Source organism: Desmodus rotundus, chromosome 6, assembly GCF_022682495.2.
Source record: "Desmodus rotundus isolate HL8 chromosome 6, HLdesRot8A.1, whole genome shotgun sequence".
Lineage (NCBI taxonomy): Eukaryota > Metazoa > Chordata > Mammalia > Chiroptera > Phyllostomidae > Desmodus > Desmodus rotundus.
The window spans coordinates 89,692,272-89,829,828 of record NC_071392.1 but is presented as its reverse complement, the minus strand read 5'-3'; the positions used below and the strand labels follow the sequence as shown (position 1 = coordinate 89,829,828).

Genomic DNA, 137,557 nt, shown 5'->3' with positions numbered 1-137,557 from the left:
ACTCTCAGAACAGGAAGTCCGTTCTTTCCATGAATATGTTTTGCTGTTATTCTCTGAGCTAAGTGACTTTACCAAAGGTCTCCGTCCTACCATGGCCTGCCCACCAAGCTGCTACTGCAGATAGCACGCAGCGCAGCGCACCCCACCCCCCATTCACTGCTGTCCAGTGACGCCCACAGGGCCCCGCTGTGCAGGACCTGCAGAGGGCGAGCAAACTACACAGGAGGTACTCCTCCTTCCTGGTGGTGGCTACACTCTCCAGCACAGCCTGCCTCCCCCATCTCTGTACAAGTGTCGGCAGATAAGCCGGGCTCTGGATGCTTCGTTAACATTGGCTGCAAGCCGGGAGCGGCGCGGCCTGGCAGGAGACGTCGTGGGAAGGGAGCTGGGAGAGCGGACTTACACCGCCATTTCCCTTGGCTATTTTATTTTCTGGTCTGCAGAAAGGGGATTGGCCTCCGGGACAGAGTGTTTTTTTGGTTGCTGACGTTCTACAGTACCAAGTTGGCCGGGAGGGGATGGACACACAGTCCCTTAGGACACACCCATGGGTCCCATCCACCATCCCCTGGCCCCACTCACCACAACCCCTGTCCAGATGCCAGCTTCGTGGGCGCGCAGGACGCTCCAGAAATCGTAGAACAGGAAGCAGCCGAGGCCTCCCAGGGCCCCACTCATCAGCCCTAGCACGATCTGCACCACCTGAGAGTCGCAGAGCCTAAGAGCCCGGTTCCCAGTCTCCGGGAGGCTTTAAGGATCTGCCTTCCAGGTGTGGACTGTTCGAACCCCAAAGAGAGAGAGAGAGAGAGAGAGAGGTGGGGGGAGAGAGAGGAGAGGAGAGAAGAGGGGAGGGGTGCCAGCCAGGCTGCCATGTCTGGAGGTTGGGGAAGCCGGATTCAGGATTCCACGGCTGGGACTGGAAGTGGTCACGGCTCTTTAGCCCACAGTGTGCCCTGCCTACAGCTTTCACTGAGGCCAGAAACGGAGCACAGGGGGACTTGGTTTCTTGGCCTTATTTGAGACTGACCCTGTGTCCTCTGCAGATTGTGGCTGGCCAAGAGTGAGCGCCACAACAAAAGAAGGTGTCTCCCCTTTCCTGATACTGGGACCCTGGGTGCTGTCCCCCCACAGCAGCCCAACTCACCCAGGAGGCCACCAGCACCCTCTTGCTGCCCAGGGGCCGGGAGGGGGTGGGAGTGTTGGGGGCAGAAGGCCGCTGCAGGAAGCTCAGAAGCGCCGGCTCCTGGTGGATGTGCACATCAATGTGGGTGGGCTGGGGCGCCCCAGGGGCCACGTCATCACTGGCTGTGGTCCCCATGCCTGTGGACATCTGCCTGGAGAAAGAGTTGGCAGGTTTTCACAGATCGCAAGCATGGAGGGCTGAAGCGTGTCCTGGCAGGGCAGCCAGACTTTGCTGAGCCCCTGGAACACCCCCCTTTCACCTTGTATCTGCTCTGTCCCCCATCTTCCCCAGAGGGCCTGGGGTCTGGATCAAACAGTGCCTGCACCCTTTGCCTCTCCACCCTCTGCTCCCTGGCTCTTCTCCCAGCCTTTTCTCTAGGGCCCTCAGACTACCAGACAGGACAGAACCTGAGGCCCTTGCGAACCTGCTGTGCTCCCATTGTTGCAGCTAGGTCTGGGGACACCCCTCTGCCCCTCAACACCTCCCCCAACACCTCCCTCTCCATCAATGCTGCTTAGCCTGGTGAAGCTCCCCTGCCCCCCATGAAGGGCTGAGTGGTAGGTGAAGGTGAAGAAGGTAAGAGACCAGGCCGACTTGGCATCCAACGGGGACATACCTGACATCTGCTCTTGCCACCTTCCTGGAGTCACATCCTCTACATAGTGGTTGATCCTTCCTTCCCTCCCTCCCTCCCTCCCTCCCTCCCTCCCTCCCTCCCTCCCTCCGTCTCAGCAAGCTCTGAGGGGCCAGGCTGCAGAGGTCTGTGTGGGGGCAAGCGGGGGTGCCCCTGGGGAGGGGTCTTGTGAGCAAGTTTCTGGGAAAGGGCTGGGTCTGGGTGCAGCCTCACCTGCTCTCCCCAGGGGTCGGAGGCGAGTGGAGCAGGGAGGCCAGGAGGAGCTGAGTGGGGCCCAGAGTAGGCAGAAGCAGGAGAGGTGTGGGAGGTTGATAGAACAGCAGGAAGCGTGCTGTTTTCGTTTAGCAGTTTCCCAGCATCCAGCTGGGGCCAAAGGGCCCCTCTGGGGTTTTCCAGCTGCTAGCTGATCATGAGGAGGAGCAGCAAGCGAGGGTGGTGACTCGGGGGACCATGGAGCCGAGCTGCCCTGGGAAATCCTGTGGGGGCTGTCCGGTCTCTAAGCCCCTGGGCAGGGGGCTTTCTGAACAAGGCTTTGAGGGCGCTGTGAGTGTGTTCGCCCGTGTGTGTGTTGTCTGAGTAGGTATGAGTGTGCGAGTGTGTGTGTGCATGCTCCGCCTTCTCCAGCCAGACCTGTTATCTGCTCAAGACAAAACCCCCCAGGAGGGCCCCCCCCCGCGCCCCCCCCCCCCCCCCCCCCCCCCGCTCCCCCTGCTGTTTTCTGGGAAGTTGTAACAATGAAGGTCAGGCCCTCCCCCTCCCCCCTCCCCCCTGCGTCCTGCTCTTCTCCCTCCCACCTCGCAGAAGGTTCTCAGCTCACGGCGGCCTCCCCAGCCCTGCTCTGTAGGGTGCGGACCTCCAAGGCACAGCAGGTGAGCAGGGACCTCACAGCTCAGGTGGCCCCTCGCCGCAGGATCTCTGTCTGTCCCTCAGTCCTGCAGACCAGTCCCTAAAACCCCCATCCTGTCCCACAGAATGCCGTTCTCCCACCCTCCACCCCACGTTCCTGGTTCCTATAGGATTGTCTGCGAGCGGAGGGATGCGACCCTAGAAAAAAGGCTGGGGAGGGAGATGGGGCCTGTGCCTGGCCATAGTAGCCTGGCACTGCCTCTTTCTCACCTCTACCAGGACCTAACGCCTTTATTCTCCGCGGGGGTAGGGTGGCTGAGGCTCAGAAGGTTTGGTGGTGAGAGATCCTTCCAGAGTGAAGCCCCAGGCAGAGGGCCCAAGGTGTTTTGGGGATCCCAGTCCTCTCTCCTCAGCTCCAGGGGCGCTGGGAGGACCTGGGTAGCAGGGAAGAGCCCACAGCCGGGAATCAGGGTGGTGTGGGTGGGGAATCTTCATGGTGCTGGCTGGGGAAGAGTAGGGGGCTAGGTTGATCTGGGGGCTGCAGTGGGGTGGGGTACCCACGGGCTCAGAGGGAGCTGGGGCTCAGGATGCATTCAGGGCTGTGACATGATGCTGACACCCGGGTCCCCTGGGAAGATGTGTTTGGAACCTGGGCTGGAACTTCCTTGTGTGTGTCTGTGGAAAAGTCGGAAACTCCTTGTGCATCTGCAGAATTGTCAGCTACCTGTGCTAAAGGACGCCAGGTCGGTGACAGAGGACCTGCTCTCAAAAGCACACAGAGTACAGATGGGAAGACTTTCGGATTACTGTCATTGCTGCTGTTATTAGAATGGTTACAGATACATTTTTTTTAAGGGAAGGAGAAAGAGAGGGAGAGAAACATCAATGTGTGGTTGTCTCTTGCACACCCCCCACTGCGGGCCCGACCTGGCCCGCGACCCAGACAGGTACCGTAACTGGGAATTGAACCGGCAACCCTTTGGTTCGCAAGCTGGCGCTCAATCCACTGAGCCACACCAGCCAGGGCTAACTGTTACAGATAATATCATGATCAAAACAGCGGCACCTAGGTAAGATGTCCACTAGCATTACCCACAGAGGATTTCTTTGGGAACTGGGCAAGTTGAATCTAATGGCTATGAAAAAAATAACACAGAGGGGGCATGAAATAGCTCAACTACACATGAGACTCTCAAGCCACAATTGAAATTGTGGCCATGGTGTGTGACTCATCAGACCCACCAATGGGCAGAATAGAAAGCCTGGCATAGACCCGACTTTCTATGGCAATTCCATTTTTGTTCCATGGAGCATTTCATTTTAATTTAAAAAAATAATTTCTCATGTTTTCACTGCTGTTGATATATCTTGTGATATTAGTTTCAGGTTTACAGCATAGCGGTTAGGCATTTACGTAACTTACAAAGTCAAGGTCTGTAGTTGTGACGGTGTTATTGACTATGTTCCCGGTGCTGCACTTACACCCCTTGTTTATAGAGCGGGCAACTTGCATGTCTTAATCCCTTCTACTTTTCCCCTCACTCCCTGTGCCCCTCTCCCATCCGGCAACCATCAAAGTGTCTTCTGTCTCTATGAGCTTGTTGCGGTTTTATGTGTTTTTTAGATGTCATGTACACAGGACCCGCTGTGGCATTAGGGTTTCTCTGACCTATTTCACTTCGCGCAGTACCCTCTGGGTTCATCTTGAAGATGGCAAGATTCCCTTCTCCTTTCACGCTGAGGAGTGTTCTATCGCACATGTATACCATCTCTTCCTCATCCACTCGGCTATCTGTGGACTCTCAGGCTGCTTCCATATCGTGGCCATTCTGAATAATGCTGCAGTGAACTAAGGAATGCATATGTCTTTTCAAATTAGTGCTTTGGGTTTCTTTGGGTAAAGACCCAGCAGTGGAATTGCTGGGTGTTTCTTTGTCTCTTGTTAAAACCTTTGTTGTAAAGTCTATTTTGTCTGATGTAAGTATTGCTACTCCAGCCTTTTCTGGTGTCCATTGTATGAAATATCTTTTTCCGTGTCTTTCAGTTTGAAGTGGGTCTCTTTTAGGCAGCATATGTATGGGTCTTGTTTGCTTATCCATTAAGCCTCCATATGTCTTTTGATTAGAGCATTTAGTCCATTTAAATTTAAAGTAATTACTGATAGGTATGTAGTTATTGTCATTTTTAATCCATCTTTTTAATCTTTTTTTTTTTTCTTCTTGGAGAAGTTCCTTTAAGATTCCTTAAAATACTGGTTTGGTGGTGATGAACTCATTTATCTTTTACTCGTCTGGGAAGCTCTTTATCTCTCCTTTGATTGTAAAGGGGAGCTGTACCGGGTAGAGTAATCTTGGTTGTAGCTCCTTGTTTTTCATCACTTTGAATATTTTGTGCCGATCCCTCTGGCCTGCAGAGTTTCTGTTGAGAAACCAGCTGACAGTCTTATGGGAGCTCCCTTGTAGGAATCTAACTGCTTTTCTTTTGCTGCTTTTAAGATTCTCTTTGTCTTCAACCTTTAGCAGTTTAATGATGATGTGTGCTGGTGTTGGCCTCTCTGGGGTCATCTTGTTTGGGACTCTCTGCATTTCCTGGATTTGTACGTCTGTTTCCTTCACCAAGTTGGGGGATTTTTTCATCATTATTTCTTCAGACATGTCCTTAATCTCTGTTCTCTCTTTTCTCCGTCTGGTACCCCTATGATGGGAATGTTGTTATGCTTAATGTGTCCACGGGGCCCTTAAATTATCCTCATTTCTAAAAATTCTTTTTGCTGTTCTGATTGGGTGTTTTCTGCTATCTTGTCCTACAAATCACTGATTTGATCCTCCGCTTCATCTAATCTACTGTTGATCCCCACTAATGTATTCTTCATTACCGTTACTGTATTCCTCATTTCTGACTGATCCTTTTCTTTATGCTTTCTATCTCCTTTCTTATGTTTGTGATTTCTCTGTTAGAGTTCTCACTAAGCTCATTGGGCATCCTTACAACCAGTGGTTTGAACTCTGTATCTGGGAGATTGCTTGTTCCATTTTGTTTAGTTCTTTTTCTGGCATTTTGTTCTGTCCTTTCATTTGGGACAAGCTTCTTTGTTGTCTCATTTTGGCTGCCTCCCTGTGTTTGTTTCCATGTTTTAGGGAGAGCTGCGACATCTTTTAGTTTTGGTAGAGTGGCCTTATGGCGTAGGTGCCCATTCTGTGGGGCCCAGTGGGCCAGTCTTCCCTGTCACCTAAGCTGGGTGCTCCAGGAGTGTCCCTTGTGTGGGTTGTGTGTGTACACCCTCCTGTTGTAGTTGAGCCTTGATTGCTGTTGGCACATCAATGAGAGGGACTGACCCTCAGGCTAATTGACTGAGAGGACTGGTCATGACTACCACGGAGAAGCTGTTGTGCAGGGGCTGACCCTGCAGGGCAGGACTGGCCTTTGTGAGGCTCTGGTGCCTGCCGAGTCTGCCCTTTTGGTGTGTCATCTGTGGAGGTGGTGGTGTGGTGCTCTGGTGTGATCTGAAGCTGGCCATCAGGTTTGTTGGTTAGGGGCCTCTTGGGAGGGGTTCTGTCTGTGCCCTGCCCAGGGCCATCTGGTATGAGCTACAAAGTGATCTGCAGATTATTGCTGCTTTTGCTAGGATTGGAGGTGCCTGGGAGAGGCTAAGCTGCAAACCAAGACTGGCTGCCACTAGTGCCAGGCTTGGGGTTACTTAGTAAGAGATACAGGGCATGCCTGGGCCATTCAAGTTGAGTAGGGTAGGGTCTTGGGAATCACCAGTGTGAACAGTGTGAACTAGGTTTATGGAGACTGAGATACGGTGCCCACCTGCTGGATCTGTGGGGGCAGGGTCTCAGAAAAAGGACAATGGCTTTTGCTAGCACTTCTATCTGTGAGAAATCTGCTCATTTAGCTCTCATCCAGTAGCCAGACAATTCAGTTCCTCCCTGTATGTTCCTCATTTTTTGAACTGCTGTGTCAGCGCTGGAGCTCAGAGTGACTGAGTTCGAAGAAGTCCATGCATGGGTCCTCAAAGAGGAACTGTTTGGGACTCTAGAAGCCTGTGTCTCCCTCAGCTTCAATCCCAACTGATTTTTACAGCCAGAAGTTATGGGGACTTCTTTTCCTGGCTCTGGAACCCTGAGCTGGGAGGCCTGATGTGAGGCTGGAATCACTTACTGCCCAGGAGGAACTTCTGCAGCTGAGATATCCCTCCTGATTTTAAAACACCACACATGGGTGTGGGACCAGCCCATTCTGCAACTCTGCCCCTCCTATCAGTCTCAGTGTGGTTTCTTCTGCATATTCTTACTTACAGGACTTCTGTTCAGCTAGACTCTGGGCGGCTCTGAGGAAAAAACACAGAATTACTTTATCATCTTGAAATGAGGAAGTTCTTTTTAAGTATGACATAAACCCCATTAAAAAGATGGAAAATTTGATTGCATAAAAATATGAGCAAGGCCTAGAGACAAATCACAGATTGTAAAGAAATATTTGGAACTCATGCCACAGATGGTAATGTTTTGGAACACACTAAAACTATCAAGACCAAAACAAAATAAAGTGAACTGAGGAGGACACAGGGTATGAAAGGAGCGTTCACAACAGAAGGAAGAAAATGGCTCATAGCCCTGGCCGGTGCGGCTCAATTGGTTGGAGCATCATCCCATACACCAAAGCGTTGTGGCTTCAATTCCCGGTTGGGGCAGATGCCTAGGTAGGGGGTTTGGTTCCCCAGTCCGGGAATGTGCAGGAAGCCGCTGACTGATGTTTCTCACATATCAATGTCTCTCTCTCTCTGAAATAAAAAAAATAATAATAAAGGGAAATGGCACTTAAACATATGAAGAGATAACCAACCTCAAGTATCAGATGAGAACCACAGATTGAAACTGTACTGGAACAGTCCCAGAGAGCAGCTCGGAGGTTGCCTGGGGCCAGGGGTTGGGCGTTTACGGGAGAGGGGGCATTAGGAAAGTTGTTGCAACATGGAAATATTCTGTATCTTGATTGTAGTTGTGGGTGCACAGATGTACAGATTTGTCAAGACTTGTTGAGACATACATTTAAAAGGGAGCATTTAATTGCATAAAACGGATTAGAATCTACAGTGCAGTGTAATTTTTCTGATAGACATTTGAAAAAGATTCAAAAGTTTGCTCACACCATCTGCTGGCCACAGCGAGGCGCAGCGAACGCTCTTTGGCGTTGCTCCTATGCGGGGATTGCATGGAGAGTATATTAAAGTCACAAACACATGTTCCCATTGACCTGCCAACTCCATGTTGTATGTAAGAAAAAATAAACGTCTACCTACAGGGGACTGCCTAAAAAAATTAGGATTCATTCGGACAGTGGAATACCATGCAGCTGTATAAATGGCGTATGGAGGGTTGCTTTATTTTATTTTATTGTCACCTGAGGACATGCTTATTGATTTTAGGGAGAGGAGGAGGGAGGAAGAGAGAGAGGGAGGAAAACAGCAATGTGAGAGAGAAATATCGATTGGTTGTCTCTTGCACGTGCCCCGCCCAAGGACCAAACTTGCAACCTAGACATGTTCCCTGACCGGGAATTGAACCTGCAGTCTTTTGGTTTATGGGGTGATGCTCCAACCCATTGATTCACACTGGCCGGGGCTGATGGAGGATTATTTCAAAAACATGGCTCTATGAACAAATCATTGTGCAGAGTAGTGTGTGCCCTGCCATTGTGGGAAAAGGAGGGAAAAGAATAATTTCACATGCTTTTATATGCAAAAAATGTCACTGTAGGAAAATGACAATATTAGCTTCCATCTGGAAGGAAACTAGGTGGCTAGGAGAGAAGGGAGGGAGAGATGGTCTTAAAGGTATACCCTTCCACATCTTTTGAAATTTTTAACCACATGAAACTATTACGTGTAAATACACAGTTGACTCTTGAACAATGTGGGGGTTGGGGCACTGACCCATGGCACAGTTGAAAATCCTCGTATAAATTTTGACTCCCCAAAACTTAACTAAGAGCCTACTGTTGATTGAAAGCCTTGGAGAAAACATAAGCATTTGACTAACACATATTTTGTAGTTATATGTGACATGTGTTATTTGCTGTATTCTTACCATCGAGTAAGCTAGGGGAACAGAAAAGTTATTAAGAAAGTCATAAGGAAAAGAAAATACATTTACAGTATTTATTGAAAAAAATCGGCTTATCAGCAGACCGGTGCAGTGCAAACCCAGGTGGTTCCAGGGTCAACTGTAGGTACTAAGTCACTGAAATAATCATACGGATTCCTTTCTTCGTCCAACCCAAGGCCCAGATGAGATGTCTCAGACCATGTAGGGGAGAGGCCCAGGAATATGTGCGGTGAAGACCTCGAGAGGCTGCAGCCCCGGTCAAAGTCACGGTGACACGGATACTTACGCTGGGAAGACCCCAGGGGTCTCGATAAAGAGACAGTTTTCTCTCCTTTCCCTCCTGCAGTGTGGTATGTTCCTTGTCACCCTCCTACCCAGTTCCCAGAGCTCATATCTGTATGTCTTCTCCCCAGCAGGCAGAATGGCCCAAAACACGGTGACCGTGAATGGGGTCGAAGTGGCGTCTACCCTGTCCCAGCCCACCCACATCAGCATCCACATCCACCAGGAATCGTTTTTGACACAACTGCTAAATGCTGGGGGCTCCCTGAAGGGGCTCGTCGCCAGCTGGCGGGACCCGGGCCCTCCCAAGACTGGGATAAGCTACGGGCTGCTGGCCGGAGGGGTAAGGTGGGCTGGATAGGCAGGCGAGCCAGCTGGTGGAGGGCCGTCACTCTCCTTCTTCAGCAGGGTGCAGAAAAGGAAAGTGGACTGAGTCCCCATGAGAACTCACTGTTTACACCCGTCTTGTTTGGGAAAAGAAGGTTTTGGAAGTTTCCCCAAGGAGATTTGGATGGAAAGGAATGATGGAAGTCTTCTTTGGTGCCGGGTAGGGGTGGGTGTGTGGGGGGCAGTCCCAGCCAGAGGTGGGGGTGGGGGGAAGATCCCTAGAAGCTGTTAATTTATTTTAATTTAACCCCTTTGTAATGGACCGTGGCTCTGCAGATAAGGCACCATAATAGGCGCTTTGGGAAAACTCCAGAGAGAATCCCTGGGCTATGTAACCTCCACCAGAAGGGATCAGGCAACCACAGAAATGCCTGGTGTTAAAGGTAGATCAGCTGATGTCCTTAGGAGGCAGGGCAGCGTCCTGCAGGAGTTGGCATCTGACCTAGACCTTGAATGGAGAAGAACCCGATTTAGACAGATAGAGGAGGAAAAGGAAATGCAGGGGAAGTGAATGGCTGGGGCAAAGAAGCCAGACTGCACAGGGCGAGTTCCAGCAGAGCAAGGAGGATGGGGCTTGCAGCTGGTCCCACTGAGCAGGCAGACTAGGGCCTGGGGCTGGGGGCCTGCGGGACAAGGTGAGGAGCCCCACCTGAGTCAGCTCCCACAGTGGGAGGGCTGTGGGTGGATTCCGAGCAGGAGCCTGGGCCTTAGGCTGCCTCACAGCCAGGAGCTGTCCTGATAAGAAGTAGGGAAGGTCTGCACCTGCGTGGTCATGACAGAAATGACGAGAAAAGAGGGGAGCCCGAATCCTTTGTGGATGGGGTCCCTGCGACTTGGGAATGAGTGGGCTTGGGGTACAAAGGAGAAGAGGAGTTGAAGAACGTGCCGAGGCTCGGAGTGAGGGTGGGCGGGAGGCAGGAGAGGCACACCTTGGGGGTGCGGGGAGTGGGGGTGGGGGGTGGGGGTGGTATTCGGATGTGCCGACTCTGAGAGGCGGGCAGGGCGTGCAGATGGTCCTGTCCGAGATGCTGTGACAGTTGAGGTCTCTGGGAATCGGATGTGAGTCAGGGTCAGGGATGCTATGAAATGAAAAGGGAGAGAGCGGGATTGGGCAGGGAGGGCCATCGAACCATGACACAGCCCTGACAAGGCCTCTGCCAGCCTAGTGGAGAGCTGGGGAGCAAACACTGCCCATCACAGGAGTCCCCTGTGAGGTGGGCGTGGCCCTGTGCCACCACCCTGCTTCACCACTGGCTGGGCGGCCATCCCCAGGGTCATGGGGATCCCAAGGGAGAACCATCAGGTGGGATAACTGCATATGGCAGTTAGGAAAAAGTAATGAAGGACAAAAGCCTGGCATGTCAGAGGGATTGGGGAGCACCAGGACATGCTGCTTCATGGGTGTTAAGGGAATGGAATGTTCCAGAAACATAACTGCAGAGAGGCCAAGACAGAAGAAAAGGAGAGGAAGGCACCCAATAGGAGCTGAGAGGCTGGCCCTGGGTGTGTGGGTTTGTGGGAAGGGGTCTAACCTTTGACCCTGTCTGGCAGGTGACCCAGATACTGCTGGGGGCAGTGAGCTGTGCCTTAGGAGTGCTTCTGTACTTTGGACCCTGGACCGAGCTGGGAGGCTCAGGCTGTGCCTTTTGGGCAGGGTGTGTGGTGAGTAAGGAAGTGGGAGGCAAGTGGTGATGGGCCAGGAGAGAGTTCCTTTGGGTCCGGGTCGGGGGTGTGGGGGAAGAGGCCAACAACCTGGAGTCCAAATGCCCTTTGCAAAGAGGAAGCTGACTGGGAGGTGAGCAAAGCCCTTCTGCCCCGCATGTCTTTCTGTAAGACAAGGTTGGGGATGGGGGCTGTTGTGTGGAGCCCGGGCCCTGTGCTAGGTCTCTGCCTGTCCCCTTGGCTCATGCTGCGCACTGGCTGTTGTGGGAACTGTGGGGGGAAGGGTGATGTCGGGGATCATTTCAGGGGAGTAACTGGGAGGCCTCTGCTGGGTCTTCCCCTCCCAGGCGATCACAGCAGGAGCTGGGGCCATTGTCCATGAGAAGCGCCGGAGCACCCTTTCTGTGAGTTGGGCGTCCCCTGTCCCCACCTTGCTCTCTGCCCCCTCCTGGGTCTCTGGTGTTCTGCTCCATTTTCTGTCTTCTCCCTTTCGGGTACCAATATCCGAGATCTTTCCTGGAGGGGTGGGGAGGCTTTCCTGGGCCAGGGAGCTGGGGAAGAGGAGGTGGTTGGAGGCTGGGACCCCCACAGCTCTGACAGCCGCAGAGGGAGTCTGAGAGTCTGGAACTTCTCTCTCCTAGGGCTGGGTGTCCCGTCTGCTCGCCCTGACGGGCATTGCCACGGCCGTGGCTGCTGTTGTCCTCTGTGTGAATAGCATAACCTGGGAAAACGACATCTTCTTCACCTCCATGTGTGACTCCCTGGTCCCTACCACCGCACCCACTGACTACGGATGGGGGAGGCCATACGGTTACAGACAAGCAGCATGGCAGGAGGATGCGTGTAAAGGCTTCATGCAAATGCTGAGGGTGAGAACAGGGGGATCCCGCCTTCCAGAGACCCATTGCAACCATTTGTTCCTACGGGACTGAGCACTGGAGGGCAGAGATGGAGGCTCTTTGAACTTGGGTTCATCCTCCATTCAGGAGGTTTTAACTGAAGCCAAAGACATTTCTCAGACCCTCGTGGTATGAAGATTCCCCAGATCAAAGGAGATGAGGGGCAAAGAGCAGCCATTTACGAGTGGATGCGGTGGTTCGCCCATCCGTCTTTTCTGGAGGGTGGGTGTCCTAGTTATCTGTTGCTGCGGCACACACCTCTCTCCAAGGTGGTGGCGTAAACCTGAAGGTTATTCATACTTCTCACAGTCTGTGGGTTGAGTGGGCTCAGACAGGCCGTCCTCACTCAGGTTTCCTCATGAGGTCCCAGTCAGACGTCAGTTGGGGGGTGAAGTCATCCGATGGCTGGCCTGGGCTGGACGTCCAAGTTGACGCCCTCCCACAGCTGGCAGTCGATGGCTCTTGGCTGGGTGTTGGGTTGGGAGTGTCAAGCAGAGAGCTTACAATGGCTTCTCCATGTGGCTTGGGCTTCTCACGGCATGCCAACCAGGTTTGGACCAGGAGGGCCCACTGTGAGCCCTCCAGGAGGTTGGAACGGAAGCTGCCAGTCTGGTTCAGGGCCACCCTACAACTGGCCTCGTGTCATTTCCATGGTATTTTATTGGTCAGAGTACTCACAGGTCCTTCCAGATTCGACGGGTGGAGAAATAGATGCCACCTCTTCGCAGCGGGTGCTAAGGTCACATTGCAGACAAGCGAACAGTGGGATCTGCTTTGGTGGGATGTAGTTGGCCAGAGTCTGATTCTTGGAGGGGGGAGAAGTGGGGAGGAAAAGGGGGTAGTCAGAGCAGAATCAGAGGGGTGGACTCCTGACTTTTTTCCCCTTTATCTCCAGGACGTGTTCCTAGCAATCCGTATTCTGCTCCTGGTTGTCTGTGCCCTGCAGCTCATTGTGTCCTTGGCTTCCCTGGGCCTGGGGCTTCGAACCTCACGTGGCCAGAGTTCCCAGCCCATGGTGAGCTGTCCTGGAGGCACTGGGGCAGAGTGGGGCCGGTTGGTGAGGCCCAGGGACAGGGATGCATGTGGGGCAAGCAACACTGCCGCTCAGAGCTCAATCCCGACCTTCCTCGACTTCTTCCCAGGGCTGGGCCCTGCCCTTGGATGTCTGGGGCATGCGACCCATCACTGTGACCCGGGTTACCTGCGGCCCTCCACCTCACCATTCCCTCCTTCACTCTCACCTTCCCACTGTCCCTTCCTTCGTGTCCTACATCTCTGTCCCGCACCCCTTCCTCTGTCACTTTTTCCTTCCTCTTCTCCTTTTCCTGATTTCAAGTCCTGTGAAGCTGCCTCTGCTTCATCCTTTCCCCCCCCAAGAGTTAACTTTTACCCCTGTCTGTTTTAGGATGAGGAAGACTCAGATAAGAAGCTACTGGGAGAGAATTCAATGCCTCCCTCCCCCTCCAAGAAGATTGTTCCTGCCATGGTCTTGTGAACAGCCAGAGACCCTGCCTGGACCCCCGCTTGCCCCTCCCAGGGCCTGTGGGGATGACAGTGTCCACTCCCAGGGCCCCTCACTTCCCTGTCCCTCACACTTGCCTCTCCTTTGGCCCCTGTCAAGCCCCTCCTCCCTCCCTACCATCCTCACTCCAGTGTCTTCTACTCAGTGAGCACTGATTAAACAAACAATCACAACGCACACTATAAACCAAAAAGGACGTGGTCTCTCTCTGTTTGAACACGTGGTGTGCCATGACAGACGTCTCTCTGTGTTGACACGTGGGATCACATGAGAGCCAACATATGTCATGGAACAAGTCCCCAACAAGATGACATGGAGTTACGTTCTGCTCTGTAGCCCAACCGGCAAAACCACTTTTTACGGCATTCAACATGAAATGAAAATAGCTCTCATATACTTAGGATGTTTTTGCCTGCCGAGATTGTCTTTAAGCATCTACAACCTTGACCTGTGGGATTTACAGAGCTATGTGAAGCATGGAACAGGAATTTTCTCTTCCTTTCCTCCTTCCTTCCTTCCTTCCTTCCTTCCCTTCTCTTTCTTTTTCCCCCTCCCTTGCAATAATTAGTGTTGGTCTCTCTCTGCACACACACACCTATTATTATTATTCACCTTCAGTGTAAATGATGATCAGTTTGTTTTTTACTTTTTCATTCTCTTTACACATAGATGCATATATAAATACAGAGACAGAAGCTTTTCTGAGGGTAGGAGAGCAGGTGATGGGTGTAGCATTAAGATGGGATGATGATTCTGGTGTTTCCCACGAGTCCGACACAGCAAGCGGCCTCACACCTCGTGTGACGGGAGCCTGTGCGGCGGGTTTCGTTATCAAGCAGGCTCACATGGGAAGAACTGGCCTTGAAGCCAACTGGCCCAGAGCCCCACCGCCACCTACAACACAATACAGCCTTGGGGACTGTGCAGACACGTGCCAGGCATGGCCTCAGTGGAGGCGAGGGGCATGTGAGAGTAGAGGGCCCAGAGTCTGTCCCTGGGGCTCCGTGCCCACCTAGTCCTTAGAGATTTCTACATGAGCTTGTATAACTAAAGGTCACACGAATGAGGCAGAAATACCTTCAGAGGATTGGGTGGTAAACAGGGGTATTGGACAGGGGTTGGCAAATTACAGCCTGAGGGTCAAACCTGTCGGCCACCTGTTTGTTAAATAAAACCTTACTGAACACAGGACAGCGTTGAGTAGTCTTAAGAGAGACTGAATAGCCCACGAGAAGCCCGAAATGTTTACTGCCTGGCCTTTTACAGATGGAGGGGAGCTTGCAAAGAAATGCAAACTCTCTACCCACCCCAGTTCTGCTGAATCATAATTTGCATTTTCACGAGCTCCACCGGTGACGAGCACATTTTGAGAAGCACAGGCATAGAAAAATGGTCACACCTACAGGGCTTGCCAGGGAGAATCCAGATATGGAATAAGACCCTTTGATTTAATCCCTTAGTTTTAATTCTTTTTATGACCTTGTTAACCTTAGAGTTTTTTTTAAATTCTCACCTGAGAGATATGTTTATTGATTTTAGAGACAGAGAGGGAGAGAAACAAACATTGATCAGTTGCCTCCCATATGCGCCCCCAACCAGGGATCAAACCTGTAACCTAGGTATGTGCCCAGACCAGGGATCGAACCACAACCTTCTGGTATATGGGATGATGCTCCAGCCAACTGAGCCACCTGGCCAGGGTTGGGAGAACTTTTAAGTGGCCTGGGGAGTGGATCTTGCCCCCGACTGTTTATACCAGAATCTCTGCAGGTGGGCCCTGTATCTGTACTTGAAAAAAAAAAATCCTCACCTGAGGATATGAGGCTATGTTTTATTATTATTACTAATTTTTATTTGTTTTAATGATTTTATTTATTTTTAGAGAGAGGGCAAGGGAGGGAGAATGAGAGGGAGTGAAATATGGACTGGTTGCCTCTTGTATGCCCCTAACCAGGGACTAAACCGACAACCCAGGGATGTGCCCTGCCCAGGAATTGAACTGGAGACCTTTGGCTTTGCAGGAGGCTGCTCAACCCACCGAGCCTCACTGGCCAGGGCTATTTTTCTTATTTGTAGGCTATCAGATGACTCATCCCACTCCTCTGGCTTTTGTTTACACAGAGAACCCAAAATGTAGTTGCCTATTTGCACATCGCAGTCTTGGTGGTCAAGCCGTGTACATATAAAGATGAAAATGACTTCGCGACCCTGACTTGGGGTCAGGCAAATAGCCGTGAACCTAGCATGTGCAGTGTATTTGCTGAAGGGTTTAAAACCATCCAGAGTATACACAGAAAATGTCCTAGATCTCGTTTCTACCCTTTGCTTTGGCCTGTTTTGTCGAGTCCCTACATCCCCATTGGAGAGTGGGTCCTTCACCACCAGGGCCAGATTCCAGACTCCATGGCTTGGTCGTTAAAATGGTCTCAGGTCTGGTGTTCAACAGACCTGTTCATTTGTAAAACTGCAGTCCCCAGAGTTGAAACCCCCTCCTACAGCTGACCAGGCTGCTTGGGGAAGAAACCACGTTCTTGGCCCTCTCTAGTCCCAAAGGCGGCTGCAGGAGCGGGTGGAGGGGACGGGGTTCTGGCCTTTCTTGGCTCCACCGGCAGAGATCTGCTGATGTAATGCGGATGGCGTCTGTTCTTATTGCTCAATTTGGGAGGCAGCAGGGGATTTCCAGGGTCTCTGCTGGCCAGCTGCCTGAGCCCATCAGCAAAACATCCTGGAAAAGTATATCCAAAGGACAAAACAGGAAATGCAGGAAGGGGCGGGCTGCCCTGCAGTGGGGGTGTTCATTGACTCCTTCTTGCCCCTGGAGCCTCAGATCCCAAGACGAGCTCACAAAAAAATTTGCAGTTGGATGTTAGAAAACCCCCATCAACTTCTGAAACAGGAAGGAGACATTACAAGTTGGTTTCACTATTAGGTGCTGCCACAGACTTCTTCAGCATGTCCTGGTTTAGTTTAACTCCTCTCTCTCTCTCCCCTCTCCAACCCCCCCACTCCCCCTGCAGGGGGAATTCTGATTTGTTTTTTTAAAGATTTTATTTATTTATTTTTAGAGAAGTTAAGGGAAGGAGAGAAGTGTCCATGTGAGAGAGGAACGATGCCCAACTGAGTGAGTGAGCCACACAGGTCAGGGCAGGGCTTTTTTTTAGTGCTTTTCCTTGAAATCTTTTTTTAAAAGCATGTGTGCTCAACACATTCTAAAGGTAATCAGTATTCTTATCCTCTCTCTGAAAAATACAATGCCTTCAGAATGCTCCTTGTGACCATATTCTTGTCTTGAATTTTAGTTCTCTCATGAAACGCTTTAGCCCCAGAAATTGGATTGGTTACTATCCAATGTCATGCCTCTTTTTGTCCCATCTAACAGAAGGGGCATGAAGTAGGAGAGACAACATAAGGTCAGAAGGGGACACCCGGACTGGAGGCCACTGTTCTAACACAACATCCACTCACGGGGTCTCTGAGAGAAAGAACAGAGAAAGGGTGGGGGGCGGGGGGCGGGAATCAAGCAAAAACCTTTGCACAGAGTTGGGAAGAGGCCATGTTTTGCCGAATGAAATGGGCTCTTAGTGGTAAGCACAAGAAATAGGAAAAAAAAAATACTCTTTTCCACTTATATCCGTCGTCACGACAATTCAGAGCACCAAGGAAAAGGAGAAGATTCCAAAACGGACCTGAACACCTGGGGTGGGAGGGTGGGTCTCACAAAGGTATGGAAACCAGGTTGTTACCAGGCCCCGTACAAGGTGGAGGACGATCAGAGCGACGTCTTCAGAATTTTGAGAGAAGTGGATTTTGAACTGGGATTTGTAAATGACGTCCATCCAGCTATTGAACGAAGGGGCAGGGAAAACGATTTTTTTTTCCCCCGCACTGTCGGGAATTCAGAAAGTTTGCCTCCCACACACCTTTATAAAAGGTAGATGTTTGAAGGTTTATGCTGGCAGAGGTAGGGAGAAAACCGACTGAAGGAGAGATGAGCGCTAGCCCTGGATCTGGTCTGGAGGAGTCCAGCTGGCAGCAGGTGGGAGAGGGACGGTGGGTGGGCACGCGGGGGCAGGAAGGGCAGGGCGAAGCAGCCTCATTGACCGGGAAATAGCCACTTGGGGTCCATAGAACAAGAGAGTCAGGTGTGCGAGATAAAGGAGGGGCCGCTGGCTAGGGGGATGAAGAAAAGGAAAAACAGCAAATAAAACTAAAAGATAACTTAGAGATGGGATGTATTTACTTAAATCGTGCACACCTAAGTCCTAAAGCCACACGTCTCTCCCGTGCATTATCAATACACGGGTAGTCACACTCGGTTCTGATCAATCTTTTGGGGACAACTTTATGACACCTTGCCTGCTTTTGCTGCCCGGCACCCTCCCGGCTCTTTCAGGGAACAGGCCTCTCCTGACTTCCCTTAGGAAGCACCCCATCGTCCACTCCCAGGCCCAGCGCTGCCTGGCTCTAACTGCACCCTCCAGACCAACGCGTGCAGCCGCCCTCGGTCCCCTCGGCCACCGATGGGTTCAGGGATGGAACATGACTCACCTCCCCATTCCTTCAGCCTGTTAGTGCTTTTCTTTGTACGCACTGATCTTCACTGAGGTGTAACTGATGTGCAACAAACTACACACATTTAACATCTACAATTTGATGTTTCAATGTAGAGAGGCACCCAGAGATGTCACCACTCACATGATCATATCTATGACCTCCCTGTAACCAGTCCTTGTGTCCCTTGGCTACCCCTCCCTCCCGTCCCTCCGCACCACCATTCCCAGCCAACCGCTGATCTACTCTTTGTCGTTGTAGATTGGTGCGCATTTCCTAGAATCTTACCTGAGTGGAATCGTACCTCATGTACTCATTGTTTTGTCTGTCTTTCGTTCAGCGTGACGACTTTGAGACCCGTCAGCGTTGTGGTGGGTGTCTGTAGTTCATTTTTCTGCCAAGCTTCCATTGCACGGGTCTGCGGAGCTGGTCTATCCGTGCACCTGAGGGTGGACATGTGGGTTGAGCCGGATCTCGGCTAGTACAGAGGCAGTGCCTCTGCCCAGTCAGGCCCAAGTCTTGTATGAACTCGTGGTTTCTTTTTTCCCTCGGGAAAGACGTAGGAGTGGAATGGCCGAGACGCATGACGCAGCGTGGCTGTATGTCTACTTTTTAAGGCTCCGACTGTTTTCCACAGTGAGATCGCACCGTTTTTTCTCCACCAGGTCCTGCACATCTCCCCGGCACTTGGCGTGGCCGACAGTCTGCTTAACTTGAGCCGTTCCAATAGTCCTTTTTAATGGCTGCACGGTAGTCCTTCTGGTGGACATCACCTCGCTTCCTGCATTTTTGCCTCTAGAATCTCCTGGACTGCACTACCTGGAGCTGTTATGGGCGGGTGATGGTGTGTGTTCGGAAGAGAAATGCTCATCGAAGAGGAAAATGTTTAAAGGTACAATAAATACAGGGTAGGCAAAAGTAGGTTTACAGCTGTGAGTACAGCTGTTATTCTTTTTTTATCGATTGCTTTTGTGAGTGTGTGTGTGTGTGAGAGAGAGAGAGAGAGAGAGAGAGAGAGATTGATTTGTTGTTCCACTTATTGATGCCTTCACTGGTTGCTTCTTGTACGTGCGTGCCCTGACCCAAGATCGAACTTGAGACCTCAGCACATCTAACGAACTGAGTTACCTGGCCAGGGCCCACAGAGTTTGCTCTTGTTTTATTATTCATTAATTATTGTATTATTTTCCATACGAACAACTTGTAAACCTACTTTTGCCCCACCCTGTATTATCAGAGAGCTTTCCAAAAGGGCGCTAAGAATTTATATTTCCCCAGCAGTGCGCTAAAGTGTCCTTTGGTCTTCTTGCTAACCTCCTCACTGATTTTGCCAGTAGTAGGCAACATAACTCTTTTTAATTCTTGCAAATTGTTACTTTCATTGAGTGTGTTGATCTTAAAAATTGAAGTCAGTTAACTGCTGTACCAGCAAAAAATGAGTTTATTCGGGAACAACAAAGAATTGCAATTTGGAACAAGCAAGCTATAGCAAAAGCCATAGGCAAGTCCAACACAAACATATTTTTTGCAGAACAAAGAGGATGTTGGGAGAGGTTATTTTGAACGAAAGTCTTTTGCAGAAAAGAGTTCGGAGAGATGATAGTTTCTCATTGGTTGAGCTGGTTGGGCGGTTGATCTCTTGTAGGCGATGGCAGTGTACATCTTGTCTCGTTGGGAGATAAATTGGTGTTTCTTTCCTGTTAACATTCTTCTTTTGAGGTCTGTAATTGACAATTCTTCCTGTAATCGACAATTCTTCCTGTAATTGACAAGTTGTACAGTGTGACAGCTCCCCCTTCTGGCCTTGCAACTACCTTCTCCCTAGGTTTCCCTTCATTAATTTTCACAATGATTTATGAAGTTGAGTATCTTTTCACATATGTATTGGCTATTTATTGTTCATCTTCAAATACATGTTGCATATTTTTTGATTTTTGTGAGCTCTTTTTATAACATAGATTTTAAAATTTCATCTCTTTTCAAGTCTATTTTTTATATTTAACTTTATGATGCCTTTGTCATAGTAAAACATTTAAACCTATCTCTTTTGATAACTTATGGCTTCATGTCTTGGTTAAGAAAGTATACCCAAATCTAAGATTGTACATATATTTCCTATATTTTCTTTTGAGATTTGTTTTATTTATTTATTTTAATTACTTACTTAATTTACTTTTAGAGAGGGGGAAGGGAGGGAGAAAGAGGGAAACATCAATGTGTGGTTGCCTCTTGCGTGCCCCTTACTGGGGGGACCTGGCCCACAACCCAGGCATGTGCCCTGACTGGGAATTGAACCTGCGACCCTTTGGTTTGCAGGCCAGCACTCAGTCCACTGAGCCACACCAGCCAGGCTTCCCAGGACTTTCTTGGGCCCAATTTATGCCTCGTCCCCTTCCTCATAGGGAGAATGAGGTCACCCATCGTCTACTGGAGGAAGGAACGCTATGTCCCTGAGGATGTCAGAGCTGGCACATACCCATCCAAAGTCCTCACCCTCCTGTCCTCAGCCTGCCCTTCCTCTGACCGCACAGGGCAGTGAAGAGAGCCACATGTTGCAGGGTGGCCCAGCGTAGAAACCTGGTTCCCTCCCCAGTATTGCCATCAGCAACCATGTTTTGTTGACTTAACTGCCCCCCCCAGCCCCGCCCCAGCCAGTGTTTATGTCCCCATTCACTTTGCTAGGGCGCAGACCCTGATCCCAAGATGGAATTCTTTCCTTCTAAACGTTCTCCCCTCCCCCAGGTTTACACGTTTACAGTTCAGTCACAGCATCATTGCAGCCTGAGCTTCCCGAAAACTGCTCACCTGCTCAAAGCCTCCAGGAACTTCCTGCCCTCCAGTCCTGAGGGTGATGCACAGGCCCTGACCCACTGCCCTCCTCTCAGCACCCCTCCCCGTGTGTGATTCTCATTCCTGCCCTTGACAGTGGCCTCCCTCCGCCTGGAGTGAGCACCAGAGAGGCCGGTGGGTTCTGAGCAGTTCCAGTGCCGCCCATGGGCGGGAGTCTCTGCTGAGCCCATGTGCCATCCTTTTGGCCAAGGACACCTGACCTACAAAACTTTCCTCGCACACCACGTTTTCCTGAGCCTTCATCTGTCTACCACACAGCCGTCTTGGGGAGCAGGGGCCTTGCGTTCTTTCTCTTACATATGTGGTGCGGAGCTCAGAATTGGACGCTCCGTAGTATTTGTGTAATAAATTCTGTACAGCTGAGCTGAAGGAAGTCTGGGAGGGGAGAGACCTAGTCAGGTTGGACAGTTTGGGAGCCCTGCATTGAGGAGGTGGTCCTTGGTCCGAGAACTCAGAGGCCTTAGGGTGGCCAGGGTTTGAGGAGCTGGTACGTCACCCTCCTCGTGGTGTTGGAATCAGTCATGTGCTAACATCTGGGCGAAACCTCTGCCGCCAATAGAGGTTTCGAGAATGTTACCTGGGTGGCCCAAGTGAGATCCTAGGACTTACCCCAGGTTTAATCATTTACCCACTTGGTCACAGGCTGCCTGGGACAGCTGTAGGTCTCCTTGTCCCAGCTATGGAGGGTACGAGTAAGTAGAGAAGGAGGTGGGGCAGCTACCAAAAGGAGGAGTGGGTGGGGGAGGGGCCACGAGGGGACTTCATCTGACTTCCCATTTTCAGTGACTTTGGGACTTCAGCTCAGACCTCACCCCGGCATCTACCCTCTTCCCTTTGCTACCATGAAAATGGGGAACATCACTCCTTCCCCAAGGTCCCAGATATCACACACGATGGGCCCACTTCGGGGCCAGAGGTTGCCTTACAACACAGCTCCAGCAACTGTGGGGAAGTCGCAGCTGGGACCGCACCCAGGACCACACCCGGACTGCTGCCGTGTTTGCAGCCTGTGAGCTAAGAAGGAAGGGCTTCTACGTTTTTGAAAGGTTGAAGAAGTCAAAAGAAGAATAATGTTTCATTGCCATCTATGAAAGTGACGTGAAATTCAGATTTCAGTGTTCAGAAAGTTTGATGGGAACGCAGCCTCACACGTTCCTCACGTCCTGTCCGCGCACCTTTTCCTCTACAAGTGACTGAGATCCTGAGGTTCGCTTGGCCTGAAGTAGCCACTGTCTGGCCCTGTTCTGCGAAATTCCCGCTTCTTCTCTTCCCAGCCACTGACTCTGCTTTCCCCCAGGCAGTACCCCATCCCACCTGTGACCGATTTTCTCTTCCTTGAGTGCCCAGGTCCCTTCCTTCCTTCCCTCCCTTCATCCCCTTCATGCCTCCAGAATTCCCCCCAGAACACCCGCATCACCCTCTCTTGGGCGGGGCTGGTGATGGGTGTCGTCCCTTAGCGCCTGCGATGAAACCAGAGTATGTTTCTGAATAAAAGAAGGAATTCCACTACCAGCTTCTTATGTAACCTGTTTCTTCACTCAACGTGTAATATCACTGTCCACGCCCCTTCCTTCCTGCAATCCCTGCCGCCCAAAGATTTCAGAAAGGCATCTCATTAATCATTTACCTCCATGATTCTTAACAAAACAAAACAACAACAACAACAAAAGAGATGTTTTTTCCTTTGGGTTTTATTTATCTATAAGCACTCGGACACGTCTGATACAAGGAAGAGAAATTGAACCTGAAACTAAGTAAAAAGCACATAAAGCATCTTACAAACATAGAAATGGTGAGCCTGGAAACAAAAAGCCAATTGTAGAAATCAGGTGGAAATGCTTAGTGCGCCCGAGTAATACCCCAGTTAATTAAAATGGCGAGATAAATCAAAATGCATATCGCGATAAAAGCAGATAACCCAACGTGCGCCCAGATCCACGCTTTGACTTTGCGGAGCGCCTTGGACACCCCGTGACTCTCCATCTCCTTCAGTTCTCGCTTTTGCTTTTCAACCTGTGCTTGCACCTGGGCCAGGTAGCGCCCAGGGGTGCCGCCCCCGTCTGTCTTGTGCACCTGTGCGTGGAAGAAGAGGTCGTTGCTGTAGAAGGCGCCGTCGAGCTCCCTCTCCAGGCTCTCAACCATAGCCATCAGCTCTGCCAGCTGCTTCCCCTGCTCCTCCCCGGTGGCCCGGTTGTTGAAGCCACAGTACCTGCCCCCGCACTCGTGGACTAGGCTCCACAGGCTGAGGTTGTCCGTGTTGGCTACGTACTCATTCAAGGACTCATCCCCTAAGTCCTCCTTATGGGTGAAGAGGACCACCACATGTCGCATGGAGCCTGCCCCGAAGACCTCCTTCACCCTCCTCACTGCCACCATGTCCTGGGCAGTGAAGCGGCCCAGCTGCATCACCAGCAGCAGCACGTGGGGCCCTGGGGCCGAGAGCAGGTAGCAGTCCCCGATGTCCTTGTACATCTCTTGGTCCTGGGCTTTTGCCTCAAAGATGGAGGGCGTGTCAACCACCAGGATGTTCCTCCCGTTCCACGTGACTGTGCCCTCCTGGCACGTCCTGGTCACTGCGTGGGCTGACATCCTGGACTCAAACTTGGGCTGGCAGAGGATGCTGTTCCCAGTGGCACTTTTTCCGCAGCCAGATCTGCCCACCAGGATGAGCCTCAGGAAAGATGATGATTCCAACTGGTTATCTTTTACTTGGCCTGAAAAAAAAATGCGTCTTGCTAATAAGCTAGTGATGCTTCAGATGTTTCGGTCACGGACCCTCACGGTATCTCATAAAAACCACAGACCTTCGTTCCAGGAAAACAGTCCTATCTAAATACATACAAAGGTATGTCAATGACTTCAGGAGGTGCTTGGTCATAGGAAGTCCACCTAGGAAGCTCGCGTGGCAGCCATATCCAAGAGTATGAACGGCTACACTGAGCAGGATGCTCCAAGCCTTCATCAAGACCAAGGAAAATAATTTTTCTGAAGGACAAGTGGTCCCTATGTTTTTTTCAGGATGGTACCCAGGCCAGTTTCATAGTAAATAAATGTGAGATTGGAGGGAGGCGGAGGATAAGTCACAAAGGGGGAAATATTACCAACTGTGTTCCACCCACAAACTCCTCATTATATCCATGTAGAGGGCTCAACACGTTCACCTAGACCTTGGGAAGAACGGAAGTGTCAGATGTGACCTTCCACCAAGGACCAGCCGAGGGTCCCAAGTCTCTGCTCTTTGGGTGGGGAGTTGGATGCTTGAAATTGAGACAACAGAAATGTCAGGGGTAAAGTCTGGGAGATGAGCTGGGATGGGTGGCTGAAGAGGAGTGGGATGTAAGACCAGTAGAAGTACATGCATTGGAGAAATCATCTGCTTGGCTGAGTGAACTACAGGAAGTTAACACAAGTGGTGTTGGAAAGGGAACAAGGAGCCAGGAGCTAAAACCTTCAAGGGACCAAGGAGGGTGAGAACACAAGGAGTTCTAGAGTTCTCGTGAGCCCAAATGAATGCCACGTTCATTGTAGGCTCCTAGAATCTATGATTTTTCTTCTACTGTGGGAAGATTCTTCCTTTCCCAAAGTGTTCTGGGATGTTTCATAGCAAACCCGATGACTAAGTCTCTCTAGGGAACTTTTCCACATTTCCCACACAGCACAGCATCGTACTGTGGGGGCCGGTGGGGGGTGTGATGGTGGGGGAGGTAAAGAACAAATGAGCGCCATCTTTTTCTTCTGCAGTTTAAAACACAGGGCTCTGTCAGTGTCTGAGGGACCAGAGCCTCTTAGAACTCAGAGGCTTTCTTACCGTCAGCCATAGTTCCGTGTCTGCTCTTAGGATGTCCTTCCGTTCTCTTCTGGAATAAAAACAGAAAAAGAATAAAAAGCAAGTGTCCACACAGGAGTTGGTAAGGCCTGAGGACACTTCCAGGTCAGACCCCTAAGACAAATTCTCCATGGAGGAGCCATTTCTACCGCTAATTTCCTAATTCACATTGTATTTGAAAACGTCTATAAATAACTTCCAGCAAACCAGGAGATGGGACACCATGCACGGCTGCTTTGTTTTCTCAGCTCACAGGAAAGCAGAAAATGTGTTAAAACATGCCACTTGCTTATGCCCATCTAACTGGAAAAGGACGTCATCCAATGACACTTGCTCTAGCAGGTTTGTCGTCAGCCCCCTGAGCAGTCGGTGGAGAGGAGGAGGTGCCATGGCCAAAGAGAAAGAGTCAACATTCAGGACAAATTCCAGAGAGACTCGCCCTGACCGGTGTGGCTCGGTTGGGCGTCATACTGCAAAGCAAAAGGTTGCCAGTTCTATCCCCCGTCAGGGCGCATGCCTGGGTTGCGGGTTCAGCCCCCCAGTGTGAGAGGCAGCCGATCAGTACGCCTCTCTCACACTGATGTTTCCATCTCCTTCTCCCTCCCTTCCCCTCTCTCTAAAAATAAATAAATAAATGAAATCTTTATTAATCCTTTTAAATTCAGGAGAGGTTCACTTCTTGCTCAGTGTTTAATCAACTGTTTCTCCTGGCCGGCTCCGAGGCCCGTGTCCCCTATTGTCACCATTTTGTAATCCAGGAGATATAAACAGAAATTGGCACAACTGCTGGCATCAATTGGCACACGTTTCATCCCAGTGAGGTATAATATTGCATTCCTCATCTTGGCGTTAGAAAGGCCAGTATGCGATGTCCAGCTCTACCTAAGATGAGACTGTATTTATTTATTGTTTTAATATTATGCAGTTATGAAGCACAGTTTTTAAATGAAGAAACACACCGAGTTATAAAACAAAAGCCTAGCATGAAAAGTGAACAAACATAAGGATTTTGGCATATTTCCTGCAGCCCTTCTGTTTGATGCAAAGTTAAAGCATTACGTGGTCTGCGGTTTTGATGTATCGTTCTTAGGTGTGTACATCCACTTCCACGTACACACGCATCTATGGGTAAAATCTAGTACTGTTTTGCATTTTAAACTTTTACATAAAGATATCATTTGTGTAACATTTAATCCGATTATTTATTAACACAACTTGAAGCTGTTTCAAAATATACACTTGCTGCAAAAGAATTCCCATATCCTGTATATCTCTGGGCGTGTGCACGGCAGTTTATCTCCGATGGTCGGCTCCCGGCCGATTAGGTGTTGCCATGTGACCCCGAGAGCGCTGTGCTAATTCTCACCGATTCCGGCCATGTGTGAGAACGCCCCAAATCTTCACTTGCTCTTGTTGATATTCAACTTGTAATTTTTAAATCACTCTTATGAGCACGAATAAGGATGACTTCCAGTTGGATTTCACTGATTACCACTGAATTCAAGAGTGGTTTTCATAGCTTGTTTGCTATTCAGGTTGCTTCTGTTAATACAGAAGTAACATTTGCATGTTTTTCCACTCACTTAGTGGGGTTTTTGGCTCGTCTTAGGAAAACCATCCATTTTCACATTATCGGAATATACTACAACAGCTTCCTTCCTTCCTTCTTTTCCTCCTTTCCTTTTTCCTTCCCTCCCCTTCCCACCCGCCCTCCCTTCCTTTCCTGAAGCCCACAGAAGAGCATTGCCTCCCCCCCCCCCACGCCGTCCCCCTTACACGGTCCTTGTCCCTGGGAGATTATACTCTGGCTCTTGCTAAACCTGCGTGAATTCTCTCACCACCTTACATAACCTTTTGTGACATTTGGAAACCTCAGAAAACATGCTGGAATCAATCTAACGATGTGGTTAAGACGGTGACGACAGTGGTGACAGTGGTGACGGTGAACCTCATTGTCGTGTACTAATTTCTGTGCAGCCATTTATAACTTTCTAAGTTCTTTCATGTCCGTTATCTTAATGGTTCTCCTAAATTAAGATACGTTTTAAAATTTTAATTAAAATGTTAGGAAACTGAGCAACAAATGGCCCACCCAACGTCACACAATTGCCAAGGAGCTAAGACCGAAAAGCGGCTCCTTTGGCCCTCACATTCTCCTGGATTCCACGGGAGGAAAAAAGTTTATTTCAAGTAAGTCCACAGCCTCTTAGACCCCCACATACGCCATAGCCATCCCTGACATAGTGACCCTGACAGGCTGGAAGCCTGCCCTGAAACCAACGGCCAATTGTATTGCAGTATCTGGAGTGTATGTTTTTCCAAGAAGAGACGATTCAAAGAGAAAACTGCAGGGGGCAGGAGATGCTCTGAATTGAAGCGGTTCCGCGTGAAACAAACAATCTGGCGTTTTTCTGACCTGACTGTCAATGAGACCCAAGTGGAGCAAGGTGCCTGTCACAGAAAGCAGTCCAACTCAGCTTACGTTTGCGGGGGCGCAGCGTAGTGTTCTCCCTGGCCACCTTCCGAATGCGCCAGGTGGCAGGGCGGGGCGTGGGCCCCACACAGGAATGGGCTTTCAGGCAGATATTAACCAATAACCGAGTGTCCAGGGAGAATCAGAAACGATATTGATGGAGATGCTAAAATGAGTCACAAAGTATTAACAGTACTGAATAAAGCCTCGGAGAAGGTCCTAAGGGACGCGTGACATGTCCACGCTCGGGCAGCCCAAAGTGGGAGGATAGAGAATGGAGGCAGACTCTTTCTCTAAAAGGAAAATTCTACTAATCTTTTCCAAAATGGGGCGGGTGCCACAGGACAGCGGCAGGCAGCGGCCAGCAGAGATTACACAGTGTTGACGGGGAGAGAGGAGGGTCTAGTTCAGGCAGGCGGTCGAAGGGAATGAACGAAATGTACCTTCCGATTTTAAAATCACATGAGCCTGACTTTATCCTGATGATACCTTATTTCAATCACACCGGGAGAAAGCAGGCAGTCCCATGCTGTTTTAGGGACGTCAAACTGCTTCTTGGCTGCTTTGTTCATTAAGTGTCTCCGCCACTCATCTGTCACAGTCCCTATGTTTCCAGGTATTCGAGTCCCTTGGCTTGTAGTTTAGCTCTTGTGATTTCTGGATACCTCTCTCACAAACGGCTCAGCCTACCAAGGGATGGCTCCCCCTGCCTTGAGCATAATAAATCTGTTTGCCAGACAGCTGCGTCCTACGTTATGTGGGAGGAAAGGTGTGGGGTGTTTGGGAGAAAATGCGGGGGTTTCATAAGGTCAAGGTCATGAGACAACCTGTACTCAGGGTTCTCTGTGGAAAACATAGCTTACAGGGGGTGGGCTTAAGAAGTTAAGAGGGTAAACTGAGAATCATGCCCCCACCTAGCCAGGGCATCTGGGGAGGTTCCGTTTTCCCATCTGTCAAGCGGGGTGAGAATATTCCTCCAGCTTTATGAAACCCTGCGAGTCCCCATGAAGACCCAGTGGGCTAGGCTGCAGACAATTAGGCAGACAGCTGCGGAGTGTGATGGGCTGTGGGCGCAGGGCGAGTGGTTCCCACACCTGTTTACCCCACTATCAACCCACTGTGGCCCATAACGGCCACTCCCGTCGTTTCCTTTCACCGACAGGTGAGCCCAGAAGTAGGGTAACCTGGGTGAGATCAGTGGCTGTGCCTAGGCTGCGGGCTCTCAGACCCTCAAGGCTCTGGGACCTTCCCCGGAGTGCCCTTACCTGGCAAGGTCCTGCGGGCGCCGGTGCTGGGCCGCCGCGGGAACGTGTGTGCGCGGTGGGCGCACAGGAAGCCCGTGGATGCAATTAAAGAGACTCTGCCCGGAGGCCGGCCGAAAGTTCCAGAGCGAGGCTACAAGGAACTAAGAAGAAAGGGGAGTGCCGAGCCCGCCCCGCTTCAGACAGGAAGAGGTCCCGGGGAGGGCAGCGAAACTGCTGCAAAGAGAACGCAGAGGCCAGCGAGGGCGCTGTGCGCTGTGCCGTCCGCTTTACGGGACTCTTCCTGTTACAGCGTGCAGGCTGCGAGGCTCCCTCCCGTTGCTTTTTTATAACCTTTCAAGATAAGCAGTATTTGGAGGAAGAGGCTCTGCAGGCAGTGACACGGGCCCCTACCCCGGCCGCTAGGTTCAGAAACAGACCTTGTGACACAGAAAAGCCCTTTAGGGGCACTGGCCACCCTCTGCAGGAGCACCTGCCCAGCCCTACACGCCAGGGCCCTTCTCAAGGCCCTGTTTCTGGAATGTTCCCTCTAGGGAAAGAGAGGTCCACCGAGGGCCTGGAAGACCAACTCCAAGGGCATGACTTGGATGGGCTCCGCACTGCGGGTGCTGGCTGCCCCTTACCAACCCTTTGAGACTTCGGGGGACTGGCGCGCTCTGTGCAGGTTTATTCTGTGGCAGGCAGAGCAGGGCTGTAGTTTCGCTATTTGTCAACCGATCACACATTTAAGGCTGGAGCGGTGAACATAGGAGAATTAGGTTGCAGAGCGAGACGGAGCATACGATAGGGGATAAGGCTCCCACAATCTCTCGTGAATTCTAATAGTTTTCTTTGGTTTACTTGCAGGTCTAGTAAGCTCTACTTATAAGTGCTGGTGCTCTTTTATACTGATTATTAAACAGATTGATTTATAGCATCAAGCCACCCCATTTACATAAGTGAGGTTAGAGGATCTAACCTTGAACCTAGTGGGTAAAAGTCCTTTAAGCCACAGCCTAAAAGAACACTTTCCTGGATGGAAAGGTGGATTGCAACTGTTTTATAAGAAGAAACCGGTGCTGGAAAATTTGGAACTAGGAAACTAGGATGGAGAGATGGTATGGGAAGGCCAAGGTCACCGTGCATTTCCCGAACGTCTGATGATCCCTGGCATTTCACGTGCCAGGCACTGTATTGTGTCATGGGGACAAGGGTGAAAAGGTCAGAATCAAAGTGTCTGAAAAAGGAAATCACTAAAGAAATGCTGTCGATAACCTGCGGACACACAGCAGTGGGGGGATGGCTGCAGGGCAGGCAGGATGCGGGTGGGCCAAGGTGGGGGACCGAGGGGACAGCTGGAAGAGTGTTAGCAGAAAAATGAGAGAGAGAGAGAGAGAGAGAGAGAGAAGGAGAGAAATGCTATGGACCACGAGGAAAAACTGTCAAACCTCTCTAATAATATGATTCAAATTATTGACAGCACATTCTGAGAATCAGATTGGGGATGTCACATGACATCTAGTCCCTCTCTTTGTATTTGATACAAACACCTGCCACCATCATTGTAATGTTTTTGCGGTAATAATCGTCAAGCACCCAAACTTGAGTCTTCTTCCCAAGCCAACTGACGACCCACTGGGGATTCCGTGCTGTTCTTTGTGCGGTTGTCGCCTATTCTGGCAGCTGTCTGGGAAGCCTCAGCAGGCAAACGCTTAAATATTGCCAGGAAAGTCTGAACAACTCAGCAATTAAACACGCAAGTACTGTGCTCACCTTTGCCTTATGAGGTCTACTAAAAGGACAGGAACTCTCCCGAGTGGAAGTACTGGTAAACTTAGCCTTGCCACTTTTGACTACTTTATTTTAAAATCTTATTTTGCAAAGATGTTTTTAATAGAACTTGATCTCCGAGGCTCACAGATCTTTGCAGACCTAACATAGAATCTCAAAGGGAGACCGGAAGAGGGCCGTTTAGGAAGGTAGCATTAGAAATGCTCTCGGATTCAGTTACTTCAACCCAACCCTGTTCACGGCATTATACTCTCAGCTGCTCCATCAGCAAGTGTCTTAATTTGAAAAGTATAAAATATTTTAAATTAAGCCATTTTCTTTTGGGACTGATCAAAATATTTGTCGGGAGAGTGATGTAACCATATTCTCAAAAAATGAAGTTATGATATCTGAGGACACACGTGTATGTAGTACAAAATGGATAAACGGGTGAGTGAAGAGGCAGTTTACTTCCGATGGGAAACTTGGTTTGGCGAACACGCCCAGGGGGCCAGTATGGAAAAAAGACGTTCCAATTCTGATGTTGTCACCTTTGGTCCTCAGGAAATCACTTAACTCCCAGTAGATTATTTTCCTCTTCAAATGAAAGGAAGTTCAAGATAATTATCCCATGTACCCCAAGAGATTGTTGATATCATAAGCTATTAAGAACCGTCTGTCCCGCCCAATGCTGGCCCTGCCCTGGGCCCCTCAACATGGTCAAAGGAACCCCTCCCAGGCTCCGAGCCCAGGCGTGGCTGCTGAGGAGGCTAAGAGCGGGAACTGACAGTGGACATTTTCCCAGACGTGCTCCACAGAGCCCAACTCTCTGCAACAGCCGCTGTGGCCCTCAGGCCCCCTGCTGCAGCCCGCCCTAACCCGCCAGCCCACTCTGAGCCTCCTGGAGCCTTGGAGCCCCGTGCCCTCGAAGCACCTGCATGCTATCCCATCCTCTATGTGGCTGGTTATAAAGAAAATGATTTCCTTTGAAAGCAATCTGTCACATTCAGAAATAGAAATAAGGAAATCCTTATTATTTGCTTGTTTGTTTATTTATTATTTACACAACCTAAGGATGTCATCTGGGTTTCTAATGGTGTGGCTTTGAACAACTTTTGTGGCTGGTCCAGCCCCCGTCACACCCGACGGTACAGTGGACCAAGGTAGTGTTTAATTTTTCAAAATATTTGCTAATTGGCTTTAGCGAAAGAGAGAAGAGGGGGCAGAAACATCCATGTGTTGTTCCACTTCTTTATGTATTCATTGGCCCTTTCTTGCCTGTGCCCCGACGGGAGATCGAACCCAAAATCCCCAGTAGCTCAGTTGGTTAGAGCATCATCCTGATTGGTGAGTGTCTAAATTTTTAAAGGATGTTCAAAATAAAAATGGTGGTTTTCTCTTTGCCATGAATCCATTTTGTACTAAAAACTGCCAGCCACTCCACTATTTCTCCAGAGAGGAAGGATGCACGGAGACTAAAACATATTCCAGGTAGACCGATTTATTTTCAAACTGTGTGCCTTGGGTCAAAAGAGAGACTTAAAAACTCAACAAGTGAACTTGGGGCCTTTGCAAAGTTGCTACTGTTCAGATTTGTGTCATTAAACTCTGAAGCTGCAGGATTCCTTTGCAATGAAGTTTTAGTTTCTTCTCAGCTCCACGGCTCTGTTCCTGCCAGGTTACCCGCCTTTTCAGACCTGGGCTGTGGGTCGGGCCTGAGCCTGAGCCTCGTGAGCAGCAGGCAAAGCGAGACCAGGGCGCCCAGCAGCGAGGCCGCGACCACTTCCCCGCCAGCCCCCCATTCCACACCAGCCCTGACAAAGCCAGTGACCACCCAGAGAATTGTGGGGCAAAGGCGGAGCCATCACCAAGTCCTGCCTCGGGCGCACTGGGTGCTCCACTGGGCTCCGTCAGGGAAGGCCTGACTCTGCTCAAAAGCTAAGGTGGGTTGTGACAGCGTCACAGCCGCAGGCTGCAGCTCACTGCACAGGTGCCACACTTTCCTGTCTTCTTTTGCTTTTCAATGCTGTACGTTAGATTCCTACCCAGACACAGAGGACTGAAAGTGACTCATGCAGGAATGAAGTCTGAATATCCCTGTACAATGTAAGGAGGTTAAATTAGTAATTAGAAAATCCTACCGAACATCTAAAGAAGAATTGACATCAATACTTCACAAACACCTTCAAAACATAGGAGAGGAGGAATTCACAGTTCATTCGGTGAGGTCGGTATCACTCAAGGATGTCACAGAAAAGAAAACTACAGATTGATATTCTTTATGAATGTAGATGTAAAAATCCTCAACAAGATAGTAGCAAATTGAATATGGCAACTGATAAATAGAAGCACATACCATGAGAAGTATGTATCATATGTAAGTACAGATATCTGGGATTTGTAATGTAACTTACTTATTAAATTATAGCCCAATATCCAACATATCCCAGGCCCTCAATTTAAAACCCATCAGTCACCTGTCAGCTGACTGTCTCCTTCTCCTTGAGGACTTGGTGACGTTTGGTCCAAACGGAGGTCGCACAGCGTGGAAGAGGTCAGAGCATCCCTCTGCTTCTAGGAGCTCCCTGTCCTCTGGCCTCAGCCTTGCCTGTTCCCTCCTTCCTGGGAAATCGTGCTCGTTTCTGCTTCAGCCTGTGACTCTGGAAGCCCAACACGCAGCGTTTTTACTGGGTTTTTAAACTGGTATTATGCCCAATTATTCATATTCAGTGTTTTCTTTCTATTTTTTTTTTTTTTCAGTTTTAGAAACGGGACCGGAGATGCCGCCCATTACGGGAATCAGTGCACAGAGGTCCTCTCTCCTTTTCATCACGCTCTTCGCTTGGCTCCTCCCTCTTTTCTTTTTTCCTAAATTTTAAGGCGCTTTTGTTTTAGATCCCGTCCCTTAGTGGATCAAAACGACATTTCTCTTTTAGACTGTCCAGCTTTGGTTAAAAAAACAAAACCAAAAACGCCTTAATCCCTCTCCTCCCCCTGTAATATTGAAAGGCAGGGAAAGTCCATTTTACAAACTTTAAACATTTGCCACATATTCGGAAGATTGGATGAAGTAGAGGCAAGTATCACCTGTGCACCAGAGGACACGCAGGGCGCTCCATCAGGTTTAACGAGAAGAGACACTTGTGCTTATTTCTAGCAGCCGATTCGTTTCCGATCACTATTTAAAAGACTCAGTTCAAAATCGTCCAGTGGCGGGAAGAAAGCTGCCTCCTTTTGAGTTTGCTCCAACTGGCTTTTCTAGCCGCTCGCTGGCTGCGGCTTGTTATTTCGGTGGTTTCCTTGCTTTTGTTTCTTTCGTAGGCTCTTCATTTGTTTTTCTCTCTCTCTCTCTCAGTTCATGATGTTGGTGGAGAAAAGGTGTTTTTGGTGTGCTTCCTGTTTTGCAGCTCTTGGCCTCATTCTTCCCTCGTTTTTCAGGAGCTGTGTTTGAGACTGGCTTATGATCTTGCCATTGTGGCCCCATATTCTGGGTGGCTGCTCCTGGCACTTGAGGTCGGTGACTTGCTTGTTGCTTGGAGCTGGAGTCCCAAAGGTCACTCCGGAAGGGGCTCCTCCCTGGGCTCTTCACGTACAACTGCCTGGTGCGTGACCACGGTCATTGGAAACACTGTATCTAGGAGTTTCTGGGGGAAAGGGCGAGCCCGACACAGAACCCAGTGCCTGGGGTGACGTATAGCCTGGCGGCTGGTGCAGCGGTGACCTTGAGCCCCTCCTCATCTGCGTGCCAAGCACAGTAGGTGAAGTTACAGGCCACTGTTTTGCAAATAAGTTTGTGTCTTTTAACACTTTGCACCCTCCTTTGTCTCAAATTTAGAGTCACATAGCAAGTAGCAGCAAGCAGATTGTGGCCTTGGCAAGAGTCTGGCTGCAAGGCCGGACTCATCGTAAACGGGGTCGTTTTGGGTAATGCACTATAGCGTTTCCTTCATTTGTTGCAAGTAGGAGAAGGCTTGCTGTCCTCAGCAGGAAACCGTGGTTTTGTGACCCCTGTCTTAGCCTATGATGAACTCACCAGTAACTCTTACACCCTGTATTTGTGTGTGTCTCTTGGCTTTGACACTTTTGTGGCTGAATTTTCATGATGTTACTGAACTCAAGGGGTTCGCCGCTTGGGGGTGTTCTATTCAAGGACGAGGCCTGGTTGTCACAAGGTTGTTTTATTCACTTGCAGCAAGTAAAGGAGATGGGGATTCATATCCAAACTCTGTCTCCCCTCAGGGAGGCTGAAGCCATGGATTTTATACCCACTATTTGGTCAATTACACATTGGTTCCTGCTTTGCAGTTGGCTGCACTCGTTGGGGTGGGTTGGGTTGGGTTCCTGTCAAGGCCGTGCTGCTTACAGAGGTGCATGCAAAGTACTGTGCTAATGTTTACCATTTAGCAAGATTGTATTTTGCCCTGTCTGGGCAGCTCAATTGGTTAGAACATCTTCCTGATGTGCCAAGGATGTGGGTTCGATCCCTGGTAAGGGCACATACAAGGCTCAACCAATGAATGCATACATGAGTGAAACAACGCTCCCTCCAAAAATCAATTAAAAAACCCCGTATTTATTCATAGTCTCCCAGACCTTGAGACCCTGGTCCTGTCTAGCAATGACATCCACCACAGAAGGTCCACATTTGCTCCTATAAAAGGAGGCACACCTGACTTACATCCACTTGCGTGTGGCGTACGACGATCCTTTAAATGGCTGTAGAGTTCAGTTTGCTGGTATTGTGTTGAGTGTTTTTGCATTTATATTCATCAGGGAGATTAGCCTGTAGTTTTCTCTTTGTGTAGCGCCCTTGTCTTGTTTTGATACGGGGGTTAGTCTGGCCTCACAAAATGAGTTTGGAAGGGTTCCTTCCTCTTCAAGTTTTGGAACAGTTTGAGGATAGGTTTTCATTGTTCTTCACATGTTTGGTAGAATTCATTCGTGAAACCACATGGTATGAGTTTTGCTTTGTTGGGAGATTTTTGATTCCTGCTTCAGTCTCCTCCCTCACTATTGGTCTGCTCAGATTTTTTGTCTCTTTCTGATTCAGTCTTGGTAGGTTGCATGTTTCCAGGAATTCTGTCCACTTCTTCTAGTTTATCCGCTCAGTGGCCTACGGTGGCTCATCACAGTCTCGGACGGTCTTCTGTGTGTTTGTGATATCAGTTGTGATATCTCCTCTTTCATTTATGATTTTATTTATTTGAGTCTTTTTAAAAAAATTGGTTGAGCTAAAGTTTTGTACATATTGTTTATCTTTTCAAACAAAGAGCTCTTACTTTTGTTCATCTTTTCTATTGTCTTTCTGGTCTGTGTTTCCTTCCTCTGATAACTCTGGGCTTAGTTTGCTCTTTTGTTTTGGTCCCTTGATATAAAGTTAAATTGTTCATTTGAGATATTCCTTCTTTCTTAGTGTAGGCCTTTATTGGTATAGTCTTCTGTCTCCGAATTACTTCTGCTGCATGCTGTACATTGTTACCATTTTTGTTTCAATTAAAAAAACATTTCCCAGATTGTTCAGGAGTGTGTTGTTTCATTTCCATGTTTTTGTGAATTTTTCAGTTTTCCTCTTGTTAGGGATTTTAGTTTCATACTATTGCAGCCAGAAAAGATACTTGGCATTTTTTCAATATTTTAAAATTTGCTGAGACTTCTTTTATAAACATACCACTTCCAGACATTGAACTATAGGCTGCTCAGGGCTGACCCAGAAGATGGGTCAAGGGTGCAGAAAGTGAAAACGGGGGGCAGCTTGCACCTCCGTTAAGGACCGAGACCAAAAATAGTGAGTCGGTGGGAACACAGAAAAGATGCTTTTTGTCATTTAAAAGTTTCTACAAAAGGCAACTGACTCTTGAAAGCAAAATAAAAACCGTATATGGTTGGGGTCATGTTTTATGTGACGGTGAAAGGGACGACAACAGTAGTGCCTGAGTGGGGAGGGAGGAAGCAACGGTGGGACGCTGTGGAGATCTCACAGGACTTGTGCAGTGGTGCGCTGTGCACTGGGGGTAGGATGTACATTAGAGGTGCGCACTGTCCATCATGGAGCAACCACTGGGAAAATAACATGCGGTGCAGGTAATACAGCAGTAGTTGAAATAAAGTGAAATTTAAAATTCACCAAAAAGGGCAGAAAAAAAAAGGACAGATGGGACAAACAGAAACAAGTAGCAAAATGACGAATTTAAACACGACCGTATCAGTAACATCAGGTGTAAGTTACCTAAGTGCCCCGATTATAAGACAGTCAGGTTGGATTTGAAAAGCGGGGCCCACCTGTGTGCCGTGTGAAGGAAATCCCACTGTATGTGCACGGACACAGTTACAGGGGCAGAATCCCAAAAGACACACTGTCAAAAAGAGAACCCTCGCACAGGCTGAGATATGATACCTGCAGTGGCCGTATTAATGTCAAAGTAGGAGCCAAACGATACCATCTTTACACCCGTGATAAAGAAGGACCTTTCATAACAACAAATAGGTTAATGCATCCACAAGACAATAATATTGAATGTACCTCCCAAATAACCGAGCTTCATTCAGAAAACAATAGAACTTTCTAATCCAAGATGGTCGCCAACCCAAACAAATGCAGAAAGAGACAGCTGCACATTCACAGTTGGAGATTTCAACGCTCCTTTCCCAATACTGGGTATTATTTTCTTGTTTTCCCACATCTGTCCTCTAAGCGGAAAACGAGTGAGGGGTTGTTGGAACCAGGGGACCGACGTGGGGTGGAGGACATTGTCACCTTTTCTCCTCAACAGGGAGGCTGGCTTCACCGGTGGGTAGAAAGAAAAGCAGAATGCCCCTTTACCCCTTACTCTTCCGTCCTTCAGTGACAGTGTCGTACGTGTCTTCCAGGCCCAGAAAAGTCCCTTTTCAGACTTAGAATTTGACCTGGGAAGGCCATCAACAGGCCTTGCCCAGGTTCCGAGGACGCGCGGGGAGTCCCGGCTCTGCTGACTGCGGGTGGTTGGTGAAGGAGCGGCTCCTGAGTTCTCGCCAGATGCCGCTGCGGCCCGAGGACACGTCCCACACCATTTCAGTTCCTCTAAACGTGGTGAGACTTGTGTCAAGGCCCAGGACAGAGCTTATTCTGGCACATGATCCATGTGTACCTGGAAAAAATGTGTCTTCTATAAATTTCAACTTCCGCAAATACCAGTTAGCCCTGTTGATTGAGGGTGTGAGGGACCCTTCTAGACTCCAGCTCATTTTCCATGGAGCTGTTCCGCTGATTGTTGGGGGAGAGCGGTGAAATCTCTATACGAGATCGGGGATTTGTCTAGTTCCCCTTTTGGTTTCAGTTCCTGCTCACGCACTTTGCTTCTCTGTGTTTGGAGGAAACATTTAGGATTGCTTTGTCTTCTTGGTGGAGGGGCCTTTTTATCATTCTACAATGTTCCTTTCTGCACGTGGTGATGTTCTTTGTTCTGAAGTCTAATTCATTCGCTGTCAATATAGCTACTCCTTCTTCCTTTTGCCTGATTAACATTTGCACCATTTATTTCTTCCAATCTTTGATGTTCAGCCTGTTTCTACCATAATATTTGAAAGGGTTTTACAAAAGCGGCCTGTTTGGGTCCTGTGTTTTAACCTACTCTGACAATCTCTGCCTTTTCCTTAGCAAACCCTCTCTTCCCTCACGTGCCTGGGTTGCATCCATAGTGGAGTGTGTCTGCCCCCTGGAACCCCTGGGGGCTCCTCCCTGCATCCCAGCAACTCCATCACTGTCCCTGGGGGACCTCTGGGTTCCATCCCTCCCCAACCAAAGGGCAAGAATCACGTGTTTCGTTGCTCCCCCTGGGCACTTTGCTTTTCTTCCCTTCTCATTTGTTTATCAGTGACCATCTCCCATCTCAGCAAAGGGACAACGGTATAGCCTTTTCCTGTTTGTTCCTTGCAAAAGGGATACTGAAAAGTGGACAAGACCAAAATCCAGATTCCGCATCAGGGACCCCGCTGGGATCTGCGCACGACCTTGGAAGCAGAGTGACTTCGGCAGCAGAGGAAGTGCCGTATCTTGGCCTTAGTGTTGGATTCCCGTTCGTGTTTGCAGTGGTTCCAGGTGGGGCTTGTGGGCCTCTCGCTCCACTGTGTGCTCAGCTGTTGCAGATTATTTCCCCTTGCCGTGTCTCTTCCGTGATGTAAGGGCATCGGTGACCTGGGACTCTACTCTGTCTGTGAAGCACTGGGCAGAGGACACCATAGGGACCCAGCAGGATAGAAGTGAGCTTGAGTGTGTGTGTGAGGGTGGAGACCCCGGGGACATAACAAGTGCGGGTGCAGAGATGAGCCCGGCTAACCTGGCTCATTTTACCTGGACCCGGAGCTGAGCCTCCCGGATCTGCATGGCACAGCGGGGCGGACACTTTGCCCACCACGGCATCACCAGTGCTCAGCCCACCAAAGCCTGTCTGCCCTTTATTATGAGATTGAAATAAAAATTTCCAACCCTCTGAATTCTTCTGGCTTTACCCTGGAGTTGGAAAACACACCCTCACCCTACGAGTGTGCCAGCCAGTGAGAATAGTCCTCTGGGGAAGCAGACTCTCCTTAGGGTTTCTGTGGCTCCCAGGGACTCCAGTCTCTAGTTCAAGTTTCCTTGGGCTTTAGCAGCCTCTGCATTGAAGCTGCTAAGGGGTCTGATGGCGACTCAGGAGGAGATGTCCCCTGCTGTGACAGAGGGACAATTCTTCAGGGTCTTCTCTTCCTGTGTGTGTGTGTCTTTCTGCACTTGGGTGTGAGCGTGGTTTTGCAGGGGTGGCGGGATGACAGAGCAGAGCTTTGTTCAATGCGTGCATCAGGCGGATGAAGTAACGTCACAAGTACTGATGTCGGACAACACCATGCGAACGTCCAGTGCATTTATTCACTCAATTCACGGTCAACTGAAACAAATGGGAATGGACTGAGGGTGTGTGTTGGTTCCTGCCCTTGGTCCGGTGGGGACACTGGGGCTGACTCAGTGACAGGGGACACAGCCTGAGGTCAGTGGAAACCAGGCCAAAGCTACAACAGTTATTGGGCTTAAGTAAGAAAGGAGCTCAGAGAGGGCCAGGCCACGTTTTGGGGGGAGAAGGGACCTGGTAGGGCTTTGTCGTTGGTAGATTACTACCAGGTGAGGGACACAAGGAAAGCCTGCGGACCCTGCAGGCACAGACACCAGGGGTGAGTGTGATGGGCAGCTGACTGGTCAAAGTCCTGTTTCCAGTATGTCACTCAGGACCGACTTGGTGCTCAGGCCCTCGTCTGGCGAGCAGCCGGCAGAACAGGAGGAAGAGGGCGCCCACCATTAGGGCCGCGCACACCTTCCAGGGCGGCACCCAAGCCCGCAGCCGGACCAGCAGCCGACGCCCCCGCCAGCCCCGAGCGCGGCCGTCCAGTTTCTCCGCCACCCTGCGCCTCCGCTCCTCCGGGTCCGCGCCGGCCAGCGCCTGCGCCAGGCGGTACACGTCGTTGGTGAAGGGGGCGCCGGAGTGGTCCCCCGCCAGGCGCTCCACCAGCTCCAGCAGCTCCTGCACCTGGGCTTCCTGCTCCTCGCCCACAGCCCGGTTGTTGAAGGCGCAAATACGGCCCCCGCACTCTGCCACCAGCCTCCGCAGTGCGCGGTTGTCTGTGTCGCGCACGAACTCCTGCAGCGAGCCCCCCGCCAGGTCCTCCTTGCGCGTGAACAGCACGACGGTGCGCGCCGTCACGCGGTCCCCGAACAGGTCCTTGAGCGCGCTCAGGGCCTGCTGGTCCTGCGCCGTGAAGCGGCCCAGCTGGGTCACCAGGAGCAGTGCGTGGGGTCCCGGCGCCGTCAGCAGGTAGCAGCGCGTCCTCTCCTTGAACCCTGGGTCTGTCTTGAGGACTTGGGAGCTGAAAAGGTCCGGGGTGTCCATGACTTCCACGTGCCACCGACGCCACCTGCAGCTCCCCACCTCGCAGGTCCTGGTCACCGTGGTGGCCCCGAGCCTGGAGAAGAAGCGCCTCTGGCCCAGGATGCTGTTCCCAGTGGCGCTCTTCCCTGCCCCTGTCCTCCCCGCCAGGATAAGCCTCAGCTTGTTCTCTTGTGGGGCCTGCATGCTGTCTTCGGAACCTGGAGGACAGGTGGTCTGTGAGCTTCCAAACCCTAAAGCAACTAGGTATCCTGGCTCCCTGGTTCCCCCACCCCCAACCCCAACCCCCAGCCCTTGTAACAAAGGAGAACAACAGAGTTTCAACTGCTTTCCCAGCAAACCCTTACTGAGGTCATTGGTCAGACCTGTCCCAACCCCAGGGAACCTTCACCACCCACCCCTGTCCTCTCAGCTTCCCCAGGTGCACCTGTAGATGCTCAACACCTAGTGGGCATTCCTCTAGAGGATGCCCCTTTATAGTCCGAGGCACCCCCTCGCCTGCATTATCCCTGGTCGTCCCCACCGTGCAGAGCTGTCACTGTTGGGCAGCGTCGGTGGCCTCTGCCACACTCCCCCAGGGTCCAGCCCAGGAAAGAGGGCAGGAGGGGGCAGTGGGCCTGGGCAAGAAGGGCTGTGTGGAGTCCCAGACACCCTGGGCTTCACTCTCAGCCCCGCCATGCGCCGGCTGTGCCACCTTGGAAGTTGCTTAATCTCAGTGTTAACCCTTTGTGTAAATTGGGAATAATAGTTTGGGGTTGTTTCCGCCTGGGGGTGTTGGGGGGGGGTTAGATGACATCACTTCTTTCCTTTCTCCTTCTCTCCCTCTCTCCCCATCCCTCTCTCTGAACCCTGCTTCCTACTAATAAGACACCTGTCTACCCCTCCACCCTGGGTCTCTAACACTCCACCTGGTGCATGACCCCCCTCTAGTGCAGGAACTGATGCCTTCTCCATCCTCCTCTGTGGGGTCAGGGTGGGTTTATTTTCCTCATTTTACACGGTGGCAACGGGAGGGGGCGGGCAGGCCAGTGAAAGAAGTTAGTACCTCCCAGCTGTGCAGGGGGCAGGGACGCAGCTACAATGCACGTCTCAGGACGCAGGCTGTGTCGCCCCCAACCCCTCAGGGCACCCTTTAGGGCCTGTCTGTTCAGCCCTGAGGTGGCCCATTTCCATCATCACCCAGAGCTCACACCTGGGGGCAAGTTCGCAGTGTGAGACGTGCTCTTACCGTAGGCGTTTTCCTCATCTCGTGCCATCCTCCGTCCTCCCATGCTCAGCTGGAAGAGTCTCAAACAGTTTGTTCATTAAAATAGTGCGACTGCCTCCAAAGAGCTGCTGACAGCACAGCGACAGAGTCATGGTCCCTGCCTCTCCTGAACATGGGGCCTGAGGGAGGAATACTGGAAGGGCCCCGGCAGGGGCGAGCTGACGCTGGGAGAGGTTTGCTGAGCTCAGTCTGTCTGTTCGGGGCGTCAAAGGCAAACGGCCGAGGGGAGGTTGTGACAGTCACTCAGGTCAGTGACCAAGCTTCAGATGCTAGTTTCTCCCAGGAAGTTCTGTGTCAGGGACCAAAGCTGGGACCAATACTATCTTTTCCCAGGAGTCTTTGGGAAACTGCGAGAACACTAAAGAGGCTCAGTGACCGAGGGGTTGGCTGGGAGACACACAGGACGGGAATTGGAATTTGGGGTTTGGAAACTGGAAAAGAATTGTTTGTCCCAGGTGACCTGGAGAGCCTGTGACTCTGCTCTCAGGAAGCCAAACCCTCGTCCTGTGTCGGTGTGTCTGAGAGCCTGGGCCACTCCCCCCCCCCCCCCCCGCCCCCCGACTCCTGCTGTCCTGCCCCCAAAGGTGCCGCTTCTCCAAGTCAGGTGGTTCCATCATTAATGCGATGGAACGTTCTGTGATCACTGAGTCCCCGAGCACTGCGCACCCTCTGTCCTCAGTCTCCTCTCCAGCCTCAGGACAGTGAGCCCCTCACTGGGCTGCCCCCCCACCCCAGCAGATGTCAGGCCCTTCCCAGCCACCTTTCAGCCTCCCCCACACCCTGTCTGAGTCCTATTCCAGCTGCACTGTCCATGTCTAATTCCACCTGGTGGCACCACATAAGGAAAAGCCAAGTGGGAGACGGGCTGAATACCTTGTCTCTGGGGAAAGGACTCTGACGACCGGCTGGCCCGGTCCTCCATCCAAAGGCTTTGGCGTTTCTGCAGGAACACGGCTCCCCTCCCCCTCCAAGTCTACACTACCATTCATACCCGTAGCCCCCCAACCCCCCTTATGAGGCAACATGCTCCCCTGGGTGGCAGCAGAGCAGAACTGGACAAGGAGCCACAGATTCAGAGCAAAGACCAGGAATTTTGTGAAAGCAAAGAGTCTTGGTCCCAGATGGAGAAGAGAAGGTACAGGGACCTCCCAGGATCCGGGGGTGGGCCCTTCAGAACTTCCCACACAGTCTGGGGTGGGATTTGGAAAGTTCTCTGCCGTTCCAGAGAGCTGACCTCTGGGCTACAGGACCCACGCGGTCCTTGGCGACCTGAAAACACGCAGGGCCCTGTATCTCAGACCTCCGAGGGGCTGGTTTATGCACCGAGTCCAGGGCTTCTGACCCCCCGTCTTTGGGCGTTATCGAGGGGACTCTAGGGAAGGTGTATCTCTCAGGGGTTTTGGTGCACATGACCGTTCTTTCAGAACATAAGCAGCCCCGCGCCCCCGCCCGCCGGTGATTGCGAGGCACTCAGCCTGGACCTGAGTCTCTGGATCCGTGTCCCCGGTCCAGCCCCTCGTCCTGCCGGGAGAGGGGGGAGCTCAGGGGCTCGGCTGCCCATGCACCCTGGCACTCAGCTGGGGTTGGGAGCAGGGTCTAAGGGCAGAGGTATGACAAGTGTGCAAAGACCATGTTCCCAACCTTGGCCGCCACCTCCAAGACCCTCTGTGGACAACTCGGGCAGAGTGGGGTGTTTGGGGCGGTTCAGCCCAGGTTCCCACAGATTTGTCACTTTGTCTCTTGTTCTCGGGTCAGACTTGCTTCCTCGTCCTCAGAAATCTCTTGCCTGTGCGAATATGCAGGTGGGGAGAGTCTGCTACCGTCTAAAGGGAGATCTGGTCCCTGCAGGGGAGCGGGACGACCCCCCCTCCTGTGCGGGGAGCCCCTGGGAGAGGGTTTGTCCTGCGGGCATCGGGGCTGGGAGAGCTGCGGCCATAATCTGCTCTGTGTGGGACTCAGGGCTTCCTGAATGTCTCCTTCCAGGTCCCGTGTCCCTTCCCGCCACCTTCTGGCCCAGAGGCACTCTTTCAGGGAGCTTCCTGCCCACACTGCATTCTTCCCCATCCTCACAGCCCTCCTCCCCTGGGGCTCCCTTCCCCTGCCTGGCTCACCTTTCCTGCAGAGAGGCCACAGTCCAAGAGGCCCCGGACCAACCAACGGCTGTCCTCTGGTTTGAGTGCAGCAGGCTGTTCCTCAGGGTACCAGGGGCACCGTCCTGCCCCTCAGGCCTCAGAGAGCAGGAAGCCAGGGGTGGGGTGGGGTGGGGTGGGGGCGGGGCCTGGGATTACAACTTAAAGAGACAGGAACACTCCTTACTGAGCGAGTGGGGATGCTGAGTTTCCACTGGGAAATTATGCTGAGGTCCATGGTGGTGTTCCCTGAAAGTCCCTGTGACACCAACAGCTTGTCCCCCCAGGGGCTGTAACCTCAGGGGACAAGAGCATGTAAGGTTCTGAGGCCTGTATTCACTTCTAGCCTTGACCACGAGTCTTAGCTCCTTTTGCTTGCTAGGCATTTTCCTATAAAATGCCCTCTTGAGAGCCTCCTTCCTTGGGCCGGGGCCACCAAGACGACCCTGTCTGCCAGGAACGCCCTGGGCAGGGTCTCTGCATTCTCCATGGAAAGGAAGGCGTTTCCCGAATACCCAGCACAGGCCCGCAGGGGGAGGAGGAGCACCCTCACTCAGAGCCCTCCAGCCTCTCCCCTCTGCAGGTGTCTCCCGCCAGGGGGCCAGGAGACCTGAGGAGGGTGAGGAAACACACAGGTTTGGTGTAGAGGGAGGGAGGCTGCCCCAGGGCTATGAGGGTGTGGGAACTGGGCCTGGGCGGGTCAGGGACAAGATGTGACAGGCCCTGACTCACTTAGACTCCCTGGAGGTGACACTGCCCATAGACAGTGAGGGGTTTGACTTCATCTGAAGCTCATGTGCTGGGGTCCAATTTCGGCCCATTTTTGCCAGCTCACCATCTCTAGTGAAGAACCCAAGGTCCACTGAACTCCACGTACTGTTCCCCCTACTCCCATCAATTCTACTGAGATGTAATTGGTGTGCAACACTGTGTGAGTTTAAAGCATAAAACATGTTGATTGGATACATTTACATGTGGGCAAAGACGCTCACCCCCATAGCCTTCGTTGGGGTGCTGACGCCTGCACCACATCCAGTGATTCCCGTTTCTGTTCTGTGGTGACAACACTGAAGATCTCTCTTAGCGACTTTCAGAGACATATAGCACAGTGTCATTTACTCCAGTCACCGTGTGGCGTATTTGGTCCCCAGAACTCATCACTAAGTGGCCGTTGTGAGGTCTGACCACCGCCTCCCCATTCCCCACCAGCCTGCCCCTGCTAATGGCCAGGCTGCTCTCGTCTCTGAGAGTTTGGGTTTTTTAAATTCCGCTTTGAAAGTGATGTCACACAGTGTTTATTACCCTGTCGGACTAACTTCACTTACAAATGCCTGCCAGGTCGGTCTGCAAGTGGAAAGATGTCCGTCTCATTCTCCTGGCGGAACGCGCACACACACACACACACACTCACTCACACTCACACACGGATGGGTAAAGGCAGGCGAGTGGGCAAAACAGAGGTTAATCTGGTATCATTATTTATTAATTACTGTTTTGTACTCACCTCCGTAAACCCACTTACGCCCCCTCCTGCACGCTCTGTCCCTCGGACCGCTCGCGTGGCCTTCATCCATTCGCCCCTACGCAGGGCCTGAGGCGGTTCCCACACCTCGGCTACTGTGAGGGACGCTGCAGTGAGCACGGAGGTGCCCACGTCTCCTTGGGACCCTGTTCCCATTCCCTGTGGATGGTGTCCGTGTGGACCATGTGCTGCTGTTTTCAGTTTTTGGTGACTCCCCATGCTGTTTTCCAGAGTGGCTGCAGCACTTTGCATTCCCACCGCCAGGGCACAAAGGTTCCCTTCCGTCCACGTCCTCACCATCACTTGTTATTTCTTGTGTGTTTGACACTAGGCATTCTAACAGGCATGAGGCTGTGTCTCGTTGTTTTAATTTGCATTTCCCTGACAATTAGTGATGTCAGGCACCGTTTTCTGTTGGCCATTTACATGTCTTTTTAAAAAATATGTCTATTCAGTCTGTCTGCCCATTTTTAAAAGAGGGATTGTTTGGTTTTTGCTACTGAGTTATATGGATTCCCCATATATTTTGCATGTTAACTCCTGATCAGATACATGCCTGGCAAATATTTTCTGCCATTCTGTAGATTGCCTTTTCATTGTGTGGGTGGTTTCCTTTTCTCTGCAGAAGCTTATTAATTTGGTGTTGTCCCACTTACTTATTTTTGCTTCTGTTTCTTTGCTTTTGGGGTCAAATCCAAACAATAATGACCAAGACTGATATCAAGGAGCTGACACCCTTTGATTTCTTTTAGGAGGTTTGTAGTTTGAGGTCATATGTCCAGACCTTAGTCCATTGGAGTTGATTTTTGTGTATGGTGTCAGACTGGAGTCCAACTTCCTTCTTTGTCACGTGGTTGTCCCATTTCCCAGCACCATTCACCGAAGAGACTCTCCTTTTCCCATTGAATGTTCTCGACTCATATGTTGTAAATTAATTGATCATCAATTTCTGGGGTCTCTGTTTTTCCCCCCATTGACGTATGTGTCTGTTTTTGTGACAATACCATACTGTTTTGATTAGTATAGCTTTGTAATATAGTTTGAAACCAGGATATGTGATACCTCCAGCTTTCTTATTCTTTCTTAAGACTGCTTTGGCTATTCAGGATCTTTTGTGTTTCTATAAAAATTTTAGGATTTTTTTTTCTATTTCTGTAGAAAATGCCATTGAAATTTTGACAGGAATTGTGGTGAATCTGTAGATTGTTCTGAGTCGTATGGACATTTGAAAAATATTAATTCTCCCAATCCATAAGCACAAAATAGCCTTCCATTTACTTGTGTCTTCTTCAATTTCTTTTAGCAATATCTAATAGTTTTCAATACACAGGTCTTTCAACTCCTTGGTTAAATTTACTCCTTGGTATATTATTTTTTATGATGTTATTGTACGTGGGATTATTTTCTTAATTTCTCTTTCTGATAAATCATTATTTGTGTGTGAAAATGCAACTGATTTTTTGTATTTGTGTATTGATTTTGTGTCCTGCAAATTTACTGAATTTGCTTATTATCTCTCACAGTTGGTTTTTTGTGTGTGGATTCTTTAGGATTTTCTCTATATAAGATTATGTTATGTGCACATAGAGACCATTTTACTTTTTTGCTTTTGATTTGGATGCCTTTTATTTTTCTCATGCCCAGTCGCTCTGACCAGGACTCCCAGTAGAACATCGAATGAAAGTGGTGAGAGCGGTCATCCTCGTATTGCTCCTGGTCTTGGAGGAGCAGCTTCTGGCTTTTTACTTTCGATGATCTTAGCTGTGTGCTGGTCATATATGGGCTTTGTTCGTGGAGGTACATTTTCTTTGTATCCAGTGTGTTAAGAGCTTTTATTATGAAAGGATGTTCGATTTTGTCCAGTGCGCTTTCTGCATTAATTGAGATGATGAAGTAACTTTCATATTTTGCATCATTGATGTGGTGCGTCCTGTGCACTGACTGACAGACGCCGACCCCTTCTCGTTTGGAACAGTGTCTTTTCCACCTAATCGCCCCGTCGGACCCTCCCGTGCAGAGCGGGAGTGGAGTGGCCGGAGCAGGTGTCTGTCTTATTCCTGATCTGCCGGGAGAGCTTTCAGTCTGTCACCGCTGAGTGTGGTACCAGCTGTGGGGCCTTTATAGATGCCATTCGGCAGGTTGCGGAAGTTTCCTCTCTTCCTAGATTGTTGAGAGTTTTTATTTTGAACAGGTGTTCAGTTTCGTCAAGTGCTTTTTCTAAATCGAGTGAGATTATCATGCATTCTTCTTCTCTACTCTGTCGGTATGGTTTATTGCACCGATTGATTTCTGGATGTGAACCCAGGATTGCACTCTTGCAATAGATTCTCCTTGGTCACGCTGTATATGCCTTTTTACATATTGCTGGGCTCTTTTTTTGGTATTTTGTTAAAGATTTTTCCATCCACGATCATAGGAGATATATTATCTGTAGTTATATGTCATCAGGGAAGCCACCTGGGCCTGGGTTTTTCTTGGTAGGTAATATTTTTTATTACCTACCAAGAAATTAATAATTTAATCTTTTTATGTATTATAGGTCTGTTTAGATGTTCTATTTTTTCCTTGAGTCAATTTTGGTAGTTTATGAATTTTTCCATTTCGTCTGTGCTACCTAATTTGAGGGGTATAAAATAAAATTGTTTATGATATTCCCAAAGGACCTAGCTTTGGACTGTTGGTTTTCTGTACTGTCTTTCTGTTCTCTAGCTCATGAATTTCCATGCTCTTTTTACTTCTATTGCTCTTGTGATTTCTTTAGGTGAAGTTTGCTGCCTCAGTCTCTCCTTAATGTGGACTAGGAGGTTATTGGTTTGAGATCGTTGTTCTCTATTCAATGTAGCTACATGCGTGTTTCCATCTATAAACTGTCCTCCAAGTGTTGTTTTAGCTACCCCTCATCGGTTTTCCTGTGTTGCTCTTTCATTTTTATTCATCTCAAATATTTATGATTTCCTTTGATTCATTGGTTATTTAGAATTATGTTATTAAAAATCCATTTATTATTGAATTCTTCCAATATTTTTCTATGATCGATTGCTAATTTTACTTCATTTTGGCTGGAGAATGGACTCTGTGTGATTCGGAGCCCCTTCGACTTACTGAGGCTCATTTTGTGGCCTCACACGCGGTCTGTTTAGGGAGCGTGCTCCCTGTGCACTTGGAAAGGGTGCATATTTAGCTCTTGCTGGGCGGGGTGGTCTCGTGTTGGACCTAGTCGGTCACATCGTGTCTTTGTTTGTTGACCGTGGGATCAGTCGCTCCATGCGTTATTGAAAATGGGGTGTTGAAGTCTACAATTATTATTGTTGAATTGCCTGTTTCCCCTTGACTTCTGTTACTTGTCACCATTCACTGATTCTGTGTGCTGGTTCAAACCTATCATTGAAGCCCTCTAGCAAAACCCTTCTCTTCAGTTACACTTCTTACCTGCCACATTTGTTCTTAGGAAATAATTTCTCTCTCTTTATTGACATTGTCTATTTGAAGACATGTTGCCATCGTAGCTTCCTTTATTTGTTTAGGTGTGATTTTCGTCAGTTCTTTAAACATATTTATAATTGCTGCTCTGAAGCCCCGCCTCCAATCCAATATCTAGGCCTTCGCATGGGTAGTTTCTGTTGCCTGAATTTTGTTCAGATGGCTCAGAATTTTCTCTCTATGTTTTGTAGTTCGCATTAGAAACTGGGTCTTTTAAATAATGCAGTGCACAACTTTAAATAGTGACTTCCCTCTGCTTTTCTAAGGCTCAACTTGCTATTATTTGCACGTCGTTTAGGGACTTGGCTAGACTCTTCCGATGACATCTATGTCCCCTACAATGTGAGGCCTCTGATGTGGCTCCTCAGCAGGGGCAGCCTTGGGATGTCACCTGGGATGACAATGGTTTTGGCTGTTGCTCTCTCATACTGTCTCTTCCTTAATCTCTTGGTTAATCTCTGTCTCTCGGTTTGACACCCAGCTGCTAGGCCTACAATGTCTGTCTGACCTGTCCCTGGTTTCAGACAACATGCCTCTGGGTTACATGTCTCCACAGTCCGATCTAATTAAACATGGTTTCCTTCGCTGGGGTGTTTTTTGCCAGTCTTTCAGGTTTTCTCTGACCCGGAAGGGCCCTTTGTTCCCATCTCTTTTCCTGGTGGTCTCCAGGAGGCTTGCCGGCCTGTGGTTTCTCCTGTAGCTCTCATGGGTTATCAGTCTCCTTGAGTTACTTGCCATGAAAATCTTCCCAGTTTTCAAGAGTACGCTTTGAACTTCCCATACTCTGCTCCAATAATCCTTTGAGGCTTTCTTTGGAGTTCCCTTTAAAGATGGGCTTGCTTTCCTCTTGGGAAAACCTCGGAGGCACAGCTTGGGCCCGGTGCAGAGGATGGCAGCCTCTGGTCTCTCACCTCGCCCCCCCCACCACGGACCCTCCATCGGACACAGGAGCTGGGGTGTGGGCAGCCGGGGTCCCCGGATTCTTGGCCTGTTGGGCCTGGATAGAGCCTATGAGCTGTGAACAGAGAAGTAGAGAGCTGCTGGCTGCACTCCCGGACTAGTCCTGCAGCTCAGATTGGCAGGGGTGAGAAACGCCGCCCCTCACCCCTGTTGGCGAGGGACCATGCTCCGCAGGAACTCAGGGGAGAGGGGCCCCGCCTGCTCAGCCACATCTGCCCAGAATGGAGTTTCCCTCCAGCTGAGCTGAAGGTGTGCTGGGGAGGGAGGAAGAAAGTCATGGCGCGGGTACCATGCACGCTCTCACTCCTTGTAATAAGGTTCAATACATTAAACAAAACAAAACAAAACAAAAAAACGATTTTTCATTAACTGTATAAACTTAGGGCAACGTTTAGAGACTTTAACCGAAAACGTCGCCAGCTATGGTTGTCCCACCGGTAGGGAGTCTGCAGGTGCCGCAGGTGCCCTCCGGCAGAGGAAGCCCCGTCGGTGGTTTCAGACTAAAGTGGCACCGCGCAGGCCCCCTCACTGTCCTTCTGCTGAGTGCAGGGATTTGGTGTGGCTTGGCTTCCCCTTTTTGTTGTCCCTCGTGGCATTGAATGAAATATTGCTAGGTGGGGACCTTGGGGGCAGCTGCCGTTGTCCTCCAGGTTGCCATCCTCATCTTGAGTCCTTGGCTTTCCACCGGATGCAGACGTTAGGCCTGCAGAGGCTCGGTCACGTGCTGGTGTCTCCTTTGTTTCCACAGAGTCCTTTGTGGTCCGGCACAGCTCAGACACGGGTGCTTCATTATAATTTTCAAGTGATGTTGCTTCGTGACCATCAACATTAGAAAACGTGAGGCTGCTCAGCTGCTTATTCACCACTTAGCTCTGAGAGCTTTGTTGTTGGAGGATGAAAGGCAGCAACGCCCGGGAGCGCCTGCTCCAACGTGGAGCAGAGGGCAGGCTGTCGGGCTGTCGGGCTCCCGTCAGAGTTCAAGTGCTCGGGGTCGTGCCCGCTCCGCACGAGGACCCGGTGTGGGTGGGAGACTCCCGGGAAAACTCCCCAGGGACACTCCAGTGCCCCATCCTCAGGCGGCTGCAGCCTGGGAGGGCCCGGGAGGGTCCCGAGCACAGGTCAGTGTGGTGTCCGCAGGGAGGAGGGTGTTTTTGACCTAGCCTGTTGGCTCTCACCCCTCTGAACTTACCACAGGTACAAATATAGGCACAAGCTCTGTCACTGAGCCTCTCTAGCCTGTGCTGTGACCACAACTCTAAGTGACAGGTCAAACAGCAGCAGGAGGACGTGAGGCAGGAAAGGGCTGCGGCTGAGGCAGGATGGACGCTTTCCTGTGCACAAGTCAATTCACAACCAGTCATCCTGTAGCTCGTTTCTCTGAAATAGAGGGGATTATGAGAAAGAAAAAAACCTTTTTGTGCTATATGCTGAGATACACATTAAAATTGTCCCTTTTTTCCTTGATACACTTGTACTTATAGCATTTGTCATTAGTAATAAAGCACTTAAGAAATACTCTTTGGACCTGGCTGGGTAGCTCAGTTGGTTAGAGTGTCACCAAGATATGCCAAGGTTGTGGGTTCAATCCCAGGTCAGGGCACATACAAGAGTCAACCAATGATGCATCAGTAAGTGGAACAACAGGAAAATGTTTCTCCCCCTCTCAAATCAATAACTAACAATTTCAGAAAAATAAAATCTGTTTATGATAGGCTGGAATTGAAGGAACAAAAGATGTCAAAATAAATGGAAAGAAATGTAGATAACAGCAGAAATTGTGCAAACCACTGAAAATCCCGGAAAGAGGGCGAGTGCCTGATGCTACCAGGTGGATCGGGCAGCCTCTGAATTCTCCCCCGTGCCTGTTCTAAGCAGCGTGTCGCTCTGCCCCTGGTATCACGGGATGGGGAGGTTCAGGCCGGGTGCACACAGACATGTGGGTGCCGGTGGGAGGGGACGCACAGCCTGGGCCGATGAGAGAGGAAGGCAGCTGAGCCCAGGCTGAGAGTGGCAGCAACTTGGGGAAGCTCACCTGTGTCCCCGCTTCTCCCTTTCTTGGCTGCTGGTGCCAAGTGGTGAATGGACATGACTGACACCTGTCACTGTCTGTGACTCTCCCTCCCTCTGATGACCCTGGGGACTCAAAGCATGGGAGAAGGGGGCCCATAGTAATACTGCTCCCTCACACCAGACCGCTGAGGCCGAGAGTCCCAGGACGGGTCCCTCCACCTGGGCCTCCTTGGAGGACCCCGTTTGTTGTCACAGGTTTATGACTACAACCACCCGCCACCTGAGAAGAAGTGAGGGTGTGCGGCCAGGGCTCACGATTCGTGCCCCTGGGAGGGTCTGGGCCCTTGTCCTCATGGGGCAGGGCCCAGACATTGTCGTGTGATGTCACTGACTGGGAAGCATGGGACTGAGGAATCCGACACTCCCTGTCTTCCATCTGTGGAGACACCGGGCCTCAGAGGGGCGTGGTTGTGCCCAAAGCCACAGATCCTGAGAGTGGCTGGTCAGAGCCTCTCACCTGTCCTGACTGCAGGTCACAGGTTAGTGGCAGACACCTGCGCTGATGTGCTAATAGGGCAGGTGGCTCTGACCCCGGGGAAAAAAACAAATGTCACTGGGCTAAGGGAAGGGGGACACGTTGTCACACACGTTGGTCACCCTGTGCTGTCAGCTGAGGCGGGTGTCTCCTGTATATTTCAATGCACGAAAGCTCGCGTTGTCTTATTTTGTAAGGGATAGGGCCCTCCTCTATGTTTCAGGTAAAACTCTTTACTCTTTTTATAAAATTAAACTTATTGGGGTGACAGTGGTTAATAATACTATACAGACTTCCAGTGTACGACTCTCTGACACATCATCTGTGTATTGCACTGTGCGCCCCCCACCCCCAGTCAGCTCTCCTTCCGTCACCACACATTGGACCCCCTTTGCCCTTTACCGCTCCCTGCTTCCCCCTGGTGAGCGCCCCGCTGTGGTCTGTGTCTGTGGGATTTTGTCCGACTCCTCCTTCAGGCCGGTGGGCCTGGAGCTGCTGTCACGCAGAGGGCATCTCAGGACCTGCTGAGCCCCCAGCAGCCTGGCTGACGGCCCGTGCACTGAAGGGTTCAGGAGCCACTCACGTCCTCTGACTCAAAACAAAACTATTTTTGGTTTTGTTTTCGTGTTGTACAAACTGAGGCCAACCACGAACTTCTTAGTAGGGGGCCTGAGAACAGAAAGGGAGGCAGTAAAGAGGTTGTGGTCCAGTGCCCCTGGGTCTGGGCAGTCTGGGCAGTCTGGGCAGGAGACTGACCCGAGCACAGGGTCAGGCAGAGTTCACGGCCTTTCCGAGAAAACCAGCAGTTCCTGGTGCCCGGGTCCCGTGTCCTCCTGTGCCAGGCATGTGGGTGCTGCTGGGAAGGATGCCCTGGGGTCACTGCGCTCTCATGCAGAGAGGGGGTCCTGGGTTGTGCTGAGGATGGAACACGAGGAGGCAGGAAAAATGGGGAGGAAAGGGGGAAAGCGTATGAGATTCTGAGGGCGGCTGAAACCCCGTCCCACATGCTGTGTCCCTGAAAGCTGCAGAAACTTCTGGTCCCACAGGCCTAGGAGTCCAACATGAAAAGATCAGCCGCGCCCCGCTCGCTCTGAAGACTCCACGGAGGGTCCTTCCCGGCTGGTGCCCAGCTTCCTGGGGCAGCTGGCAGCCCTTTGGGGGTCCTTGACTGGGGGCTGCAAGGATCGGACGTCTTGCCTTCCACACCTGACAAGGAGAAACCAGGCAGCACCCCCACACTGAGCTTGGACACCCCTCAGCTGAACACTCCAGTGCATCCCTTACAAGCTCTTCCATCCACCCAGCAGCAGACATGACTCCCCGAGTCTCCCCGGCTCTGGAACCCTTCTCCCTTTCCTCTGGAGTCCATGGACAGGGTCCTCACTCTGGTCTGAGGTCTGGTGTTTAACATTCAGATGCCCAGCAAAGCCCCTCCAAGGCAACGTCCGCCTTTGCTCCCATGAGCCTTGGAGTTCCTCCAGCTCTGGTCCCTGCCAAAGTCCACAGCCACTGCCACAGGGTAGGTATTGTTTACAGCAGTGCCCACTTCCTGGTATCGACCCAACCCAATGAAGGAAATACTCCATTTTACTCATTTTATTATTATCCCTGTCCCCTTTATTAACTTGATTGGCGGTGACCTTGGGAAACAGAACGATGCAAGTATCAGGTGTACACTTCCACTATTCATCATCTGTACCCTGTATTGTGAGATCGCCGCCCACGTTAGGTGTCCGTCCATCACCACTTAACCCCCCTATGCTCCTCCCCCTCCCCCACCCCACCCCCTGGGCAGTCACCACACTGTTGTCTGTGTTCCTGAGTTTTTCCTTCTTTTATGTGCAACCCCTCCACCCAAGCCCCCACCCAGCTCTCCCATGACCTCCCACGGCCGTCAGTGTGCTCTCTAGTAAATTCCTCATTTTACTATCAAAAGGTGAGCTGGAGAGAGGTTGACTTGCCCACCCCCAAGAAAGCCATGTCCCCAGAGCCTGTGACTGTTACCTCATTGCTAAAGGCTCTTTGCAGATGAGGTTCATTCATGATGGGGCGACGGGGAGATTACCGGGACTCTCTGAGTGGGTCCTACCCGGAACCACCAAGGCCCTGAGACGAGGAGGCAGGACGATGTGAGGAGGAAGCGACGGCGGCAGCGCAGACTGCAGTGATGCCGTCACGGGCCAAGGAGCTCTGGCAGCTGCTACAAGCGGGAGACTTGAGATGGACGCTCCCCTGGAGCCTCCAGAGAGACCAGCCCTGATGATACCTTTTATCATTTGATCTCTGTAAGACTCATTTGAGGCTCTTGCCCTCCAAAGCTGTAAGAGAATGTGTTCATTTTGTCCTAGGCCACTAGGTTGTCGGTACCTTGTTATGGCGGCAACCGACACAGCAAGGCTGATATTCATTCCTGGAGGAGCCTGGACGGTGTGAGCGGCCGTTCCTGTCGCCTCCCGGTGTTACTCCTGCGATGCCGTAGTAGGTTTGAGCACTGACTTTGTCTGGATCACAGCAGCAGAAAACGACCAGAGCTCCACAAGGTGGACCCTGATAAAACGTGAAGAAATAAATGCTTTTTCCTAACCCCAACCTTTGAAAAATTCATATACCTCACTTGTGTGTACATGTGGTATAAATAATAAAAAGGGGGAAAGAATAAAGGGGAGTGGTCGGAAGGAGCTGTGGCTTTCCCCACACTCACGTCCTTGCTCTGACGGTGTGGAAGGAGCAGCATCCGGGGAGTGGGGGGAGCAACTTCAGGAGTTGCAAGTGGGAGCCAGCAGCAGGGGGACAGGCAGCTCATGGCAGAGCTGGGAGTGGACAGGAGCCCCTCATGATGAGCATGGCCACGTGATCAGCCAGGAGAGAGGTGAGACAACCCTTCCTCTCTCCCAAGTCTCTTAGAGGGAGATCTCCCGTGTGTCGGGATCAGTGTGGGCTGCCGTGTTCTAAGGGCTCCTCTGAAGCTAATGGCCTCAATGCTGTTCCCATCCAAGACCCACGCCCCATCCTTGCAGCATCTGTGGATTCTCTCAACCTCCTCCCTCTTCCCTTTGGGGAACTGACAGTGCACCTGAGCATCATACCTGCAGAGCAAGGAGTTCAGCAGGAAAACATGCAAGGCAGCTTCTGGCAGGACAGGGTTCACTCAAGGACTGTGGAGAGTGACCTGAGATTGGGCCATGGGGGGACAGTTTGAGCAGGAGATGCGGTCCTGGCTGGGCTGCTGAGTCATACCCGTGCAGCCAGGTCAGGGTCAGCCCCATGGGGAGTGACCTGTGGGGCTGAGAGGGGCCCTGTGCTGAGAGGGGCCCCTCTGGCGGGTTGGTGCTTTGTCACTGGCATCCTGAAATCTTTTGATGTTTAAACAACGAGCTTGGCATTTGCTGTGTGTGAGCCAGACCCTGTGAATTTCAACGCTGGTCCTGCTCTGTGTCACTGTTGGAAGTCAGGAAACTGTTACCTGGCCCTTCACGGTGACTCGAGTCCTTAGCATCTATAATTGGTCCAAGGCTCCGGACCAATGACATGTCACGAACACCGTCATTTCCAAATCTTGCTGCTTCCCTGCATTGGCAGCCACCCTATTGTCCCCTACTTCCTGCCACATCTGGCCTTCTTACTGCTTCCCCAAAAGCTTAAGCATTGACCAATCAAATCTCTCAATCTAGTGAACCAATACATATAATAAAACTCAGTATTTTGGTGGTGATGCAGCAGACAACCGGAACATCGTGTCCACTGAGAGCTCGGATAGCCTGCCTCTCACTGGAAACGGGTTCCAGTGCCTGTGGCATCCGTCTGCTGCGTGAGTCTCGGACGGGTGCCTCCGTCCAGGCCTGGGGTGGGGGAAGGCAGAGAGGGTGGGAGGGGAATTGCGTCTGCTCCCTGCGAGCATCTGTACCTGTCGGGCCCTGCGCACGTTCAGCTGGCACGAACCATATGAAAAACCCAGAGAGGCCGTGTGGTCACAGAAGGCTTTTCCCCAAAACCCTCTTCCTCCCTTCCCCGTGGCTCCCAATGGTATAGACCCCTTCGGCTCTGCACCTGAGTCCTGTAAATTCTGAATGAGGAACTGAGACCCTCCTGAAAGACTGGACTCAAGGCCCACAGCAGACAATCACTAGCAGAACCCTAGGGTCCCCCAAGTCACTTGCCCGACTTCTTCCTTCCAGAATCACCCCGCCATCGCCCACTGCACAGCGAAGATGAACAGACGCTGTACTGGGCTTTCTGGGCCAGACTTGGGTCATTTAATAAGGGCTCTTGGGATCCACCACCATCATCCAAAAGACTGAACATAGCTTTGGAAATCTGGGTGCTGGAGCAGGCATATGGACCCAAGGTTGGAATTTGGCAAAACTGTGGCACCACCCAGTTACCAGACACTGTTTCTGTCTCTTTAAAGACAAACAGTTCCTCCACTGGCCCCACCCAATCTCAGCTTCCTGGCTCAGCACTTTCAGGGGTGGGTGCCAACTCCCTCCTCACAGTGAAAGCACAAGCAGCAGCTGAAAGAGCTTCATAGGGGAAAACCTGGGAACTGGCCAGCGGGTTGAACAGGTGAGCCTGGCTGCGAGGGCAGTGGGGCCAGGGCAGGTGCAGGGGGTGGTTCTGGTCTGGGGGGGCACTGGGCACCGTGCCAGCCCCACAACGGGACGAATGTGCCGTCAGAGGGCAGTGGTGGGGGGTGGGGAGGGGAGTGAGGGGCTGCGTGTCCTACTGACAGGACATGTGTGTGCGGACGGGGCGCCTTCATGTGTTTGCTGGCGTGGCAGACGCAGATGCTGCTGCTGAGCCTTCCTCCTCCCTTGACGGGAAACTTGTGTCCCCAGGGCCGGTGACCAGGGCTGATGGTGATGTAGAGACCAGGCCGCCCAAGTGCCTCTGTTCACTGCCAATCTCAGGATGCCAGGCCGTGTGTTGACCCTCCAGGGGTGGCCCTCATCCCTGGTGGCCGAGGATGCTGGGTCCCTCACTCAGCGGAGAGAAGCTGGGGCCCCACCATGTGACATGGGTAGTGAGGACAATCCCAGGGGAGCGCAGGGCTCTTGTGCAGGAGCAGTGCAGAGAACCCCCTCTATCCCCCCAGGCTGGGGTCCCTTCAGTTCTGGGTTCTGGGAGAGAGGGGGGTTCTTGGCCCCAACTGCTCCCTGTCCAGCTTGACCAGTGAGATTTTAGAGTTGGGGCCAAGAGGGAGTCAGGTGGAGGCCACTGTGGGCCCTGGTCAGGGGAAAAGGCAGGAGTCAGAGGAACTTTCAATTGGATCTATGTGCTGCGCAGTACCTGTGAGCACTGTGACCTTGGGCAAGTGTCTCAGCATTTTTGAGCCACACCATGTCCTTATTTTAAAAGTTAGCATAACAGCCCCAGCCAGGTTGCTCAGGTGTTTGAAGTGTCTTCCTATACAGCAGAAGGTTGCCTGTTCGATCCCAGTCAGGGCACATATGCAGGTTACAGATTCGGTCCGCAAGTAGGGTGCGGGCCGGATGCAATAGATCGACGTTCCTCTCTCCCATGCACACTTCTCTCTCTCTCTCCCCTCTTTTCTCTCTAAAATCAACGACCATATCCTCGGGTGAAGGTAAAACAAAAGTCAGACTAATAAAATGAGTCTCCTTTCCAGCCCTTTTTGGGGAGTAAACGAGGTAATGCATAAATATTTATCTGGGTGCTTGCTGTAGAGTATTCAGCAGTGGTGATCATACACCCAGACTAAATTTTTAGTTGTGGAAATTTTAACTGTGTCAAGACAAAGGGAAGAGTAAAGGGAACTTCCGTCAACCTGGATCAAGCTTCAACAATCATCCTTTGATGCCCATCTGTTTCACCCGTCACCTCACTACTCTCATCCCCGCCCGCGTTATTTGGAAGCAGGAGTCAGACATTGCTTCTGTTTGCCAGTACATATTTGAAACCATTGAAAAATATTGCCATCTGCAGACTTCAGAAAGCAACGACAATTTTTTTAAAGAAAGTGCATTTTTAAAAAGTTTTTATTTATTTTTAGAGAGAGGGGAAGGGAAGGAGAGAAAGGGAGAGAATCATCAATGTGTGGTTGCCTCTCACACGCTCTACTGGGGACCTGGCCTGCAACCCAGGTACGTGCCCTGACTGGGAATCAAACTGGCGACCCTTCGGTTCACAGGCCAGTGCTCAATCCACTGAGCCACACCAGCCAGGGCAGCAACTAGAATTTTTAAAAAGCAGTTACCACCTGCATTCAGATTTTGCTGATTTTCTCATAATTTTAAAAGTTGTTTCAAGTAGGATCCAAATAAGATCCATAAATCACAATTGTTCCATATCTCTTAAATGTGATTTCATATGTCGGTTTCTACCTTTTCTGTTCCTTTCTGGGAGATTTCTCTGGGTAAGAAAGGGGGGTCTCTTGTCCAGTAGAATCAGGCAGTGTGTGTCCCGTGGGTTCCATCAAAGCTGTCCGCTCACCTGCTCCTGTTGTTCCAGCACCCGTGTGAATTTATGGCTAAGGACGGGCTTGGTCAGGTTCAGGGTGGACTGACTTTGGGTGGGAACACTTCATAGGTGCAGCTGTGAACTCCCTTCGGAAGGCATGTGACGTCTGGTTGTCTGTGACAGTAACTGACACTGATGGCTGCCTTAGTTTCGTTAGGGGTCACAAGGGATGGCACTCAAAGGCTGTCACTCTTTCTCCATGTATTGGATGGAATAGTCCTGCGACAAGAAAGCTGCCCTCAAGCACTCTCTGGTCTCCACGAAATGCAGTTGTACGAGAGACAGAGACGCCGGATCCTCCCCTTTGGTTGTCTTTCTAGCAGACTAGCAAGGGAGCCACAAGCCATTTTAAGAAGGCATTGCTGTGAGCCCATGGATTTCAAAATATTTGATACATTTCGATGTATTAGAATTTTAGCAATGCTGATATTGTCCCACCTGGGTCCTGTTGGATTCTGCTGAAGTGGTCCTTAGTCCTTGTGATGAGATCCTGGTGAGTGAGTGGTGAGCACATCTGGGCATCTGGCTGACAAGGGCGTGTGGGCCCCACGCACACGTGTCCTGCCCAGCCCCGGAATCCATGCTTTCTCCTCGGAGCCCTGACGTTCGGTGGGAAATGGCCTCTGAAGGCCAGAGCTGGACGCTGAGGGCGCCCATTGTCACCAGGCTCATTCCTGTCTCTGCCTTTTCAACGGGCTTCAGACTACGCACACACAAGCAACTACGATGAGGATTTTTTAGAACAATTGGATATCTTTTTTTCAGGTTTTGGATTTTTGGTGATTTGGGTGGAGTTTTTGTTGTTTTTTTGGGGGGGGGTATAGAACTTACTGGAGATGGACGATGAAATAACTGCATTTCCAAGTCTCTTGGACCAGTTCCTTATGGGGTTCATCCACCTCGCAAAATACCATTCGAGTTGTTTGTTTCATTTGCTTTTGACATTAGCACTTTAAAGTGTAATTTTTGGTGTATCATTAGGTAAATTCCCTACCTGGTTTCAAGATCAAACCTATTAAACCTATGTGTATCCAAGGCACCTGGTTTCTAGCGTCTGTCCCTGTCCCCGCCACCCTGTCTCTCCCATCCTGCATAAGGAACTTTTGTGTCAGTTTAGTTTTCAGATTATCCTGCTATTGCCTTTTCATAAAATGAATAACGTACGTATATTAAATTTTATAGATGATGTTCACGTTGCCCCTCATTGGAGAAGTGGCAGGTGAACTCTACATTACATTCTTCCCTTGGTGACAGACTTCCTGGCAGTCCCCCCGCACTGGGGCAGAGAGACACGTCTCGGTCCTTTCCACAGCTGGCTAGTCCTTCACGGTGTGAATACACTTCAGTCTATTCAACTCATGCCCTACCGGCGGCCAGTTGATAGGGTTTTGTTTTTTGCTGTTATGAGTAATGATGCAACAAAGAGCCTCATGTATGACTTTTGCTGCAAATTTTGTCAGCGTAGTTCAGGGACATAGGCTAAAATTGGGGATTGGTAACCAAAGGGAAGATGCATGCGGACTTTGCACGGTATTTCCAGCTCCTCCTCTGTGGGTTGGACTGTGTTTCCCTCCTCACCAGCCGTGCAGGGGGGACCTGCTGCCCCCACCCCTCCTCCCACTGACTCTAGCACGGTCTGCGGTTCTGCAAGACCTGGAGGTGACAAAGAGCATCTCACCTCAGAAATAGAAGTGTAATTTTAAATAATTTTATCTAGTTACATTATTTTTGGTTTTGATTTCTTTTTCTCTATTATGAGTGTATGCTACTGTCTTTTGATATATTCAAGGCATGTTTAAATTTTTTCTGAATGTTTATTTCCATCTCTTACTCCATTTTCTATCAAGTTGTTGAACTTCAGTTTCTGTGCTTTTTGATGTTCTTTGTGTAACAGGGAAATTCACCCCCTTGATGTAAGTTGGGAAAATGTTTTTTTCCTAGTTTGACATTTTTGCTTTAATTTGTCTCTGGTGCTTCTTGTTCCACATTATGTGTGAGAATTTTTTGTTATCAAGCTTAGTCCTTTTCCTTACTCTGTGCCAAATCTTAGAAATATTCCCCCTACCCCCAGGTTACAAAGAAATTGTCCATGTTCTTTCCCTTATGTCTGTGGGTTCGCTTTTCCATGTAATCCTGGAATGTAACTGAAACCTGAGTGGCGTGAGGCAGAGGAGGCAGTTCCCTCACTCCTGTGTGGTCACCGTGAGCCCAGAGTGACCACACCTCTCTCTCTCTATTACCCACCTCTCTCCGTGCTGAGGTGAGGTGCGGCCTCGTTTAATCTACGGTAGCATTGCAATTAAATGGAATGCAAGTGAATACGGTATGAACAATTTGGTCTATTTCTGAGTTTTCTGCTTTTGTTTCCCTGTTCTCTCCATTCGAGCACCGGCCCCGTATGGCTGCGATTACGGACACCACGTGTTTGACTCCTGGTAGGGCTAGTCCTCCCTCCTTATTCCTTTTCTTGGTTCTGCTGAATAATTTTATTTTTTACTCATCCAAATGAACTTTATAATCCTTAATTTTAACTTTAACGAAATATCTATGAATTGCATTTTTATGAAATGTTTTCACCATGAGTCAGCGTTGAATCTGGTCAAATGTCTTTTCAGCGTCTGGGTAGTTTTCTTCTATTAACGGGATTGGTTGTAACAACTGATTTTCTCATGTTGAACCATCCTAGTATTTCTGAAATAAATCCCTCTTAACTATGGTGTGTACTTTTTAAAGTATGTAATTATATATTTAAGACTTTGTATTACTATTTCCAAATGGGACACATCTGTAGCTTTATTTATTGGTGAAATCTTGGTTAGCCTTTGGGATCACTATTATATTTTATTCGCAGAAAGACTTGAAACTCTTCCTTCTTTTGTGTGTGATCAGGGACAGCTCAGGGAGCACGGAGAGGTCAGAGCTGTAAGGTGTAGGTGTGCTCCCCTGGGAGGGACCTGGACCTGGTGCTCCTCTGTGAGAAAATTCTCTTATTTCCTCCGCAGTAATTGGCCCATGCCATCTCTCTGTCGTTACCGAGATCAGTATGATGACTGACTAGTACAGATTTTCAATGAGGGGCAGAGAGTTGGAATGGTCCTCACTTACCTAAGTTGACCTTCCGCGTCTCCTTCCCTCCTCAGGGTCTTACAGGAACCTGCTCCCAGAGCCTCTCCACCCAGCATGGCCGGCCTCCGGGACAACACTCTGCGGATCGTCCTGGTGGGGAAAACCGGAAGTGGGAAAAGTGCGACAGCAAACAGCATCCTGGGGGAAACAGTATTTGAATCTAGAATTAGTGCCGTGTCTGTTACCACGAGCTGTCAGAAAGCATTGCGGGCCTGGAAGGGGAGGGAGCTTCTTGTTGTGGACACCCCAGGGCTCTTTGACACCAAGAAGAAACTGCCGACCACCTGTAAGGAAATCAGCCAGTGTGTCCTCTTCTCCTGCCCTGGGCCTCATGCCATCATCCTGGTTGTACCGCTGGGCCGCTTCACGGAGGAGGAGCACAAAACGGTTGAATTGATCAAGGTCATCTTTGGGGACCAGGTCATGAGGCACATGATCGTCCTGTTCACTCGCAAAGAGGAATTGGAGGGTCAGAAGCTGAGTAGCTATTTAGAAAATGCAGACAAACGCTTAAAAACCATTATGAGTGAGAGTGGGAATCGCTGCTGTGCCTTCACTAACAAAAATGCAGACGAGGCTGAGAAGGAAGCTCAGCTGCAGGAGCTGGTGGAGCTGATCGAGGCATTGGTGCAGGAGAACGGAGGGGCTCACTTTTCGGATCCCATCTACAAGTACTCACTGAAAAACTGGAAATGTGTGGAAGAGGCACTGAACAAAATTCGTGCTGAACGAGCAGATATGGAAAAATGGGTAAAAGAGAGGTGTGCTCGAAAAGAAATATCAGAGCAAGAAATGGAGAAAGAAATGGCATCCATACAGGAGAAATATGAAAAGAAACTGAAAACTGTAAGGGAAGAAGGTGAAGAAAATATACTTAACAGTATTTCCAACTGGATTTGGAGTATGCTTTCAAAAATATGGCATATGTTCTGGGCCTGATACAAATTTTATTTTTTCGTCTTAATTACTGTGATTTATCAATGTGCTAGACTGTATTTTCCAAAGATGGCTACAGCAATAACCTCTATCCCAGCTCTGCTTCTTGGACTCTGCACTGTTATCCTTCTATTGATTTGGGGGCTCTGTTCCCCACCTTGAAATTCCATGCACTCTGTGATGGCTTTGACGAGTAGTGGCTGGTCTGACTTCTGAAGTTAGACAGGGACGGTGCCGCCCTGCTCTCTGGGGTACGCGCCCTCAGAACTGCAAGGGCGCATGTGTGGTCCCCGTGCTGTGAGGAAGTCCGCGTTGCCCATCGAGAGGCCCCATGAAGAGGACTGGAACCCTGGCCCCGTCCCCTGGCTGCTCTTCCATCTGCCAGCACAGCCACCTGCCAGCCGTGCAGGTGTGGCTGCAGGGCAGTGGGCTCTCCAGCTGCCAACAGAGCCGCCTCAGAGGAAGCTGCGGACAGCAAAGCTGCGCCACCCCCACCACATCCTGCCCAGTTTGTAGATTCATGAGAAAAATAAATGATGTTGTTTCAAACCACTAAGCTTTGGGCTGGTCTCTTATGCAGCGATAGGTCACCAGAGCACCCTCCCAGCTCGTCTCCCTCCCACCCCCACAGTGCCGACACAGTGAAGAAGTGACTGAATGGGCACAATCAGGCCAGAATACACTATGTAGAGTTCAAAAACTCAGTTTAGGAGAATCAGATAAAAAGCCTGTGTATGCCACGTGTCAGCCTGCCTGGTGATGCTCATCTTTTCTGTCCACGTGTACAAGCCTGTGGTCAGTGAAGAGCAGGCCTCTCCAGCAAGACCGTTCTGTGGTCCATGGGGGTCTGGGAGGTGCTAAATCCTCATATTGTTTTTCTCTCTTTTCTTTTTCAGGGACTATCCTGACATAAAATGTCCCCGACTATATCTTAAACATACATTCTGTGCCAATTCTATCCCTTTGCCTCTGCAGACCCACACTTTGCTCCCCTCACCCTAGCTCTGTGCCCCAGGAGGTGACTTACGTGGGTCACATTGTTACTCATCTCAGGGGTTTTGCCACTCGGGGTGTTCCGTTCAAGGACGAGACGTGGTGGCCCTCAGAGTGGTGGCTCAGGTGGGTGGTGGTCACCTCACAAGTCTGACTCCCGGTCAGGACACAGGACGGGACTGTGGGTTCCGTCCCTGGTCGGGACGCGTGTGAGAGGCCACGGAGGGATGTGCTTCTCTAACTTCGATGTCTCTCTGTCCCCCACCCTTCCCCTCTCTAACAATGAATAAGTAAAATAATAAAAAAAAATGAGACCTGGTTGTCACAAGTTAGATTTATTTACAAGCAGCCCATGAAGGGGACAGGGGATTCACACCCTGAGTTCTCTCCTTGGGAAGGGAGGCTGAGCCAGTGCTTCCGTGCGCTCGCTGGTCAAGGGCACACTGGCTTCCTCTTTGCAGTTGGCTTACCTGGCGGGGCTCTTGCCAGGTGCACCCTGCTTCCAGCTGGCCTGCAGACACTGTGCTGCATGTGAGCATGTGGCAAGAGCAGCAGTTAGTGAGAGTGGCCCCGACCTAGAGGCCCCTGTCCTATCTGTGTCCACGCCAGCGGGACTCCTGGCTCTCTGAGTCTTGCTGGGCTCCTGCCAATGGCAAGTCTGAGCAGGAGGCCTCTTTGCGGTAGAAAAGCGAGGCTGGGGTATTTGCTATCCTGCCTCTCCCGCTGCAAGGTCATCTCTGACCTGCTGCAAATTGAAGCTGAACGTCACACCTCCTGTACTGAACCCCGCTTTCTGGATTCCAGCTCTCCTTCACCCCCTTAGGGGTAGAGCGTCATTTCCTCACTGTTACCAGCAATGTCCCTTGTCACTTGCATACCCTGTGCCACCCCCTGTAGGAAACCCTTGCACTTGACTCTCCCCCAAGTACCTCATTGGAGGGATGGATCCACCTGAGCAATACCCAGAGTCGTTTCTCTTTCAGGTGTACCCCGATCTTTATTATTATATTTTTAAAAATCCCCTCCAGTGCTTTCTGACACCAGAAACATGTCTCCTGAGAGCTGAAATCTGTCATTGTCCAACCAGAATACTTTGCACTCATACCTGACGAGTGTGCTAATTAATGTAGCATATTTACTAAATCACAAGTCAGCGCCCTGAGGGATCGGACCCCCAGCCCAGGGGACTTGCTAAGTCAGTGGTTCGGATCATGGCGTACTGGGTGGAGAAAGTTGTCCCTGGTTTTGGGTATTGTTGTCCTCAACTGTGTTTTCTCTCGTGTGGGACTGTATCGATGTTGTGGCATCTGAGAGAGCAGCCACCAAACGAGCCACCTAGAAGCTTCTGAAGCCACTCGCTGTCCTCTCAGGGCCCACTGCAGAAGAAGAGGGGCATGTGAAGTTGTAAGGGCGGTCAGCAGGGGTGAGGGGCCGGTGACAGGTGGGACAAGGGTCTCAGCCTGGGCACATCCTCCTAAACGCTAAATCGTTGCATGGGTTAAGCAGAGGAGCTGAACTGGGATGAGCTCAACCTGGGCCGTGACTGGTGAGTGAGCCAGCTGCAAAGAGGGGCTCAGCGTGGAATTGCCAGGACGGCGGGTGTGAGTGAAGGCAGAGCCTCCCCTGGGAGAGGCAGAGCTTGGAAGCATGCGTCCCGCACTTGTCACACGTGAAAGTAGACCTGTTTCTTCCACCAAGCCTGGTGTCCCTTTGGCTCCGACACCCAGAGCAGTGAGCCCACTGTGTCTGTTACACTGGGGAGGTCATGGGGAGGTTGTGACCTCCAGTTGACCTGAAAGCTGGACTCAGGCTCCCCCTACCCCCAATCATTCACCTTGTCCTGTGCCTTCCCAGGAGCTGGGTCAGGGACTCGGCCTTCAGAGAGTGATGTGCTGTTGAGACCTTCCAGATGGTGCCCTTGACTCAGCCCAGCCTAGGGGTCTATATACACTTTTCAGACCTGGCAGGTGCACCAAATACTTGTCTTGGGAGCCACCCACGACCAGCCTTGGAAGTAAGTTCCCTGGCTCATTAAACTGCCCCTCCCTGTCTTCAGTGGTCTGCTGCTGTCAGGGGTCTCTCCCTGCTCCACAGAAAGCCTGGTTTCAGATTACTCCTGGGAGGATTCAAACCAACATGTGTTTTTAAAAGAGCAGTCTCGTCCTGGCTGGTGTGGCTCAGTAGATCTTGCACCGACCTGCGAACCAGTTGGTCTCCAGTTCGATTCCCAGTCATGGAACATGCCTGGGTTGTGGGCCAGGTCCCCAGTAGAGCTGTGCAAGAAGCAACCACACACTGACGTTTCTCTCCCTCTCTTTCTCCCTCCCTTCTCCTGTCTAAAAATAAGCAAAAATCAATCTTAAAAAGAAAGAAAAAAAAAAGAGCAGTCTCATCTACGTTTATCAATAAATATGAAAAACAGAGGGACTACACCAACAGTTCTCAAGTTCTTACTTCCTGTGTAAAAAGCATGTTGATTTTCTAAAATTCTCCCTAAATCGGGGTTTGGAGTCAACAAACAGCCATGCTGCAGAAAATCGCCAGCATCTCCTGCCCTGGACCTGAGGTCTCAGCTCCGAGTCCGCGTCTCAGCCCCTCATGTGTTCTGCAGATTCAATTGTATGTTCACCCCCCAAAGTCAAGTCCTCTTCCATTGCTGTTTGTTTAAGCCCTTTCCCCTCTTCCATCTCCCCCCGTCCCCACGCCCCGTCTGGTAACCACCAGACTGTTGTATCTGTGAGGATTTGTCTGTCTGTCTGTCTGTCTGTCTTGTTTGTTCTCTTGTTGCTCACTGTTTTATATCCCACATTGGAGTGAAATTATGTGCTTTTTGCCTTTTCGCATCCGACTTATTTCACTTGGCACGATTCTCTCAAGGTCCATCCCTGTTGTTGCAAATGGCAGTATCCCATCCTTCCCGCGGCTGAGTGCGCTCCGCTGTGGGCATGTGCCACATCCTCCTTATCCGGCCAGACGTCGGAAGGGACTTAGCTTGTATCTGTGTCTTGGCTACCGTGCATAATGTGGCAGTTTACATGGGAGTGCATATATCTTCTTTAAAAATATTTTACTTACGTATTTTTAGAGAGAACGGAAGGGAGGGAGAGTGGGAGAGAAGCATCAATGTGTGGTGGCCTCCCGAGTGCCCACAACGGAGCACCTGGCCCGCAACCCAGGCCTGTGTCCTGAGTGGGAGTCGAACCAGTGACTTTTTGGTTGCAGGCCGGTGCTCAATCCACTGAGCCACACTAGCCAGGGCACACTTTACATTTTTAAAAAGTTTGAAATATGGCCATTGTTCACATAGCTTTTTCGCAAAGTCCTAGTCACCTATGTCCGTTGTCGTAAGAAAAGCATTTCTCTCTTGAGTGATTTTCTCCAGCGTCGATGCCGTCTCACTCTGGATCACTGCCTGACTTTTCCTCTGAGCTTTCAAGAAGACTCCCTGCAGTTTTATTTGGACATTTTAGAGGGGGGGGGGGTCAGCACATCCAAGAGGGTAGACTGTGTGGGACCAGGGTCCTCCAAGTGGTAAAAATCGGAGCGAGGAAATGGTGGGCCAAAGTTGCACCCGAGGAGCTCTGAGGGGGTTCCGGGCTGAAAGGAGGGCGCTGGCGGGCTCTGCAGAGGGCGTCCAGATTCTTCTTGCTTCTGGAGGCGGGCCCGTAACACTGTGCATTTTCATCTTACAAGTGCTCTTGCTGTGTCCCATAAATTGTGGGTTGTTGTGTCTTCATTTGCATTTGTCTCAGGGTATTATTGTTTGATTTCTTCCTTAATCTCATCGTTAACCCATTTATAGTTTAGTAGCACAGTATTCGGTGTTTGTGTATTGGTGTGCTTTTCCTGTTTTTTTTTTTTTTTCTCTTGTTATTGATTTCTACTTTCAAACTCTGGCGGTCAGAGAAGATTTTTGTTATGATTTCAATTATCTTAAATGTATTAAGACTTGCTTTGTGTTCTAAAATGTGGGCTATCCAAGCAAGTGTCCCACATGCTTTGGAAAAATCTGCATGTTCTGTTGCTCTCGGGTGAGGTGCTCCGAACACATTAACTCAATTCATCTGGACCAGTGTATCATGGAAGGCCGCTGTTCCCCTGTGGAATTTCTGTCTCAAACAGCTGTGGTTGATGCCGGTGGGGTGCAATAGCCCCCACCATGACTGCATTGCCGTTCATCTTTCCCTTCCTGTCGGTCACTATTTGCCTCGCGCACACAGGGGCTCCTGTACTGACTGCACAGATGCTTCCAAGGGCCACACCCCCCTCCTGGGCTGGCCTGTGACCACCATGGGATGGCCTTCCTTGTCTTGAGGCATGGCCTTTGTTGTGAAGCCTACTTTCTGTGCAGAGCCCTCTCACAGGAGTCAGTTTGGACAGCTCCTCCCCTCACTTCCTCTCTCCTCCTCCAGGTCCTCAACGTCCTTACTGTAGCACAGCCCTCAAACTCAGAAACTGGAGCAGGACGCAGATTTTCCAGGTAGAGGAATGTGGGTGATCCTGTGTGTGTTGGGGGGAGTGGCAGGGAAATGTGGGATGTGGAGCATCGGGGAGCCCTCATCCGGGATCCCGGATCCGTGTTAAACCTCCCCCAAACTTGCTCTCAGCGTAGATTTCAAGTTGCTTTCTGTTCCCTGTCTCTGCTGACTGACTTTGGAGTGTGATCTGTTGTAAAGGCTGAGCCTGCAAATTAGCCACTCTTACAGGTTTGCTGCTCAGAGGGTATTTGTACAAATAAATGATCCCTTTCACCTCCTGCAGGATTTGTACATAAACGTGAAGCTTTCCAGGGTGGAGCTGGGTGAGTGGGCAGAGCGGTCAGACACAGGGCAGCCACACCCAGGACCAACTGTGACTTTGTGGCCAAAGCTGATTTCTCAAAGTGCTGGGCTTCTCTTCTCAGTTTACAAGAAGGGGTTTTCTACTCCCTATGCTTAAGGCATGAAGACATACGTCTTCTTTCCAAAGGAGTGTCCGTCTTTCTGACAGTGTTTCAAGTGTAGGAGCCTGCCCTTCCCAACTGGCATTTTCAGCCTGTCCCAGGCAAAGTCCGCTCCACTTCCAGTTCTTCAAACGGCTCTCCCCTCTGCCAAACATGTGGCGGCTTCAAGGAGACGAAATATACACACTGTAACACCACGCTTCTGTGACAGTGAGCGTTGATGAATGAGGAAGGGCGACCTTTTTCACAGATGTAGGCTGCGTGTAAAGATCAGAGAGGAAGCAACAATCAGGGGATTTTGATCAATTTATTTATTTAACAAATATGTGTTTGTTATATGCGAGAGCGAGATCTCTCGTTCCAGGAACTGACGGACTCAGACTCTTAAGCGATTTATAGATGGTTTATTGGCCAAACAAAGTTTTTACCTGCGCAGGGGCGAACTCTCCGATGAGAGCCGCGCCAAACGCTCACAGGCTAGCTCTTTTATAGGGTGAGAAGCAAGCAAGCAAGTTACAAAAGCAGGAGTTGCTGTTATCTCTGCATAGCTCTTGGCTCTGGAGGAACATTAACCAGATGTTAAAATTTTCTTTTGAAACCCTGTCTCCTGTCGATAAGAACCACCTGTCCCACTTAATTTGTACCCTCAGTTTAAAGATAAGGGTCCAGACCCGAGATGAGTCCGGCACCCAAAGTTTTATGGCCCTCTAACTAATTGGCTATAACTCAGAATGAGCCCTCTGCAAATCACGTATTGTTTACCTTTACTTTGGCCGACAATGTTGTTTCTCTCCCCTATCTATTCTGGTGACCTTCAAGAGGTTTTCTGCTTAGCAATGCCTATAATTGCCTAGCTCTCTTGCCTAGCTCTCAACAGTGTTGTGAACAAGCCTGTGTCCAGTATTGTGTTGGCCCAGGTAAGAAGGGAATACAAGACCCGGAGGGTCCTAGCATCGTCACGAAGCTTACGCCCTCACGGGGCAGAGTAGAGAGGGAAGACACAGAAAGAACTCCTGACTCAGGTCTGCGCTCCATGGGAACGCCCGGGAGCGCTGGCAGAGCCAATGTTGAGGGGACCTCAGTGTAGCTATACGGTCAGTGGTGATGGCATTGAGGGGAGAGGCGTCGGAGAAAAATAACCAGGTTTCAGTTTAAAAGCAGTATGATTGTAGAGGTGAAGCAGGACTGAGGATGAGAGGGTCAGTTAGGGGCTGTGACAGGGAAGCCAGTCCCAGTGGCCTGGCTTCATCTGAATGTGGGAGCAGGGACACTGCTGCACGTCCTGGAGGTCGAGTCCGTGGGACAGATGAGCAAAGTGAGGGGAGACACGGTTTGGCGACCCCACGACTCCCCAGGAGCCCCGGGCTGAAGGCTGAGGCCGTCCACTGAAGGTGGGGGGCGGGGGCGGGGGGGCGGCAGGGGGGGCAACGGGATCATCCCCGAGACCTGCAGGCAAGACTGGCGGCACAGCAGGGGGGTCAAGGGTTTCCTGTGGCCAGTTCTGTGGGAGATGCCTAGGAACTTGCCCAGTGGAGAGGCTGACGGGAATATGAAAGTTCAGAGCTCTGGGGAGTGTCTAGGCTACAGATAGGGTTCAAATGGCGGTCAGATCAGCAAGTTCCTGGGGGGCGGGGGGAAGGCACACAGGAGCCCAGCTCAGGAAGCACCTGAAGCCTGTGTGTTTGTGCAGAGAAGGAGCAAGAAGCAAAAGGGAGACTGAGCAGGGGAGTGGAGGAGAAGTGCTGGGAAGGAGGGGAAATGGAGTAGCCAGTCCAGGGGGAAGGAGGGGCTGTGGCTGCAGGAGGTGTGGTTTGCAGTTACTCTCCATTTCCCTGAAATGAGTTATGTTTCTTGCCCACAGGAGCTCACATGACAATGGCAGCCCCATTCCACAGCTCGAGCTTCAGCATCAGCGAACCCGGGGCCAGCCACGGTGAGAGGGGGCTCGGGCTCCCCAGGCCAGGCTGATGGAGGGGACATGGCAGGGGCTCTCCTGCCCTGTCTGACAGTGCCCAACTGAGCGAGATCCAAATACCCCCAAGCCCGTTTCTCATTTTGTCTTCATCGACTCTGCTTTTTTTCCCCCCTCGACTCCCCACCCCGGTTGCTCCTGATGTGGCATCACCGCCAAGAGGAAGAGGGGTTACAGTGTGCTGAGTGATCCAGGCTTGATGAGGGTTCTTGTCTCCCACCTCCCTACTTGCACACACACCAGGAGGGCCGGCTGTAGCCTCTCCGGGTGTTTCTCTGCCCCTCTCTTCAGCCCCAGGAAAGGAGGAACGTGAGAGAGTAAATTCTGAGATTTTATTCAAGTCCCTATGGTCCCTGCTCTGGGTGGCCTCATAAAACCAACAGAGTCCCAGACTGGCTCACCCTGTTTCTCACATAAACCCCCCTTTACTCTCTTATCTATGGGAAGTGGCTATATCAGTTGAACTGGCACTGGTTTGCAAACCACAACGTCGTGGCCTAGAAACATCAGTCATTTGGTTGGCAGTTCTTGGGTCTGCGCCAGCTGGGCCCCTCTCAGCCAGACCCGCTCGTGACCCGGTGGTAAGCTGGTGGTTCAGTGCACAACTGGATCATCTTTTTTTAAGAACAAATGCATTGGGCTTCATTGGTTAACGACACTGTATGAGGTTCAGGTGTACGATCCTATCGTCCATCACCCGTGTGCTGCGTCGTGAGCTCACCACCCGAAGCCTTGTCTCCTCCCGTCACCACACATTTGACCCCTTGACCCTGTTCACCCCCCTGCCACCTCCCTTTCCTTCTGGTCACCACCATACCACTGTCTGTGTCCGTGAGTTTGTTTTGTGATTTCACTGTGGCTTCCTATTTTGTATCCCACCTGTGAGTGGAATCACATGGCTCTTGTCCTGTCTTCACGTGACTTACTTCATCGAGCATGATGATCTCAGTGTCCAGCAACTGGATAATGTGGAACTGGACAGCCCCATGGACGTGTCCGGTAGTCCACAGGCTCTGAGGCAGGCCAGGCTGATGGTGATGAGTGGGGCTGTGTCCCTCATCACCTTGCAGGCGAGTCCAGCTTCTTCCCCAGGCAGCTGCAGGGCCTGCGCGGCAGAAGGAGACAGCCAGCCCCGCGCGTCCACACCTTTAGGACCCACGCTGGCATCACGCTCCTACTGCCATCTCGTCCACAACCAGTCACTCGGCCCACCTGGGTTCAAGGGGTGGGGAAACCCACTCAGCATTGGTGAGCAGACCTGCAGATCCACGTCCCAAGGGGGCATGTCACACGGACCGCCATGTGCCCTCAGCATTGGCGCACTGCCGCAAGGTGCAGCTGGCCTGTGGTGGCCTTTTGTTCCACCTCCCAGGATTTTCCCCCTCCCTGTGCGGGGACAGCTGATGCCCTCAGGGTGTCCTTAGGTGGAGTCTTCCACTGTGATGCTAACGCACAGGGATCTCACCTCCCACCCACGTTCCCCTTAATGGTAGGCATCCTGTGTCCCTGTGTCTCAGCTTCTGGAAGCTTACTCTGTCATCCCAGGATTCTGGGTATGAATTGTGGGAACTTGGCCTCAGGGGTGCCGTGGCTACTCCCTGGAATAGCAACAGCTTCCCATAGAGGGTGTGGGAGGTGGGGAATCACTACTGATCTTGTGGAAGCCAGAAATGGGGGTTCTGCCAAATCTCTCCTCTGTTTGGTGGATATTTTGAAAAATCATTCCAATTACAGAGTAGGCAGAAGGGGGCATACTGGAAACAAAGGGGCCAGTCAGGGGACAGCCGAGGCACGGATGCTCATGTAGCTTCGGCTAGTATGGTGATCTTCTCCATGGAGAGAAGCGGTCACTGTGTGGACGGAGGCAAGAGAACGTGCCAGTGGGTTGGGTCTGGAAAGCAGAGGGAAGAGAGGAATCAAGGGAGAGTCCTAGGCTTTGGGTCTGAGGGCCCGGGTGACGGTGATGATGTCTGTGAAAGGGAAATGCAGGCATCACTTGTGTCACTAATGTCATCGGTGTGACCGAGTGGGCACGGACTCTGAGCAGAGACGGTGACTGTGTGTGATACAGGGTCTTCCAGCTGGCCTCTGTCTCACACATGGGCCGTGCTGGGGGGTCTTCTTTCTCGGGAAAACAGGCCTTCAGGTGAGGTTGTCAGGTGTCTTGCCCGGTCCTGGGCTATGCTCACTGAATGCTGAAGCTTCCACTGCAAGACCCATAAAAGAGAAACAGAGATTTACTGAACAGAAGTAGGGAGAGTGCTGCACAGATGATCTGGTGTTGAACTTGACAGAGTTACTTTGAAAACATCCTCCGGTTGGTAGGCCATGCTGTTCTGTTATTAACCTCCAAGTTTGCCTGGAGGTAGGTACGCCTAAGCAAGTGAAACTAAGAAAGCGTAACTTTACTGATGCTAATCTGCGTGAGTTGTTGTTGTTGTTATTTAAGTGCCAAGGGATTTTACAGTAACTTCAGAGAACCGCCTATACTTTCTGGTTCTAAGTCTTTAACACGTTCATTGAAAATAGGAAAACACCATTAGATTTCTACACAAAGTTGTAATTTTAAGAAAGGCATTTTGTGCTTCTGTGGGTCACAGTCCCTACGGGAGGGCTGTAAATGTGACAAGTAAAGGGACACTGTCTTTCTGCCCAGGTGCTCTGCTCGCACCGCAAGGCGGGAGGGCCTGAGTCCCCCCCCACCCCCCCACCCCCCCACCCCCCGCCCTGGCTTCTTCACGGGAAGAAGAAAAGTTCCCTTGTGAATATGACGGGGGGGCGAGAGGGTCTTCTGCTGTGAAGGCCCACAGTCGGCTTCTGTGTCCCTTCCTGCTTTGGCTTAGGAGGGACAGCTACTACAGTGGCTCAGAGTCCTCACTCACACCTTTGGGCGCCCTCCTCCATGGGCCCTCAGCTGCCAAAGGTCAGAGTGAGCAGCCCAAGGGGATCCGGAGACCTGCCTGGGGTTCCCTGAGTCCTGGAGCAGGAACAGGCAGCCCAGGGCTTCCTCAGAGCTCCTGTGGGTGCAGGGGTCGCTCATGAGACAGGGCACAAGCAGGCAACAGAGATGGGCACTGGTAGGTGGGGGCCTGCAGGGGAAATGCTGGGTGTCAGTCCTCACACTGTGGCTTTGTTTCCTGATGTCCCAGGGCTTGGAAACCAAGACCCCAGAGAGTCACAGCTGAGACTAGTCTTAGTGGGTAAGACCGGAGCCGGGAAAAGTGCCACAGGGAACAGCATCCTTGGGAAGAAAGCGTTTCATTCCAGCATCGCAGCAAAATCCGTCACCCAGGTCTGTGAGAAAGCGAGCTGCCTGTGGAGTGGGAGAGAAGTCGTGGTGGTGGACACGCCTGGCCTTTTTGACACCGAGGTGCCGGATGCTGACACACAAAAGGAGATTGCTCATTGCATTGTCCTGACCTCTCCGGGGCCTCACGCACTGCTCCTGGTGGTCCCGCTGGGCCGGTACACAAAGGAACAGCAGGAGGCAGCAGAGAAGGTGCTCACGATGTTTGGTCCCACAGCAAGGAGATACATGATCCTCTTATTCACCCGGAAGGACGACTTGGACGGCGTGGCGTTCTGTGATTACATAAAGGAAGCCCCAGAGTTCATTCAGGGTCTGATGAAGGAGTTCAAGCATCGCCACTGTTTGTTCAACAATAAGGCGACAGGGGCTGAGCAGGAGGCCCAGAGGGTGCAGCTGCTGGACCTGGTCCAGCGCATGGTGATGGAGAATGAGGGGGGATTCTACACTAACGAGATGTACGAAAGGGCTGAGGAGGAAATTCAGAAACAGATCCGAGCGATAGAAGAGCAATGCAGAGCGGAGCTGGAGAGGGAGAAGAAGCAGATAAAAGAGGAGTATGAGGAGAAAATCAGAAACCTGAGGGATGAACAGGAGCGGGAAAGGAGAGAGTCAGAAATGGTGAGGGAGTTGGCAATAAGGGAAAAACATTGTGTTTCCAGGCAACAAAATGCCAGGGATGAAATTGAGCGTCAGAATAGGATACTTGACATCCTCGTGGGCGTACTGAAGGTTGCTGGTCTTGCTCTTGCCTGTGTGTTCAAAGTCCTTGAAAAAAAATGAAAATCTATATTTCCTGCACATTTTCAGGCGCCACGTCCCCATAGATCTCATTCCCCAAAGGCAGAGCTCTCTGTTTCTGCCCCTCAGGCTCTCAGGACCAGGGAGGGCGGGAAAGTCCACTGTTGGCCATGCTTGGGCGTCTGGTTGATTTCACAGGGGAGGGATGCATCCCCAATTTGTAAAACTCCAAAGCTGAATGTACAGATGCTCCCTGGGAGCTGAACTCTTGCTCAGGCACGCAGGACAAAGGAACGCAGGAGACCAAAAGTCCGTGCCCCCACGCTTGCTCTGTTTATCCCTAGTAACCCTTTCTCCCCCAGAGTCTTTCTAGATTGGCAGATAATCTCCGCCTGTGACTTCTCCTCCCTGGTTTTGCCTTTACAACCTGAAGGATTATTTTACCCATGTGGTTAGTGAAGTCAGTTCTTTGCATGAAGTAATCTATAGGTAGAGATGCTTATAGAATTCTTTCTTGATGAACGTGAACTTGTTGAATTACATTTTTATGGAAGGACCGAAATTGTCCCTTATCATTGGCCCACTGACGAACGAGCACTTGTCTGAAAAACAGATCTCAGAACTCAGCGAAGTGAAATGCCAGAAAAGGTAAAAGACACGGATCCAACGGGAAAGAGCATCGTTTGGAGCGTTCAGATGTTTCTGTAGAAACTCTTCGACCAGCCTCAACGTGAGCGTGTTGCTGAATGACTAGTCCTCTCCGTTTCTTGGGAAGCCAGCTGTTGCCACAGCACCTCCATTTCCCTGCGCCCTGATGACTCCCTGCTGCGTGGGTGCTCAGCACACTGCTGCCCCTCCCCCTTGAATTGTTTGCTTAATTTTACTATAATAAAACTTTTCTATTCTCTTGCATTTGTGCAAAAATGGGAATCTGTTACCTTAGGAAAGGTCACTACTATGTCTTCAAAGAGCACAGGGATGAATTTCACTTTTTGGTAAAAGTTCAAGAAGATTTTGGAGCTTGACCTGTCTACCCCCTAAGGGGCCTCTCTCCATTCCTAACCCCTCTGCCCGTCAGAGACCACATTCTTCTTGGATTCCTTCATTAGCTGCCTGGAGCAATTACGTGTAACCAAGGTTTCTAAGACCTTTGCAGATTTCCTGGTTTCAGATAAGATCCCTTCCATATACGGTAACAGTGGTACAAATCTCTCCCTTCTCTCCTGGGGACTCCTACCCGAGTAATTTCTAGGCGTTCCCAAAGCACATTTCCACGTTGCCCCGGCACGTCCAGGTGGTAACGCACCCGAAGGGAACTGCAGAGGTCTGCCTGGAGAACGGACCGAAGGGCCACAATGCAGGCCAAGGCTGGCCACCACCGGCCAGGAGGGAGAGAGAACAGTCTGGTTCCTTTTTTGAAAAGTTAATGTAATAGTAAGAAATGGTTTCACATCCCAAAAGAGACCAACCGCTTTGCCTTTGTGAGAGGGGGATAATTCATGACGTGTCTCTCCCTCCTGGGTGGTAGGATAAGCCCCTCATCATTCCCGAAGGAAAATGGTCAGCTTGGTGCAGTATGCCTGGTGCTGTCGAGGGACCCCTCCCTGTGACTTCCAAAATCTTCAGTGACCAAGCCAAAGGCTACAGAAAGCTCTGTGTGAATTGCCAGTCTGCATGACGCGGACACGAGGGACAGAGGACAGTGGCACAAGACTGAGAGCGCAGAGGGATGTGTGAGGGGGCAGCTCAGAAAGTCCCTCTAAGAGCAACAAACTTGGGACTGTCCGTGCTGAGGACATGTTCCCTGAGCCAAGTTTCACCAGCTCTCCCAAGGCTGGGAGGAGAAATCTTTGGTGAGGGCGTCGTGCACACCAGGCACTTGGTACAAAGAAACTAACACTTTGTTCCCAGCACACCAGCGTCAAATGGCTGTAGGCCTATTGGTGTCTTGGATAAGATAGAAACGTTTCCATAGGAAGGTCAGATGGAAGGTGAATTCTCACGTGGACTATGCAGCTGTGCTGGACCCTCTGTCCTACATGTGGCACCACAGGTAGTCCCGCTGTGTTCTCTGCATCACGGGGAAGGGGCCGGGGGACGTTCCCCATTGTCCTGTCACCGACAGGTCCCTGTCAGGGTCTGCCCCTGCAGTCTGAAGCAGAAGCTCCCGCCATGAGAGACTGGGGCCAAATAGCGATTCAATTTCTCATCTGACAGCTTCAAAAGATTTAATAATATCTGTACCACCATGCTGAATTTTCTCCCCCGAGTTTACAACATGTCTTCATAGATTTGGGAATTCTTTAAGACATATGATATTATTTGGGCAAGCGTCTTGGATCCCACTTTCCCTATAGCTCTAAAGAAAAACACCTGAGAAGGGTTGACAGGGGCAGGAAGGGGCAGGGAGAGGGAGAGGGTTGCCCTGAGGAATGAGGAAGAGGAGGAATGTGACGGAGACTCTCGAGGGCAGGGCTGGACCATCAGATGCACCCCAAGTCCTCCCTGTGAGCGGCGTCACTGCCTGTGGTAGGCCAGAGAGGCAACATCGGAGGGAGGAAGTGGAAAAAAGTGAACAACGGGAGAAGAGGAATCTGAAATGAGACCAACCCCTGGCATAATCGGTTTGGAAAGGCAAGAGAAGAACGGCGATTGCAGATGCTACCTCCATGTCACCCCCGACACGCACACGGCCCTGCTGCATCCTGGGGTGCCAGGATGCCTTAGACCACTGAGACAGAACGTAGTTTTGTTTTTTTTAAGATTTTATTTATTTATTTTTTTAGAGAGGGAAGGGAGGGAGAAAGAGAGGGAGAGAAACATCAATGTGTGGTTGCCTCTCATGTGCCCCCTATTGGGGACCTGGCCCACAACCCAGGCATGTGCCCTGACTGGGAATCGAACTGGTGACCCTCTGATTCTCAGGCCAGCACTCAACCACTGAGCCACACCAACAAAGGCTAAATGAATTAACCTAACAGGTGAAACAATAAACACTTAATTTATCATGTTGTCCTAATGGAAATGCAAACGGTTTGAACTTTGACTCAGTAGCTCTGAAGTAATGAGTCTGCTCACTTAGGAACACAACGACCTTGAAGTACTGACTGTTTGCCCAAACCTAGTGCAGGGGTGGGAGCCGATTCCACCAGAATGCCAATAAGGTCCCATTCTGAACGTTATACCAGGGATTTTAATTTTCATATAGAAGAATAAATGCCTGAGAACAACAAAGGAAATACATGAATGAGGAAATCAAAGCCGTTGTCATCAAATCACTTTATGCACAAGGAGGAGAAAGGAGGAGGCGGAACGGAACTGAAGTCCTGACATGGGTCTTGGGCAGCACGCAGGCCTCACAGGGAAATGGCTGGGTTCCGTCCGTGGTCTGTGGATGGCTGATTGAGTAAACGGATCTGTCTCAAGTGCCCACTAAACTGGGTCTCTGTTCTGCCCTGAGACACTTCCCTGAATCTTTCAGCCAATGAAACACACTAGCTTTCTTGGGTGTCCCCTGTGTCTGGGGACAGTGGGAGTCTGTGGCCTCCGCACTGGGAGATCAGGGGTCCTGATGGGGCCCCTGACAGCAGAGGATGTCTGACCGGCCTGTGAGCACCCAGCAGACCTGCGGCTGCCTCTCTGATTGCCGACTGTCCCCACATGCTGTCGCCCCGCTCTATTTTCCACCCCTCCCTGAACAAGGCAGCTAGAGACCCTCTGTCACATGGTGTGAAGAAGGGACAGAGGAGTCTCTCAGGAGGCAGTTCCCCCCTTCCCGTCAGTCCTGTTTCCATCACTTGGTCAGACTCCCCAGGGAGCATCCTGAGCCTCAGAGAAGCTGAGGGGCATCTGAGGCGCGTCAGTCTCTTTGTGAGGTCACATGGCACTTACCAGTCAGAGGCCAGGGCTGACCACAATCCTGATGTCTTCTGGTCCTGGTCCACCTCGCCTCCTATGGCTGTGTCCCCAGGAGCCTCTTTCCGGGAAGACCCCACGGGGTGCAGAGTCCTCCCCACCGATCAGGTGGGTGCTTCCTACCGTGCTCACCACCCTCAGCTGCTCCCTTTGCAGCTTCCCTTTCTTCCCTGCACCCCTCTATCTGACACCACAGATACCTCACAGGGGACCCCACTGCACTCCCAGACATGCCTGCTTTCCCCACTGTCTAGTGAGAAGGGCAGGGCTGCAGGTAAGGCTGAGACAGGGTGGAGAACCACCTTTAATTTCCAACATCAGGAGGCAGGTATAATGAGAGGGGACCTTAATCGTAGCATCCCTAATCTAGTCCCCTTTAGGGAAGGCTCCTCCTCTGCCTAAGCCCCTTTGGCACCTCCTGTGCCTCACATCCTGTAGCCAGGTCTTGGGTCACCATCCTGAACAGGCCCGGCTCCTTGGACACCCTGGCCTCACTTGGCTCATCATTCCCACCAGCAGTTCCCACGAGGCCCATTTGCTGTGGTTTGATGGCCGCCTTCAGTGGTGAGTGAAGGGGCTGCCCCTGGGCCCCATCCCTGTTTCCCCTCGCTCCTCCTGCCCCGCCCAGCAGCGGCCCCTCCCCACCTGCTGCAAAGCCACGGTGCTGTCCTGACCCACCGCACGCTCAGGTGTCTTAGAGTCCTGAGCCTTAGAGTCGTTATGCTGCCCCCTTTGTGGGCGAGGACACAGCCCAAGAGCGGACAGTCACCTGGTCAATGTCACACACCGATTTGCTGTCCTTGGTAAGGAGTGACTCCAGTGACCAGGACGCAGAGCGGGTGACATGGAAGAGTGAGAAGGTCCTGCCCTCAGGGAGCTTTGGTTCGCTCGGGGTGAGAGAACTTCAACAGGTGCGTGCCAGCACGACAGTGTGGTCCGTGTGAGACAGCGGGCTGCAGGGAGCGCGCAGGGCGCTCCAAAAGAGAGATGAAGGACTGGGATGGGAGCTGGGACTCTGGTACCCACGCCCTGTTACTCGGCAGACTCCGCCCTGGAGACCCACGTGGTCCAGGAGCCAGGGGGTGCAGAGGGATGTGATAGGCCACAAGGTGGACTGAGGGCTGGGGAGACTCCCAGGAAATGGCTGTCCCCACTGGAGTTGGGCACACGGTCAGACGGTGCCCCATGAGGAGAGGTCTGTGGGTTTTCTCAGGTGCCCTGGATTCGGCACAGCCCCTCCAGCCAGGACTCGGCACTGGCCGCTTCCTCGGAGCCTCTCCCTGGACCCTCTGCCTTCCCTGCCTTTCTGTGCGCAGAACGCGCGGCTGGCAACACAGGTTAAGCTTCCTGGCTGTAAGGACGGCCTTCTTGTTCCCACAGGATCACCTCGATGGCCTCCATGAGCTCTGTCAGCTGGGCCTCCTGTCCGGCACCATCTGCCCTGTTGTTGAAGCCGCAGTGGCGCCGTGCGCAAACCACGTCCAGCTGGGCGAGCTCCTCGTTGTCGGTGTCCCGCAGATACTCGTCCAGGGAGCCGCCCTCCAGGTCCTCCTTCCTGGTGAACACCAGGATGGTGCGGGCTAGGATGCCCAACCCGAAGACCTCCTGGAGGCGCCTGACCACCGCCTGGTCCTCCTTGGTGAAGCGGCCCAGCTGCGTCACCAGCAGCACTGCGTGTGGCCCTGGGGCACAGCTGGCGACGGCTTCCCAGGGGCCCTGAGCTGCCCCTTCCCATGGAGCCCGAGAGGCCAGAATATCAGGGGTGTCAGTCACCTCGAGCTCCTTCCCGGCCCAGTCTCGGCAGCCATGCTGGAAGGTCACGGTCACGGGTCTGGCGCTGAGCTTGGATTCGAAGGCTTCCCTGCCCAGGATGCTGTTTCCTGTGGCGCTTTTCCCACTTCCACTTTTCCCCACCAACAGGAGCCTCAGCGTCTTCGGGGTCTTTTCCTTCTCCCCCAGATCTAGAAGCATCCAGACAAATCAGGGGGGTGGGAGTTACAGCCCATGAACCCCGTTTAGCCTCCTCAGAGGCCTCGGCCCTGCATGACCCCAGGGGCTGGCTGTGCTGGGAGGAGGGACAGGAGTGACATCTGTACAGGAGACCTGCTCTGGCCCATGTTCCTTTTATTAAAAATTGTTTTATGGTGGAAAATGTACACCCACTGAACCCCTGTCGTCACTGGGTTTCGTGTGCAGTTCAGTGGCACCCTCACATTACTGTGCCATCGTCACGCCCGCGCATCTCATGAATTTTCCGTCATCCCACACTGAAACTCTGTCCCCGTGAAACAGCAGCTCCTCGTTCCTCCCTCCCCCCGAGCCCCGGCTCACCGCCTTCTACTTCCTGCCTCTGTGAACTGCGCTCTTCTAGGGGCCTCAGAGACCTGCACCCCGACCTTTGGTGTTGGGTTCACTTCCCTCGGCATCACAGTGGGGTCAAGGCTCAGCCACCCTGCAGCCTGGTCAGAACCCCCTCGTTCAAGACCGGATGACATCACACGGCACGCACGGACCACACTGTGTTTATTCTCACTGACGGGCAGGAGCAGTCTCCACTTTTTCCTACTGCGAGTGACGCTGCTGCACACATTTGGGGACCAGTGCCACCCCGCGTCCCTGTGTGCGTTCTATGGGGCACATACCCAGAATGAAATTGCTGGATAATGTGGCAGAACACCACGTTTTTATGTTTAGGTTTGAAACATCTTCTCGGGGTCACGTCTTCTCACCCGGATGGAATCAGCCCATCATGAATAGGGGACCCTGGGCTTTCCTGGGTGTCCTTGATGATGAGGGCAGCGGTGTGGCCCCTGTGTCTGTGTCTTGTCCCCGAGTGCCTGACCCCACCCGCTTTTCCACACTGACCGTGGGAGGGTGGCACCTTTCAGCCAGACCCCGGGCTCCACTGCACAGAGGCTCCCTGGGGGCACACTCTCGGGCTCCATCCTGGACATCTGGGCTGGATGTTCCCGCCCGGATGAATACAGGATGGCGGGCAAAGAGGAGATGTGGACGTGCCAGCCTGATATTGAAAACCCGATGTTAGGGTTTCAGAAATGACTGGGGTCTGAGGGTGGGATGGGAATTCCTTCCCCGGCCTTTCGGATCAGCCCCAGAGCAATAGATAGGTGCCCAGTGGCCCCTCTGGTCTCTGCGTCTGCTCCACAGTGAAGGCACTGACGTGTCTCAGGGACAGAGCCCAGCCCCCCTGAGGCATGCCTGACATCCTTGGCTGGTGGACCCAGCAACCAACTCTGGCTGAGGACTCTGGTTTCCTCCAGCTTCCCCCCCACCCCATGGCTTTGAGAGCAATGTGGGTGAATTGGGGGTGGGGGGCTGTCAAAGAAGCAGGGGAGGCGGAGCGTTCATCCCCGCTGTCCCCGCCAATCTAGAGCCGGACTAAGACAGGAACTCCCACCTGGGCAGCCAGGAGCCAGTCCACGCCAAGCACACCACTCAGGCTGCAGAGAGGATTCTAAAAGTAATATTTACCCTTGATTGTCATGGGAACAGCTAAATCAGGTGTCAGTTCTTGTATCAGTAATTTTCCCATGCAGGTATTGACAGGGCTTTCTCCCAATGACTCAGGCCATTGAAGTTCATACAGTAAATAAATCATTAGTGTCAAATACATAATGAATCACAAATTCTTTGGGCCAGGAACATGGATGCATTGCCAGCACTCCCTAATTCTGTCTCCCCTGGTTAGATGATGAGGTAGAACTTGTGACTCTCAAGCCCCTGACGCCAACACAAAGGCTTTGTGGGGAGAGCCCTGGAGAAGGGCCAGCCCAGCACTGAGGCAGCCACTCCTTCAGTGGTGCTGGGTGGCCCTGCTGACCCTCAGTGCCCCCCACCAGAGCCAGCCCATTGCCCCTGTGGGCTCGGCTGGCTTGCAACCCTCTGCCACAGGGAGTGGTCTTCTCACACTCACCTTCCCGAGGGCGTGGCTCGTGCCAGCTGTTGCCCCCTTTCTCCCACTATGCTATGCAGGGTCTTTCCCTCTTATTGAGTGGGGTAGGCAAGGCCCCACCCAAGGGCCCTCCGCAGGGTGAAGCCCCAGCTGGTTGCACTCCGCTGCCCCTCAAGTGCGCCCCTGCACAACCGCATGCCTGTCCACGCCTCCCTCAGGGTCACCTACACTGCAAAGCTGTGGTACCTGCCGACAAATCTTGGGTGGGACGCTGGGACGGCGCTCCTGCGGGGCTGTCCTGGAGAATCAGCTCATACCCTCCATCCTCCTCCTGGAGAAACAACATGTCTGACTGAGTTTCCACTGTGCTTCACAAGGCAGCTGGCTTTGCCTTTCTCCTGCTGGAAGGAAGTGTTTGCATTGCTTTGGGGGGATGGACTGAGAGAGCAGGGGGAGGAAGGTTTGAGGCACTCTCTACCTCCTTCAGGGACCCTGTTTTTCTCTCTCTGCTCTGTGGTCCCCATCGTGAGTCTAAGTGGTTTCATGGAAAAGGAGCCATTGGCCTGCAGCCTAAGGAACAGTGGCGTTAGGATGGACGCAGTGTCCTGGGATTTCCCCGTGAGGAGTGGAAAGCAGCGGAGATGCAGAAGCAGGTCTGACAGTGTGTTCCAGGGGCGGTGGGAAGATGGGCGGCCAGATTGGGGGTGGGGCTGTGAGCAGGAAGCTACGGTGAGGGGCTGGCTGGGGGTAGGTCCTGGTGCCAGGATGATCCCCGAGGACAGCCTGGCCCAGAGGGTGGCCGAGGGCTCAGAGCTGGGTGGCCAGGTGCCGTGGTGAGGAGGCCCGTTCCCCCAGCACAGGAACTTCACGGTGTGGGGACAGTCCTGCTGGGAGCCAGGGGACCTCAGTGCCCAACGTCATGGCCATCCATTAGTGTGGTCACACTGCCTGGGCCTCAGAGTCCCCACAGTGTGAAACCTGGGCCTCAACTAGATGTCCCTGTGGTCCCCATAGCATCCCAACCCATTTCATGACATTTTCTAGAGCGCATCCCAGTCTTTGCTGGGGGCCCTGTCACCCTACCAGGACCTGCCGTCACCCTTCTGGGGCGAGAGCAGTACGCCTGCCACCTCCCGCGCCGCCTCACAGACTGACACACTCCTGTCTCAGCAGCCCCTCCTGCTGCCTCCGCCCCATCTCCCCTGTGGGCCGGGGACGGAAGTATGCAGCCCAGGACTTGTGTGCGGGGACACACAGGACACTGGGGGACATTCACAGTCAGGGAGCGTCTCGAGGTGAAGGCCCCGAGTGTGGGGACACCTGTCTCAGGGAGTCTCCACAGATCCTGCCCCGCACAGCGCCTCACACCCCCGCCCCTGTCCTGCTTTGTCTCCATCGGGGAACACGGGGCAGGCACGTCACCCCGTGGCTTCTCGGGACGAAAGTGAAACTCACAGAAGCGTCTTCCCCACAACTACCCAGGAGTTTAAGGCAGGACACAGAGCTCAAAGTCCTCTTGAACATCCTAGTCACAGCCCTTTGTAACGTACCACAAAGACACACGCGGACATGCCATGCACAAGCCCCAAAAGCAACACACTCTCATAAACACCACACGGACCCCCACACAGTGCGCTCACCCCAGAGCAGCCGTCTACTCACAACACACCAACACACACACACACACAGTAACACACAGACAACGCACAATGTCCTCACATGTGCACTCACACACAACACACACACTCTCACAAACACCACACACACACGAACATCCATACACAACTTCTATGCAAACATAACACACCCACATACAACATGCACACCTACACTCTCAAACATACAAACACAACACGTGCAAAAACACAGCACACACAAACACATGTACTCACAATCACAACGCACGCAGACACACTCACCCACACGTTAGGACTTACCTCCCTGCTGGCCGCGGGACCCGGAGAATAGCCTTGACTCCTGACTCCCTGGACCGAGCGCTCTGGCAGGCTGTCGCTTCCTCCCCCCGGGGCCCACCCTGTAGGCTGCCGGGAGCCCTGACCAGAGGAATTTAAGGTAGCACCATTGGCATTTGAAGAAAATGGGAACATTGCTTACACTTTTCAGGAAAACGCGATGGAAGGCTCGCTGAGCTGCAGCGCTGCCCTGGAAAAGGCTGCGGCTGCTGGGCCGGGAAACAGGAAAAGGCGGAGCACCCGCGGGGCCAGGCCTCCCTTTGCAGGCTGTGCCTGTTGCATTTCGTCTGCAGCCTAAGTAATGTAAACAGGAAAAACAAGAGCAGGGCAATATTATTTTCATTCCAAACGAGCTTAACTAGACTTCAGAGGCTTAAAAAAGGCAGCAGGCCCTTCCGAAAACTGTATGCTAGGGGAATGGCTTCTTACTGATTTCTCTTTTTGAGAACAGGGGAGTCTCACAGCTGTCCTGTGCCTTCCCTATCGTGACAGAAATTCCTTGTCTCTTCTTCCCCTAAGTCATCCTTCCTTTAAATGTTTTCTCTCAGAACAAGGCCCTGGACTTGAACTGGAACATGGACTCTTCCTGAGTCTCGAGCCAAATGCCTTCAGGTGGGAACTACGCCACCATCTCCTGGGCCTCCAGTTTGCTGACCGCAGATCTCAGGACGGTTCATTCCATAATCACACGAGCCAGCTGCTTATAGTGGATCATGTGAGCAAACTCATTGTCATAAATAAGAATTCCTTATAATCAATACATCTTTTTGTACACACATCCGTGTGTGCACACACTCACACACACATTCTGTATCAGGCACTTCCGAGTGTGTGACATGTCTGAGCGGCCCGATACCGGCTTTGTGCTCTCAGACTGCGCTTTCCCTGCCTGTTAGCGTGCCTTGTGATGTCAAACGCTGGACGGGACAAGGATGAGGAGTGGAAGGGACTAGGCCTGCGGTGTGTTGTCTCGCCTGGGTCTGTGGGTTTCCGTGAGGACCCCCTTCGGTTGAGCTTTGAAACTGCATTTATTTATTTATTTAAATTCCAGCTGACATGCAATATTGTATTAACTGCAGGTGTGCGGCGTGGTGGTTGGGCGCTGACGTACTGTGCAAAGGGATAAGTGATCCCCTGACAAACCTGGTCCCCACCAGGCCCCGTCCGTAGTTGTCACAATGTCATCGACAACATTCCCTGTGCTGTACTGGTCGTCCTGTGACTGTTCTGTGTCAATTTGAACTTCTTAAAGGGCGCCTTCTTAAATAGAGTTTGTCCCTCAGAGTTCTCGCAGCTTCACTTTACTGTAATTACCCCGGAGTACAGTCCCTGTGGCGGTCAGGCATGAGGGAGCGGGAGCATGACCTTGGGGTCAAATTCCACTCTCAGGGGGCCTGTGTCCCTGGGCTGTGATCGTCATGGTTGTTTTTTTTAACTTTCCCTTCCTCATGCCCCCTTTAGGCGACACAGGCCAAACACAGTCACTTCTCAGCATTTCTGCCTCATGTTATTACAGTGTCTTTTTCCTCCGCATGCTCAGGCCGTGGCGGCCCCCCCTTCGGTTACTTGAATGCTTCATCCCATCCTCTTTCTCTGGAACTTTTGTAAAGAAGGGAACGCAGTACTCGCGTGTCTCTGGCAGTGCTGGTGTAAACACGCTTCCTGCACGGCATGTGAACGCCCCACACAGTGCATTCTCACTGTACCTCTTCTGTGTGGAGACGCAAAAGCACTCACCGTGCCGCTTCCGCAGTGATGACGGCGCTGCCGATTCTACTCCCTGTGCCGGCCGCACTTCACATTCCCATGACTGCTCTGTGACGACCAGCCTGGGCCCCTCCATCCCTTCCCCTTTCTCACCCAGCTCCCCACCCTCCTCCCTGCTGGCAGCCGTCAGTCTGTTCTCTGTGTCTCCGAGGCTGTTCGTACTTTCTTTGTTTATTTTGCTCCTTGGATTCCACATATGAGTAAAATTATATGGTACTTGTCTTTCTCTGTCTGACTTATTTCTCTTAGCATAACACTGTTTCGGTTCATCCATATTGTCGGGCGTTCTTATGGCTGAGTAGAATTCCACTGTGTATATCAATATATACAACTGTTATTTGTCAAATATGCCTCAATAAAGCCAGAAGATAAAGTGGCTGAAAATATTTTAAAAGGAAAATGAAAACAATATAGCCCAAAGTAATTAGGTTAATGATATAAATTATATATTCATATCATAAATTATGTATAAAAGTTGCGCTATAGTCACACATGGATAGTATATAGCAGCGAGAAAGCACAGTTTATTGCTACATATTATAATACGGACACATCCAAAAACATCATGATAAACCAAAAAAAAAAGCCAGATTCACAAGAACACATAGTGCATGAGTCCATTCATGTGAAGAACAAGGACAGCGAAAGTGAATCTATGCTGTTAGAAGTCCAGCCAGGGGTCACCCCTGGAGGGCCTGGGGGATTCTGGGATGCTAACGGTGTTCTGTCCCTTCATCTGTGCGCTGATACTCAGTCGTGTTCAGTCTGGGACAAATCTGAGAGCTGTGAAGTTAAATAAGCCCTTTCTTCCATGTAAATTACACTTCGGCAAACACTTAAAAGGGGAGAAAAAGGGACGAAAGGCACAAGCACGTAAACAGGAGCAAAAGTGGGGAGCGTGCGCGGAAAGGAAAGCTCTGTCATGAGATGGCAGCAAGGTCTTTCTACGTGTACGGAGGACTCTAATTCAGTGGGGATTATTTTCAAACCCCCTGTGATGGTTTTCTTTTATACTAGAGAGGCAAGGTGGCTCTAAAATACAGGTATAAGTATACCCATAAGTAGAGCCAGCTTCCAGAAAGACTAAAATAATCACATACAATAGCGCTAAGAAATTCCCTCAAGTTCTACTAAGCATGATGCTGAGCCGGGGCCCCTGCTCCCCAGCGCCCCCTGAGCCCCCCACAGCCCAGGGAGGAAGATGAGACTGTGTGCCATGGGTGTGACGATTCCGAGATGAAGATGTATGTGCGTGAAATCTATTTAGGTGTGCTTTGGGGACCCAAGGCTGTGGGAGGGACAGTGAAGGAAGCTGGGTTGGACAGGAGGAGACTCAGGCTGTGAGGAGTCACAACAAACGTTCCCAGGAACTGAAGCTACGCTGTCCCCACATGGGGCAAGAGGTCAGTCCTTGGTCAGTCCTAAGAGCAGTCATAACCGTGAGCTGCCCTGGGAGTGGGGGGCGACCTTGGGGGAGGTGACTCTCTTCAGCTGAGAGTAATCAGGAGGGGATTACTCTCACTCTCAGCCTACAGCTGAGGGGAGGAGTCAGTGGGGGGGCCATCAGCCATCAGCACCCCAGTCAGCTGGGAGACCTGGGGCTTCAGCCCTGAAATGGTCCCCAGAGCCATGGAAGCTGGTAACAGCGGCTACTTGGCAGACTTAGCATGCACTAGACCAGTGGCTCTCAAAGCAGGGGAGGGCCTGGGGGCGGGAAGCAGAGGCCAGGTTAGCCAGAGAGCAATTGATCAGTCTCCGATCTTTCGACAGATGGTCTTTCGAGCCTGGGAGCTGGGAACTGGTAGCGAGTTAGACCTACAGAGTACATCCCTTTTTTTTCTTTAATTTTAATTAATTAATTAATTTTTATTATCCTCGCCTGAGGACACTCCTTCTTTGCTTCCAGAGAGAGAGGAAGGTGGAGGAAGGGAGAGAGAGAAACAGAGTGAGAGAGAAGCATCAATCGGTTCCCTCTTGCGTGGGGAGATCTTAACCTAGGCATGTGCCCTGACCCGGATCCAACCCACAACCCTTCTGCTACAGGAAGACACTCCAACCCAATGGGCCTATTGGAGCTCATGTCTTTTATAAGATGCTGCCCGTCTGAGAACAGGGGGCCATGATTCTACCAGAGGAATCTTCCAGCCGGTACCTGGTGTTTGAGGACCTGAGTCTCTAACTGTTCGCTCCAGCTACTCAAGTGTGTGTTTGGCTCCTCAGGCATCTCAGGGGCAGCGGGCTGCAGGGGCTTTGTTCGGGCAGAGGGGCTTCAGGTCCCTTCAGACCACACCAGATGAGACAGTCCCTGCCCCCTTGGGGGACAGAGCTGCCTCCGCAGCAGCCCCCAGTCTCGTGGTTTCCTGTCACGGGCTGAACCAGAAACCCTCGTGTCTCAGCTTTGGCCAGAACACCCAAACCCGGTTCTTTTTAAGACACAGCGGAACTCTGAGAGAACGAGAAGTGAAAGCCACCTCGAAGTGCATGGCCCGGGCCCTCTGCAGCTCACTGTGGCCACAGTCGCAGTTGTTCCGTTTCTGTGCACTAAGGGGGTGGCAGGGGTGGGGGCGGAGGCAGGGAGGGAGGTCACCGAGGAGGACCCCAGAAAAGGGGCACGGACAGGATGCTGTCAGGAAGCAGCCGAGATGGGGGTGCAGATCTTGCTCCGTCCTCTTTCCCAGGCTCACAGGTGACACGCTGGTTTTTACAGTCTGCGCGGCCACGTTTGCTAGAGCGGATTTTCAATTCAAACAGTGCATTTTGGGTTAAGTTGTTTACAACAAATATTAAAATCGTGGGAGTTGGAACGGTTAGGGCTACCTTAGCTCAAACATCCTCTGAATTTTTAGTGATTCTGAGATACAACAGCGCATCGAAAACTGCTTCACAGGGCAAAAATCTACACGGGCCCAAAGGGGGCACTGCCGTGCCGACCCATCAGCAAAACTCTGCCCATCCCAGCGGTTAGGATTTTCGGTATTAAGTCAATCTCTTCCGTTCCCTTTGCATTTTCTCATGGTTGTTTTAGCCCGTGCACCCTCCCCTTAAGCAGACACTATGTTTTGGGACATCTTATTAAAAATCATATACTTGATAACTTCACTGTCCAATATGGCAGCCACTAGCCACATGAAGCCATTTCATGATGTGAATTAAAGTCAAATAAAATCTGAAATGTATTGTCTCCATCACACCAGACACATTGCAATGGCTCAGTAGTGACCTCTGGCTAGGGGCTGCCTACCATGCTAGACAATGAAGATATTCAAAATTCTGCCATCCCATAGCATTCCATTCAATATTACTACTTTATAAATAGACCTCTTACACAAAACTATTGTCAAATGCATCTTACTGTGTACTCTCAAGAAACCTGTGGCATACTTTTCTTCGGGGACGGAGGCCTTGGCCCATTTTCCAGCGTACCTTTGAACCATGAGAATGCAATGTCTTGTAAACACCATAGGGCCACGTAAACTGCTCCCCTTCACCCAGCCGTGGCCTTCCTTCCTCCCCTCCTCCTCCCTTCTGTCTTAACCTTCACTACGACTGCGGTCACCTGACTTACTAGAAGAGCTGAGACACAGAGAAAGTGCTGCCCACAGTGGTCATGGGCCAGTGTTCAGAAAGGACAGGAGTGGACAGACTTGCCTGAGAAGAAATTCCATCCAGGAGATCTTTTTTTTTTTTTTTTTTAGTTGTGACTTAGTTATTCATTTTTATCCTCACCTGCTTAGAGACAGGGGAAGGGAGGGAAAGAGAGAGAGGGAGAGAAACATCGATTGCCTCTCATGCATGCCCCAACCAGGACCGAACCTGCAGCCTAGGCACATGCCCTGACCCTGCCTGGAATCAAACCCGTGACCAGTGGTGACCTGTGACCTTTTGGTTTACTGGATGATGCTCCAACCAACTGAGCCACACCAGCCAGGGCCATCGGGGAGATCTTTAAAACTCTGCTGGGACTTCTCTTCAGGTGGCCCACGGATGAAGCAAGAAAAGTAAGGTTTGTGTCTCCAGACCCAGAGCAACAATAGGGAACAAAAGGACCTACTGCTCCAGCTGGTGGGGGCGCCACCAGCTCTCAGCCCTGCCTGCGCATTGGCTTATGCCGAGGAGGGAGGCTCGTGCAGGTCCAGGGGCCTTCCCGGGGGAGACTGACATCTGCAAATCAGCTCCCCAGTGAAGCCCCTGCACAGGAAAGCAGCTGAGCGCACCCCGTGTGCAAAAAGTTCGGCAGTGTTGAGCACTAGTTCCCAGTTATGCTCTAAACAGTTTAAGAACAAAGTCATCCTTTTTTAAGGGAAACAATTCAGAGTAAAGGCCTTTGGCTTAAGTGAAGTCACAGGAACTGTAAACTTTATACAATTTAGTTTACCCACCACCGGCAAAGAGAGGGTCCTTAGCATAAAGTCAATAAATAGCACTCACCTGGAGGAACCTGGGCGTTAACGCGTGGCCTGAGTTTTCTGTGCCTCGTCCCTTTGCATATGCTGCCAGATTTAAACAAGAGACTCACAGCGTGACTTTAGGCGAGTGTCTTGACTTCTCTGCAACACACAGAGCAGAACTCTCCGTTTACCTTGTTAGCTGCGTGTAAACAGACGAGGCATGGCTGTGAACGTGCTCCAGGACTACGAGGGTCTTTCCGGATTCCGTACTCGAACAGAACAGGCTGTTGTTGCTGTTCTATTGGTCTCTGGTCTCCCGGTCCCTCGGGAGCTTCAATGGACCAAATGAACGCAGTCAGTTGGGTAAGAAAGTGACTTCAGGTGCGCACACCTGTCTGTCTCGCTGTCTCCTGAGCCCATTTGATACAGAAATCATCCTGTCCTCTATAAGCAAATATAAGCTACCAGCTGTTTAGTCATTAGGAAAACTGTTTTACACTGCTCATTCCACATTTCCTCCGTCCAGTCATCTCATTGGTGGAGCGCCCTCCCTGGACTTGGAGCAGAGTTGGGGTACTTAGCCCTCCTGGAGGTGGGACTCACAGTTTGGCTCCACATCACTGACCCTCAGGACGCTCATCTTTCAGAGGGACAGAGTGGAGATTCAGGCAAGCTTTGCATGACAAAATCTGTTTCTAAATCCACCTCGTCCCCACCCCAAGTAGGTTTTTCTAGGATCCAACCTGGCAATACGCTGGAGTCCTACAGAAATCCAGATATTTAAAAACCATGACTCATTTCTTTTATTCAATAATGGAGTTAGCTTCTCTTTCATAAATGCAGTATCTTGCAAGAGTATCTTTTCCACATGTGGCAATAACTCCTTGCCACTAAAAATATTCCATTGGCGGGACCAGTATAGTGATAACACAGTAAACTGGCTCTTAGCAGGACCCCACGTGAAGAGACAACACAGCAGAGGATCAGAGCTGAGAATCACGCTGGTGGGCAAACAGGGACGGGCAGCTGTGCCACAGGGGACAGCATCCTGGGGGGACAAGCATTTGAGTCCCAGCTGCCCTCCCAGACCTTCACTAAGACCTGCAGGGAGAGTTGGGGACACTGCAGAGAGAGAGCGCTGGTCGTCATGGACACACTGGACCTGTTTTCAGGGAAGGACCTCTCTGATCCTCTGCACGGAGAGGTGAAGAAGTGCTACCTGCTCTCAGCCCCAGGCTCCCACGTGCTCCTCCTGGTGAGGCAGCTGCGCCGCTGCACCGCCCAGGACCAGAAGGCCAAGCGGAGGGTGAAGGCGGTCTTCGGCGAGGGTGCCATGAGACACACAATTGTCCTATTCGGCCATGGGGAGGACCTCGAGGGAGGCTCCTGGATGGATTACATCCACCACTCAGGAAATAAAGCCCTGGGCAGGCTGGTGGCCGTGTGTGGGGGGCAACCATGTGCCTTTAATAACCGAGCCAAAGGGAGAGACGCAGATGAGCAAGTGAAGGAGCTGATGGACTTGACGGAGGGCCAGGTGGTGGAGAGAAGGGGGTGCCCTGTACCAATGAGCTGTACGGCCTAGCAACAGGGCCGGAATGTGGACGCGAGTGGTCAGAGGAGAGATTAGAGGGTTTCAAAGGGAGTCTCATAAAGTACATGGAAGAGCAGAGATGAGGCATAACCAGGGCCAAAGGCAATTGCCTCAAAAGAGCCCTAATCAAAATGCGAGTGTGTGTTCCAGTTTGTATTCAGTTGTCTGTCCATTGCTACCTCTGTTATTGTGTGTATTGCTCAGAATATGAAAATTTGTTTACTACTTACTCTGTAGTATGTGCCATCTGCTTTGTAGATGACTGTTAATTATACTCAGAAATTTTACCAAAAAGTGAAATTCATCCCTGTGCTCTTTGAAGACATAGTAGTGACCTTTCCTAAGGTAACAGATTCCCATTTTTGCACAAATGCAAGAGAATAGAAAAGTTTTATTATAGTAAAATTAAGCAAACAATTCAAGGGGGAGGGGCAGCAGTGTGCTGAGCACCCACGCAGCAGGGAGTCATCAGGGCGCAGGGAAATGGAGGTGCTGTGGCAACAGCTGGCTTCCCAAGAAACGGAGAGGACTAGTCATTCAGCAACACGCTCACGTTGAGGCTGGTCGAAGAGTTTCTACAGAAACATCTGAACGCTCCAAACGATGCTCTCTCCTGTTGGATCCGTGTCTTTTACCTTTTCTGGCATTTCACTTCGCTGAGTTCTGAGATCTGTTTTTCAGACAAGTGTTCGTTCGTCAGTGGGCCAATGATAAGGGACAATTTCGGTCCTTCCATAAAAATGTAATTCAACAAGTTCACGTTCATCAAGAAAGAATTCTATAAGCATCTCTACCTATAGATTACTTCATGCAAAGAACTGACTTCACTAACCACATGGGTAAAATAATCCTTCAGGTTGTAAAGGCAAAACCAGGGAGGAGAAGTCACAGGCGGAGATTATCTGCCAATCTAGAAAGACTCTGGGGGAGAAAGGGTTACTAGGGATAAACAGAGCAAGCGTGGGGGCACGGACTTTTGGTCTCCTGCGTTCCTTTGTCCTGCGTGCCTGAGCAAGAGTTCAGCTCCCAGGGAGCATCTGTACATTCAGCTTTGGAGTTTTACAAATTGGGGATGCGTCCCTCCCCTGTGAAATCAACCAGATGCCCAAGCATGGCCAACAGTGGACTTTCCCGCCCTCCCTGGTCCTGAGAGCCTGAGGGGCAGAAACAGAGAGCTCTGCCTTTGGGGAATGAGATCTATGGGGACGTGGCGCCTGAAAATGTGCAGGAAATATAGATTTTCATTTTTTTTCAAGGGCTTTGAACACACAGGCAAGAGCAAGACCAGCAACCTTCAGTACGCCCACGAGGATGTCAAGTATCCTATTCTGACGCTCAATTTCATCCCTGGCATTTTGTTGCCTGGAAACACAATGTTTTTCCCTTATTGCCAACTCCCTCACCATTTCTGACTCTCTCCTTTCCCGCTCCTGTTCATCCCTCAGGTTTCTGATTTTCTCCTCATACTCCTCTTTTATCTGCTTCTTCTCCCTCTCCAGCTCCGCTCTGCATTGCTCTTCTATCGCTCGGATCTGTTTCTGAATTTCCTCCTCAGCCCTTTCATACATCTCGTTAGTGTAGAATCCCCCCTCATTCTCCATCACCATGCGCTGGACCAGGTCCAGCAGCTGCACCCTCTGGGCCTCCTGCTCAGCCCCTGTCGCCTTATTGTTGAACAAACAGTGGCGATGCTTGAACTCCTTCATCAGACCCTGAATGAACTCTGGGGCTTCCTTTATGTAATCACAGAACGCCACGCCGTCCAAGTCGTCCTTCCGGGTGAATAAGAGGATCATGTATCTCCTTGCTGTGGGACCAAACATCGTGAGCACCTTCTCTGCTGCCTCCTGCTGTTCCTTTGTGTACCGGCCCAGCGGGACCACCAGGAGCAGTGCGTGAGGCCCCGGAGAGGTCAGGACAATGCAATGAGCAATCTCCTTTTGTGTGTCAGCATCCGGCACCTCGGTGTCAAAAAGGCCAGGCGTGTCCACCACCACGACTTCTCTCCCACTCCACAGGCAGCTCGCTTTCTCACAGACCTGGGTGACGGATTTTGCTGCGATGCTGGAATGAAACGCTTTCTTCCCAAGGATGCTGTTCCCTGTGGCACTTTTCCCGGCTCCGGTCTTACCCACTAAGACTAGTCTCAGCTGTGACTCTCTGGGGTCTTGGTTTCCAAGCCCTGGGACATCAGGAAACAAAGCCACAGTGTGAGGACTGACACCCAGCATTTCCCCTGCAGGCCCCCACCTACCAGTGCCCATCTCTGTTGCCTGCTTGTGCCCGGTCTCGTGAGCGACCCCTGCACCCACAGGAGCTCTGAGGAAGCCCTGGGCTGCCTGTTCCTGCTCCAGGACTCAGGGAACCCCAGGCAGGTCTCCGGATCCCCTTGGGCTGCTCACTCTGACCTTTGGCAGCTGAGGGCCCATGGAGGAGGGCGCCCAAAGGTGTGAGTGAGGACTCTGAGCCACTGTAGTAGCTGTCCCTCCTAAGCCAAAGCAGGAAGGGACACAGAAGCCAACTGTGGGCCTTCACAGCAGAAGACCCTCTCGCCCCCCCGTCATATTCACAAGGGAACTTTTCTTCTTCCCGTGAAGAAGCCAGGGCGGGGGGCGACTCAGGCCCTCCCGCCTTGCGGGGCGAGCAGAGCACCTGGGCAGAAAGACAGAGTGTCCCTTTACATGTCACATACGCAGCCCTCCCATGGGACTGTGACCCACAGAAGCACAAAATGCCTTACTTAAAATTACAACTTTGTGTAGAAATCTAATGACGTTTTCCTATTTTCAATGAACGTGTTGAAGACTTAGAACCAGAAAGTATGGATGGTTCTGGAATTATTATAAAATCCCTTGATACCTAAATAATAATAATAATAATAATAATAATAATAATAACTCCTACGGATTAGCACCAGTGGATTCATACACTGTCTTAGTCTCACTTGGTTAGGCCTATGTACTTCTGGGGGAAGTGGCAGGTTAAGAACAGACACCATGGCCTACCAACTGAAGGGTGTTTTCAAGGTAACTATGCCTTCAGTTAAACACCAAATCATCTACTTAGCTCTTTCCCCATTGCCCTTTAATAAATCTCTGTTTCTCTTTAATGTGCCTTACGGAGGAATGCTTCCGGATTTGGTGAGCACAGCCAGGGCCCAGGCAAGACAAGGGATAACCACACCTGAGCGCCTGTCTTTCTGACAAAGAAGACCCCCCAGCGTGGCCCTTGTGTGAGACGGAGGCCAGCGGGAAGACCCTGTATCACACACAGTCACCATCTCTGCTCAGAGTCCGTGCCCACTCGGTCACACCAATGACATTAGTGACACGAGTGATGCCTGCATTTCCCTTTCACAGACATCATCACCGTCACCCGGGCCCTCAGACCCAAAGCCTAGGACTCTTCCTTGATTCCTCTCTTCCCTCTGCTTTCCAGATCCAACCCACTGGCACGTTCTCTTGCCTCCGTCCACACAATGACCGCTTCTCTCCACGGAGAAGACCACCATACTAGCCGAAGCTACATGAGCATCTATGCCTCGGCCGTCCCGACTGGCCCCTTTGTTTCCAGTATGCCCCCTTCTGCCTACTCTGTAATTGGAATGATTTTTCAAAATATCCACCAAACAGAGGAGAGATTTCGCAGAAACCCCATCTCTGGCTTCCACAAGATCAGTAGTGATTCCCCACCTCCCACACCCTCTATGGGGAAGCTGTTGCTAATCCAGAGAGTAGCCACGGCACCCCTGAGGCCAAGTTCCCACATTTCACACCCAGAATCCTGGGATGACAGAGTAAGCTTCCAGAAGCTGAGACACAGGGACACAGGATGCCTACCATTAAGGGGAAAGTGGGTGGGAGGTGAGATCCCTGTGTGTTAGCATCACAGTGGAAGACTCCACCTAAGGACACACTGAGGGCATCAGCTGTCCCCGCACAGGGAGGGGGAAAATCCTGGGAGGTGGAACAAAAGGCCACCACAGGCCAGCTGCACCTTGCGGCAGTGCGCCAATGCTGAGGGCACATGGCGGTCCGTGTGACATGCCCCCTTGGGACGTGGATCTGCAGGTCTGCTCACCAATGCTGAGTGGGTTTCCCCACCCCTTGAACCCAGGTGGGCCGAGTGACTGGTTGTGGACGAGATGGCAGTAGGAGCGTGATGCCAGCGTGGGTCCTAAAGGTGTGGACGCGCGGGGCTGGCTGTCTCCTTCTGCCGCGCAGGCCCTGCAGCTGCCTGGGGAAGAAGCTGGACTCGCCTGCAAGGTGATGAGGGACACAGCCCCACTCATCACCATCAGCCTGGCCTGCCTCAGAGCCTGTGGACTACCGGACACGTCCATGGGGCTGTCCAGTTCCACATTATCCAGTTGCTGGACACTGAGATCATCATGCTCGATGAAGTAAGTCACGTGAAGACAGGACAAGAGCCATGTGATTCCACTCACAGGTGGGATACAAAATAGGAAGCCACAGTGAAATCACAAAACAAACTCACGGACACAGACAGTGGTATGGTGGTGACCAGAAGGAAAGGGAGGTGGCAGGGGGGTGAACAGGGTCAAGGGGTCAAATGTGTGGTGACGGGAGGAGACAAGGCTTCGGGTGGTGAGCTCACAACGCAGCGCACGGGTGATGGACGATAGGATCGTACACCTGAACCTTATACAGTGTCGTTAACCAATGAAGCCCAATGCATTTGTTCTTAAAAAAAGATGATCCAGTTGTGCACTGAACCACCAGCTTACCACCGGGTCGAGAACGGGTCTGGCTGAGAGGGGCCCAGCTGGCGCAGACCCAAGAACTGCCAACCAAATGACTGATGTTTCTAGGCCACGACATTGTGGTTTGCAAACCAGTGCCAGTTCAACTGATATAGCCACTTCCCATAGATAAGAGAGTAAAGGGGGGTTTGTGTGAGAAACAGGGTGAGCCAGTCTGGGACTCTGTTGGTTTTATGAGGCCACCCAGAGCAGGGACCATAGGGACTTGAATAAAATCTCAGAATTTACTCTCTCACGTTCCTCCTTTCCTGGGGCTGAAGAGAGGGGCAGAGAAACACCCGGAGAGGCTACAGCCGGCCCTCCTGGTGTGTGTGCAAGTAGGGAGGTGGGAGACAAGAACCCTCATCAAGCCTGGATCACTCAGCACACTGTAACCCCTCTTCCTCTTGGCGGTGATGCCACATCAGAAGCGACCAGGGTGGGGAGTTGAGGGGGGAAAAAAAGCAGAGTCGATGAAGACAAAATGAGAAACGGGCTTGAGGGTATTTGGATCTCGCTCAGTTGGGGACTGGCAGATAGGGCAGGAGAGCCCCCGCCATGTCCCCTCCATCAGCCTGGCCTGGGGAGCCCGAGCCCCCTCTCACCGTGGCTGGCCCCGGGTTCGCTGATGCTGAAGCTCGAGCTGTGGAATGGGGCTGCCATTGTCGTGTGAGCTCCTGTGGGCAAGAAACATAACTCATTTCAGGGAAATGGAGAGTAACTGCAAACCACACCTCCTGCAGCCAACAGCCCCTCCTTCCCCCTGGACTGGCTACTTGATTTCCCCTCCTTCCCAGCACTTCTCCTCCACTCCCCTGCTCAGTCTCCCTTTTGCTTCCTGCTCCTTCTCTGCACAAACACACAGGCTTCAGGTGCTTCCTGAGCTGGGCTCCTGTGTGCCTTCCCCCCGCCCCCCCCAGGAACTTGCTGCTCTGACCGTTGTTTGAACTAGACACTCCCCAGAGCTCTGAACTTTCATATTCCCGTCAGCCTCTCCACTGGGCAAGTTCCTAGGCATCTCCCACAGAACTGGCCACAGGAAACCCTTGACCCCCCTCTGTGCCGCCAGTCTTGCCCCCCCCTGCTGTCCCCCGCCCCCGCCTTCAGTGGACAGTCTCAGCCTTCAGCCCGGGGCTCCTGGGGAGTCGTGGGGTCACCAAACTGTGTCTCCCCTCACTTTGCTCATCTGTCCCACGGACTCGACCTCCAGGACGTGCAGCAGTGTCCCTGCTCCCACATTCAGATGAAGCCAGGCCACTGGGACTGGCTTCCCTGTCACAGCCCCTAACTGACCCTCTCATCCTCAGTCCTGCTTCACCTCTACAATCAGACTGTTTTTAAACTGAAACCTGGTTATTTTTCTCCAACACCTTTATCCCTTAGGGCTAGGGAGTAGAAACCCCCTTCTTGTAAACTGAGAAGAGAAGCCCAGCCCTTTGAGAAATCAGCTTCAGCCACAAAGTCACAGTTGGTCCAGGTGTGGCAGCCCTGTGTCTGGCCCACCAGCTGCCCGCAGCTCCCGCTACCCAGCTCCACCCTGGAAAGCTTCATGTTTATGTACAAATCCTGCAGGAGATGAAAGGGATCATTTATTTGTACAAATACCCTCTGAGCAGCAAACCTGTAAGAGTGGCTAATTTGCAGGTTCAGCCTTTACCACAGATCACAGTCCATAGTCTGTCAGCAGAGACAGGAAAGAAAAAGTCACGAGAAATCTATGCTGAGAGCAATTTTGGGGGAGGTGTAACACGGATCCCAGGGGAAGGGTCCCCAGTGCTCCACATCCCACATTCCCCTGCCGCTCCCCCCAACAAACTCACAATCACCCATGTTCCTCTACCTGGAAAATCTGCGTCCTGCTCCCGTCTCTGAGTTTGAAGTCTGACCTGAGTGAAGACAGAGGACGAGGAGGAGGAGAGAGGAAGTGAAAGGAGGAGCTGCCCAAAGTGGCTCACATAAGAGGGCTCTGCACAGAAAGGCTCTCATTTCAATTGGAGGAAAGCTCTGGCTGTTGCCCCTCAGTTGCTTGCAGCGTTTTCTGGGATACCACAAGTTAGCAGGTTCAGTTCCTGGTCGGGGCACAAACCTAGACTGCGGGTTCTATTCCTGGTCACGGGGGCAACAAATCCATGTTTCTCTCACATGGATATTTATCTCTCTCTAGCTTTCTCTCTCCCTTTCTCTCTCTCTCCAATAACCAATGAAAACAGACCCTTGAGTGAAGATTTAAATAAATAAATCAATCAATCAATCAAAGGAGTGATAAAGATCTTCCCAGACAAGAAAAAGCTAAAGGAGTTCATCACCACCAAACCAGTTACAAGAAATCTAAAGGGACTTATTTAAGAGAAACAATCGAAAAAAGAAACTCTTATAAATACTCAAATGGCGATAAACATGTACTCATCTATAATCAATATAGATGTAAATGGATTAATGCTGCAAGCTGAGGACTTGGGGCAGCTGAATGGACAAGAAAACCCCGCCCATACACACGCTGTCTACAAGAGGCCCAGCTCAGGATGGAAGGCACACAGAGACTGAAATTGGAGGAAAGAAGAAGATATTTCATGCCAGCGAAAGAAAGCAAAAGAACCATCAACAAAATGAAAAGGCAACCATCTGAATGGGAGAACAGATTTACAAACCACAGACCTGATAAGAGGCTAGTGTCCAAACTTCATAAAGAATTCATACAACTCAATTGCAAAAGAAACCAACAATTCAATTTGAATAAATGGGCAGAAGTTTTGAATAGACTTTAAAAAAAAAATGACATACGGATGACCAAGAAGTCCGAAAAAGATGCTCAACATCACTGATCCTCAGGAAAATGCAAACCAGCACCGCGGTGAGATATCACTTTATAGCCACTAGAATGACTATTCTCAAAAAGACAAAAATAATGAGGGTTGGTAGGACGTGGAGAAAAGAGAACCGTTACGCAGCGGTAGTGGGAATGCAAACTGGTGCAGTTACTGTGTCCGGAGGTTCCTCAAAAGTTAAAAACAGCTGGACTGGTCGGCATGGCTCAGTTGGATGGAGCAACCTCCCGGAGCAGAGGATTGTGGGTTCCACCCATAGTCGGGGCGCATGCTATAAGGGATCGATCAATGCTTCTCTCTTTTCTTAATGTTTCCCTTCTTCTCTCCATAAAGACAATAAACTCAATGTCCTCAGGTCATGATTTTAAAAGTTAAAGACAGAACTACCATATGATCCAGCACTTCCCCTACTGAATGTGGAGCTACAGAAAACACAAATCTCTGCAGCATCCCTCACAATAGCCAAGAAATGGGAGGAACCAAAGCATCCACATACGGACGAATGGATGAGGGAGCGGTCGTGTATATGGAAGAGTGTTCAGCCATAAAATATGCCAAATATTTCCACTTGCAATGACATACAGGGATCTCAAGGGCATTTGCTATGTGCAATTCAGTCAGACTGAGAAACACAAATATTGTATGTTCTCATACGTGGGATCGAAAAGTAACAAACAAACAAAAAACCCAAGCTCAAAGATCCAGAGCATGGATTGGTGGTTCCCAGAGGTGAGGGGTCATAAAAATGGTTGCAGGGAATCAAAAGGTAAAAAATAAAATAAGGTAAAATATAAAATAAACTGAACACACAGTGTAACATGGTAACACGTATGCAAGGTAACGGGAAATGCCAAAACTTGGTAGAAAAATGTTTACAAAACTGATTATTAAGTCTACTAGAGAAGCAATGAGTTTTTTCATACATACACTAGAATTTAATAAAGCTGGGGAGTCGCAGGCTGCTGGGTGTGCTGGGTGTGAGCAGCAAGCAGACTCGGGTGGGAGGCGATGGTCAAATAGGCCGCAGGCTGTCACACAGGTTGGCGTCGGTGCCTTTTACATGTGAAGCTGTACCTGTTCCTGTCTAGAGATGGGGTCCATTTATGCACAAGTGTTCATAATTCCCACCCAAGGACATTTTTTTTGATTTTACAGAAAGAGGAAAGGGCAGGGAGAGAAAGAGAGAGACAGAGAGGGAGAAATAAATGTGAGAGAGAGACTCCTATCAGTCACCTCCCACACGCTCAGGGACCAGAAATGGATCCGCAACTCTCTGGGGCACGGGATGCCCCTCCAACCAGCTGAGCCATCTGGCGAGGCTTTGTGTATTTTTTAACTTATGGATTGAGGGAGAGAGTCAGAGAAAAAGACAGAGAAACATCAATTGGTTGTTCCATTATTTATGCAAGTTTTCTGCTACCTGACCAGAGATGGAAACCACAACCTGGCGCACAGCGAAGACGCTCCACCAGCTGAGCTCCCCGGCTGGGCTCTTTCTGCACCTCTCCAAGCTCAAAGCCTCAAAGGCTTCAGTTCCCTTCTCAACAATTTTCGATATTGTAAACACTTCCTGTTTTTTCACAGTTTGACACGTCTTACAGCTCGTGTCTTCCTTTCTCAAGCACATACACAGGTCTGCACCACTGCAGTGGGAATTACACGGAGAGAGACCACACGGCTATCTTCACACACCTCACACCCCAGGCCCAGGAAGTCTGGGGTTGCCCGCTGCTGTCAGCCCCTCTCTCAGGGTCTTCTCCCAGACTTGAGAGTGAGAGCCTCGGTGACAAAACGTCTCAACCATCCAGTCGCCCCAGTCCCAGAGAGGCTGCGCTGAGGTGGCCACAGGGCCTGACTGGAGCACCCAGGTGAGGTCGGATCCAGACATGTAGGTGCAGAGCCGTGGGGCCCCAGGGCTGACGGTAGGTGTGAGGTGAAGACGTGAAGTGAAAATTTGGCTCCCTGGTCCCCACTCTTACCCCTCAGTCAGATCCCCACATGGGAAGAGGGTCCTGCCTAAAGCGGACACCGGCTCCACAGGAAAACCTCTGCTTTCTGGCCTATCAGCCTGTGTGGCTAGGTGCCCCATGGACAGCCCGCAGTTGCAAAGCCCTCTCCTGATGTCCAGGTCGCCTCTCTAAGATTTTGATCTTAAACAGGAAAAGGAAATCTGGGAGCGCTGACATCTGAAAGAGACAGGGAAGAGACACAGATAACAGAACACAGAAGCCGTTAACTCAGGAAACAGAAAGGAAATCGGGGGAAAACGCTAGGCAAACAGAAACTAAACTTTCCTTCCAGGTCTCCAGGTTATTAGAAGGCCCAGAGAAGTTGACTAAAAATATTGAAAAATACTACATACATTTTCTTAGAAGGATGCAAGAACTGTCAAGAAAATGAGCTTGCTCATGCGCAGAGCCCAGTGAAGGGGAAACCCAGACCCGTAAGGACAGCAGCTCGCTGCCACTCAGGTTATTTACCAACTGGGAGAACATCAACTGTGCTTCTCCAACCCCACGGACACGGGAGCCAAAGGCCAGGGCAGATTCAACGGGGGTCTCACAGGGAACTTTGACCATAATCCCACAAGGGCTAAAACCTCACAAATCTCAGTGACTTGTAACAGGTGAGTGGAGGACAGATTTACAAAGGAAAAGGCCCAAACACACTGTACACAGCAAAAAAAGATGCTTATAGAGAGAAAAGAGAAGGGAAGACATAACAAATCCCAAAGAAGATCATGAAGAAGGAATTCACACTTTAACACATAAGATGAAGCTGTAGGACATCAGAGCAAAGAGAATTCTTAAAAGGAGCCGGAAAAACAGACCGATGACCTTCCGGGAGGAGATGCTGGAACTGCGCTGGTCCCTGCCTAGTACCAGAGCAGCCGGAGACAGTGCCAGCAGACCTGCAGTGAGCTGAGAGAAAATGACAGAGCTCCACAGGCAGGGGACAGCTGTCAGAAGTCAGGGCAACAGAAGCGCTTTCAGACAAGGAAGCGAGCGCTGCAGCCGCCAGCACCACCTCACGAAGGGATTTCTACAGAGTGTGCTGAGACGAGTGGAAAGTCATCCCGCCGGTGACTCAGAGGGTAAAACAAAGACCACATCTAAACTAACATGAACGGTACAAAATAACAGAAAAGTTTTTAAAAGGAAAAAATTAAAATAAAATACACAGTAAGATTTAGATTGGGATGGGGATGGGAATCAAAGAAAATATCCAAGGTGATTTGTTGTATAAGAGAAAGATAAAAGGACAGATTACCTTTGGACTTTCATTAATTAAGAATGTGTGTATTGACGGGAGGAACCAAGATGGCGGCGTAGGTAGACACACTGCGCCTCCTCGCACAACCGGAACTGACAGAGAATCGAACAGCAAGGGGGACCGACACCAAGGAAATAGAAAATAAACATTCATCCAGACTGGTAGGAGGGGCGGAGACGGGCACCGGGGTGGAGAGGACTCGTGTGGCTGTGGCGGGACTGAGACTGGCGGAGTGTGGGCCAAATGGCGCAGGCAGTCCGAGCACTAGCAGACCCTGTGGCACCACATTCGCCCACAGATAAACCGGAGGAACGGCAGGCAGCGAAGCGGACCGCGCAACCCAGGGCTCCAGCTCTGGGAAATAAAGCCTCAAACCTCTGATTGAAAGCGCCCCTGGGGGTTGGGGTGGCAGCAGGAGAGACTCCCAGCCTCACAGGAGAGGTTGTTGGAGAGACCCACAGGGGCCTAGGGCATGCACAAGACCACCCACTTGGGAGCCAGCACCAGAGGGGCCCAGTTTGATTGTGGGTATCGGAGTGAAAGATTGAAATCCGGAGGAGAGTGAGGCGGGCGCCATTGCTCCCACTCGGCCCCTCCCCCACATACAGCGTCACAGCGCAGCAACCAGTATTACCCCGCCCCGGTGAACACCTAAGGCTCCGCCCCTTAAAGTAACAGACGCGCCAAGACAAACAAACAAACAAACAAACGAACAAAATGGCCCAAATGACAGAACACTTCAAAGCTCCAGAAAAAATACAACTAAGCGACGAAGAGATAGCCAACCTATCGGATGCACAGTTCAAAGCACTGGTTATCAGTATGCTCACAGACTTGGTTGAATCTGTTCGAAAAACAGATGAAAAAATGAAGCCTATGCTAAGAGAAACAAAGGAAAATGTACAGGGAACCAATAGTGATGAGAAGGAAACTGGGACTCAAATCAATGGTATGGACCAGAAGGAAGAAAGAAACATCCAACAAGAAAAGAATGAAGAAACAAGAACTTGGAAAAATGAGGAGAGGCTTAGGAACCTCCAGGACACCTTGAAACGTTCCAACATCCGAATGATAGGGGTGCCAGAAGGAGAAGAGGAAGAACAAAAAATTGAAAACTTATTTGAAGAAATAATGAAGGAGAACTTCCCCAATCTGGCAAAGGAAATAGACTTCCGGGAAGTCCAGGAAGCTCAGAGAGTCCCAAAGAAGCTGGACCCAAGGAGGAACACAACAAGGCACATCATAATTACATTACCCAAGATTAAACGCAAGGACCTACATCCAAGATTACTGTATCCAGCAAAGCTATCATTTAGAATGGAAGGGAAGATAAAGTGCTTCTCAGATAAGGTCAAGTTAAAGAAGCTCATCATCACCAAGCCCTTATTATATGAAATGTTAAAGGGAGTTACCTAAGAAAAATAAGATCAAAAATAGGAACAGTAAAAATGACAGCAAACTCACAGTTATTAACGACCACACCTAAAACAAAAACGAGAGCAAACTAGGCAAACAACTAGAACATGAGGGTTGTCAATAAGGGAGTGGGAGGGGAAGAGGGGGGGAAAGGTACAGAGAATAAGTAGCATAGATGATAGGTGGAAAATAGACAGGGGGAGGGTAAAAATAGTGTAGGAAATGTAGAAGCCAAAGAACTTATAAGTATGACCCATGGACATGAACTATGGGGGGGGAATGTGGGAGGGAGGGGGGTGGGCAGGATGGAGTGGAGTTGGGGGGGTAATGGGACAACTGTAATAGCATAATCAATAAATATATTTTAAAAAAAGGAAAAAAAAAAAGAATGTGTGTATTGAATGCCGGCCAAGATGGAGGCATAGGGAGACTCACGGCGCCTCCTCGCACAATCAAAAGAAGGACCACAACAAATTTAAAAACAAAAAACAACCAGAAATGACAGAAAATGGAACTGTATGGAATTCTAACAACCAAGGAATTAAAGAAAAAATATCCATCCAGACCTGCAGGAGGGGCGGAGACAGGCAGCCGGACGGGCAGGACTCGAGGCCAGGTGGTGGCAGAAGGACCTGGGTGGCCAGGCTGCAGCTGGCAGACCCAGCCATGTGGGGGATTGCAGATTGGCCGGTCCCACATTCACATGCAGATAAACTGGGAGGAACAAACGGGGAGCGAGACAGACAGCACAACCCAGGGTCCCAGCTCCGGGAATTAAAGCCTCAAGCCTCTGACTGAAAACACCTGTGGGGGTTGAGGCAGCAGGAGAAACTTCCAGCCTCACAGGAGAGTTCTTTGGAGAGACCCACAGGGTCCTAGAACATACACAAGCCCACCCACGCAGGAATCAGCACCAGAAAGGCCCAATTTGCTTGTGGGTAGTGGGAGAAGTGACTCAAAACTAGCAGAGAGTGAAGCAAGAGACATTGCTCCCATTGGACCCCTCCCCCGCCTACAGCGTCACAAGGCCGCGACCTGGGTTGCCCCGACCTGGTGAACACCTAAGGATGCACCCCTTACTACACAACAGGAGATCTGAGAAAAAAAAAATGGCCCAAATGAACAAACAAATCAAAGCTCTTAAAAATACTACTAAGCGACGAAGAGACAGCCAACCTATCAGATGCACAGTTCAAAACAATGGTTATCAGGATGCTCACAGAAATGGTTAAATATGGTTGCAAATTAGAGGAAAAAATGAAGGCTATGCTAAGTGAAATAAAGGAAAATGTACAGGGAACCAGCAGTGATGGGAAGGAAACTGGGACTCAAATCAATGGTGTGGACCAGAAGGAAGAAAGAAACATTCAACCAGAACAGAATGAAGAAACAAGAATTCAAAAACATGAGGAGAGGCTTAGGAACCTCCAGGACATCTCTAAATGTTCCAACATCTGAATCATAGGGTGCCAGAAGGAGAAGAGGAAGAGCAAGAAATTGAAAACTTATTTGAATGAATAATGAAGGAGAACTTCCCCAATCTGGCAAAGGAAATAGACTTCCAGGAAGTCCAGGAAACTCAGAGAGTCCCAAAGAAGTTGGACCCAAGGAGGAACACACCAAGGCACATCATAATCACATTAGCCAAGATTAAAGATAAGGAGAGAATCTTAAAAGCAGCAAGAGAAAAGGAGACAGTTACCTACAAAGGAGTTCCCATAAGACTGTCAGATGATTTCTTAAAAGAGACCTTGCAAGCAAGAAGGGGCTGGCAAGAAGTATTCCAAGTCATGAAAGGCAAGGACCTACATCCAAGATTACTGTATCCAGCAAAGCTGTCATTTAGAATGGAAGGGCAGATAAAGTGCTTCTCAGATAAGATCAAGTTAAAGGAGTTCATCATCACCAAACCCTTATTATATGAAATGTTAAAGGGATTTATCTAAGAAAAAGAAGATAAAAAATATGAATAGTAAAATGACAATAAATTGCAGTAATTAACAACCACACCTAAAACAAAAACAAACTAAGCAAACAACCAGAACAGGAACAGAACCACAGAAGCACTGGGTTCTGCGTCGGGCTCGCCCTTTCCCCCAGAAACTCCCAGATACAGTGTTTCCAATGACCGTGGTCACGCACCAGGCAGTTGTACCTGAAGAGCCCAGGGAGGAGCCCCTTCCGGAGTGACCTTTGGGACTCCAGCTCCAAGCAACAAGCAAGTCACCGACCTCAAGTGCCAGGAGCAGCCGCCCAGAATATGGGGCCACAAGGGCAAGATCATAAGCCAGTCTCAAACACAGCCCCTGAAAAACGAGGGAAGAATGAGGCCAAGAGCTGCAAAACAGGAAGCACACCAAAAACACCTTTTCTCCACCAGCATCATGAACTGAGAGAGAGAGAGAGAAAAACAAATGAAGAGCCTATGAAAGAAACAAAAGCAAGGAAACCACCGAAATAACGAGCCGCAGCCAGCGAGCGGCTAGAAAAGCCAGTTGGAGCAAACTCAAAAAGAGGCAGCTTTCTTCCCGCCACTGGACGATTTTGAACTGAGTCTTTTAAATAGTGATCGGAAACGAATCGGCTGCTAGAAACAAGCACAAGTGTCTCTTCTCGTTAAACCTGATGGAGCGCCCTGCGTGTCCTCTGGTGCACAGGTGATACTTGCCTCTACTTCATCCAATCTTCCGAATATGTGGCAAATGTTTAAAGTTTGTAAAATGGACTTTCCCTGCTTTTCAATATTACAGGGGGAGGAGAGGGATTAAGGTGTTTTTGGTTTTGTTTTTTTAAGCAAAGCTGGACGGTCTAAAAGAGAAATGTCGTTTTGATCCACTAAGGGACGGGATCTCATGTACACAAACAAAAGCGCCTTAAAATTTAGGAAAAAAGAAAAGAGGGAGGAGCCGAGCGAAGAGCGTGATGAAAAGGAGAGAGGACCTCTGTGCACTGATTCCCGTAATGGGCGGCATCTCCGGTCCCGTTTCTAAAACTGAAAAAAAAAAAAATAGAAAGAAAACACTGAATATGAATAATTGGGCATAATACCAGTTTAAAAACCCAGTAAAAACGCTGCGTGTTGGGCTTCCAGAGTCACAGGCTGAAGCAGAAACGAGCACGATTTCCCAGGAAGGAGGGAACAGGCAAGGCTGAGGCCAGAGGACAGGGAGCTCCTAGAAGCAGAGGGATGCTCTGACCTCTTCCACGCTGTGCGACCTCCGTTTGGACCAAACGTCACCAAGTCCTCAAGGAGAAGGAGACAGTCAGCTGACAGGTGACTGATGGGTTTTAAATTGAGGGCCTGGGACATGTTGGATATTGGGCTATAACTTAATAAGTAAGTTACATTACAAATCCCAGATATCTGTACTTACATATGATACATACTTCTCACAATATGTGCTTCTATTTATCAGTTGCCATATTCAATTTGCTACTATCTTGTTGAGGATTTTTACATCTACATTCATAAAGAATATCAATCTGTAGTTTTCTTTTCTGTGACATCCTTGAGTGATACCGACCTCACCGAATGAACTGTGAATTCCTCCTCTCCTATGTTTTGAAGGTGTTTGTGAAGTATTGATGTCAATTCTTCTTTAGATGTTCGGTAGGATTTTCTAATTACTAATTTAACCTCCTTACATTGTACAGGGATATTCAGACTTCATTCCTGCATGAGTCACTTTCAGTCCTCTGTGTCTGGGTAGGAATCTAACGTACAGCATTGAAAAGCAAAAGACGACAAGAAAGTGTGGCACCTGTGCAGTGAGCTGCAGCCTGCGGCTGAGATGCTGTCACAACCCACCTTAGCTTTTGAGCAGAGACAGGCCTTCCCTGATGGAGCCCAGTGGAGCACCCAGTGCGCCCGAGGCAGGACTTGGTGATGGCTCCGCCTTTGCCCCACAATTCTCTGGGTGGTCAAGGGCTCTCTCAGGGCTGAGGGTCTCTTTGTCCAACACAGCTCTCTCTTCTCTTTCCAAACGTTCGTTCTGCAGCAAGGTCCAAGGCTTCCTCTGTTCTGCTCTGCTTCCTCCTTGCCTGTAGCAGACACTGCTTCGCCCCCGACCCCCAATAAACCTCTTGCATGCCTCAAGCTTTCTCAGCAAGTGCTTCTCAGAGGAACTAACAGAACAGTATTTCATCCCCACCCCAAGAGGAGTCCTAAAGGATGGTGGCAACTTGCTACCTGGGAGAAGATGCCCACACATACCCAACCACACCAGCTCCCACGTCACCTGCTCAGCCATGGGTGGCACCCTAGGGTTTGCCCCTGCCTTGAAATACAAGAGAAGTTCCGGGAAAAGGCACAACTGCCTCTAGACCTTGTTCCTCCCATGTCCCTGGTTCTAATTTGGGTTACATTTATCTGTCCTCGCTATAGTTAAATGCCCGGCGTGGTACATTCCTGAGCTGGTGGACACCTAGTAAGGTGGCTGTCACCTGTAATCCAAAGGTCCCAGGCACCAAAGATGCAAAAACTTGCCAGAGTTGAGGTATCTACTGCCTCTCCGAAGAGACACACTCTTCTTCAAGACAGAAAACTAAATCAGGAGGACAAGCATTCATGATATAGCTCATCTTTATTATTTCACTCAACTGAGCGTCCTGACACGCACGTTCTCCAGAATTTGTGATATGAAGGGTTACGCAGGGCATGAAAGTTTTAATGCTCACAGCCCGTGCTCTTATAAATGGCTTAATCGTGAAGGTAAGCTGACGCTCACAAAAACCAAAGGGCACAGATCCTGTCCCCAGAGCATTTACGAAGTGGTTAATATTGGTGCTGTCTGGCCCTACAGCTACTGGGAGAACATTCCGTAGTTCTCGTCTCATATAGTGACCCCGGCAGGCAGCTCTCAGCTTTACCTGCTCACAGGTGAGTAGGACATCACCCACAACCTGGGACAGAGAGGCAGCCTGAAGCGAGGAGGCAGCCTAGAATGAGGCTGGATGGTGGGCACCACGCCTGCCTCGGCGGGCCTGCCCCCGGACATGGGACACCAAAGCCCCTAGAGCGTTAGTCGTTACTACAAGAGTCCTCTGAGTTTTAACCTAATGCCTAACCCTCAAAAGGAGAGAGAGAAAAGTGAAAAGGAGTTTTCAGTACCCTTTTCTAGAGGAAATCTAGAATTATACTTAGAATTTTAAAACTTTGCGAGGTGGTCTAACCTTGGCAGTTTTACTGCGCTTCTGAGTTTTGTTCTAGCCTGTTCACTCCATGTGATGACTTCATGATACAATGTGTTCAAACCTCACAGAGTCGTCTTCACATCCTCAGGGATAACAAAGGGATAACAAAGAGTGGGTGACTGCGTCCCTGTGCACTCAGCATTGAAAAGGAGAGGGCACGAGGGACAGCCACCTCGTGAGGAAAGGGCAGCTTGGGGGGCCAGCAGACCCGGCAGGCAGTGGGCCACCCGAGGAGACCAGCTTTGCCTCCTGCCACGCCCAGGACCTAGCTGGACATGGCCTTGCACTCCCGTATCTGGACTCCCTGGTTCCTGTGTAACATATTGTATGTGTTCTGGCCACAGGCTGGCCTTGGCCTTGGTCCTGGTGTCTGTCCTCCAATCTACCTACACAAGTAAGAGGAGTCTGGTGACTTGATTCCGACTGAATATCAGCCTCATCTCTGAAGCCTTCCCCTTCCTTATTTCCTCTTGCTCCTTTATAATCCCTACTGCCTGGCCCAGCCTGGCAATGCATTCACCTACCGAGAGCTGACGCATCGCATGGTAAGCGGCACTGACCCTCAGCCCCCTGACGTCAGGAACCCTCTTCCCACCCACCGGTCCTCCTCTCCCCCACCCCTACCCCACCCCCAAACTTGACCAGGCCACTAACTAGAAGACCCCAGGCATTTCAGTCAGCAAAAAACACCCTGTCTTTCAAATTCTTTAGAGCCTGAATGGGCATTTTATACTCCCAGGCACCTTTGGGGTGTTTTTGCTGACGTTCTCCGTGCACAAGAATATCCGGGCCCTTTTTATGGTTACCTATTAGCTCACTGGCCATTTTCAAAAGGACTGCTACTTGGTCTTCCCTGGCCTTGCCAGTTTCATTGTTATTAAAAGCACAAACTCGCCCCAGCCCACACTTTCTAATTATCCCCTTCACAACTCTGTCATCTGTGTTGGCGCAGTAATAGTTAATGTCCTCGGCCCCCAGGTCTTCCTTCCGGGTGAAAAGCACAATCATGCGTTTGGTGACATCCTTTCCGAAGTGGGTCTCCAGCATCTTCACCACCTCTTTGTCCTCCTGAGTGACCCGTCCCAGCTGGAGCACCAGGACCAGAACCGTGTTCCCTCCACCGGTGCGCACGTAGTGGCGGACGGCTGCCAGCTGGGTTGGGTCACCAGACATCAGGCAGAGCCCGGGAGTGTCCACAACCACAATGTCCCCCTCAGCCCCTACCCTCTTTCCCTCCTGGCACTTCTTGGTGACTGGCTGGGCTTGGAGCCGAGAGAGGAAAACGGACCTCCCGAGGATGGTGTTCCCGGCGGCACTCTTCCCGGTCCCGCTCCGCCCCACCAGGACGATGGTCTGGGCCTCTGTCGGAAGAAAGCAGGAGAGAGCCGTGACCCTGGGCAGATCCAGGTCCCCCTTCCAAAGCCCTGCCACACACTGCCACCGAGGACGCTCGTGGGCATCAGGGCCACTTCCCACCTGGCCGGACCAGCCCCAAGCAGGGGGATGGCTTCTTCCAGACACACACAAACTAGAAGCAGGACTTGGACCATAGTCCCTGCCCAGCACTCACCCACGGACATGCCGCCGCTCCTCTCTCTCCATCAGCTCCATTTTCTAGTACCTTCCTTGACTCCCTGGCACCCTGTGCATGCTTCGTTAGCCTTCACCAACTCACGTGGGTCTAGTCCACTCACCCTACCTCTGTCTTCTGCTCCTGCTGTGACTGTGTGGCCCCACTGCCGACTAATGCTAACTGTAGCAACGTCTCCGGGACGTAGTTGAGAAATTACCTCACAGCATTACCTTTTGTGAAAAAGCAACACGCGTACCATCTGCCAGATGGAGCGTGCTAAAAGGCATTTCTCACTACAACCACTTGCAACTTAATTGGCCTTTCACTGGCATCCAAGGGCACCTCATGGTTGTAGTTATAGGAACAGTGCCCACCAGTGCTGTTCTGTGTGCTGTGAAAAGGTGGAGAATAGGTTTCCCCACAGGTGGGCCCATGGGGACGATATGACGTGTGTCACTGGTGGCGTCTCTCTGACTTCACCTGGAGAGCCCACGTGTCCTTTTTTAAAGCGCACAGAAACTGCTTTCTGGCGTGGCCTACCTTCCTCTCTGAAGCTGCAGGGCTGGTCTCCATTCTGCTGCGCCATGCGCACCAGCGTCTGCAGGAGCTCGTCCGCCTGCCTCCGCTCCTCCTCTCCTGTGGCCCTGTAGTTGAAGACGCTGGACCGGCCCTCACATTTCTGGATGAGCTCACGGAGGCCTGCGTTGCTGTTGAAAACCGTCTCTACTTCCTGACCCCCTAGATCTTCCTTCCTGGTGAGGAGAACGGCCATGTACTTAGTGACTTCATCTGCAAAACTGCTTTGGATGGTGTCTAGCAGTTTCTTATCTCTCTCAGTAAAGGAGCCCAGCGGGGTCACCAGCAGGAAGGCATGGGGGCCCTCGGGGGTTTGTCTCCGAAGATCTGACATCAGGTCCTTTGAATGTGACAAGTCTGGGCCATCAATGATCACAATTTTCCTCTTTCTCCACATTCTGCTCTCAGACTCAAACTTCGTGGTTACTGGGTGGTCACTGAACTTGGTCTCAAAGACATGCCTCCCCACCAGGCTGTTTCCGGCTGTACTTTTCCCGACGCCACGCTTCCCGAGGATCAGGACCTTTAGTTCTGTTGCCCTGGGGCTCATCTCAGACCCCGCGGCCAGTGGTGTCGGCTCCCCTGGGCCTGTGGGATGAAAGGGCAGATTCTGAGTCTCCTCTTGCAGCGGGGCACAGAGATGGGGACGGTGTGGTGGCTTCTCTTCCCTGTCAGTGTTTCTAGAGAACGGCATCAGTTCTGGGACCCAGTGCAATCCTCATCCTGACCAGAAGCTGCCCGCCCACATGAAAGCCACGGAAGGGGCCGTGAACAGATTCACGGCTATGTCAAGGGCTTGAGATGGCCCAGGAAGATGAAAATGTGAAACCTGGCCTTCATGGGCCTTGGTCCTTACCGTTCCTCTCATTTTGCAACCAAAAGTAAGTACTGGGCTGAGGCAGGACCAGGGAGAATCTGCATTTACAATGAGCCTGAGTGGTAGATTCATAAAATCATAGAATACAACTCAGAACTTAAAGGAAAATAGTGACCTACAGATATGCAACTCGGCTGGATCTCCAGAACATGCTAAATGAAAGAAGCCAGATGCATAACCACTGCTATATGAGCACATTATATGAAGTTCAAGAACAGACAAGATCACCTGATGCTGGTAAGAGTCTGGAGAGGTGATGGAAATGTTCTACGTCTCTACTAGGGGTGTCCAACCTGCGGCCCGCAGGCCGCATGGGGCCCGGGGTGGCTATGAATACGGCCCTACACAACACTGTAAATTTACTTGAAACGTTATGAGATTCTTTTGTGATTTTGTATAGCAATGTATTTAACGTGTGGCCCAAGACAAGTCTTCTTCTTCCAGTGTGGCTTAGAGACGCTAAAAGGTTGGACACCTTCTAGATGGTGGTTGCAGATGTGTCGATGTGTGAAAACTTCCTGAGTTGTATACTTAAGATTTGCGCATTTTACTCTACGTAAATTCTACCTCAATAAATTGTGGTAAAAACCTATGCCCCAAAACTGTCTCTTCACATGTGCCCGGTTCCCACCATTTCTCCCGTGACCCAAGGTCAATGCCAAAACTACATACTGAGCAAATGGCAGAGTCAGCAACCCCAGGGATAGTCACTGGGTCTGCATCACCCAGGGCACCGTGTGGACTGGCCTTCCACGTCTGCACGGCAAGGCTGGGAGGGGGGTGAACATAGCATTTAAAGAAAGCAACTGAGCTCTGGCTGGTGTAGCTCAGTGGATTGAGCACCAGTCTGAGAACCAAAGGGTCACTGGTTCAATTCCCAGTCAGGGAACCTGCCTGCGTTGCCGACCAGTATGGGGCGGGTGAGAGGCAACCTCATATTGATGTTTCTCTCCCTTTTTTTCTCCCTCTTTTCCCCTCCCTAAAAATAAATAAATACACTCATTTTTAAAAAAAAATGAAAGCAGCTGAAATGTTATGTTGCCTTCGGAAAGTTACCACTTTCCCCAAAACCACCTCACACAAGCGCACATCCTATTAAACAGCCTTTCCAACACCTCATTCTGAGACGTCCTGTGGTGCCCCCGTGACGTGCTATTTCCTCGCAGCCACAATCAATAAGCCTGATCTTGTCCAGTGACAGGTATGTCCTGGGGAGGTCCTGGCTGAAGGGCAGTAGCAGAATTTTAAATCCCTACCACTGCTTGATTGTACATATTTGTGGCTAAGTTTATTCATCTGTAAAATGAGAATAATGATAATAACATCTTCATTACAAGGTTAGCATGAGGGTTATATAATACATGCTACGAGGGTTGAATAATTCAGGTGCATTACATATACCTTTCCAGCACATAATGTCACCTGCAATTATTATCCTTATTAAAAAGTTAATTGTCACTATTATTTGGTGGAATTCCATGAGGACAGAGAGCTCATCTGTCGTATTCAGGGCTGAATGTTCGGTTCTTGCACGGAGCTGGACCACAAATACCCGGAAGTCCATCAATAAACGGACGGTTGGACTAGTTGCGTCCACCGTCCCACAGACCAAATTGCACCCACTGCCCGGAATGAGGAAGACCTGCACACGCTGGCGCGCACAGAGTGCAGGGTGCATCGTTTGTGGTGATCGCGACATGGGTACTGAGCTCCGTCACAGAATTCTGCAAGTTAGCACTCTCCGTGAGGGAGAGATTTCTGCTTTCCCAGTGGGAGTCAAAAATCGGGTGGTGCTGGACCAGGGCCAGGAAGGAGCGGCCAAGTCAGCGTGGGAGGCAAGCGCAGCTCCGTATCATTTCAGAGAACGTCAGGGATACCCACGCCAGCTCCAGGACCTTTGCTGTTGCCACACCTACTGAAACGAGTTCCCTGGGAGTCAGGTTGTAGGCACTGACCGGAGCTAGGTCTCCAGGTCGCATTTTTGCTCTGGCTGGTGTGGCTCCATGGATTGAGCACCAGCCTGTAAAGCAAAAGGTCACTGGTTTCAATTCCCTGTCAGGGCACATGCCTGGGTTGCAGACCAGGTTCCCAGCAGGGGATACACCAGAGGCAACTACACATTGATGTTTCTCCCCCTTTCTTTCTCCCTCCCTTCCCCTCTCTCTAAAAATAAATAAAATCTTTAAAATAATACAGATGTGAACTTAACATTTTTTAAGGATCATCTTACCATGTGGATTGTCCGCCTTCTGCAATGTGGCTTCTTTCAAACAGTCCTAGAAAATAAGGGGGCAGATGAGGAACACAGATCTCAAACCTTTTCTTAGGCGTCCGTCACTCCAGATGAAGCATACGCTTCCCAGAGGCAAAAGCTTGCATTCCTTAGTTACGAATACATTTTCCATTCAAGTTTTTCAATCACAGAAACCAGGGATGTCCAACCTTTTGGCATCTCTGGGCCACACTGAAGAAGAAGAGTTGTCTTGGCCCACATATTAAATACACAAATACTAACGAAAACCGTAGAGCAAAAAAATGTTCTGTACATAATTTCCGTGAGGTCTGCCACCACAGATAAGCAAAAAGTCCTCACATAATAACCCTGATAATCGGCAGCCCTTTCGATAATCTTATAAAATCATTGCTCAGGCTCCAAGTTTGTGATCACTGATATAGAAAATGTACATATCTAAGCAATAGAACATCATTGATTTTTAAAATATTTTTTATTATAAAAGTACAAGAAAAAGAGGACAACATAAAACCAGTGGGATGTTTGAAACCGTATTTGAGAAACTAGCGCATCAATATCTGGTTTGATAGAAGTGGTTGCAGTTCTCAGTAAGCTCTCAGGGCGCTCATCAGATATTTTGGTTCTAATTTTACAATTACTGTGTCTCGTTCTTGGAAATAGTTGCTCGCAAACGTAGATGCTGCCAAATAGCGATGACATGAATAAGGCGTGATCGGGCACACACGAGTACAAGTAGCGAGAGCAAACGTACATTTATTTTACGTGACGTTTGTGACACGTACTCACGAGAAAATCTCACAATGTTTTAAGTAAATGTACGATGTCGTGTTGGGCCACATTCATAGCCATCCTGGGCCACATGCAGGCCGTGGGCTGCGGGTTGGACACCCTTGCCATACACTGTCGCTCTGGCTGTTGTGTGTGAAATGGATAGGGGTGTAAGAATGAATGAGGGGAACGTTGTCAGTAGACTGTTTGTAAACCAGAACAGGTGAGAGAAGACACTGGCTGGGACCAGATGGTGGCCAGGGGCATGAAGCCAAGCAGGTGGGTTCCAGGTGCATGACCACGCAGACTTGAGGATTTCTCAGACAGCAGGTGCTGGCTGGGGGGTCACAGCCACCTCCAGGTTTGGGTTTGAAGAGCATGGTGAGCAGCACAACCATTCACCGAGTTGAAAGGAAAACAGAAGTCTCACTGATTTAAGAGGGAAAACTAGCCCTGGCTGGTGTGGCTCAGTAGATGGAGCACTGGCCTGAGAACTGAAAGGTTGCCAGTTCGATTCCCAGTCAGGGCACATGCCTGGAGTATGTGCCAGGTCCACAGCTGGATGCATGCAAGAGGCAATCCATCAATATTTCTCTCACGTATTGATGTTTCTCTCCTTCCCTTCCTATCTCTCTAAAAATAAATAAGACTTAAAAAAAAAAAAGAGGGGAACAGGTTTGGACAGGTTGAGTCTGAGGTCCTATAAGAGAGATCAGTGGAGATGTCAAGTAGCAATTGGATAAAGGCCTCAGAGCTCAGAGGGGAGCCCGGACCAGAGCTGCTAATTGGAAACTGTTGGCAATAGATGGAGCTCAAAGCTGCGCGATGCAGCGTCACCAGCATCACCAGAAGCCAGACTAGACCCAAACCGGGGAGGTGCCAACTTTCAGAGCTCGCTGCAGGAGGAGACAACTACCCCAGAGTGGCCAGGAGGGGACGGGGGTGGGGAGGGTGAGGGGACAAGAAGATAGTCTATTGAAGCCGGGGTGTCTAATGAGTCACTTGTGTCCAGAAGTATGAGGGGTAAGGTCCAACGAGGATGCCGATGCATCCATTAACTTACCCATAAACGAACTGTCCAAAGGCTAATATTCCAAGTGACCTACCGTCTGGCGCCTCATCGTTCCAGATTACGGATAAGTAGCCCCTTACACAAAACCTATGAAACTGTTCACTTGTCTGGCCCTGGCTCTAACGACAAGGAGACCCTGGGAGACCTTAACGGGAATTCTCACCTGGAACCCGCCACCTTCATTTCTGCAGTTCACGCGATAGGGTCCTCTGTTCGCCTCCACCAAACGCTTGACCTTGTGGAGGAGCTCCGTCACCTGGAGGGCCCGCTCGGCCTCATCCACCTTGTTGTTGAAAGCGCAGTATCGGCTTCCGTGGGTTTCGACCAACTCTCGGGCCGAGCTGTTTTGGCCAAGGTAATCCTGCATGGAGACATTCCCCAGATCCTCCTTCCTAGTGAAGATGATGATGGTGTGCCTCCTGGCTTCCTCTCCAAACACCTTCTTGATGCCCCCGATGGCCTCTCTGTCCTCCTCCTCACAGTGGCCGATGGGGACCACCAGAAGCAGGGCATGGAGGCTGGGAGCAGAGAGCTCCAGGCAGCATTTAATGTTGCGTTGCTTGTCTTCAGCACGAGCCGTGGAGGAGAAAAGGTCGGGGGTGTCGATGACCACCACCTTCTCGCCCATCACGTCCCCACTCTCTCTCTGGCACGTTTCCGTCACCATCTGTGCACGGAATTTGGACGTGAACACATCTTTGCCCAGAATGGTGTTTCCTGTGGCGCTCTTCCCTGCGCCCTGCTTCCCTAGGAGGAGAAGCCTCAGTTCCCCCGGGGGGCAGCTCTGCTCCTGCCCAGAAGCTTCCTCTGGACACAGACTCCTGCTGCACCTGTGGGGACAAAGGGCAGCCCATCAGGGTTCGACTGATGAGCAGGTGAACAGAGGAACTGCAAGAAAGTGTGCGTGCTCTCTCTCTGTTTTTTTTTTAACCCTCACACAAGGACATTTTTTTTTCATTGCCTTTTTTTTTTTTTGAGAGAGAGAGAAAAGGGAGAGAGAAAGACATTGATGTGAGAGAGAAACATCAATTAGTTGCCTCCCATATGTTCCCTGACCAGGGATTGAACCCACAACCTTTCAGTTTATAGGATGACACTCCAACCAACCGAGCCACGCTGGCCAGGGCAAAGTGCATTCTCTTTTTGACTCAAGTTTTTCCCCCGAGGATTTAGGTTACTGAAGTCCTAGACTCAGACTCGAGTGGAACAAGAAACGCCGTTTGCCAGGATTGTGCTCATTTGTGAAATAATCCCATACTGGTAGAATGTAACTGTGGACTCGCTAAACCAACAATCCCCTTCTCTACACACCTCACCCCCCACTTACACGCTGGGAGAAATCCAGACACTCTCTGTGACAGAATAACACCCACCCCCCAGCCACCAGGTGTCCACGTGTGAATCCTGGAATCTGTGACTTCATCACCTTTAGTAGTAAAAGGCACTTTGCCAATGAGATTCAGCTCTTCTGACGGACAGAGCATCTCGGATCAGCCCTCTGGGCCCCATGTAAGCACATGATGAGAGGCCCTTACAGAGAGAGGCAGTTAGTGGAAGTGAGAGAAAGGAGCCGTGAGAGCAGAGCTCTGGGGGGTCGGAGAGGGGGAGATTTGCAAATGCCACCCTGCTGGCTTTGGTGATGGAGGCAGACTCTACAAGCTGGAAAAGCCAAGGACACAGGTTCCCCTGTGGAGCCCCCAGAAGGATCTTGGTCCTGCTCCACACCTCAACATTAGGAATTCTGACCCCCAAAACTGTAAAACAATAAATTTGGGGGAGGTTTTAATCACTGAGTTGTAGCAATGTGTTACAGCAGCACCGGGAAATACATACGCTGTCTCCCAGCCAACCTTCCAAACAGGGGTATCCACATGACCCACATCTAGTTGGTGACAGTTGAGGGGACATTTCCCTGGGCCTTCTATAAATGCTATTGTGCTCTTGATGCCAGGGACAGACTTCAGCAAGAGCTCCAATTATCACCCTTCGTCCCTTTCTTTTTGCATGGAACTTAAATGTGATGTCTGGAATTGCGGCTGCCATCATGGGGCAATGAGGTAACAAAGACAATAACAAAAAGTCAGCTGTGAGCCATTCAAGCCAAAGGAGGGCAGAGTGGAAGATAACAGGATCCCTGATGACATCACGGAGGTACCCTCGAGCCACCTCTCTGTTAAAGAAACACCTACTACTTTTACAACTGAAGCTGTTGCTACTCCAAATGTGAGTCACCAATTAGCAATATTGCCAACAGCTGGGTTCCTGTGCAAACTGCAGAATCTCAGACCTCTCCCAGACCTGCTGAATCAGCATCAGTAACTTAACAACTTCCAGGTGGTTCCCATGAAGATGCAAGTCTGAGAGCTTTTTCCTTTGGTTAAAAATCAGCATTCCTAACTAAGTCAGAACCTTGTTAAGAGTCCAGTTTCCCAGCACCGTTCCACTGAACAGTCCCTCCATCAGATGCCAAGCACCCACGTGACCCTGAGTCTGTCCCCAGCTTCTCTGTTGTGCCCATTGGACTCTTGGTCTCTTCCTGAGCCACAGTGGTTTCATCACTGAAACCAATGTGACTTCATCAGTAAGAGCTTAAACTCGGTCTCACTGACCTGATCGAGCAGGTGCCAACACCTTGCTGGTGTTCGAAACTGTCTCACTAGTCTTGGCTTCCTAATCTCCTGGGGGGCTTTTAAGATCAGCTGTCACTTCCTTGAGGAAATCCGGATGGGGTTTTGAACGCCATTGACTGAATTCGTACTTAGATTGAGAAGGACTGACATCTCCACAGTGTTGCTGTTCCCTTCACTCGCCTCGCTGATCAGTTTTCAGTATGTTCTAATCTCAGTTACCATTTCTTCTTGGCCCATAAATTACGAGAAGTGATTATCAAATTTAAAAACATATCAGGAGACTGGCTACCTTGTTGTTGATTTCCAATGTTACTGTGCTGTGGTCAGAGAACATCTGTGTAAAATATGTATTTGTCATTGGTTCAGATTTACTCCTTGGCCCAATAAAGTTTTTGTAAATGTTTCATGTGGGCTTGAAGAAAATGCATAGCCTGTAATTGTGGGTGCTTTTCCCAGTCAGGGACCCTACCTCGTGCCTGCCACCTTAGCTGTAGATCCCCAGAATGTCAGCTGGCCCTTCCCTGAACCCCTCTCACCCTGCCCACCTGGAACATTCCTTCCCGCTCTTCACCACGACTTAAAAGTCACCTCCATGCCAAGCCTTTCCTGATTTTTCCAGATTGAATTAATCAACAGTTCTTTTCTGGGTTTTGGTCTTCCTGCTTCCAACCTTCTCCCAGAGTCTCAGACAAGGGACGGATGATACCACTCTGCAGTCCAAAGTCCCCAAGGGCTTCCCGGGCTTTACAGCGGTCCAAGACCCCACCCAATCCGGGCCCTGGATGCCTCCCTGACCTCCTCCCCAGCCCTTCTCCCTCACTTTGTCACTTCAGCCTCCCTGCCGCTCCCCAGACACACAGCCTTGGGGCTTTGTGCTGGCTGTTCATCTGAGCGCGAACATTTTCCCCCCCGGACTTGTTGAGGCAGGTTCACTTGCCACAGGGCCCTACCGTATGGCCCGAGGCGCGGGAGGCCTGTGGTCACCCTCTAGTTAAGAGCACCCTGACCCCCTGCACCCGGCGGCACGCCCATCCCCGGCACACCCTGCTGCCACCTTTCGCATCGTGTGCTTACTTGCCTCTCGTTGTCTTTTTTCGAGTCACCCCACCCATGGAGGGTAAGTTCCATGAAAACAGACACTCGCCTGTTTTGTTCAGAGTCACACCTACCACATAAAGAAGGTACCCAAGCAGCACTTGCTCCGGACTGAGAACGTGGCATTTGACTTGAAGGACAAAGAAATGCAGCTGAAGAAAGTGCGGAATGAGAAAGGCCCTTTCTTGTGTTGTTACGTGGTAGCTCATACCTTTTAGAGAACGGTGTCTTGTAAAGTATGTGATTGTCTAATCATTATGCTGTCCGCCCGAAACTAACAGAAAAATAAGATTGCGCGAAAACTGTAATGGAAATGAAAAGAATAATATGTGAAAAAAGACTAAAAAATATTCTAAACAGTCCAAAGGAGGGCACATGACCGGTTGGACTATTTTTGTTTAGTCAAAGCAAACATAAAATGCAAACGTCTCATTTCATTATTATTGCTGAGAACACGTTTGTGCGGTAGAGGAAGGATGTGTTAAAAAGGAACCCATGCGGCTGTCAAACACCTGGAGTGGGCTGCAGCTTGTCCCCTCAGATCTTAAGATATGATGATTCTGAGAGTACAAGCTTCGTGGCACCAAACAAAAAGGCACCAAACTATAGGCAGCGGCCGGCCGCAGTGAGAAACCTCACGGGAAGGAAGGGGACAGAGGAGGCTGGAAGGGCCGAGTGCCGACCCTCCTTCAGAAGCCCCACCGGGAAGGACCCGCACTGGGACGGACCCGCACCAGACATTCACTCACCAGGGCCAGGGACTCTTCTCTAATTTTTTTTTTTAAATTTTAATCCTCACCTGAGGATATGTTGTATTATTATTATTACTACTATTATTAGAGAGAGAGGAAGGAAGAGAGAAGCACCGACGCGATTGAGAAACATTAATCAGTCGCCCTCCGCACATGCCCCGACCAGCATCAACCCCACAACCTAGGTATGTGCCCTGACCGGGGACTGAACCTGCAACCTTTTGGTGCAAGGGACGATGCTCCCACCAACCCAGCCACCTGGCCTGGGCTCTTGCCTAGTACCTTCTGGACCCCTCTTACATGACTCAAGAGGCACAGCCCACCACAGCCTAAAAACCACACCTCAGAACCGTGACTCCAGGAGGAAGAGACTCCTCGTAGCCTAAGTCCAATCACTGTTGGGAGTCTCCTAAGAGCATCTTCTTGCCCTGACACTGCCATATAAAGACACCCTTGCCCGAACTCCTTCATCCCCTTCATTTCCACCATAACACTGTTTCTATCAGATATTCTTTACTGTCTACTTTCTAATAATTTTCTCTCAACTGCCCTTAGTATGAAACTCCATAAGGGTGAGACCTTGCCTGTCTTGCTCAGTGTCCCTATGCCCTGATACGGTGTGTGTCATAGAGTACGGGGCGGGGGGGGGGGGCAAAGGTCGGTTTACAATTGTGCAAGCGGAAAATACTACAATAGTTAATAATCATACAAGAATAAACTCTGGATAACAAGCAGACTTCTGGCCAAAATGGAGGTGCAGGTAGACACACTGTGCCTCCTCACACAACCAAAAGGACTGCAACAAATTAAAAAAAAAAAACAGAACTGCCAGAAAATCGAACTGTATAGAAGTCCGACAACCAAGGAGATACAGAAAAAACATTCATCCAGATGGACGGCAGGGCAGAGAGGACTCAGGGCCAGGCGGAAGCTGGTGGACTGGGCAGGCCCACATTCTCATGCAGATAAACCGGGAGGAACAACTGGGGAGCGAGACAGACCACGCAACCCAGGGTCCCAGTGCGGGGAAATAAAGAAGCAAACCTCTGACTGAAAACACCTGTGGGGGTTGAGGCAGCAGCAGGAGAAACTCCCAGCCTCACAGGAGAGTTTGTTGGAGAGACCCACAGGGGCCTAGAGCATGCACCTGGGAATCAGCACCATAAAGCACTTTGCTTGTGGGTAGCAGGAGAAGTGACTCAAAGCCAGCAGAGAGCCCAGCAAGTGGCACTGTTCCCTCTCGGACCCTCCCCACACACTGCACCACAATGCAGCAACCTGGCTTGCCCCGCCCTGGTGGATACCTAAGGCTCCACCCCTTACCACCTAACAGGTTAGCAGAGGGAAAAAAAATATGGCCCAAATGAAAGAACAGATCAAAGCTCCAGAAAAAATACAACTAAGTGACGAAGAGATAGCCAACCTCTCAGAGGCACAGTTCAAAACACTGGTAATCAGGATATTCACAGAAATGGTTGAGTATGGTTACAAAATAGAGGAAAGAGTGAAAGCTATGAAAAGTGAAATAAAGGAAAATGCACAGGGAACTAACAGTGACGGGAAGGAAACCGGGACTCAAGTCAACGGTTTGGACCAGAAGGAAGAAAGAAACATTAAACCAGAACAGAATGAAGAAACAAGAATTCAAAAACATGAAGAGAGGCTTAGGAACCTCCGGGACAACTTTAAACATTCCAACATCCAAATCGTAGGGGTGCCAGAAGGAGAAGAGGAAGAGCAAGAAATTGAAAACTTATTTGAAGAAATAATGAAGGAGAACTTCCCCAATCTGGCAAAGGAAATAGATTTCCAGGAAGTCCAGGAAACTCAGAGAGTCCCAAAGAAGTTGGACCCAAGGAGGAACACACCAAGGCACATCATCATTACATTACCCAAATTAAAGAGGAGAGAATCTTAAAAGCAGCAAGAGAAAAGGGGACAGTTACCTACAAAGAAGTTCCCATTAGACTATCAGCTGATTTCTCAAAAGAAACCTTGCAGGCAAGAAGGGGCTGGAAAGAAGTATTCCAAGTCATGAAAGGCAAGGACCTACATCCAAGATTACTCTATCCAGCAAAGTTCTCATTTAGAATGGAAGGGCAGATAAAAGTGCTTCCCAGATAAAGTCAAGTTAAAGGAGTTCATCATCACCAAACCCTTATTATATGAAATGTTTAAGGGACTCACATAAGAAAAAGAAGAAGATCAAAACTATGAACAGTAAAATGACAACAAACTCACAACTATCAACCACTGAACCTAAAAAAACAAAAACGAACTAAGCAAACAACCAGAACAGGAATAGAATCATAGAAATGGAGATCACATGGAGGGTTATCAGCGGGGAGTGGGAGGGGGAGAGAGGGGGAAAAGGTACAGGGAATAAGAAGCATAATTGGTAGGTACAAAATAGGAGGAGCTAAGAAGAGTATGGGAAATGGAGAAGCCAAAGAACTTATATGTATGACCCAAGGACATGAAATAAGGTGGGGGAATGCTGGTGGGAGGGGGTTGCAGGGCGGAGGGGAATAGAGGAGAGGAAGAAATGGGACAACTATAATAGCATAATCAATAAAATACATTTTTAAAAAGAATAAGCTGTTTTGCATACGCACAACTGGTAACTTACTGTTGCCCAACCCTGCATCCACTCCGTAAAGGGGGCGAGATGGGGGGCGCTGAGCAGGGTGTGAGGAAGGCAAGAGAGTTTGTACAAGTGCAGAGGGAGACTGATATCACTTCAAACTATAAAAGAGAAGTGATTTTCTGTTGTATTCCAAACCAGGGAAGTGGTATTATTTCTGTACGTTAACAAAAAATTAAAAACACTAGTGGGTAAACGAACAGAGACTTCCCGCAGGTGGGGAGAAGAAAGGACTTTCTTTCCCACGTAAGCACCCTTGTTTACATGGTCCCCATTAGAGTGTGACTAAATGACATCTGTCCAACTCTTTCCAGTGGAGGATGCTATATGCAATCAAGATTGACTCTCTCCCCGCCTGTCCCTCTGTCTCTCATCTCTTTCTCCATTCATACACTGCCCAACCTTTACCATTCTCTCCCAGGCATTTAGAAAACTCTTTTAAGGACAAAAGGAAACTCCAACTTCCTCCTCCCTCCCTGTCTCCTTTACCAGCTCAATTCCCTGCGATCACCCCAGGTCACTCTGGAGACTCTGGCAGGGCTCCGGGGAGAAAAAGGAAAGCGAGCTTCCTTTCATAATTCTAGTCTCAACAGCCTCCACCTTCTTCTCAGGGGGCAGCCCATGCAAAGCTTGGGGGGGGGGGGGCGGGGGCCGGGTGTGCAGGGATTCCTCCCACCTCGGGCAGGTCACAGCCACCTAAAAGGTGGTCGGGGAAGCTTCCAGAGCTCGGCCTGGGGACGACTGGGTCAGGCATCAGGAAGAAGAGAAAGTGTTTGTAGGCAAGAGCCCCAGCGGCTTAAATGTAGGTAAGATCAGAAATATTATTTCTGGCAAACCTCGACCTCTTTCAGGGTTCGGGTATGGGATTCTGAGTGAGCAAAGGTTCCAGAATATTCGAAAAGTGGATGTGTGAAATCAGGGCCCAAACTGCCACCTTCAAGGGGAAGGGAGAAGGCTGGCACGGGGCGGGGCGGGGAGGGTGTGGCTGCTGGTGGCAGTCCCAAAGTCAGCGGATCCCTGAGGAGTGGGCCCCATTCACTTTCTTTCTGCTGCCCCTCCCACCAGGCCTTCATCCCAGTCTTGGGGGGAGCATACCCTCCCAGAATCTCCCCCCACCCCCCTGCAGAAGGAGTCTCAGGACCTCGGAAATGGACCCTATGGGGCTGGGGGGACCAGAGCTGAACGAGGAGGAGCTATTTCCGAGGTTCTGAGACTGCGCCCTCCAGGCTGCTCCCGTCCCCTCTCTGGGGTCGCGGACCCAGCGGGTGTCGGCACGCCTCCGCCCGCACAAACCTTGCTCGTGTCCCCTGGCCCGTCACAGTCTCAGAACCTTCACGCCGGGCTGGCTCCATTCTCGCTGGTTGAAGCAGCTGCCGGGTCCCCTCCCCCAGGCAGGACCCAAAGCGGAGGTGGGAGGGGCGAGGCCAGCTCTGCGGGCGCAGAGTCTCTCTGATTGATTACCGGCGTTTCCCAAGGAGGAAGTTTCTAGACAGGGGAGACAGAAGTTTCAAGACGGGAGACAGTTGCAACCGACGGAAAGCTCAGATTTAGTACCAGGCCACAGAGAGCAACGTCAGGGGCGGCGGGGTTAGGGAGGGGCGGGCACACACCTACAGGGCGCCGGCCCACTTCGGCGTTCTAGCAACAGCACCGCCCCCTGTGCAGCTGCAGAAAGGACGGGTGGGGGGCAAACAGGAGGGTCCCCGGAGACGGGCCGTCGTGCCCTGGGCACCGAGGGCTGTCTGGGGTGGCTTCTTGCTGCTGGGGACAGAAACGATGGCACCTTTAGGGGCTTCAATGAAGACGTTGTCCCCACCAGCAGCTCCGTGGCCTCTGTCCACCCTGAAACAGCTTTGGCAGCGTCCGATAACAATTCCTCGCCTCCTCTTCGAGGAAGCCGTCCCTGAAACCCCCAGCCTGAGGGTTCCTCAGGCTAACGCTGCTGCTTCCCCGACCAAGAATTCTTTTCCCGAGCTAGTAAAGCACTTGAAATGCTGGGACGTCCATGCTTTCCAATAGCTCATACCCCGAAAGCCCTTTGGTGAGAGGCCAAAGTGTCCCAAAACCTCCCACGACAGAAGGAAGTGGAACACGGAGCTAGACTTTTTCAAATTATATTTCACTGTGGTAAAAACAACACCAAACGAAGCACGACAAAGAACATTAAGTGAACCATCATGGCCATTTTTAGGTGCACAGTCCAGCAGGGGAAGCTCCAGGACTGCCCTCTCTGCCCCCCCCCCCCCCCCCCCCCGCGTGCTGGGAGACGGAAATTTCCCTCCCCTCCCCCAGCCCCGGGACCCCCCTTCCTGCTTCTGTTCCTAAGACTTTGATGACTTTGGATACTTCGTACTGGGGGGAAATCAGACCAGGTGTCTCCTGTGGGGACTGGATTTTTTTCCTTCTTAGTGTCATGTCCTTCGGGTTTATCCATGAGAGAAGACTAGTAACTGGGGTGCAGAGAGAGACTGGCCATTCCGTGAACTTGACCTCACACTTTCACACCAGGCTTGGTCTTTGAAATGTCAGAGATGCTGAGCCTAACTTGATGTGGTCCAGGAAGGAGGAGCAAGCTTTCAGCAGCTGCACTGTCCCCAAGGGGCACCTTCTCCTGGCCTGGTCTTGTTTGGAAGCTGAAGGAACGTTGTCACTGCCCACCAGGGGCTTCGGGCTGCGGGCTACTCCTTAGTGGGACACTGACGAGGCCTCTCCCTTCCCCCACCCCATCTACCCCATTCATAAGAAGGACTTGGTCTGAAGGCTCCCACCCTCAGGCATTAGGTCCACTGGCGTTGACTCCATTTGGTGAAAGATAAGACCTCGGCCATGGCGGCTCACCCCAGCTGTGTCACTCCCAGAAGCAGCGTCAGTTCCGGGGCAGAGCCACAGGCCTAACAGGCTATTGTGTCCTCAAAATAGACAACAGAGTAAACTGAGTTAAGAAAAAGCGCACTTGTTTTTGTTTTGTTTTGTTTTTAATCCTCACCTGAGGACAATTTTTCATTGCTTTTAGAAAGAGGGGAAGGGAGAGAGAGAAACATGATGTGAGAGAGATACATAGGTGCCCAGCCCACCAGGGATTGAACCCACAACCTTTTGTTCACAGGACGACATTCCAATCAACTGAGCCACAGCAGCCAGGGCTTGCACTTGTTCTTAAATGAAATATTAAGTTTGGAGGAGCACGCTGGATAAAACCAAAGCTCCAATTAACTCCGCAATAATCTAGCAGGTTGCCTGTCTGCTGCCCTGACCATTTTACTAAATGATCTTCCTGCACACCGACTTTGGGAGTATTGATGTTCGCTCGGGGAAGGCTGCCTCAGGTTCTAGCTGGGACCTGATCTGGGGAATGATGGAGTCTGCCTGCCCTCTAGTGGCTGTGTGGCTAATGACAGGGGGCAGGGCAGGGCAGGGAGCGCGCACTCAGCAGGGACAACACCCCCTCTCCCACCCCCTCCCAGACTCTGGGCAGGAGGGAGAGGGGCTGGGTTTCCAGGCGTCGGATCAGCCAGGAAGACACAAGCGCTGCCAGCAACGTGGAGGCTGCCGGGCGCCCCGCTCAACGATTCACACGACAAGTCCCCGACGCAAGGCGCTCTGTCAAACGATAATAGACTAAACCCGTGGGGCTGAAACAGTGAGACCGCAGTCCGGATGCGCTCTACCTGCCCTGGGGACAAAGAGGAAGCTCCGCCAGCCCTGCGAGATGGAGAAACAGCCGAGTGGGAACAGATTCAGAAACAAATCCGTGAACCGCCGGGGACTGCGGCAGGTCCCACAATGGCGGGGATGGGAAGGAGGAAGACGTCCCCAGGGGAGCTGTGTCTGCCGGAGGGCTGGGAGGGCTACAGGAAGCTCTGTGTGCAGGACCCCCTGCAGAGGGAGAAGAGTAAATGCCCGGGCATCCGGGGGGCTGAGAGCAGTTTGGCCTTGGGGGGGCGGCGGGGGGCAGGGAGATGGGAAACTAGTCGCGCTGGAGGTAGGAGCCCAGGTCCAGGCTACTGCAACAGTCTAAGCCAGAAACTCGCCCGTGAACTAATATAGCGGCAGTGACCGTGGATGGTGGGAAAGAGAACCGATCTGTGATCTATTTAGGGGAGGAAAACAATCATTTTTAAAAGACAAACTCAGCGCTGCTGTGACAACGGTTCAGGCTGCCACGCTGAAGGGCGTGCTAGACACTGCTAGAGATTGTCACTTCAGAAAAGCAACGTTGTTACATGTTTGACTTCAAAGACAAAAAAATGTGTTCACCACAGTTTGGGCAGATGGCAATAAAGTGTCCTATAACTAAATGTGTATATTTTGGCAATTTTCTGGTGGAGTTAAATGTCCTGTTCAAACAGAGCCCTTGTTTGTTACAATAGTTATTATTAACAAATAGTAGTCTTCTTTTAGAACTTTTACCCTGACTGGGTAGTTCAGTTGATTAGAATGTCATGCCAATACGCCAAGGTTGCAGGTTCGATCCCCAGTCAGGGCACTTGCAAGAATCAACCAATGAATGCAGCAGGACTATTGATGGTACTCCAATTAGAACAAGACAATAAAGAACACTGCTGTGGGTTAGAGTTTTCAAAAAGATTGTGTACAAAAAATAGCAAACAGAACAATGAATTCTGTAAACGTGTAGAAACAGTTCACCCAGATTCATGTCAAATCTGCTGCCCCCAGCAGGACCAAAGAGATACACTCTCCATTCTTGTCCCCCATGGGGATAAGAGAATTCAGAGAAAAAAAAAAAATGCAGTAGGAACTGAATGGGCCATTCCAGGAAATGAAGGCTGAGATACTGCTCTTGGGGACAGTGGAAGTGAAGATGCAGGCCATGATACGAGTAGACAAGTCAACAGTTATTACAGAGATGAGTGAGAAGATTGGGCAGAAGATGAGATGCCTTTCCCTGGGCCAGCGTTCGCTGAAGTTAGTGCTTCAGCCCAACCTCGCCAGTTTCGGGAGGGCCTTGCTTGGCAGCTACTGTTGCTGTCACCTGCCTGACTTCGTCCTTCCAGGGGCTGGGTGTGATGAGAGGCTCCGTCGACGTCTGCTGCCAGCCTTGTCTCAAGCTGCATAGCATCGGTGTTGGGTGAGCCGGCAGCAGAAGCTGCCTGGATCAGAGCAGATGTGGACACGTGCCCTGTGCCGGTGGCCGGTAGCCAGAGACGAGGGACAGGTAGTAAACGAGGGAAAAGGAAGTATGGGTTTCCCGCCTGGTTTCCAATCGGCTTCATTCCAGTCTTCAGCTTGATAAACATAGCTGGCCCCCAAATTTTGTATGGATGTGTGAGGTTTGAATTGGAGCACTCTGATAGGTGACTAAGCTCTATTTTGTGTGTGTTTCCACTGGGTAGCTTCATCACTGTCTTCCTGAAAGAAGGTGTTATAAACTGACTGTTTGTGTTCCTCTAAAATCCAAGTGTAGGATCTCTGACCTGCGGGGTGTGGGATTTACAGACGGGCCTACTGGAGATAATTAGGTCATGAGGATGGGGCCCTCATAATGGGACTAGTGGCCTTAGAAGAAAAAGACAGAGCCCTGGCTAGTGTGGCTCAGTGGATTGAGCACAGGCCTGCGAAACAAAAGGTTGCCAGTTCGATTCCTGGTCAGGGTACATGTCTGGGTTGCAGGCTGAGAGACAAACCATCAATGTTTCTCTCGAGCATTAATGTTTCTCTACCTCTCTTTCTTTCTCCTTTCTGCTCTAAAAGTAATAAATTTTTTTTATAAAAAAAGAAGAAGACAGAAATTATACTCTCTCTCCCATGTGAGGACACAGGAAGGCAGTTGTCTGCCAGCCAGGAAAAAGGCTGTGAGAAAATAATTTTGTGTTGTTTAAGCCATTGGGTCTACAGTACTTTGTTATGGCCTCCCAAGCAGACTAGGAAGGAGCAGGATGAGGAAAAAAACAATGAATGCATGAACAAGTGGAACAGCAAATCAATGTCTCTCTCTCTCCCCCCTTCCTTCCTCTCTCTCTAAAATAAAAAAAAAAAAAATTAAAACTTTTAACTAAAGAAGAGACACCATTTTCTGATTCACATGAAGGCTTATGGTCACCCCGGCTGATAGGCTGTGGAATAGTCTGGGGTCACAGCACTTTCTCGAGGCCTTCGGAGACCGGGCAGTGACAGGTGGGTGTGTTCAGCTTGGGGACGCTGAGTCTGAGATATGGAAACAAGGTAGGCAGAGAAGTCCAAAACGTCCGTGACTCACTCCTGTTTCCCGTAAGTTACTCATGCCAACCCTCCCACTGAAAACAACTAAAGGTCAAACAAAATAAAACTATATTTAAATCTTCTCAAAAGTATCCAAAAACTTCCTGGCCAGAGTGGCTCAGTTGGTTGAAGCGTCATCCTGTAACTGAAGGGTTGCAGGTTCGATTCCTGGTCAGACACATACCTAGGTTGTGGGCTCCATCCCCAGCCAGACGCCTACATTCCCTGGTCTGGGTGCCCACAGGAGTCAACCAATAGATGCTTCTCTCTCTCCCTTCCAGAGAACAATGGAACTACTCTAAAAACAATGGAATTATGTCCTCAGGTGAAGATTTTTTTAAAAGTACCCAAGAACAATAAGGCAATAAGGAACCACCAGACCAAGAGCATGTCACCATCTTGGAAAATGAGACCCTTTGCTTTGTAGCCTCCTTGGGAGAGGAGAATGGAAACTGAAGTCCAGCGGGAAGTGTCAGAGCAAAGGGGTCCTCTGAGACCCAGTGTGCACCAGGGGGCGCCACTCCCCCGCTGGCATTTATTACAAACAGTCTGGAGTATCTCAATATGCTTCTTATTTTGGTTCTTTTTTAATAGAATGAAGTTGACATATAACATGGTATAAATTTAAGATGTACAACATGTTACTTTGATACATTTAACTTTTATTTTTTTTTAAATTTTTTATCTATTTATTTTTAGAGAGGGGGGAAGGGAGGGAGAAAGAGAGGGAGAGAAACATCAATGTGTAGTTGCCTCTCATGCACCCCCTACTGGGGACCTGGCCTGAAACCCAGGCATGTGCCCTGACTGGGAATCAAACCAGTGACTCTTTGGTTTGCAGGCCAGCACTCAATCCACTGAGCCACACCAGCCAGGGCGATACATTTAACTTTTAAAAATGTTTATTTATTGATTTTTTTAGAGAGAGAGAAAGTGGGAGAGACACACACACTGATTTGTTGCTCACATAGTCATACACTCATTGATTGATTCTTGGATGTGCCCTGACCAGGGATCGAACCTGCAACCTTGGCATATGGGGACGACATTCTAACCATCTGAGCTACCTGGCCAGGGCTGATACATTTATATATTGTACAATTGCCAAGACTCACTAGCAACATCAGCCATGTTGGGAAAATGGACTCTGTCCAAGGGACAGTGACCAGTCACACCAACATCTGCCTCGGGGACTCCACATGGCAGGGAAAAGGGAGGAGCACACAGAACCTGGCTGCTGTGGCTCAGTGGATTGAACACCCGCCTGCAAACAAAAGGGTCGCTGGTGTGATTCCCAGTCAGAGCACATGCCTGGGTTGTGGGCCAGGTCCCCAGTAGGGGGCGCTCGAGAGGCAACTACACATTGATGTTTCTCTCCCTCTCTTTCTCCCTCCCTTCCCCTCTCTCTAAAAATAAATAAATAAAATCCTTAAAAAAGAAAAATATCCAGCTCCAGCTCCCAGGGTCTCTGCTGCAGAGCAGAGGCGGTTGCAGCTGTTGAGAGGAACAGGGCTAGTCACAGGGCTGGGTGGGAGCCGAGGGGGGGATGCCATCCAGGGTGTCCAGCTGCACATGGGAGCTGGTGCACATCTCCCCAGGCTGTGCGCGTCACTGGCCCACCGGGTCTCTGCTCATCGCCACCCAGAGGTGACAGCCACCTCCAATCCGTTAGTCTACTTACCTGAAAGCCTTCAGGTAACCAGCACCACACAGAACTGCCAAAGAGAAGGTTCTAGGCATGATCCCTTACACGTGCAAGATGCTTAGTTAGGCTGGTGTAGCTCAGTGGATTGAGCACCGGCCTGCAAACCAGAGGGTTACCAGTTTGATTTCCAGTCAGGGCACACGCCTGGGTTGCCAGGTGCATAGTAGGAGGTATGTGAGAGGCAACTACACATTGATGTTTCTCTGCCTCTCTTTCTCCCTCCCTTCCCCTCTCTCTAAAAATAGATAAAATATTTTTTAAAAGATGCTTTGAGGGCATAATCCTCAGACATACTGCCTGGGGTCAGGGTCCCTAGAAGCAGAGCCTGAGACAAGGATGCTGTTTTAGAGGAATGAGAATGTCTTCGGCAGGTGCTCTCTGCAGAAGGGGAGCACCAGCCGGAGAGGAAAGGAGCCAGGTGGGCATCTGGTCCCTGGGGAGCTCTGAGCTGCCCCCTGGGCCAGGGTGGGGTGAGCTGGGGCAGCCCCTCAGGCTGGGCAGGGTGAACCAATAGCAGCCGACAGCTTGGAAAGGGCGCCAACAGCCCCCACGGCAGGCACCCTCCCACTCAGCACCATTACTATGAGGAAAGTGAGGCTTGTCCATGCTTCATGGGGGTCACAGGAGGGTGGAGAGGGAATCGGGGGTAAGGAAGTGCTCCGGGAGAGCTGCCTGCATTTTCACCCAGGACGGGCCCTTTTATGGGCCTTTCTCTCCTACTCTCCGCTCAGCAGTGAGAGTAAATTCGAGTAAAGCCAGGCTGGTGATTTGCGCTCTGGTCCCCAGGGTGGGTGGGGTGACCATGGCCAGGACCCTGGACCGGTGGAGGCACCATCTTGTCTCTACCTACCACGCCCCCCAGGCGGCCAGGTTTCATTCTCCCCCCCTTTGGGCAGCAGGGTCAGAACGGGAGGTGGAAGAGTGAGGGTGGACAGAGCACCCGCCCACACGGGCCACCTGGGGCTCTTGTTGAGTTGCAGTGGCTGCCCTGGGGTCAGGAGTGGGACTGCTCAGGGCATCGATAACAAGTCCCCACATGGGCAGCCGCCGCTGGTCAGTCAGGAGCAGGGCTGTTAGTCTACCACCTGGCTTCCTCACACCTCCTGCAGCCTCTGCTTTGCCCTTAGTGAACTGTCCCTTCCCTACTCTGGTTCCACGGACTCCAGGGGGAGCTGACCCCTCGTCTGCAGCGTGCACCCAGGCCTGGCCATTCACAGCGCTGCAGTCCCCTGGCCTGGCGCCACCGTCAGTCTGGTCACAGGCATTGACCACTTCAGACCACCTGGAGTGGGCCCTGCAATTGGTTCAGACGGGGAGGGGAGGCCCCGAGCCCGGGCAGGCTGGGGCTGAGCTGCTGCCTACTTCTTCCTGCCCTGCGAGCCGGGTGGCAGCCACCACGAGGAAGAGCTGAGCCGAAGAAGGGCTGAGTCCTGGGGGTCACCATCAAGTCACCGGCCTTCTCAGTGACATGAGCCCCCAGTTCCCCTTCTTGGCTGGTCGGTTTGAGTGGAGCCAGGGTCCTGCCTGATTCACCCCCAACAACACCAGGTCTCAAAGGCCCCGTCCTTGAGGTACAACCCTCCTTGGCAGACAGACACAATTAAGGCAGCCCTGAGTCTGGGTCAAAGAGCCAGGCACAGAAGGAGGGATCTGGAATGAGCCTCCGCCAGGATCAGGCCCAGCCCCGCGCCATCAACAGGAGGGGACTCTCTCACCCAGGCCTCTCAGCTCCCTGGCGACAGGCCTGACACAATTGCTCTGTCCAGTGCTCTCTGTCACAGGAGCCTTGTGGGAGGCGAAGCGAGTGGTCGCCTCAGCGCTGTGGGCACCTCAGGTAGCAGGACACTGCAACACTGCGGCGTCCATGCTCACGCGTGACTCACAACTCTGTGAGGGAGGAGGAGCGGGACCTATTTCTGTGTCACAGACGGGGAGGTAAGAGTCGGAACGGCTATGGGACTGGCCACGACTCCCAGTGCAGACAGTCCTCTGGCCAGAAGCCCTCCGCAGCCCACCTCTCCGGTGCCAATGGGGAGCATCTCAGCAGGCCTGGCCTCACTGTGGGCTGAGCAAGCGGCTGGGACTTTCAGGGGCCCCTGTATCTGTTACCCAACTCCAAACCACAGTCATTAGGCCAGGGGGCAGTGGGCAGGGGTGGGGAGGGGGCGCTAAGCTTGTCCATTGCACGCCCTTTTGAGCTATGCTTCCTACAGCCCTTCCACACCATGTGACCGTGAACGAGACCCCTCAAGCAATGATGGAGGTAGCTGGAGGTCACCACCCTGCTCCAGCTGAGCCCCAAATAACCACTCCTCACATCAGTTGATGTCAGCAGAACATTTATTCCACGCGGTCATCCACAGTGGGTGCCAGTGACCTACGGGAATGTCCAGCCCGGATGACCATTTAGGCACAGTCTTGCGCAGCCTTCGGGGGCAGTCCCTCCTGTCCCACTGCCCCAGCTATGGAGGGGACCTGCGGCCTCCTATGGCCATTACTGCCCTGGGGTGGGGAAGCCCACAGCCCAATGAAACGCCCCCACTGTGAACTCACATGCCCTCTCCCCTCTCATATCTCCCACCGCAGGACCCCACGGCCTCCAGCACTTGACCCATGAGCCAGCCAGCAAGTACGTGCGGAGCGCTGAGCCCAGCCCTGCACTAGACCCTGCTGGGGTTCAAGAAGAAATGATGTGTCCCTTGCCCTCAGGAAGCTCACAGTGTTGTTGGAGATTTAAGACACCCTCACACACGTGCACACACGCACAGGAAGCTGGAGTGTAAGGCTGCATGCAGTCCCCAAGGGGGCGCTGGTGAGTTAACACAGACACTGCAGAGCAGGAAGGGGATGTGGGCTGGGCAGTGTGGGGAGCCCACTCGTGGAGAAGAGGGCGTGGTGGGCGGTGGGTGGGAGTGGTACATTTCAGAGCGATCCCAAGGAAGCCAGAGGCAGGAAGGAGTGTGCACAGGTACAAGCTGGAGGAGGGGAGGGGTGAACAAGCTGACAATCAGCAGGGGTGAGTCTGAGGTTCCCTCCACGTTGGAGCAAGTAGAAGCTCTGGGAGCCAGGAATGCCCACTCTCTCGCTCTCTCTTATCTCCCCAGAGCAGTTGTCACCCTAGGACAAGGCACATGGCAGACAGGCCTCCCAACAACTCTGACGACACCTAGCCAAGCCCTGGGCCCCTCCCCACCTAAACCCAAGGCCTACGTGACCCCCACAACTCAGGGCCCTGGGCGTTGATCTTAATGCTGGGACGAAAGGCCTCTCCCCACCCACCAGGGTTTCCCTAAAGCTTCATAAAGTCTGGTTGTCACCAAAAACCCACCCAGCGCTGATGGGTCACGCCTTTTCCGATGGGTAGTTCATACCAGGGAGGCCAGGAAGCTGGCTCCAGGCCAACTGCTCAGGCACGAAGGCCCGGGAATCTGGCCTGCCCTGGTGGACACCCGGGCCACACAGAAGCCCCTCTGCCAGCCTCTCTCCTTGCCCGGAGCTGGCTGGCACCAGGAGCAAGACTGCGTCTCCCTCCCCGGCCTTCCCCACGCCATGCTTGGCTGAGGCTGAACCTCTGGGCATGGCTTCCGGCCATAGGATTCCTTCTCCCTGGGGCTGACTCGTCCCTAACCGCTGCTTCACCCAGCGTCCACACAAGGTCCAGCTTCCCCCACCTTCACGGTGAGCCAGGAGCCCAGGGCTGCACCAGGAAGCCTGCAGCCTGGTCCACAAAGCCAGCAACCCTAAAATAGGAAGAGCAAGGCCAGGCCAGGGCACCTCCAGCAACGTCTGGGGAGGGATGGAGGCTCCAGAACCCTGAGGCCCTATTTCTTCGGTCTGGAAGAAGAGAGTCACTAAGAGGGTCCCCTCCTCAGAGTTCTTTATTCCCAAATAAGGGAAGGAGGACCGGCGGGGGAGGGAGGAATGCTACTGCATGGTGGTCCCTCTGGGTCAGGTAAGGAGAGGGTGGCAGGTTGGGGCCCGGGGCTGAGGGGCCAGCCTGGAGTCCAGGAGCTCCTGGTGTTGCTGGTAGGTTCTTGCATCTCCGTGAGTACGTGCGTTTTCCTGGGGAGCAGGTCCATAACCTCTGTCAGCTCATCGAAGGGCTTCATGCCCCCAGGGGTGGGAAGAACCTTTGCCGAAAAGCTAGTGAAGCCTGCTGGTATGGTTCACACCGGGAAGGCTAGCGGTATGCTATGTGCTCTTAAGCCGGTCACTTCCCAGCTCTGGAGGGCCAGGCGGGGGTGGAGAAGCCAGCTCTCCACACAGGCGTGGTCCCTGCTGCCACAGGAGAGTGGAGGTCCGTGGCCAGGCGGCCAGGCGGCCAGGACAAGCTCTTCCCCGGACATGACTCCTTGCAGGCTCGGGGGGTCTTCCCACCAGGGAATGGAACCTGCCCCCAATTCTGGGCTCCACCAGCCCTCTCTGCTGTCACTGCGGGGCACCTCCCGAGGTAGGTCTTCTTAGGATGTGAGTCCTCATGCCGGGGTGCAGGCCCCCAGGGTCCCCGCTCCTTGTGTCTGTGTCCAGATGTGCCTTGTGCATTGCCCAGAGGTCTTGCCCACTCCACATCTGTTCCCGGAGACAGAGGCCAGGGTCAGGTCCAGGGCCATGACCCAGCCCTGCCTGGCCACCCCTCTGGAGCCAGGAGAGGGCCAGTCAGGCGGGCCACCTGCCCCTGTCCTCAGGCACCAGGATTACGAATCCATCTACAAATGAAGTGACTTCGCTTCAGGACATTTTGGTGACCGGCCCCAGATGTCCCTGATCCCAGTGTAATTTCTCAATCTCTGCCACTAAGTAGCGGACCATGTTGCCACAGCCCCCTAGGGGTGGCAGGCAGAGGGCGACAGGTCCCGGAGCAGCTACGAAGCCCTGAGGGAGGCCAGAGGGCAGGGCTGGGCCTACATCACCAAGCACAGCATAGGGCCTGGGGCCGGGGCTCTGTGAGAGCAGGTCCTATCCCAGACCCAGCGTCCTTCCTCCCCACCCACCACTGTGGGGGCAGCCACACCACCCAGTGACGCCCCTGCCCAGGCTCCCCACACGATCCCTGGTCACATCCCGCATGCTCACGGCCCTGTTTTCCCACCAGTGAGAGCCTCTCTAAGGGCGGTGGGGTAGAAACCAGGGTCTTGGGCTCCAGAAGCCAAAATAGGGCCCAGGCTTGCCTTGGGGCAAGCCTTGGGGTAAGCTTGGATGAGCCTCAGTTTCCTCATCCTCCAAATGGGTGAAGACACCCGCGTCTCAGAGTGCGATCTTGGACTCAGAGGCCCGGGGGAAGGCCTGGCTGAGCCCATTGTCACAGCACGCCCTTGGCCAAGCCTCCCGGTTGAGGGCCTCCAGTGCTCTGACCCTCAAGGCTCCTGCTCAACCCACTGCGGCCCGGCCTCGCAGGGCCTCCCGTTCTTGAACTGCTCGTCTGAGGTCACTGTGCCCTTTTTAGTGTCTCCTCGCCCTGGCCTCAGCGTCCTTTGCAGGGCAGATGTGAGCCTCTGTAATCAGGGGCGGGATAGCACCCCCACTCTCCCTGGGGCCCCTCTCTCTGTCCCCAGGACCTAGTTCAAACTAATAAATGGCCTTAGGTGACACCAGTCACTGCCCTACACCCCTGAACTTTATAGTCTGTCCCCGATGATGGCCCTCATCCCCCTGTGTGAGCAGCAGCTGTGGCACCTTTGGGGACAAGGCCCATGTCTGTGCCCACTCCGGAGAGCCCAGCCCAACCCCACACAGTGCCTGACACACAGCGGTGTTCCAAACTGGCCCTGGGCCGGCCACATCCCCCCCTCTTATCTAGTCATGGCGATTACGACCCTCACCATACCCCGCAGGCTTAGCCCCCACTTACAGACA

The 137,557-nt window shown here is 51.2% G+C and overlaps 11 protein-coding genes across 24 annotated transcripts in view; 4 read left to right on the top strand and 7 right to left on the bottom strand.

Moving 5' to 3' along the window:
* Nucleotides 1-2,184, bottom strand: part of TMEM176A (transmembrane protein 176A) — a 4,299-nt gene extending 2,115 nt beyond the window's left edge. The window contains exons 1-3 of the mRNA XM_024564525.3: nucleotides 2,031-2,184; nucleotides 1,145-1,330; nucleotides 583-702 (exon numbers count right to left, since the gene is read on the bottom strand). Of these exons, the coding sequence (XP_024420293.2) occupies nucleotides 583-702; nucleotides 1,145-1,330 (306 nt within the window). The 5' untranslated portion in view covers nucleotides 2,031-2,184. The remainder of the gene's footprint in view (nucleotides 1-582; nucleotides 703-1,144; nucleotides 1,331-2,030) is intronic.
* Nucleotides 2,185-2,570: 386 nt separating this feature from the next.
* TMEM176B (transmembrane protein 176B) lies at nucleotides 2,571-13,718 on the top strand. 2 transcript variants are annotated; one of them, XM_024564521.3, is made up of 7 exons: nucleotides 2,571-2,686; nucleotides 9,187-9,398; nucleotides 10,994-11,104; nucleotides 11,452-11,508; nucleotides 11,746-11,973; nucleotides 12,899-13,018; nucleotides 13,409-13,718. In XM_024564521.3, exons 2-7 carry the CDS (start codon nucleotides 9,195-9,197, stop codon nucleotides 13,496-13,498), a joined length of 810 nt encoding a protein of 269 aa, XP_024420289.1. In that variant the 5' UTR covers nucleotides 2,571-2,686; nucleotides 9,187-9,194; the 3' UTR covers nucleotides 13,499-13,718. The 2 variants fall into 2 exon arrangements, with proteins under 2 accessions (XP_024420289.1, XP_024420290.1); XM_024564522.3 differs by having other exon boundaries at nucleotides 2,577-2,686; nucleotides 9,190-9,398.
* An 8,887-nt stretch (nucleotides 13,719-22,605) lies between these two features.
* GIMAP5 (GTPase, IMAP family member 5) lies at nucleotides 22,606-28,671 on the bottom strand. 2 transcript variants are annotated; one of them, XM_053926830.1, is made up of 3 exons: nucleotides 28,491-28,671; nucleotides 24,735-24,780; nucleotides 22,606-23,640 (listed from the first exon to the last, which is right to left on the bottom strand). In XM_053926830.1, the coding sequence occupies exons 2-3, from the start codon at nucleotides 24,742-24,744 to the stop codon at nucleotides 22,766-22,768; spliced, it is 885 nt and encodes a 294-aa protein (XP_053782805.1). In that variant the 5' UTR covers nucleotides 24,745-24,780; nucleotides 28,491-28,671; the 3' UTR covers nucleotides 22,606-22,765. The 2 variants fall into 2 exon arrangements, with proteins under 2 accessions (XP_053782805.1, XP_053782804.1); XM_053926829.2 differs by having other exon boundaries at nucleotides 24,735-24,783; nucleotides 28,491-28,670.
* Nucleotides 28,672-39,092: 10,421 nt separating this feature from the next.
* GIMAP1 (GTPase, IMAP family member 1) lies at nucleotides 39,093-43,646 on the bottom strand. Of its 4 annotated transcripts, none has more exons than XM_045198708.2 (3): nucleotides 43,502-43,646; nucleotides 41,352-41,410; nucleotides 39,093-40,323 (listed from the first exon to the last, which is right to left on the bottom strand). In XM_045198708.2, the coding sequence occupies exons 2-3, from the start codon at nucleotides 41,392-41,394 to the stop codon at nucleotides 39,461-39,463; spliced, it is 906 nt and encodes a 301-aa protein (XP_045054643.2). In that variant the 5' UTR covers nucleotides 41,395-41,410; nucleotides 43,502-43,646; the 3' UTR covers nucleotides 39,093-39,460. The 4 variants fall into 4 exon arrangements, with proteins under 4 accessions (XP_045054643.2, XP_053782800.1, XP_053782801.1 ...); XM_053926825.2 differs by having other exon boundaries at nucleotides 41,352-41,400; XM_053926826.2 differs by having other exon boundaries at nucleotides 41,352-41,455; nucleotides 43,502-43,624.
* A 12,809-nt stretch (nucleotides 43,647-56,455) lies between these two features.
* GIMAP7 (GTPase, IMAP family member 7) lies at nucleotides 56,456-63,140 on the top strand. The gene is made up of 2 exons (XM_071221718.1): nucleotides 56,456-56,589; nucleotides 61,644-63,140. Exon 2 carries the CDS (start codon nucleotides 61,684-61,686, stop codon nucleotides 62,566-62,568), a length of 885 nt encoding a protein of 294 aa, XP_071077819.1. The 5' UTR covers nucleotides 56,456-56,589; nucleotides 61,644-61,683; the 3' UTR covers nucleotides 62,569-63,140.
* On the top strand, nucleotides 56,501-75,432 carry LOC112308325 (GTPase IMAP family member 4). 2 transcript variants are annotated; one of them, XM_024564518.3, is made up of 4 exons: nucleotides 56,501-56,589; nucleotides 67,971-68,038; nucleotides 70,362-70,433; nucleotides 73,622-75,432. In XM_024564518.3, the coding sequence occupies exons 3-4, from the start codon at nucleotides 70,370-70,372 to the stop codon at nucleotides 74,560-74,562; spliced, it is 1,005 nt and encodes a 334-aa protein (XP_024420286.2). In that variant the 5' UTR covers nucleotides 56,501-56,589; nucleotides 67,971-68,038; nucleotides 70,362-70,369; the 3' UTR covers nucleotides 74,563-75,432. The 2 variants fall into 2 exon arrangements, with proteins under 2 accessions (XP_024420286.2, XP_045054616.2); XM_045198681.2 differs by lacking the exon at nucleotides 67,971-68,038 and having other exon boundaries at nucleotides 56,520-56,589.
* Nucleotides 75,433-77,267: 1,835 nt separating this feature from the next.
* On the bottom strand, nucleotides 77,268-84,552 carry GIMAP6 (GTPase, IMAP family member 6). The gene is made up of 3 exons (XM_045198682.3): nucleotides 84,286-84,552; nucleotides 82,577-82,679; nucleotides 77,268-80,396 (listed from the first exon to the last, which is right to left on the bottom strand). The coding sequence occupies exons 1-3, from the start codon at nucleotides 84,454-84,456 to the stop codon at nucleotides 79,774-79,776; spliced, it is 897 nt and encodes a 298-aa protein (XP_045054617.2). The 5' UTR covers nucleotides 84,457-84,552; the 3' UTR covers nucleotides 77,268-79,773.
* Nucleotides 84,553-90,696: 6,144 nt separating this feature from the next.
* GIMAP2 (GTPase, IMAP family member 2) lies at nucleotides 90,697-92,368 on the top strand. Its single transcript, XM_053927398.1, is given in 5 exon segments — nucleotides 90,697-90,742; nucleotides 91,428-91,484; nucleotides 91,487-92,029; nucleotides 92,032-92,232; nucleotides 92,235-92,368. Coding segments are annotated over 5 exon segments (981 nt in total).
* A 75-nt stretch (nucleotides 92,369-92,443) lies between these two features.
* On the bottom strand, nucleotides 92,444-99,137 carry GIMAP4 (GTPase, IMAP family member 4). Of its 4 annotated transcripts, XM_045198679.3 has the most exons (4): nucleotides 98,673-99,137; nucleotides 98,454-98,509; nucleotides 97,438-97,509; nucleotides 92,444-94,252 (listed from the first exon to the last, which is right to left on the bottom strand). In XM_045198679.3, exons 3-4 carry the CDS (start codon nucleotides 97,493-97,495, stop codon nucleotides 93,312-93,314), a joined length of 999 nt encoding a protein of 332 aa, XP_045054614.2. In that variant the 5' UTR covers nucleotides 97,496-97,509; nucleotides 98,454-98,509; nucleotides 98,673-99,137; the 3' UTR covers nucleotides 92,444-93,311. The 4 variants fall into 4 exon arrangements, with proteins under 4 accessions (XP_045054614.2, XP_024420297.2, XP_045054615.2 ...); XM_024564529.4 differs by lacking the exon at nucleotides 98,454-98,509 and having other exon boundaries at nucleotides 98,673-99,132; XM_045198680.3 differs by lacking the exon at nucleotides 98,454-98,509 and having other exon boundaries at nucleotides 98,653-98,674.
* An 11,040-nt stretch (nucleotides 99,138-110,177) lies between these two features.
* On the bottom strand, nucleotides 110,178-125,274 carry GIMAP8 (GTPase, IMAP family member 8). The gene is made up of 5 exons (XM_024564498.4): nucleotides 125,074-125,274; nucleotides 116,823-117,489; nucleotides 114,796-114,841; nucleotides 111,653-112,276; nucleotides 110,178-110,900 (listed from the first exon to the last, which is right to left on the bottom strand). The coding sequence occupies exons 1-5, from the start codon at nucleotides 125,130-125,132 to the stop codon at nucleotides 110,212-110,214; spliced, it is 2,085 nt and encodes a 694-aa protein (XP_024420266.2). The 5' UTR covers nucleotides 125,133-125,274; the 3' UTR covers nucleotides 110,178-110,211.
* An 8,767-nt stretch (nucleotides 125,275-134,041) lies between these two features.
* The window catches only part of LOC112308302 (oocyte zinc finger protein XlCOF26), a 29,511-nt gene continuing 25,995 nt past the window's right edge, over nucleotides 134,042-137,557 (bottom strand). For all 5 annotated transcript variants that reach the window (XM_053926038.2, XM_045198706.2, XM_045198704.2 and 2 more), the window contains 2 exons: nucleotides 137,553-137,557; nucleotides 134,042-136,273 (listed from right to left, as the gene is read on the bottom strand). The exon at nucleotides 137,553-137,557 is cut by the window's right edge and continues 126 nt beyond it. The gene's annotated coding sequence lies outside the window, so the exon portion shown is untranslated. The remainder of the gene's footprint in view (nucleotides 136,274-137,552) is intronic.

Excerpts from the sequence above, each read along its gene's own strand:
- GIMAP7 (XM_071221718.1), top strand. The coding sequence starts at position 61,684 with ATGGCCGGCCTCCGGGACAACACTCTGCGGATCGTCCTGGTGGGGAAA.
- GIMAP8 (XM_024564498.4), bottom strand. The coding sequence starts at position 125,132 with ATGGAGCCAGCCCGGCGTGAAGGTTCTGAGACTGTGACGGGCCAGGGG. Across the intron at positions 114,842-116,822 it reads ATGAAGGTGGCGGGTTCCAG|GACTGTTTGAAAGAAGCCAC; the intron begins GTGAGAATTCCC and ends CTTATTTTCTAG. Across the intron at positions 112,277-114,795 it reads GAAGGCGGACAATCCACATG|GCCCAGGGGAGCCGACACCA; the intron begins GTAAGATGATCC and ends TTCATCCCACAG.
- LOC112308325 (XM_024564518.3), top strand. The coding sequence starts at position 70,370 with ATGACAATGGCAGCCCCATTCCACAGCTCGAGCTTCAGCATCAGCGAA. Across the intron at positions 70,434-73,621 it reads CGAACCCGGGGCCAGCCACG|GGCTTGGAAACCAAGACCCC; the intron begins GTGAGAGGGGGC and ends CTGATGTCCCAG.
- GIMAP1 (XM_045198708.2), bottom strand. The coding sequence starts at position 41,394 with ATGGGAGGACGGAGGATGGCACGAGATGAGGAAAACGCCTACG. Across the intron at positions 40,324-41,351 it reads AGATGAGGAAAACGCCTACG|GTTCCGAAGACAGCATGCAG; the intron begins GTAAGAGCACGT and ends CCTGTCCTCCAG.
- GIMAP6 (XM_045198682.3), bottom strand. The coding sequence starts at position 84,456 with ATGTTCCCATTTTCTTCAAATGCCAATGGTGCTACCTTAAATTCCTCT. Across the intron at positions 82,680-84,285 it reads GTCCCGCGGCCAGCAGGGAG|GAGGAGGATGGAGGGTATGA; the intron begins GTAAGTCCTAAC and ends TTGTTTCTCCAG. Across the intron at positions 80,397-82,576 it reads AGGTACCACAGCTTTGCAGT|ATCTGGGGGAGAAGGAAAAG; the intron begins GTAGGTGACCCT and ends GGATGCTTCTAG.
- GIMAP4 (XM_045198677.2), bottom strand. The coding sequence starts at position 98,383 with ATGAAGCTTTCCAGGGTGGAGCTGGGTAGCGGGAGCTGCGGGCAGCTG. Across the intron at positions 97,510-98,202 it reads CCTAGCCCTAAGGGATAAAG|GAGCTCACACGACAATGGCA; the intron begins GTGTTGGAGAAA and ends TCTTGCCCACAG. Across the intron at positions 94,253-97,437 it reads CGAACCCGGGGCCAGCCACG|GGCTTGGAAACCAAGACCCC; the intron begins GTGAGAGGGGGC and ends CTGATGTCCCAG.
- TMEM176B (XM_024564521.3), top strand. The coding sequence starts at position 9,195 with ATGGCCCAAAACACGGTGACCGTGAATGGGGTCGAAGTGGCGTCTACC. Across the intron at positions 11,105-11,451 it reads CCTTTTGGGCAGGGTGTGTG|GCGATCACAGCAGGAGCTGG; the intron begins GTGAGTAAGGAA and ends TTCCCCTCCCAG. Across the intron at positions 11,509-11,745 it reads AGCGCCGGAGCACCCTTTCT|GGCTGGGTGTCCCGTCTGCT; the intron begins GTGAGTTGGGCG and ends TCTCTCTCCTAG.